The 121,896-nt window shown below is 44.9% G+C and overlaps 1 protein-coding gene across 6 annotated transcripts; it reads left to right on the forward strand.

Moving 5' to 3' along the window:
• The first annotated feature begins 19,627 nt into the window (after positions 1–19,627).
• ASXL2 (ASXL transcriptional regulator 2) lies at positions 19,628–118,517 on the forward strand. 6 transcript variants are annotated; one of them, XM_057396787.1, is made up of 12 exons: positions 19,628–19,691; positions 47,370–47,452; positions 66,615–66,723; positions 69,277–69,427; positions 92,505–92,620; positions 97,030–97,156; positions 101,534–101,674; positions 103,074–103,237; positions 106,721–106,817; positions 108,648–108,753; positions 112,089–112,806; positions 114,769–118,517. In XM_057396787.1, exons 2-12 carry the CDS (start codon positions 47,397–47,399, stop codon positions 117,178–117,180), a joined length of 4,197 nt encoding a protein of 1,398 aa, XP_057252770.1. In that variant the 5' UTR covers positions 19,628–19,691; positions 47,370–47,396; the 3' UTR covers positions 117,181–118,517. The 6 variants fall into 6 exon arrangements, with proteins under 6 accessions (XP_057252770.1, XP_057252769.1, XP_057252773.1 ...); XM_057396786.1 differs by lacking the exon at positions 19,628–19,691 and adding an exon at positions 45,084–45,356; XM_057396790.1 differs by lacking the exon at positions 19,628–19,691 and having other exon boundaries at positions 47,370–47,461; positions 66,621–66,723.
• Positions 118,518–121,896: the final 3,379 nt, after the last annotated feature.

Raw genomic sequence — 121,896 nt, forward strand, 5'->3', positions numbered from 1 at the left:
CAGCATGGCCTGCAGGAATGTATTTTCCTCCCTTTCTGTTTTGTAATTGCCCCAAATTCACCTTCAGTTGGATCAGAAGCTCAAGGAGCCCCAGGGTGATGTGCTGGTGACAGTCTCTCCATTCTCTACTCAGGGCATGGTAAACAAAGCCCAAGAGCTGAGGGTGTCTCCGTATTGCGCCAGGCCATAGAGCATCATATCAAAGGAGAAATGTGCTCCATGTAGGTCTCCCACGGCATGTGTTGGTCCTCACCTGTGTCATGGCAATGGACAGCTCTGGGTCCAGTAGCACTGTGTCACAGTGGGACTGTGTGGAAGCCCTTCTGGCCGAGCACAGGACATGCATAGGAGCACCCGGTGCAGGGGATGGTATGAGCTGTTTTCAACATCCAAGTGTGGCTCTAAGATACGTACCAAGAGCACGATCTCCCATGTGCTGGCTCCATCTCTCTCCACCGCTGCTAATGACCTCCCACCCTCCTTAGCACAAACCCTGAGGAAGGTTGTGAGCAGACGCTGGTTATTTGAGTTGAGACCGGGCGAGATCCCGGTGGTGTTTTCCCTCTGCCTCGGGTGGCTCCGCAGCCTCTCCGTGTCACTGCAGCAACCTCAGATGTATATTTGTAATGATCTTTGGTCTTTGTATGTTGGTGCGTGTGTATTTACATATGAGCGTGTGTAGGTGTGTGTGGGTGCGTGCGTGTAGCCAAGGGATCTATTTACTGTCAACGTGAGTGTACAGGGGGCAGATCCCGGGGAGGGGCCTGGGGCTCTTTTATTTTTGCTGTTTAATTATTCAGTTATTTTAGGTTTCAGGTTTGGATGGGATTTTTTCCTTCAAGGGGGGCGGGTTTGGGTCTGTCTCAGATTGATTGACAAGGTGAGGGCCTTGATTAGGACCAAATTTTCGTGCCTGTTGCTCTGGTGATCTATTTAGAAATCAAAAGTTTACTGTATGGTGGCCCATCCTTGTCACTCTATACATAGGAATATACAGGACATATTATAAATATATATATATTATACATACCGTATGGAGCGAGGTCATTAATCTCACCCCCCCTCTCTGGCTTTGGATGGACACCTCTTCAATATGCTGTAACGTAGCTTTGATCCAGTGCTGGGAATGACTGGAAAGTGCCAGCACCCTTCAAAAACTGGCAATGACACCAATAAAGGAATGAGCATCATTGCAAAGGGCGTCTGCAGCCTCCTTCATCCGCAGCTCCAGCCGCTGGGAACATGCCAGCACCACAGTGATGCAGCTGATGCGTTAATTGAAGCACAGCTCCATGTTGTGTAGTCTGCTCAGGGGGACCTCATGGGCTGTGTGTGTTGAGAGACAAGGATTTGGGATTAGGGCTTCTGCTACAGCACAAATGGGGGCACCAGTGCCCACCTGCCTGTATTTCTCCATATATTTCTAGAGGAGGCTGTCCATGTCCATGACAAGTGCAAGGTCCTACACCTGGGTCGGAGCAATCCCAGGCACAGCTACAGGTTGGACAGAGAAGAGATTCAGAGCAGCCCTGCAGAGAAGGACTTGGGGGTGTTGGCTGATGAGAAAATGAACATGAGCCGGCTTCAGTGTGCACTCACAGCCCAGGAAGCCATCCGTATCCTGGGATGCATCAAAGGGAGTGTGACCAGCAGGTTGAAGGAGGTGATCCTGCCCCTCTACTCTGCTCTCGTGAGACCTCACCTGGAGTATTGTGTGCAGTTCTGGTGTCCTCAACATAAAAAGGACATGGAACTGTTGGAACAAGTCCAGAGGAGGGCCACGAGGATGATCAGGGGACTGGAGCACCTCCTGTATGAAGACAGGCTGAGAAAGTTGGGGCTGTTCAGCCTGGAGAAGAGAAGGCTGCGTGGAGACCTCATAGCAGCCTTCCAGTGTCTGAAGGGGGGCTGTAGGGATGCTGGGGAGGGACTCTTCATTAGGGACTGTAGTGATAGGACAAGGGGCAATGGGTTAAAACTTAAACAGGGGAAGTTTAGATTGGATATAAGGAAGAAGTTCTTTCCTGTTAGGGTGGTGAGGCACTGGAATGGGTTGCCCAGGGAAGCTGTGAATGCTCCATCCCTGTCAGTGTTCAAGGCCAGGTTGGACAGAGCCTTGGGTGACATTGTTTAGTGTGATGTGTCCCTGCCCATGGCAGGGGGGTTGGAACTTGATGATCTGAAGGTCCTTTCCAACCCTAACTATTCTATGATTCTATGATTCTATACCAGGAGAGTTGAAACTAGAAGATCTTTAAGGTCCCTTTCAAGTCAAACCTATGATTTCTCCCATTTTGTGTAAAATAAAGTGTTTGTACTGAAACTGTAATTTGCAGGAGGCTTTGATAAGACAAGGTCTAAGGAGCAAAAGCTGGTTTTGCTGGGTATGAGCACCTGCTGTATCTCTAAAAGGAAATTTATTAGCCCCAAGAGCACAGAGAGGCCATGTAATATTGGTAAGTTGATTTTGAGGCAATTTCATTTAACATGCTCACTTATTTCATAGAACCATGGAATGGTTTGTGTGGGAAGAGACCTTAAGGATCATCTAGTTCCATCATGCTGTGATTCTGTGATGATTCTATGGTAAGGAAGGGAGAAAGTTGGGTTTTGTCATATTCAGTTTATCTCCCCACTGCCACCCAGGGCAGCCTGCATGCAGATCAGAAGAGCAAGGTCCGGAGGTAACACAGAGAGAATAAAGACAAATCAGAAGCATTGCCATGCTGTCAGGAGCAATAGTTATTCTGAAGGAGCTCAGAAATTGTGCCTGAAAGGTGCAGAGAAGGGCAAAGGATTTTTCCACACCAACTGTAACTGCCAAAACCATTTTGAAACGTCAGCTTTGACAAGACACTTGGCATGGCCCAGGGGACAAGAAGGTGACTTGAGGCAGGTAAAAATGCTCCAGTCACCAGCACCACTCTTTCCTTGCAAGTTCTGCAGTGTCTGGTGATGTTACCATCTTATGGCGGTTTGATTTTCCAGAGCACCAGTCAGGAGAGCAGCTGCTGGTTTGGCTTGAGAACATGGACATTTTCTCCATCTTTGCCTCTATCCTGCCCCACACACAGGCAATGGCAAGAGGGCACAAGGTTTGTACAGCGCTTTGATGCCCTCAGCTGCTGCATACCATGAATATCAATGATCCAAGTTCATCACATTTGCAATGCAGAAAATACCCCAGCATGCCTGAGTTTTCCAGCATAGCTGGGGTTTGTTCTGTGATTTGTTTACTTGGTCTTAGGGGTTGGTTTGTCTTTCTATAAATTACCTGCTGCAATTTCTCTGATGCCAACATTCAATGGGTTTAGCAGCCAGGAGAATCTTTTCTCAGATCCAAGACCTCTCTGCTTCCCTAGAACAACTGTCGCTTGTAGTCCTAGGGGATTACACAGAACCCTGCAGTTTTTACAAGCATATTGAACCACGTTATAGATATATGATTTGACGAGCTGTGTCCCATATACTGACAGTTCCAAAAAGGGCATTTTTCACTGAAATCTAAAAAATTGACGGTAAATTCACTATAGCAATTTTGGTTCCTTCCTCACTGCAGTTCATAGGACTTTTCCTGTCATAAATCTAAAATATAAGCCTAAGATTTGGTATGGCTCTATATGCCAGTATTTTCATTTTTTCAGTGATGGACACAAGTGAAAATTTGAGAGGTGACAAACATCTGCACCCCACCTCTGAATGAAAGTGCCCGTGGAGGCTTGTTGCCCCTCTGTCACCACCATGTCCAGGTACAATGTATAAAAGTACATGTGAGGGGACCAAGGGCCACAAGCATGGTACAAACTGAAAGATCAAGAGAGATACAGCTGAAGTAGCAAAGATGTAACATACACCATAGACACTTGAGTGGCCTGGTTCCTGTGATGAAGATCAGCGGCTCACAGATGTAGAGTAGCTACTTAGAACTTGAATAAATCCTGACATAGCCCAGCGTGTTCAGATTCTCTTTGAAATGGAAACCCCTGTTGAAGACATGGGTTGAAAGAGCTGCAGAAGAACCAGCAAGACGCTTGTGTAATTCTTAAGAGAAGGTGAGTGGGATGGGATGAAGGCAAACGGCTACCAAGGCAAGGTCCACAGCATGCAACAACTACAGGTAATTACTCCCTGAAAAGCATCCAGCTCTGCTTTCAAACTGTTAGAAGATGGTTTGAGTAGGCCCAGACTTGCTGGGCAGGGGTCATGGCAGAGCCATTGCTGCTTGCTGTGGTGTAAGATATGGGTTTGGAGTGGGGCACTTTGCAACAGATGCATTGGATTGCTCCACACTGTCCACTTACAGTGACTGCTGTAACTGGACAGCTGCAGAGCAGCTTCTGATAACACTGGTCTCCAGACCAGATTCACTCTTAGAACAATGACATTCATGCGGTCAGTGATGTGAATTTAGGACTCTGTGTCTGAAGTAATTGGGTACCAGGGTCATCAAATGACATTTGTGCTGGGAAGGTCTGGGGGGTGACATGGCCACACCACACCTCTGCCTCCCATGCCAAGGATAGAAGGATGTGTCCAGGGAAACTGACACAGCTCTTGGTCCCTCTTCTTCCTGCTCTCCTCTTTTCTGTGAAGAATGAGGCACCCAGACAGTGACTTGTCTCCAAACGATCCAAAACGCTTGGAGGTGTGGTTAAGATACACAAGGAGAGCTAAAAAGCAAGGTTTACCGAATGGTTTCTCTCTCAATCTCATTCAAGAAAACCAGTAACATTTGCAATTATTGAGCCTGGCTTCTCCTTCAGTCCCACCCTGTTGCTCTGGATGGTGGTTGTAGAGATTCTGCTGTTCTCCCATGCCAGGGGAAACAAGGACCACCAGGACTCCTGGCTGTCTGGAAAGCTCATCTCTCCTGACCTTGCTCCTGAGACATGATGAGCAAGCTATTCTGAACCCCAATTTTGCTATTGCTAAAGCAGTGCTAAAGCTTATTATCATCTTTGTAAAGTACTTTGAGATTTACTTGTTATAAAAAGTTGCAAAAGAGCTAAATTGTTTTTACTCCTGAGTAGAATTTAAAGTATTTCAGCACAGGAATGCTTACAGCCACTACAAATATGTTGCATGGACTTCCCAAGACAAAAGCTGTGCTTGCTTTCCGGAAAGCGATTTTGGGCTTGATTGTTTTGTCAGGTTTTGGGTTTTGGGTGTTTGGGGTTTCTTGCTGTTCCCTGATGCTCCGATGACACCCTGTGGACTTTCCCTGTACTACTGCAGCTGTGCAAAGACCCAACAATTTCGTTCTTTTTCTCCCGGTGGCTCTTCTACTCTGTTTCCCTACATTTTTCTCTAGTGACTTCTGTTCTTCAACCTATTAACTCAGTCCTGAATGGCTGTTAGCAGGGGAGCCATGGCACTGATGTTATTTGGCATACACTGCTCCTGTGCATTGCTGCCTTGCTAACATTTGTTGGCTTGCAACTACATGGTGGGGTGACCTAGTTCCCTCCATGACCAGCAGAGCTCCACAGCACATCCTGAAGTGCATGTTTGAGGTGTTCCAAGTGACCTGTCCACTGAGACTAGAGTGATTTGAGACCCTCTCCACAATGAATATCCCCACAATGAATATCCCCAGATTTAGACTGTCTGGAAGAATGTACTTGTCCTTTGTCCCCTTGATCCTAAGTTCTATGCTAGAAGAAGGATCTATTGCTTATTTATGGCTGTTCTGCCTTAAAACGTGTTGCCTATATGCTTATTCACACTGTGGCTATCCTCACAATCAAAAACTGATCCTTGAGCAATGTTGGTGCAGGCACATAGCAGCCATTTGCTTCCCACACCATTCTCGTATGTACTCTGGAAGTGCTTTCCCTCAGCATCAGAAGAGATATTAAAGGAAGGAAAAAAGTAGGAATTAAACTTTCTTTCTCCTATGAGCTCTCTGAGTGCTTGTGTCCATCTGAATTCTCACTATCAATGTGAGCAGAACCACTCAAAAACCACCACACAGCTGGAAGAGAGCATCAGAGTCTTCAGAAGACCATTCTTCCAAACCTGGAGACATCGAGAAAGGTATTACACCAAATTAACATATGAACAGAGTTTGAGGTGGCCGTGGTACAGAGCAGAGACACCCACATAACATACGTGAAAACACCAGACCTAGGTGTGGGCACTTTAGGGGAATAGCCAACATTTTGACAAGGTGAGATTCAGACTAAAGCTTGGATGAAAACTTAGGCTGAATTTTGTCAGAATATTGTACCAAAAGACAGGAACAGAAGATTCAGTCTTACAGATTTTGCTCATCCTTGTCAGCTCATCAGTGGTGACAGCCATCTTCCAATAAAGACAGAAAGTCTTTATTGTCAAAATATTGAAAGTCAAAATATTGTAAGATGAAGATGGTGGATAGCCAAAGGCTTGCATGACAGCTTCACTGAGGAAATGATACTAGGCTCAAACACCTCCAAGGAATTTTGCATGCAATACAGTCAACCCTGTGAAGGAATATCAAACTTGTAAGGATGGAAAAGAGTACTTTAGTCCTAGCAGTAATTTAAAACATTAGATGGAATAAACTGAATGGAGGCCATTGGCATGGATATTCCTGAGGAAGTCATTCCAGCCCTTTTGGTTAGATGTCCACTGGAATGCTTCCTGCTCAAAAAAGCATGCAGTACCCTGCTGTGAGCCATTGGAAGAGGCAGAGACATGAGATGAGCAGCCAGTCAGCAGAGTTCCCAGTGCAGCAAAGATTTCAGACCACTGAAGACCAAAATGATTAGTCACATTGCTCCACACTTTATCCCTCAGATAAGTTTGAAAGAGAAATGCAGTACATCAACTTACCCACAAAGGAGAAACAACACCCCTGGGAGGCCTGTGGAGCCTGGCTCTGGAGTCTGCCCTTCCTCTTTCTGTGCACAGTGAAGGCAGACAGGAAAACTCCAGCTCCAGAAGACAGGTCCTGTAATCCAGCTGCATGAAATGACCCATCCACTAACACATTCCAGACTCCAGACTGCGGAAAGTTGCACCTGGCGCTTAGTGCATCACTTCCCAAGGAAAGGGAAATGAAGTTTACATCCTTTTTGTGGAAACAGAACAAAGTGATCTTATTGTTTCTTATTGCAGATGACAATCTTTTGTGCATGAGTGAAATGCCAGACCTGCTCTCAACACTCCCCGTTTTCAAGGATGCTGGTGCATCTTGTAACACAGGTGAGATCACCAGCTCTGAGCTTTTTATACCATCAGAAATGAACTCACACCCAAGTGTTAAAGCACATTCCATGGTCATTTCAGATCATGGAAGCACATTGAAAGTCATTCCATTGCATGGTTTGTTCTGTGCTTGCACTCGGCAAAGACAGCTGTGATTGTCTGAAGGAGAATGTGGTTATTAAATGATATTATACTAAACAGAGTGAAATTTATAGAAGCATAGACTCATGGAATAATTTGGGTTGTAAGGGACCTTAAAGTGCTTGCGATTGCTCTGACCCAAATGCAGGACTTCAAACTTAGTCATGTTGAACTTCATGAGATTCAGACACACAGCTTGGTGTCATCAGCAAACTTGCTGAAGCACACTTAATCCCACTGTCCATGTCACCAAAAAAGACGTTGAACAGCGCCTGTCCCAACACTAACCCCTGAGTAACACTGTTCATCACTGATCTCCACTTGGACATCAAGCCATTGACCACAGCTTGTGGAGATCAGGTAAAGTCTCTCATGAGGAATCACATAGTTATAGGCAGTTCAATGACTGAGAACTCCCAAGCCACCTTTTTGACTTTTAGCCTGTCAGAGCCCTACACTCTCTTGATAGGATCTTACAGATATTCCACACATGGAAGGTTTAATGTTTAATACTAAATTCTCTTATTTGAAGATATTTGATGTTACATGTGATTTTGATTAAGCAGAGTGGTACAGCAATGATCTGAAATCACAATGCAAGCTCAAATGACAGCTAGCAGAAAACAGCAATTGCAGTATACCAATGAGTCACAACATGAAGGTGATTCCCACTACCAGTCTCCATTAAATACTCACCATCATGGCCGTTACCATCCCTAATCCCTGCAAAGGGGCCCATGCTCTCTTCAGAGCTCTTGTTGCTTATTATCCAGATTTTATACTGTCTGTGGGACTGAGCCATGGTGGGACTGCTGTTGTTGGTCTGGCTAACTCAGGAAAGTATTCAAACCCTTTTGATTAACTTGGGGACAAACATTTACACAACCACTTGATCCGTTCAGCTGATACAGCCAGTTGACCCAAAACAAAGGCTGCCCTCCAGTGCCCTCTGTGTTGAGATCAGGTTTATTTGCAACAGGCTGCCTCTCCTTCCTTCCTTTATTAGCCCTTGCACTCCACCCCGAGCCTTCTTTGATCATAGGGGTTTATTGACTGGTCCCATCACTAGGTGCATGTCTGACTGAGTCATCATTTCAAACATGGAACAACTGCAGCAGCAAAGTCCTGCCCAAGGATGAATCCAGGATAACAGCTAGAAAGACTTATTTGAGGGAAGAAAATGAATGTCTATACATTAACACAGAATGCCACAGCATTCAGGAGGTACAGGGTGCATCCCAAAGCATCTGGTGGACAGTCTTGCGAGCATGTTTTGCTAGTCTATTGTCTTGCCTTATGGGAATAATCAATCCCCCTTTCTTAGTTAGGTTGCAGTTAATTCCATGGCTTTTGTGAAAAACCTGGACACTGAGAACAGACAAAATCACAGGATGTTGTGTCAGCCACAGACTGAAAGGAAGACAAATCCCTAAAGAGGGAGCAGACATCTTGCAGGTCAATAGGTTGTCATGTGCAAAACAGTCTCAACTAAGGGAATTTCAGTTTGTTTAACTTTTTGCCAACTAACAAACTTTTCATTACTGGTTTAGAAGACAAGCAGTTCAACAAACACGTAGGGAGATTCTTTATCTCCCCCTGCAGCAGGCTTTTCTCTCTGCTCATCCAAACTCCCCATCTTTTCACCACGCACTGCACTCACTCTCTTTGGTGAGGCAATGGGCAATGCAGGACTTTGGGGTCACCGCTTAATAGTTTTTGTCTACCACTCCTTGCTTCTTACTCTTTTCTTTTTCTGCTCCTTGCTTCTTGTACCTTCCCTGCTCTGGTGTGGGAGCTGCAGTGCCTTTGGGGGTGTCCCTGCTCAGTGTGGCTTATCCACATGCCACAGACCTGACAGAGGTACCTCCCTGGGCACAAAGTGCCACCTTCCAAGAGTGTGTGCCAGCTGTGTCCCCAGCAATATTACCTTCCAAGAGTTTTCTTTGCCTCTTCCTTTTGCATTTCTTCTCATATGTCTCCTCCTGTGTCCCAGGCTGTGTCACCATTCTGCCCTTGAATTTCTAAACAGAGAAGGTCAGCCTCCCTGTGGCCAGAAGCAATCCCAACTGCTGTTCACTGCTGTAGCAGGAAATGGACTGTAGTAGGACTTTTTTTTTTTTTCTCCTGAAATAAAGGGACAATAATTCTGTAACTTCTTGGGATAAAACTATTTTCAGCTGAAATAGGCATTATAGGAAGAGTTCCTGGAAAGAGGTTAAAGATGGGTTTGGAGTGGGAGTCCTGTAGGATTTGATGATGTACCCTCAGGCTGGGGAGTCCTGGTACCCAGCTGTTCAAGGCAGCAGATTGCCAGGACAGTTCATCTCCTGAAACTTCTTTTTCTGAATAACTGGGCACAGTTGATGGGGGGTAGGAGGGCTGGATCCTCATTTGCACCCTTGATGGAACTTCAGAGTGTTGCTTCAGAGGAGTGAAGTACCAAAGGGATGGGCCTATTTGTAGTTACACCACTCATCAATGGCACAATGTCTTTAGAAGCTCTTGGTGGATTCAAGAGGCAGGGAAAGGTATAGGGACTTTTGTGAACAATGGAGATATGCTAAGATGTATGCAAGGTAAAAGGAAGAGCCTAGAAGGAAAATAGCTTCCAAGTTCAAAGCTGAATTAACAAACTCTCCCTTATCAGCATTAAACAAAGTCTTTCCTTCAAGGGGAACCATGGCCTTTTATTTGGCCCATATCTCCAGGAAAGGATGTTGAATGAAGCCAAGAAGAGCCTCTAACTGCCTTCTAAGGCTGCTTGTAGTAGGAAGATACCCTCCACAGGGAGACAGAAAATGTCTCTCTGTTTCTGCTGAGGTAGAACAACTGATGGAAAATGAAAGGCTTCTGTTGTTGGCTTTGTGTTTCTTTTTCCTGGCAACTCTGCCACTAGTGCAAGTTTTAGCAGTGATGATGGACTGACACCAGAGCTTCCCCAGCCTCTCACCTCCTAGTCCCCTAGCACAGGAGGAGAATCTATTGGAAAGAAGTGGCAAAGGAGCCTTAAGGGATACTGCCAGGGGACTGTGACCTACAACGATGCTCTGAAGGCAGCACCAGAGCTGGTCACTCATGCCTATGCTGTAGTCTAGGATTCTCTGAGCAAACCAAATGTGGTGAGGAAGGTCCATGTTTCAGGAGCTTGTCTTTTGCCCTGCCCTGATACAGATGGCATGTGGGCTGTGTTCACAACAGTATTTCAGAGTCCTGATGAGCCTCTCTCAAAGTGGTTTACAGCCATGTCTACGGCTAGGGCCATGGGCACGGCTACATATCACCACCACCTGCAGACTGCAGTTCCTGAGACAGGAACGTTGGCTTCCTGAAGCAAGAAGTCCGTTTTGCTGGTACAGTTGTGTCTGTGAAGGGTGTCCTGCAGAGGTACCTCACATCAGTAAGAAGACATCCTCACTCTCATCACCAACTAACAGAGGAATGCTGCCAGAAGTCTTTCATTGAGCCTAGTAAGAAGAATCAGTTCTTCACCATCAGAAGTAACAGAAGCTAAGGACATGAGTAGTGAAAAATTCAAAGTAGAAACAGAATCCCAGAATCATTTAGGTTGGAAAAGACCTCTAAGATCAAGTCCAACTGTTAATTCAGCACTGCCAAGTCCACCACTAAACCATGTCCCTGAATACCACTTCTACATATGTAATACAGCTATGACTTCTCCTGCTGTGAAAATGGCTCCAAAATATTGCGTTTGATTGCCACTGCACCATAATCCCTACCATTTAATTATCTGGAAAATATAAAGTGTCATCGCAAGTCCAGAAGCAGTACATGCACTGAAGCTATGTGGTGCATCCAATCACACTTATATTAGATTTAATAACACAGCTGTTGAGGAGCATGTGGAGATTTCTGAGCTGATTCTGCAACAGGTCTGCTTGGATCACATGGGGCTAATGCTTTGCCTGACCAAAGAAGTCCTGCTCCTCACAACCCTAAGTCAGGTATCTGCGTTCCTGCGTTCCCAGCAACCCAAGCATCCTGCCAATGGATAATAAGAATCAAGAAGACAGTACAGCACTCTTTTGTGAAATATCCACGTTATATTTCTTGTTTTCATTCAAGGTTGCATTCATTGATCTGCACAAAGATTTGCCTTCCTGGTTTTTGTATCACTTTCAGAACTTAAAATAATTACTGTAAAGCTGTAGCTCCATCACCCTCTCCCTTTAGAAAGGCCATCTGCTCATTGTTTTAGCTCAGCAATCTGGCATTTTCATGTGTTGGGTTTTTTTCCTGGTTGAAAGTATCAGCCTGCAACCAGTTCACTACCTGAACCTGAGTTTAGAAGCAGGGTTTAAACAGGCTTACTGTTTCCAGCTCTACAGACCTCAGCACAAGAAAGACATGGACTATTGCAGTGAGTCCAGAAGAGGTCATGAAGATGCTCTGAGGGCTGGAGCACCTCTGCCATGGAGACAGACTGAGAGAGCTGGGCTTGTTCAGCCTGGAGAAGAGAAGGCTCCAGGGAGACCTTAGAGCAGCTTCCAGTGCCTAAAGGGGCTGACAAGAAAGCCGGAGAGGGGCTTTTGACAAGGGCCTGTAGGGACAGGACAAGGGGGAATGGCTTTAACCTGACAGAGGGGAGACCGGGATGAAATATTAGGCAGAAGTTCTGACCTATGAGGGTGGTGAAGCCCTGGCACAGGTTGCCCAGAGAAGCTGTGGCTGCCCCATCCCTGACAGTGTTCAAGGCCAGGTTCGACAGGACTTAGAGCAATCTGATCTGGTGGAAGGTGTCCCAGCCCATGGCAGGGGGTTGGAACTGGATGGGCTTTAAGGTCCCTTCCAATCCAAACCGTCCTATGATTCCTATGAAAAATGCTGAAAGCATAAGTTAGAACTTAAGAAATAATACATTCTACCCTTATTTTTTATCAGGTTACTGGTTTTTTTTCTGTTAGTAGCTTTTGCAGCTAATCATGCTGGCATAACATCTTTCTCTAAAAAGGCGAGATCTTGATCTGACAGTGTTTTACACTCAGCTTGGCACTGGTGCAAACCCAGAACAAGTCAAACTTCCAGATGAGAGCATTGTATGGGAAGTTATTAATGACTGCCATTGGAGTGGCCTTTTGTAACAGGTAGAACTAAAGTCACCCCATGTGCGTGACACTGAAATCAGGTGGAAGTCCAACAACATATAAGAAGAAAAGCAAGTTGGGTGATCGGTGTAGCTGTTCCTGGAAGAGGCTGTGGGTACCGCTGTGCTGCCCAGGGCACACCAGCCAGCCTGCAGAGCACCAGCTTTCTAGGTAAAAGAAGCCAAAATAACATCTCAGTTCTCTGAAATGCAGCATTAAACTGGGCTTCCTGTCATCCTGTATGTGCTGCCTGATGCTCTAATGGACTACCAGGGAAACGTGATACTGATCTTCGGGTAGGAGCAAACAGAAACAAAATTCTTTAGAATAGAGCTTGTTAGACTGGCAGATTTGGGGATTCTGAGCATGTTTTGAGGATTAGACTAAAGCAAAGGAGGCTCTTGGCTGGCTGAAAATGATGATCTCCTTCCAGATGCAGCTGTGGCTGTCAGTATTTACCTGGGTGGACAAGGTGGATTTTCTTGCAAGGGCTAAAAATGGTGCTTTTCCCCACACCCTTGTAGCCAGTTGTTAATGGGGTACAAAAGAGGAATGGTGAGTGCTAGAATGTGTTGTGCTGTTGAGATGGTAAATATCATGTGTGTCCCCACCAAGATACCTTGGGGAACAGAATTTTATCTAATATACTCCAATTTGAATCAATGCACTGTTTCTTCTAGCCCTCTTTTTTGTTTGGTTGGGTTGGTTTGTCTTTTTTCCCCTGTAAATGCTTGTGTTAATCTCTTCTGTGTGGGAAGAGTGAGAGGGAAGTCTTCACTCTTAAGAAGGCCTCTGGAGCACATTATTTTCCCCAGGAAAGACTCAGGCAGTTTTACTCAAGCCTCACTGGAAGCATTTGGAAAGCAGACCCATTTTCCTACCAACAGCACTCGGTACCAGCTGTGAATGGACACTTTCTGCAGGCAGTGGAGCACAAGGTCCTCTAAGCAGCTGTAGGTGCTCTCTGGGGAGCTGCTGCCCTAATGATGCACCAAGGCTGCCTGGGCAGCAGGTTTCCTCTCCGCTTGCTGACCAAGAGGCTTGTTTGGGGTTTTTGGTTTTGTTTATATCTACTTTACCTCCTCATAACAGCTTTACTTCTAAAACCAGCTTGATGTGCCTTGGCTTTCTGTGCTTTATATGCTCCTCTGAACAAGGAAGCTGTGGTACAGTAGATGAAGTAGTAATAATAAAATATATTCCTTGGTGAGTCATCCATGTTTATTTTTACTTTGGAAGATGAGCTTCCAAGCTCCAGAGTGCAACAAAGACTGTGGCTGCTTGAGCTCCTCAGTGGCATCTCTTCCTGGAGATACATTCCCAACTTGGATATGAGGCTGAAGGAGCACGTTAAACCCCTTCCTGCTTTGCTTTGTCCCTTATGTATCATTAGGTGCTAGTGTGTGTGGGATGTAAACAAGGCAGTATACAAACTGATCCTTGATTTTATACTTTGAAAGGAACAGTGTGGGGAATGTGGTACACAACAGCTGTGGGAATCTGGCTTTTGTGACTTATGAGCAGAAAGAACAGCTTTTGAAAGGAATTTTGATGCCTAATGGTGTCTGGACTGGTATTTGAAAAATGCAGATTTGTTCCATCACAGAAACTGATTAGGACAAAAGGAAGATCCTGTGAACTTTATGGTCCTGATTTGAAACTAGAGAAACTCACAGGATCATCAAATCACAGAATTAAAATAGATTTTCTATTTACATATCTGAGGTAAGTGTCCCTCCTGTCCCTCCGTCCCAACCCCATCCTCTCTAAAACTTCATATTTCATGTAAAATTTTGCAGAAGATGTTTATGTTCCTACTCTGGCCTTTCCTGCAGTCAGTTGCCATCAGACAGGGCTGCTTGCTGCTGTGACCATGTCACTGGTGAATGAAAAAGCCAGTGATTCATATCTTCCAGCTTGTCTTACATCTAATGTGAAAATTAAATGACCTTCAGATGGCAACTCAAGCTTCAGAACTCCAGTCTAATGTAAATCCTAAGTGAAAGAACATGATGGCTCAATCCTTAAGATGAGTCAATTGAGACATGATTATTTTACACCAAAAATATTTCCTTAGCTGATTGGGTGAATGGTTGGTGTTTACATTATCCAAAATGTGCAATTTTTCTTTTTTAAGTTCTAGAAGCTGCTATAGAAGAAGCTGGAGTGAAGTATGGCCAGTCAGCAGAGTGCACACTAGTACCATCCCCTTTATTTCGCTGGCAAGCTCAGTTATGGTTAACAATACTAAGAGATGATGAAGGCATCTCACCAGGTACCTGGGAACAAGAAAAGCCCAGAGGAAAAGGTCAGATGGTTGAGTATGAGCTGGTTGTGCAACCTCACCACAAATTCATAGAATCCTAGAATGATTTGAGTTGGAAGGGACCAAAGAGTGGTTTTTCTCCAAAGACCAGTTCAGAGTAAGAACTTCTTCCTTTCCCTTGATGCTCAGTCCAGCATTCTCCTGTATGACCATTTATGCCACATGTTTATGCCTGTTAATCTGCTTTGGCTTCATTGTCTAGTCATTGTACACAACCTTGCAACCCAGTGAGGGTGCTGGGAGAATTGAGGTGTAGAAGCACGGGCCTTAACTTTCTTTTTTCCCTGGCACGGTGTTCAACACACAGACACATACTACGATTTTCCACATTCTCTTCCCATAGAAACAGGAACATAAAATGCTGCACACTGTGAGAAGCGGCTCATTTTTCTACGAAACCATAATAGGGGAAGAGAATCCATTTGAGTGATGCTGCACAGACGTACACCCTTTGCAGGTAGGTAACAGGCTTTCAAACAGCATGATAATTAGTTTTTTTCTACCCAGTCAGTGATATCCCTCCTTCAACAGAAGAGAAGATGGAAACAGAATGATAGGTCTGGGTGGGAGGCTCACCTGGGTGTCCCTGGTTGAGAGAAGATGGGTTGCAGCTCCAGAGGATGAGGTGGGATGGCGGGGTGGTGCACTACAAAGGGGATTGGGAATGTATGGCGCCGTATTGCAGAACAGCCAACCGCCAGGACAGCTGCCATGGCAGCACATGGATGGGGTGGGAGCAGGTAATAGTGTCGGTGAGGGAGAAGGTGGTTATCTGGGCTGCAGGAGGGAGCAAAAGGATCCGCAGCACAGGCTAGCGGCCACGTGAATGGATGGTTCCAGGGTGAGGTGCCAATGGAGAATTGCGACACCGTGGGTGCTGGCTCAACACCAGTGAGTGGAGGCAGCTTGGCGCCAGCCAGCGGATGGAGCTAGCAGCTCTCACTGCAGGTGCCGGTGTCCCCGTGAGGGGCACGGCTGGAACCAGGGGATGGCTGGCTGTGTGGTGCACGTGTAGAGGAGGCACGCTCGGTAACCGCTGATGGCGGGGGGGAACGGGGAGCCGGAGGCCGTTCCTAGCAGCGGTGGAGATCAACCGGGGCCGAGCTCGCAACCGCCCAGGGTAAAGGCGAGGACGAGCGCCGAGCTCCGCCGCCGCCATGACAGCCCAAGGCGCCGCGCTCGCGGCCGGGAGGGGCGCGGCCGCAGCGGGGCCGGCCGCGCCCTTTGGCACGCACGGAGGGGCGGGTAGTGCGCATGCGCGAATCTGAGCGGGGCGGGCGGGTCTCCCCGCCCGGCGGTCCGTACAGTAGGTGGAGTCACGCGGGCAGGGTCACATGATCGGGGCCCTTTACAGTAGAAGCCCAATATGGCAGCAGAGGTGGCGGGGGGTGTCGGGGTTGTTGTGGTGGGGGTTGTTCGTACCTAGGGCCGCTCCGTGTGCCTCCGCCTGACCCCCGGCCTCCCCCACGGACGGAGTACCCCGGGTACCTCGGAGTCAGCTGCGCCCTGTCGCGTCCGACATGAGGGAGAAGGGCCGCAGGAAGAAGGGCAGGACCTGGGCAGAGGCCGCCCGGCTCCCGGACGCTCTGGGCTATGGTGCAGGCTCCCTCCTGGCGGGGGACGGCTGCTCCCGTCGCGTCCGGCCCAGCTCGGGGAGGTCAGGGCCGTCTTGGCCGTGGCTGCCTGCGGGGCCGCGGGATATGTGCGCTGCGGGCTGCCGGCTTGGGGCGAGGGTCTGTGCGGTGCCGGCTGTCGGCATTCCCTGATCTTGCTGCGGCTTCCTTCCAGCGCCACGCACTTGCATGGGCAGGTTTTGATTTTGACCTGCTCTCTGGTTGCTTAATACTTTTAGGTACAAATTTGTATGGCAAACTCCAGGGTGGTGGTGGGGAGGCATTGCCTTTTCACATTTGCAAAACGCGGGGATTAATGAGGATGTAAATAACACTGTCATGCACATTGGGCTTTTTTAAGCCTTCCCGGTGTGTCAGTGTTTTTCATGCAGTACAACTTGTTGCAGTAGGAGCTAATTGCCTCTGGTTAGGTAGCGAGTTGCAAAGCCGAAATCTGTAACTTTTATCTTACAGTTTCCCAGCCTGACAGTCGTTGTTACTGTGCTGCTTTCAAGATGGATTTACCATAGTTTCTGTGCGGGACAGGCATGTTATGGAGTGGATAAAAGAAAAGGGAAGTTGAGTAGTGGGAGAAGTATGAGAGAGGAAACTAAACAAGTGCAACCTGCAGGAGCTGAGCAAAAGCGTTAAATTGTGAAAATACAGCGTAGGCTTCTGCGAGATCTGTATTTACAGCGTGGATTCAAAGCTGCCTAATGGGGGGGGGGGAGAAGTTCAGGTTCTATTATAACCATTCTGAGAGAGGTGTCTGTTAAAACAGGACTTGAAAAGTGGCTAGAAAGTAAATGTAAATAGACATCTGCGGCTGAGACTTGCAAGCACTATTTTAATAAATAGCAATTTATTTGGACCTTTTTTTTTTACAGTTTGAAAGGCATCAAAATAGCTGGTGTTGTTTCAGGTGATACAATGTGATTAGCTATTCTAAGAATATAAACTACTGGTGAATATGTTTGTACTTCTCTGTATGTGTTAATGTGTATAATTTTTAACAATTTATTCTGAAAGAAAGAGTGGAAGAATCCCAGCCAAGGGTGTATTGTGGGACCAGATCTTTTCCAGGCTATGTGTACTGCTGTTCATCCACTGATCTGTTCCAGAATCCACTTAAAGGCTAAAACACCTATTTAGAAAAGCTGCACTGAAAACTATCAAAACTGAAGGTTATACACTTCCCTGGGTTGCATAGCCAGGCTGATGACAGAGACTGCTCAAACTAGGAGAGGATAAGTAAATGCTTGCCAAAACCTGTTTTGGCAAATGTTTCTGTTTGTGTATTCAGCGGGAATGTTAAAATATTCTGGTCAAACTCCAACTCTAATCTTCAAAAAGTTACTCTGCATTTTTGGTTTGAAATAATGTTTTCTGATTCTTGCCCTAGCTTGTGTGCTTGTATTGGCTTCTCAGCTGCCAGTGGTTCAAGTTTGTAGGGTATATTATAAAACCGCATTAAGAAACATGGCAGCTCTCTGGTGACTTAACTTTCTGCTCCTGAAAGGTAGCATAAAACTTTCCCCAAGTTTGAGGAAGATCTTCAGTGTAGTGTTGCATATCTATGTTCTTTCTGCAGACTTAGTTTGCTCACTGAGCTCTAACCTGGCTCACTGCAGGATGGAGTGAGCCCTGACAGTTGCAGGTCAGCATGGAGCTGCAGGGGAAGGAGCTTGGGGCTGCGGGTTTGAATGGCAGTGTGTCCTGACAAACCACCCTTTGGTGGTCCCTGAGCAGCAGTGTGAGGTTATCACAGCTTATGTTTCTGTGGCAGTTTTGTCCCCACTCTGCCTTTGCTTGTGCTATCATCTCGGCGCTGGTTAGTGTATATAATTCAGGGAGCTAAACCAGCCCAAACCCATCGTTGCTAGGATGGTGCTGTTCTGCCTTTGTGCCAGTTTAGCCTTATCCTAACCAGGTATTTGAGGTTAGGGGTCCTCCAGCACAAGGGAGGTGATGGGAACATGGGGAGGGGAGAGCACCATCTACTTGAATTAGCTTAATCTGTTGTAGCAGTTCACTGTTAGCTGGAGACAGGATGGTAAGCAACAGAAGCATGGCCTTTCTCTTTGATAGCAGGACCTTGGTAAGTATATGGATTAAGTGGATTCAGTGCAACTCAAGTTATGCTGGCCCTTAGATGTAGGAGACTATTTTTTGGAGCAGAATTGCAGTGTGAAGTAAGGAAAGGGTGCCCCATGCGGGCAGCCTGCTCAGGGAGGAAGTTACTGTTGATAAACAACCTTTTTCTTATTTCCTGGCTCATTCAGTAAATTTGCAGCTGCAGATGACTGTTAACTTGTGACTTTTCCTGGGACAACGGCTGGGTGTCCCTGCAGTTAAAGTAAAAAGCTACATTAAAGTGTAAGAAACTAATGCTATATAGTACAAGTTTAAGGTAATAGTACACAATTTTAAGATAAATACACTACATATCATGGAATGGCTTGGTTTGGAAGGGACCATTAAAGTTCATCCAATTCCACCCCCTTGCCGTGGGCAGGGACACCTTCCACTAGACCAGGTTGCTCCAAGCTCTGTCCAACCTGGCCTTGAACACTGCCAGGGATGGGGCAGCCACAGCTTCTCTGGGCAGCCTGGCCAGGGTCTCCCTACCCTCACAGGGAACAGCTTCTTCCTAATGGCTCATCTCAGTCTCCCCTCTGTCAGTTTAAATCCATTCCCCCTTGTCTTGTCTCTACAGGCCTTTCCCAAAAGCCCCTCTCCAGCTTTCTTGTCAGCTTCTTTTGGCAGTGGAAGGCTGCTTTAAGGTCTTGCTTGAGTCTTAGAACCTGGGGCCTGGAGATTAGACACTTGGAAGAAGTTGTTCCCTGTGAGGGTGGTGAGGCGCTGGCCCAGGTTGCCCAGAGAAGCTGTGGCTGCCCCATCCCTGGCAGTGTTCAAGGCCAGGTTGGACGGGGCTTGGAGCAACCTGGTCTAGTGGAAGGTGTCCCTGCCCGTGGCAGGAGGGGGTGGAACTGGATGAGCTTTGACGTCCCTTCCTACCTAAAGAATTCTGTGATTCTATAATTTCTTTTGACTGCTCACCTCAGAGTTGTTGCTCTTTCTCTTGCTGATGTCTAACAAAGTCCTTGTGATACAGCTTTCCAAAGCAGAAAGGGACCTGAGCACAGCTGAATGCTCCATGCACCTCCTTGGTGTCCTCCTCTGTGATGTGAGGAAGTATAGCAGCGAAGGGGCTGTTGTAGTGCATTAGTGGCCTGTTGAGATCCAGATGAGAAGTCCTGCTGCTGGACAGAAGCCACAGACAGGCTGCCTTTGTGCTTTGTTTTTGTGGAGGAAGGTGTATGTTGTCATGTGCCAAGTTTGAAGATGTTTGAGTTTGTTTTTCATGGGAAGTTCCCCGTGTGTGACCTGACTGAATAGTTTTCCACTGTAAAGCCTCTGACCACTGAGGCAGAGGGGCTGTGTGAATGTGGGCTGGAGATGGTCACCATAAATGCTCCTTGGCTGGGCCATCTAGGAACACAAACCACAGTCTTTGTGAGTGGGTGCTTCAGCAGCGGTGTTTTTTCCTGCGTGCTGATTTCCTGTTGGGTCAAATTGACTTTCTGAGCTCTGGAGGGTGGAAATCCAGTGAGATAATTCACTTGGGAAAGCAGATTGAGCTTAAGCATGTTGCAGTGGTCATCTCTGAATATGCGGATGTCCAAGGACAAGTCCTGTCATGGTGCTGACAGTTGCTGTGTTGCTCTTGTGATGTGAGCTCTGCTGCTTTCTTGCTGTAGGGGTTTGTTTGCATCCCTTGTGTCAACTGAAGAATTAAAATGAAAAGATATGCTGCCTCTGAAACTGATAGCACCGAACATGAGATCTGATCTGGTGTTCCAGTCCCATCTGCTGTGTCAAACAGAAGATGATGTAGTAAGGTCAAAAGGTGAAGTCAAATAGAAGGCTTGTTTGTTAGGGAAACAAATGGTGTGTTATTGCAACTGACTTTATTAAAGCTGTCTGTCTTACATTTATGCTCCAACCCTGGCAGTGTTCAAGGCCTGGTTGGACTGGGCATTGAGCAGCCTTTTCTAGTAGAAGGTATCCCTGCCTGTGGCAGGAACTGGATGAGCTTTAAGGTGCTTTCCAATCCAAACCATTCTGTTCTATTAAGGTGGAATTTTCTGGGGGATACTTAAGTAATCTTCATAGAATCATAGAATAGTTAGGGTTGGAAAGGACCTGAAGATCATCTAGTTCCAGCCCCCTGCCATGGGCAGGGGGGACACATCACACTAAACCATGTCACCCAAGGCTCTGTCCAACCTGGCCTTGACCACCACCAGGGGTGGAGCATTCACATCTTCCCTGGGCAACCCATTTCCATGCCTCACCACCCTTACAGTAAAGAATTTCTTCCTTATATCCAATCTAAACTTCCCCTGTTTAAGTTTTAACCCATTACCCCTGGTCCTGTCACTACAGTCCCTAATGAAGAGTCCCTCTCCAGCATCCCTATAGGCCCCCTTCAGATACTGGAAGGCTGCTATGAGGTCTTCACACAGCCTTCTCTTCTCCAGGCTGAGCAGCCCCAACTTTCTCAGCCTGTCTTCATACAGGAGGTGCTCCAGTCCCCTGATCATCCTCATGGCCTCCTCTGGACTTGTTCCATGTCCTTTTTATGTTGAGGACACCAGAACTGCACACAATACTCCAGGTGAGGTCTCACGAGAGCAGAGTAGATGGGCAGGATCACCTCCTTTGACCTGCTGGTCATGCTCCTTTTGATGCAGCCCAGGATACAGTTGGCTTTCTGGGCTGAGTGCACACTGAAGCCGGCTCATGTTCATTTTCTCATTGACCAACACCCCTGAGTCCTTCTCCGCAGGGCTGCTCTGAATCTGTTCTCTGCCCAACCTGTAGCTGTGCCTGGGATTGCTCCCACCCAGGTATAGAACCTTGTACTTCTCATGATTAAACTTCATAAGGTTGGCATCAGCCCACTCACAAGTGTGTCAAGGTCCCTCTGGATGGCATTCCTTCCCTCCAGGGTATCAACTGAACCACACAGCTTGGTGTCATCGGCAAACTTGCTGAGGGCGCACTCAATCCCACTGTCCATGTCAGCGACAAAGATGTTAAACAAGACCGGTCCCAACTCCGATCCCTGAGTGACACCACTCGTCACTGGTCTCCAGCTGGACATTGAGTCATTGACCGCAGCTCTTTATGTGTGCCCATCCAGCCAGTTCTTTATCCACCGAGTGGTCCATCCATCAAATTGATGTCTCTCCAATTTAGAGACAAGGATGTCATGTGGGACAGTGTCAAACACTTTGCACAAGTGCAGGTAGATGACATCAACTGCTCTACCCCTGTCCATCAGTTCTGTAGCCCCATCATAGAAGGCCACCAAATTGGTCAGGCAGGATTTCCCCTTAGTGAAGCCATGCTGGCTGTCACCAAGCACCTTGTTGTTTTTCATGTGCCTTAGCATGCCTTCCAGGAGAATGTGCTCCAAGATTTTGCCAGGCACAGAGGTGAGACTGACTGGTCTGTAATTCCCTGGGTCATCCATTTTCCCCTTCTTGAAAATGGGGGTTATATTTCCCTTTTTCCAGAGGAGACCATGGAGATGCTCTGAGGACTGGAGCACCTCTGCTATGGAGACAGGATGAGAGAGCTGGGCTTGTTCAGCTTGGAGAAGAGAAGGCTCCACAGAGACCTTAGAGCAGCTTCCAGTGCCTAAAGGGGCTGACAAGAAAGCTGGAGAGGGGCTTTTGACAAGGGCGTCTGGGGACAGGACAAAGGGGAATGGCTTTAATCTGACAGAGGGGAGATTGAGATGAGCTCTTAGGCAGAAGTTCTTGGCTGTGAGGGTGGTGAGGTGCTGGCAGAAGTAGCCCAGAGAAGCTGTGGCTGCCCCATCCCTGGCAGTGTTCAAGGCCAGATTGGATGGGGCTTGGAGCAACCTGGTCTAGTGGAAGGCATCCCTGCCTGTGGCAGGTAGTTGAAGCTGCATGACCTTAAAGTTCCCTTCCAACACAAACCATTCTATGGTTCTATTATTCTCTTAATCTGAGGGATGCTGTTTTTCCCTCCTTTCTTTCAAGATGTATGCAGAAGAGAGGGCAGAAGGATTGAAATTGTAGAAGTTGCCCACTTCTCTGCAAGTACCTGAGTGCATTTGCTCAGCCTTATAATCAAACTTGAAAATCTGCAAAGGTTCCAGGACTGCTGGAGAAATTCAGAGGATTCTGTAAAACAGTTTGGGGGACTGATCGGCCTAGTAGGTGATGCTGTTATTTTTTTCCTACTAGCTATTTCAAGTGCACAGCATCTAGGCTGGCAGAGCTGAATTGTGTGTGTTTGCGGATGTCTTTTGACAGCAGTAGTTAGTTTGACCGGATACAAAATGCATGTGATGTCTGAGATGGATTTCTTCATTTCATTGGTACTTCAGAGGCCTGATGGCTCAATCGGAAAAAGTCTGGAGAATAATTTGTAGCATACCAGGCTCTTCCTGGTGAATCTGAGAACTGGCTTTTCACTTTCCAGCAAGGTACTGAAAGAACGCTGTGGAAGGTGAAATGATTAATCAAAGCTTGTGAAATGAGCTGACAGCTGAAGCTGGTCAGGTTTCTTTTACCGATTTCTTAAAGGGTTCTTTGTTGCTGTGTGTTAGGTTTATTGGTGGTATTATGTTTCTTTTTTAATCCCCTGAATATTATCGCAGCTTCCTTCCCTGTTCTCAGTCCATGTCCAGGTATGAGACCTGTTTCTGCTGATGACAAGCAGCTGTGGGTAAGGTCAGCCTGTTAAATGCTTTTGCAGAGACTTCTGTGTGACAGGCTCAGTGCAGTCAGTAGCCACCACTGTGGTGACCAAGCCATTGTATGGCAGCCTCCTGCCATGTGGCGTATCGATGTGTCTGGAGCCAGGAAAATACCTTGGCAAGGTTTCTAGAGAAACAGACTCGTGGCTGCACAAGACTGCACAAAAGTTGGCACAAACATTGTCATATGCCAGAGAACTGCAGTTTCCGTTGTTCTTTACTCATACGGATCTGCTATTGACCACAGCACTTGGATGTATTTTTCCTGCAATTTTTAATTTCTTTTTAAAAAGGGATTTATTGTGAAGTCAGCAATTGCTCTGCCAATGTAAACTGTTTCAGCCCAGTGTGGGTTGTATCCTCTGATTTTGAATTTTTTTTTTCTCTTCTGTATGCTAGACCTTCTAGTGAACTGAAAGTTGCTTTCAGCTCATCTTGGGAATCTGTAAGAGACAAATGGAGGCTTAAAAAACTGGTTCTGATGTGGAAATGGAGAATTTGGAAAGGGTGAGGTGGAAGAGTAATCCACTTCAATTGCTGTAGCAAAGCAGCATACTATAGAATCTGTCCTTCTTCCAATCACAATAATCCAGTTATTTGGCTGGCACTTACAGACTAATTTCCAAGTCATAACCCATGTTCCAGTTAGAACTTTAACCTCTTTAAAGACATCAAAATCCCCATGAGGTACTACATACACCTGCTGCTTTGGATAGGCAGTTGTGCTTACTCTGGCTGGAGTTAAGGTCATTTGCTGGCTTTGTAGCTGATCTACAGGGTTGGCAATGCAATGCTGTGTGAAGGTGTGGTTCTTCTACAACTTCTTTTAAATGATACCCAAAGGGGTGGCTCTTGGCTTGAGGGTTTTGAAGTCCATCTGTCCCACAGCATCAATGCATGTGGGAAAAAATGCTCCCAAGATTTTGGCTCCTGCAGAGAAGGAAGGTGGCAGATGTGGGAGCACCCAGCTCAGCAGCACAGCAGGGAAGAGGAAGCAGGGAGCATTGTTGCCAGGTGGGGAATCCCCGCTGGGGCAGAGCGTCGCAGCCCTGCCCCTGAGTGCCTCTCACAGCAAGGTCAGAGGTCCTGGCAATGGTTCACTTTGTTGTGTGTTCCAGTAGAAATACTTGGTGCTACTGAAGGATCTCAAACATGTTTTCTTCTATTCTTACCTAAACTGCATCTATGGTTCTAATTATTAAAATTTATACAGAGCTTAGATACAGTTTTGCTTGGTTTCTCTCTAACTTTGTTGTAGCATGGAAGGATTTAAAGATAAAATGCAGACTTCCTTCAGATAGCTCATCTCTAAAGCTGCAAGAACATTGAAGTGAACTTTCTGCAAAAGTTGTGGTCTCCTTTGCAATCAGCTGAGCAATGCAGATGTGCAAGCATGTCTTGGGCAATTTTGTGCAAGACTTTTCCAAGTGCGAATGTTTGAGAACAAAAACCAGTTTTGTTTCCTGGATATGGTTTTTGCAGCATCTGCTGAAGATGGTTTAAATGAACCTAACCATTGCGTAGCAACCAGCACATTGTCTGGTGTCCTAAAGAAATGGAGTAATATTTTCCTAAAGTGTAGTTTGATTCTGGGTATTATGCAAGCTTTTTGTATACAACGATGGGAAATTAAAATACTTTGTGCTTAAACCCCAAGCTTCACAGTGTGCTTTATTTTGCACCAAGTGCCATTTATATTACTAATGTAACATGGAGTAACAATCACTGATTCGGAGGCAAGTTGGTGGCAAGCAGGAGTTGGTATCAGTGCTGTGTTTGCTTCAGGGTTTTGCATCAGGGCAGATACGGTTTGACCCACAAGGCTGAACTTCTGCCCATCACGCACTGGATGTGCTCTGAACAGAATCATTGACTATCAGGTTGGAAGGAACCTTAAAGCTCACCCAGTTCCAACCCCCTGCCGTGGGCAGGGACACCTTCCACTAGAGAAAGTTGCTCCAAGCCCCTGAGGTCCAGCCTGGCCTTGAACACTGCCAGGAATGGTCCAGCCACAGCTTCTCTGTACAACCTGTGCCAGGGCCTCGCCACCCTCATGGTGAAGCCCTTCTTCCTAAGATCTCATTTAAATCTCTCCTCTTGTCCTGTCCCTACAGGCCCTTCTTGAAAGCCCCTCTCCAGCTTCCCTGTCAGCCCCTTTAGGCACTGGAAGCTGCTCTGAGGTCTCCCTGGAGCCTTCTCTTTCCCATGCTGAGCAAGCCCAGCTCTCTCAGCCTGTCTCCATAGCAGAGGTGCTCCAGCCCTTGGAGCATCTTTGTGGCCTCCTCTAGACTTGCTCAACATCTTCATGTCCTTCTTATGCTGAGTCCTCAGAGTTGGATGGAGGACTGCAGGGGATTCTCAGCAGAGCAGAGGGGGATAATCCCTGTGACCTCCTGGTCACAGTTCTGGTGATGCAGCCCAGGATGCAATTGGTTTCTGGGTTGCTAGCACACACTATTGGGTCATATTGAGCCTCTCCTCGACCAGTACCCCCAAGTCCTTCTCGGAAAGGCTGCTCTCCATCACTTCATCTGCTATCCCATACAGATACCAGGGGTTGCCTGACCCAGGTGCAGGACTTTGCACTTGTCCTTGTTGAACCTCGTGAGGTTTGCATGGGCCCACCTCTCCAGCCCAGAAAGTGCTCCTCTGGCTTCATCCAAAGAGAATCCATTGTCTTCTCTACTAGCTGCTCCAGAAGGGGAGTTGAAACGTGCTAAATGGACACAACTGAGAGCCAGCTCATGGATGCTCTCCTGAGGTAAAACTGTAGTAATTCGAGTGTGACTGCCCAAATATCCCAGTGCTGAATGAGGTCATCCTGTGCTTTTTGGCTCAGCGTTGCATGTGCGCATTGCCTATGCTTTATGTTAAAAATGCACCAGAAGTGGATGCTTGATAGATCTGTTTGGTTTTGGTTTGGTGTGTTTTTGTGGTTTTGTTTTTTTTTTTAATCTATGGTTGTCAGGTTTTCTGCTGATGTGGTTGGGTTACACTGTTTGGAGGAGTAAGAATAGTTGGCCAAGAACAGCTAAGGCATTCAGTCTGATTCTTGCTGTGTATTTAAAACATCTCTGCTGTTACTAGCTTCTCAGACATCTGATCTGAATTCATGTCCTGAATGGCTTTGGTTCACACCAAAGTGTTAACAGCCTCAGAGTTCTATTGGCTGCTGCATGACAGTGGTGGCTCTTGGGTTTGGTACTGATGTGTACCAGAAGCTCCTTTTGTAATGGCTAGAAACCTAATATGTTGATTATAAGGCCCAGAACCCTGGTATGTTGATTATCAGGCCTTGGTAAGATAACTGTTTGTGGGTGGTCAAATTTATTGTCCTTCCTCTGCTTTTAGAGCAACCAGGAAAGTAGTATGTCCTATGCTGCTAAGTATGGTTTGAATTGAGTTGTAGAATCCCAGTTTGGTAGAGACCTCAGCAATCATCTTGTCCAACCTTTCTAGGCACAGCAGGATCTAGGCTAGATGTCCCAGCACCCAGTTAGCTGAATCTTAACAGTGTCCGATGTTAGGGAGTCACCACTTCTCTTGGGAGATTATTCCAACGGCTGGCTGGCGGTTCTCATGAGAAGTTTTCTTCTACCATCCAACTAGAATCTCTCCAGGAGTAACTTGTGCCCATCACTGCTTGTCTCTTCCATGTGACTTGTGGTAAAAAGTGGAGTCTCCATCTTCTTTGTAACCACCCTTTACATACTGGAATATCCCTACATGCCCTTGCAAAAGCCCCTCTCCACCTTTCTTGTTAGCCTGTTTGGGTACTGGAAGCTGCTCTAAGGTCTCCCTTCTTCATTCTCAGCCTTCTCTTCTCCAGGCTGAATAAGCCCAGCTCTCTCAGCCTTTCTTCTTTTGAGAGGTGCTCCAGCCCCCAGAGCACCTTTGTGGCCTCCTGTGGACTTGCTCCAACAGGTCCACAACATCCAAAGGAATCCTTGCTTAAATGCATTATGTTCACCCTAGGCTAAACTGATGTGACTACCACTGACTCCAACCAGGACTCAACCCACTGATATCATCATAGTGATGCAACTTTGGGGCAGGAACTGAACTTCTGTACTTTTCTATTTGGGGCAGATTAAAGCTTTATTTTCATGAGCACAAATTACTGCAGTGCCTTTGCTGGTAACTGTATGTTCTGCTGAAGCTCTGTTCAGTTGTTCTATAGATACTAGATGTTGTCTTCCATTCTAGTAACTGCTCTGACTCTTTAGGAGTTGGGGAGCAATTGTGTTTTACTGTATTCTGAATTCCAAATTGATTTGATAAGATCATTTCATAAAAATGTCCCTGTTCCTTTTCTGGCAAGTCATGAGATTTGTGCTCTGCTGGGAAGAATTTTTTTTCTTCCCCACTTTCCATGTGGGGAAATGTGAATTTGCTCTTAAACCTCTTGAAAGAGGCAGCAATAAACATTATCTGTTCTGACTTGCAGTTTTGCTGTTTGGAAGCTTTTTCTGAGCTCAGTCTATACTCTGTCCCAGTGCAGCATCCCCCCTGGAGAGCCACAAAACCCATTTACTCTTTTCCCCTATGCTTTCTGGCACGCGATCCACAAACAGAGCGCGTCAGGGGATTTGTAGCTGCTGAAAAGCTGCAGTAAGCAGGCGTTCCTGGCAGTACAATCTAAAAAGACTAGCAAGTAAATGGTCAGTAATACTCACAGGGCACTGACTGCACTCATCCTGCTTCAACCTGGCAGATGATGCTTCCCTGTGTGGGAATCTTGTGTGTTGTAGCTGCGTTTGGGGCTTGTGCACTGTCCGTCTATTGGACTACAGGATCCCTAGCCACCCTGGAGGTCTGTGCTCTGCTGTCACCCAGGACATCACCTCCAGAGCTTGAGATTCTTGAGCTGTAACTTGAACAATCCTGCCTGGATTTAGGCACTGCCACAACTCCTTCCAGTAGCTTCTGCAGGAATAATTCACAGAGCAAAGTGAAAGGTTGAAAATTGCTGATCACTGTAAGCTGGAGATCCCACAGGCTTTTAAGCATCATTCCGCAAGGCCTGGCTCCCTTCAGTTGAGTGCTTAGTATGTAGTGCAGATGTACTGAAAGGCATCACAATTTGTATTCTGTTCCTTTAGTTGCCAGTGTTTAACTTGAATCTGTCTTCATAGTATCTTAAAATCACAGAATGGCTTGGGTTGGAAGGGACCTTAAAGCTCATCCAGTTCCAAACCCCTGCCATGGGCAGGGACACCTTCCACTAGACCAGGTTGCTCCAAGCCCTGTCCAACCTGGCCTTGAACACTGTCAGGGATGGGGCATTTTTTCCTTCTTGCCAAGCCACTGTGAGACTGAGTGTTGAGAAGAGTTCCTGTTGCAGTCCTTCCTCAAAGTATGTGCAGTATAAATGTAGTTCTGCTTTCTACTATACTGTCTTATTAAGTATCAGTGTACCTCTGCAAATACTGAATTTAGAGTTTGCTTTGTCTTCATGTAATGTGGACATAGCTCTTCCAGTGTCAGAAGGTCAGCAAATAAATTCTCATGCGCTTTGTCCTGGAAATTAAATCATACAATCTTTGCCCTCTCAAATGTGCCTGTCAGTGTATGAGCCAGAATTCTGCTCTCCTTAACCCCTGTTGAAGGTTAGATCCCATTCTTACTGCCATGAGAAAGTCAGTGTTTGTTTCATGGCATTGTCATAACATCACTGAAGTTACCGTTCGGCAGCTACTGGGTAGGAAAACATGAAGCATCTCTGGTGCAGGTTGTATGAATAACTTTCTGCCATTAGAATAGTAAGATTTAACAGTTTTGACCAAGATTTGGTCTTGCTGAGCTAGATAATCTCTGTTTTAAAGTGCTAACACACACCATCACTTGAAAAGTCTGTTTCTCTTTCATGCCAAATCTTTAAAAGGCAGCTATAGGTATTCAGGGTCTCTTTGTTCAGCTCCTTGCAGCCGTTTCCATCAGAACTTGCAGATCTCACTTCTTGCTGAAGTCTGAACACCAGAGTTCAGGAAATGGCAAATGTCTTGTATCAGCAGTGTTGTTGCAATAATGAGTTTGTCCTTGATCAGCAAGATTTTCATTCAGGCCTGAACTGGGATGGCTTTTCTTCCACTAAGCAGCCAACATCTGTTTTGGAAGGGAAACTGAAGTAAAGAACACCTGCATCTTTGCATTTGATGTCCTTGCTTTGAGTTACTTGCCTTGAGTTAACAACCTGAAACCCATGTGGCAAGGCACACGTGGAGCTCTAGTTGTTATCAGTGGCTGTCTTAGATCTTGGAGTGCCACTTGAAACATGCTGAAAATGTTTTTCCTCACTCTCTTTATGCTGGAAGTGTTTGCAGGGGGTTTCCTCGCCTCAGTTCTGCTGAAGGCTTTCAGCTCTTTGCTGTGCAAATAAATTCTTCAGATAAGTTACTTTTTCTGACAAAGCCTTTGAGTTGTAGAATGAGCCCTTAACTTTGGTAACAGAGTGTTCTTACTGACACAGTTCTCTACAAATAGTAGCATACTTTCCTTACCCAAGCAGATCACGTACTTCAAATACCTTTTATTTTGATTTTTTTTGGGGGGCCACTGAGGTTTCTTGTCTGTCTTTGACCTAATATCTCCTCTAGAGCTGAAATAGTTAAATGTGTTCCAGGCTTAGAAGGAGAGAATGAGTGTTGAGGTTTCCTTTCTGCTTTGGAGGGAGGAATGTGGAAAAACACTGTCCACCAGAAGACCTGCCCTGGTGCAAGTTATCTACCTGTATTTCCTGTGGTTACTTGAACGTGCAAATCCGGTGGCTCCGGTTAGCCCTGACCTCCAGGGTCATCTCTATCTTCTCATTTTGTGGGTGTTTGAAAAGCTGGAGCTGCTTACTTACTACCTCTGCAGGGAAGTGAGCGATGCCCCCTTGTCTTCTGTACCTCATCCTGCCTTCTGTCCCTGCGGACTTCCTATCTCTTGACCTTTACAGTGAAGTCCTGAGAGATATTGGTGTCTTGCATAAAATCTACTTATCGCTCTATTCCTTTCACCAAGATACCTTTGGTATATCCTGTCCTGAGCTTCCTCTGCATTTGTTGCCCTTTCTTCTTTCTTTCCTCCTATGTAACTGGAGGAATATTGTAAAATCACCAAATGGTTTATGTCAGAAGGGACCTTGAACCATCTGGCTCCAACCGCCTGAATCGGGCAGGGACACCTCCTGCTAGACCAGGTTGCTCAAAGCCCCATCCAACCTGGCCAGAGTGTCAGGGATGGGGCAGCCACAGCTTCTCTGGGCAAGCTGTGCCAGGGCCTCACCACCCTCACAGGGAGGAACTCCTTCCTAAAATCTCATCTAAATCTCCCCTCTTTCTGCCACTTCATTTGGAGCTTTGACTAGTGACTTATAAAAACACAACATTCACGGTTTATCAGAATTGGGACTTAGTGAATAGGGAAGAAGCCACCTCCTCTGCTGATGGATTCAGAAGTTTGATGCTACCTCTGTACAACTACCTTTGGTGTGTTTTGGTGTGTTGGTTTTTTTTTTGGGGGGGGGGGGGGTGTTTTGTTTTTTTTTTTAATTTGTATTTAAGCTTCTAGTCTGTTTCAAAGTGTGCTCGCCAGTGCTGACACTTAAGGTTTGGTGAAAAGCGTTTCTGCTGCTTGCTTTCTCTACCCGTGACAAAATGGATGAAATGAAATGCAAAGCCTTGGTTGCAGCATTTCAAACAAAACATGAACTTGAGTGCAGCTCAGCAGCCGTATCTCTCTCAGTGCTGGCTCTCCCTGCCAGACAGGAAGGTTCACAGTAGTGGTTTTGGGGAAAGAGAGATGTGCCTGAGCACTGACTTCAGAGCAGCCACTGAGGCTTTCTGCCAGGCAGCATGGATGTCTTGCCAGCACTCACCAACTCTCTCTTACTGTAACAAGAGAGTTTTGCATTTCAAGGTCTGTATTCCAATGAGATGGTGAGGAGCTTGTGTTCTGAGAGATTTCCCTTCAGGAGAGAAGATTAGCTGGATGAATAGCTTCATCTTCAAATTCAAGTGAAAGCCTATAGTGTTAGTTCTCACTTCAGGTCAGTAGGCAAGGAATTTCCCACAGTGTCTTTGCTTCAGCTTTGTAGCTAATGTGAAAGCTGAAGTAGGAAAGAGAGCCCTTTTCCTAACAAGGGTAAAAGAACATCAAAGGTGGTAACTCTTTCACTAAGGGAAAAAAGGTTGGTAATGCTATCCTGGCTCTAATTATTGGAGGAGAAATTTTAGAAGTTGATGTAGCATTGATACTCTTCTGCTATGAGAGTGGTAAGGCCCTGGCACAGGTTGCCCAGAGAAGCTGTGGCTGCCCCATCCCTGGCAGTGTTCAAGGCCAGGTTGGATGGGGCTTGGAGCAACCTGCTCTACTGGAAGGTGTCTGCCTGTGGTGGGTAGGTGGTGGAACTAGATGACCTTTAAGGTTCCTTCTAACCCAAACTATTCTGTGATTCTATGATTATTAGAACAATGTGGGGGTTTAAGTAAGGCTTTTCTTATGTTTTGTAATAACTATTACACAAATGTTTCATGTTCTGGTGACCTCAGTTAAACTGACGCATCTAAACAATTTTAAGTATTGTTAGAATTATGATGATCACGTCTAAATACACTTTTCAGTTGGACATTTTGTAAATACCTGTCCATGAGGAATAATCCGTGATGTCTCTTGCATGTGTTGTGAAAAGGTTTGCTATCTAACCCTGGAAACCAAGAGGGAAAGTCGTGTTGATGTTTACAGATCACCCTTAATGTGAGCATGTTGACTCCATGCATCATAGCGCAGGCCTCCAAGGTGTAACACACAGGGTGAGAAGAGCTGCAGTGGCTTTGACTTGTTGTGTGGTCCTTCTGTTTAAAACCAGCTGCAAACATGCATTTAAGGTGATTTTGCATCAACCTTACTGCATCAATTGGTAAAACTGAAAGGGAAGTAGAGTCTTCTAAGTAAAGGTTAACAAATCCATAGAACTTGATTTTTGTCTGCAGCATGTGCTGTTGTGAATGTTTTGTTTCTTTCTTTCCTTTTTTGGATTCTCCTTACCTTAGTAGGAGGATGAATGTGGGCAGGGTCCCAGGCTGATACCTGCAGGAAATGCAGTGACCTGCTTCCCACAGGATCCTCTGATGTTTGCAAGGCAAAGCCTGTTTTGTGTATTGTTCAAGCTGTCGCTGTTGCGAGGTGTTTGTTAGTGCTGCCTTTGTACTGGCCTCTCATTTTAGTGCCAGAAGAGTGACCAGAAGATCTGTGGTTGCCCCAAACCTGGCAGTGTTGAAGGCCAGACTGGACAGGGCTTGGAGCAACCTGGTCTAGTGGAAGGTGTCTCTGCCTGTAGCAGGGGTTGGAGCTGGATGAGCTTCAAGGTCCCCTCCAAACCAAACCATTCTGTGAGTTTGTGAAACTGCTTGGCAAAGTCAGTCGTAAAGCTGTTCTGTTGTTCTGGTTTGTTTAATTGAAATAAAAAGGAGGTAAGATTATTTTTAGTTTGGATTAGATCCCTGATCTTGTTTACTGCTTGGCAGCACACATGGTTGTGCAGCCTGAAGGAAGGGCAGTGTGCCGGAGGTACAGGACCAACTTTCAGCATCAGCCTGGACACTTTAGCTTGCAGAAGTTGGGTGTTTTAATAGGGTGTTCAGTCATTTGAGACAAATGCGGTTTCTTGGCAGTGAGTTAAGTCAAATAACTTGCCTAAGTTTAGTAGCTGGTCGTGTTGGTTTAAACATGCCCATGCTTTTATATACAGATACTGCAGACTCATCCTTGTACGACTGGTGTGCCACCTGCTTCAAGGAAGAGCTGGCTGCAGTTTGGCTCTTTGCCCCATGCAGGATGGCAGTCTGAGGCCCGTGTGGCTTTGAGACTTCCCTGTTGGGCTGCTGCATGCAGGTTCTGGGACTCTGACCTCTTTGGTGTTTGCTCTCCAGTTGTGTTGTCATTTATTTTCTTGTGACCTGTACCACCTCGCTGCCTTGTCCGTGCTCTCCTTTCACTAACAAGATGTAGGCACTATTGCAAGGTTTAAACTAAAATATTAATTTTCTCCCCACAAGTACTTATTGGGGAGCTTAAGACCATTTATACTTTAAGTATATATGTGCAAAGATGACAGCTTTGTAGTCTTTTGCATCTGAATCCTGAACTCTTGTGCTGTGTAGGGGAAACAAAATGTGCAGCAAGGAGCAGCTCAGCCAAGTCTTGCTTAATAATGGTGACCTTCTTATGTCACTTGGATCACTGCTGTGCCACTCCTGAGCCTCTTGAACTTTGAGAGAGGCTCTTTTGGCAAAGGCCACTCTGTTAGTCCCCACTGATAAACTTCTTTCCATCTCATATGCACATAATTGCTGAAGGCATGTTGCGTGCAAGCCCTCACCTCAAGTGCTATTCTACTTTGGTTTCTCGTCTCTGAATTCAGAGATGTAAGCTCCAGGTCCAGAAGCTTTGAGTTGGTTTGTAGGGATGTTCACTTTAGGGTTTTCCCCACAGAAATCCATCCTGGGTATCAAACTTCTCATGGTCTTTGAGGTTGATATAATCCTGTCATGCTTCTGTCACACTGCTTGCTCTCTGCTTAAAGCTGAGCTTATTGAGCGTCTGGGTGGGAGTTTTGAAGTTGGCAGGAGCAGAGTAGTCTGCAGAATGATCATGTTGTATTTTGATTGGACAAGTTTTCACATGTCCAGAAGTGGTTTATTTGAAGCAACACTTCAGTTTCAGCCATATCCTTGAAACAAAACAGTCACAAATACAGACAGTTTCGGCTCTTGCCTCTGCCCAGTAGTGGTGTACAGCTTTAGACCTGTGTCTCTGCTCTGCCTTGCTCTCAAGTGGTCTGTCTTGGCAGAAACAAGCAATGAGTATCTGTGGAGCTGCTGCAGCAGTATAGCCTGGTGTCCTCCTCTAAGCTCATGTGCTCAGAGTTGTGCAGTTGCCTAACTGGGTGCTTGTGGTGAAACATGACTCTTTGGTCTCACCTCTTCATGATGCTGTTCAGATTTAAAAACTGTGTGGCACACTATAGTCTTAAATGCTGCATAAAATAAGATGCACTGGCATTTAATGGTACTTGGTTTCTAATAATATGGAGTTGTCCATTCCTTCTTGACCTCATTTCTGGTTAAAACCTTGAATAGCATTTGGCTAATTGGATGATTAGAAAAGATACTGCAATCTAGGTCAAGTCCTTCTGTCCCCCTCTTCACTCCTCTCTTTACTTGCCAGAGTGAACTGGTATTTCGCATGCAGCCTCTGCCCAGCATGCTGTTCTGGAGTGACTGATGGAAAAGGAATTCCACATACACTTTGGGCTTTTTATAGCTGACCCACTTCTCTGTAAAAGGTCTGCATTGCATAAAGATTATTTCTTTCTGAAGGAATGTATATGGAAATACACAGCTATTGCTGGCTGTTGTAGCTGGAATTCTCCTCCTAGAAAGGAATGGCCAGGAGATAAGAGGTCCATGTTGGATGGACCAAACTTGAGGTGTAACCCAAAACAGGTTTTGCTGCCTGGCCCTGCAGAGCATGCAGGATATTGTGCTGGTAACTTCTCAAGCTACTCTGGATTCATGGCACATAACGCCACACCAGTAAAACCAACCAAACAAAAAACTCTCCATCACTTCAAACACAGGTTTCCATGAGGCTTTTATCCTATATAATTTTGAACACTGGCATGATATACTTGGAGTTACATGGGCAGGACTTATTCTGATCACTTAAAGCTTTTTTTTAAATGGAGTAGTATAGCCAACTCTTAGTTCCGGCAAAGGATGAGCTATAAAAGAGAACAGCATCACCCAGAAAAGTCATTTTGTGCTGGACAGGCCTGGGGGAGGGGATGTCTTTTTAGAATTCCCTTAACCAGGGTTTCAGCTCCTGTATTCATGAATGATTCATTACAGCCTTCTAAGGAGCTGCTTGCCTGTGGTGTGACTGTGTTTGAGTGACGTGCATGCTAATTTGTTGCCCTGAGAACGCTCTGAAGCTATTAACTAGCCTTGAACCTCAGTATGTATGAATGAAGGTGTTGATTCACTTCATGTGGTAAATGGAGTGTGTTCAGTCATGATGTTCATCCTTCTTTGCCTGGTAATCAACATTAGACATTTGGTTTTGTTCAGCTATTGCTGAACTTCTTGAAGACCTAGTGCTTAAACTGCAAGTAGCTCCTTGCTGGAGTCATCTGCTGGAAAAGACACAGCACTGGAAGTGATCAAAGCCTTGTTTCATACAAAGCTTGTAGTTTCATACAATATATTTTAATTGTCTATTGTAATTTTTTCATTTTGGAGTTTAAAGATGGAAAGGTAGCAATGTAAATGGAGACACATGGATAACTTGGTGGTGTGGCACTTTTGGAGTGGGAAGTGGTCGTGTGCTTCAACAAAATTTAATATGGATGCTGTTTGTATTTCTGAAAAGTAGTGTTTATGTTCTGTCGGTAAAATACCAGACCATACCAAGAACTGAAGAAGTTCTTAATACAGACAAGTGTTGAAAGCTGAGCTGCATTGAGAAAATCTTATTCTTCCAACTTTCAAGAGCCACGAACAGTTGGGCAAGGCAGTGGGTGTATTAAAAGGAAAGGGGGAAGACTTGCTGACAGATAGTTCTGGCAAAGCCATTTCAATCTGCTTTCTTTGCTTGTTGTTCCTGCTAGTTGGTGGTCAGATTGCCAGATGCTACAGTTTTATTCTCAGTAAAATTTAGGGGCTTACAATGTGAAATAAATAACAGATAATTAGAAATCATAAATGGATTCTACATGAGGTTTAGAATCCTAGAATCCCAGGTTGGTAGGGACCTCAAAGATCATCTGGTCCAACCTTTCTAGGTAAAGCATGACCAAGACTTGATGGCCCAACACCCTGTGCAGCCAAATCTTAGCAGTGTCCAGTGTTGGGTATCCACCACTTTCCTGGGGAGGTTACTGCAGTAGCTGGTTATTCTCATGTTGAAAAAAATTTCCTCCAGTGTCCAGCTGGAATCACCCAGGAGTAACTTATGCCCATCACTCCTTGTCTTTCCCAGTGTGACTTATAGCATTCCAGGAGCGGCCTGTCAAGCGCTAAGTGGAGTGGGACAATGACATCTTTATCTCTGCTGGTGATGCTCGTGTTGATGTTAACCAACATCCTGTTGGATTTCTTTGCTGTAGCCACATGCTGTTCAGTCCTGTTGAACTTGTGTCCCTCAAGACTCCCAGGTCCCTTTCTGTGGGGTTGCTCCCCAGCTGGGCAGGTCCCAGCTTGTGTCACATTCCAGGATTATGTTTTCCCAATTGCAAGACCTCACGCTTGTCTCTGTTGAACTTCAGAAGGTTCTTGTTAGCCCACTCCTCCAGCCTGTCCAAGTTATCCTGCAGGGTTGCTCTCCCCAGTTACAGTCCAGTGGCTTTAAAGAGGAATGAATGCACAGTTGGCATCAGGAAAGCTTGAGCTGTGGCAAGGTCCTCAAGCAAATAATAAAAGGGCATTGATGTGGGAATAGGGCTACTTGGCAGAACTTTGAGAGATAGGCCTCAACATTGGCCAGTGCATTGTAAGATGCAAGACTTTCTTCATGGATGTGCCTTAAGATACCCTCTGATTTTGTTGAGCTTTGCCTTGTGCAGATGAAAGATGAATAGGTAAGGTGTATGTAGAAACTGCATTTTCTGCCCTGTGATCCCCATCAGGCATTCTGGTAGGATGAAAAACATAGTATTGCACTGTCTGCATCTGCATTGATGGTATGAAGGAAGCCATGAAATGTCATGTGTGCCAGGCAGAGCAGTAGTAGTAGCTCCTCATGTTACAAAGGCACTGTAATCTTCCCTTGCACAGCTGGCAAGCATGTACTACACAGCAGTAACATGGTCTGTCTGATCAGCTCCTGTCTGTGTGTAGGAAACCTGTGTTTTGACTATGGAAACAAGTACTGGGCTCAAAACAAGAACTACTGCAGGGGTTCCCTGGGTGACAGCTACAGAATGGGGGAGGAGGATGCAGCTCTTGCTCTCTGAGTTTGTGATTCAGCACAGAGACCACTACTGGTGCCAAGACTGAAATCTTTTCAGCTAAAGAAAACCTGTTTGTTGAAGAGCTACTTAAGAGACAGAGATCCTGTCTTACCTCCTGTTTCAAGTAGGCTTAGTTGCCTGTGCTCTTTCACACACATTCATTTAGGTTTGCAACTTTTTACCATCTAGAAATCTTCCTGCTTCTGAGTAATCAATAATTCATCTTTGAGTTCCAAAGCCATCCCACAGTAACTTTTCCTCCCTAGAAATGCAAGTTGAGAAGATGTACAGGATAATATATTCCATTGAACAGTGCGAGTTGTAAAAGACGAGTTTACCACAGCTGAGTTTTTCAAATTGAGTTAGAACGATTTCTCTCAGTTCTTAAAATGTTAAATTCCTATTTCTGTCCTTCCCTCCCCACTCCCCCTGCTTCAGGAAAAGGATGGCCATGCTGCATGGATTTGCTTTGAGTCATTCAGGCTTGCTTGCACTTAGTCCTGGAAGCAGGTACATGTTTCATGGTGGGCTTTCTTTTGATCATCATTCTGAGGCTAAATGTTTGAGAAGCATCTATTAGCAGTAATGCTCAGGCATGTACAGTCAAGTGATGTCTTCCAGTATTTCACTGGAAAAAAGTATCCTCTTTGGAGCGCTATGGTGGTGTACTGAAACTTCAGGAGAGGAGAGTTTTAGTGAACATTTCTGGATGGAAATCTCTACTCCCTGGAGCCTTTTGCACGTGGAGTAGGTGGAGATGGGAAGGGGAAGAACAGTGGTGGGCATAGTTAATTCCCATCCCTTGCTAGCCTAAGGGGGTTTATTGCAGTATCTAAACTTTAAAGTGATTTTTCTTTTCTTAGCAAGAAGCTGTAGGAAAATGTAGAATGCAAGAAACCATAAATTCAGTCAGTATCTTTTTAGGAGGGATCTAGATCATAAAATCCCAGAATGGTTTGGGTTGGAAAGGACCCTAAAGCTCATCTGGTTCCAACCCCTGCCATGGAAAGGGACACCTTCTACTAGACCAGGTTGCTCCAAGCCCTGTCCAGTCTGGCCTTGAACACTGCCAGGGATGGGGCAGCCACAGCTTCTCTGGGCAACCTGTGCCAGGGCCTCACCACCCTCACAGAGAAGAACTTCTGCCTAAGATCTCATCTCAGTCTCCCCTCTGTCAGGTTAAAGCCATTCCCCCTTGTCCTGTCCCTACAGGCACCTGTAAAAAGCCACTCTCCAGCTTTCTTGTTGGCCTCTTCAGGTACTGGAAGGCTGAGATAAGATGAAATAATATGCGAAATTCCTCCTTAGCTAAACGTGGATCTTCAGCTTGTAACTGCATCTCCCAAGTTAAGAAACATGCTCTTATTGACACCTGTAGAGTAAAATACAAAGGTGTAGGAGGTGAGATTCTCAATGGTTTCTTCCTAAGCTAATTTTAGTGAATCGTCAGTTGATCAGTGCAATTGTAGCCCTTTGTCTTGCTCCTGTGCTTTCAGATTATCTTCCTGTGGTTTCCTTCCTCCTCTTCTGTCAGAAGATTGAAGAAAGGAATAAAATCCATAATGGAGGGGTTATCTAGCCTGTCCAGTATTGTATGAGAAGATAATGAAATGATTTTAACTCTGATAAACCAAATATGCAGTTTCGTAACCAAAGTTTTCCTCTCACTAGGGAGGCCTGGGGGGCAGTTCAGAGGCAATAAATGTGCCGTGCTGGTCTGTGTTTGGTATGTTTTGAGAGCTAATCCATGGCTGTACCAGTGTCCAGTACCAAAAATTCAATGGTGTGAACAGTTGCCCCTCTAAGTCAGTGTCTCCGTTTTACGCATGTATGTGATCTTGCAGCTCGGCCAGCGCAGCACATGGGAATTGCTGTAGCTCTGGGGAGTTCGCATTGAGGACAGACTGTTGTTACGTGGGGCTTGGGGGGGAAGGATCGTTGATTTCATTTAAAAAGATTTCTAAATATGAGGTGAAAGCTTTGATGTAGAGATGAGGTTGTTTTGGGTTTGAGGTTAATAGCGCTGAAGAATGCATGCCAAACTAACTCCCAAAGCAGCCAACCCTAGATAACCATGTTTGGAGGTTAGCTTAATTTTAACTTCTAAACCCCTCCTGTTAGCACTTAATGCTGATACATGGGCACACTGGTTCTTGTAGGCTTGTTTATGTGAGCTCTTTGTTTTTCATAGAATCACAGAATGGCTTGGATTGGAAAAGACCTTAAAGCTCATCCAGTTCCAACCCCTGCCACAGGCAGGGACACCTTCCACTAGACCAGGTTGCTCCAGTCCCCATCCAGCCTGGCCTTGAACACTGCCAGGGATGGGGCAGCCACAGCTTCTCTGGGCACCCTGTGCCAAGGCTTCGCCATCCTCACAGGGAAGAACTTCTGCCTAAGAGCTCATCTCACTCTCCCCTCTGTCAGGTTAAAGCCATTTCTCCTTGTCCTGTCCCTGCAGGGCCTTGTCAGGCCCACAGGGTCTCTCTGGTTTTCTTGTTGGTCCCTTTAAGTACTAGAAGCTGCTCGAAGTTCTCCCCAGAGCCTCCAGTAAATACTGGGAGAGTAAGAAAGTTCCTCTCTTCAAAGAGGTAAAATTACGAAACACCTTTTCTCTTGTGATCCTGTTTTCTTGGAAATGTTTGCAGAAACCAGGACAGCTTCAGGGTGCAAAGCAACATGTGCTGTAAAATAGATAAGTCTGTTAGTGGGTTTTGTTAAAAATGAGCCAACTAGAACATTTTAACACCTGAGGTGCCATAATTTGAGCATCAGTGGAGCTATCTTGAGTATTTGGTTTCTCCTATATTGAACACTGACTGACACTTTTAATAGCTAGGTCCATGTAATGAGGCTTTGTCAGTACTCAGTGCTGGCACTTGCTGGTTTGTTCTTTGGGCTCATCTTGGCTGATGCTGAGCACTGTAGGAAGGTAGCTTATAAATCCTGGCTCTTAATTTAAAAATGCCTCTCAAATTCAGTTCTGTGGCAGATAGTAGAATTAGTTTTAATTTATTTACATACAGTAACTAAAAAAAGAACTCAAATGGAAGATCTGATACAGGATTAAAAGAGCAGAAGAGAGATGTGAAGGTACTTAAGGTATATCTATTTTCTTAAGACTCTCTTTAATCCTTGTTCCTGGTTCTTCTGGGTCAACTTGTAAAGCAGCATGGAGTTATTACTGCATCTGAAGTTGTGAACTGCTTTGCTTATCTGTGTAGGCTGAGTTAGTATTAAACAAGTTTCTTGAAGAACATGAGATGACAACATTTACCCAGATAGTGCTAATCTATCTTGGTCCTGTGTAGCCAAAGCTGGTAGTTTTAGTGGTTTCACCTGTGGTGGTAGTTGACCAACACAAGAAGCTTTTATCCTACAGGGCAGAATTAACTAAAATTAGCAAAACAGCAGTGAGACAGAATGGCTGTGGAGCAACACCTGGGTTAGCATCATGGACTGTGTTGGGTCTCCGTGCCCCTTCCTTAAAGGCAGTTATGGATAACACATGAGTTGTGTGTTGATAGACATGAAGCAGCCCTATGGTGGACTGGTTCAGGAGGATTTAAATGTTCATTACTCTCATTTGGGGTATTTGTAGAGCACGGCATGTTGCTTGAAGTTATTTGATGTGGGGCTGCATGCCATTGGAAGGTGTGGGCGTGCAGCTTGGAGTCCCCTGGCCACTTTTGAGGGTGGGTTGTCCAACCTTTCCCGTGTGGTTTGCTCTTAGATCTGGTTGGGGATCAGGGTGCACAGGAGATATGTGAGCTTCGGGGTTTCTGGGACTGTAAACACGCCTCCAAATTCTCGTGCAAACATTCTAGTGTTTGAAGAAGCTGTGGCTGCTGAGCCAGAGAAGTTGTTTTTCCAGATGAGCCTGTCTAGGCTGAGTTTAAGTATCAGGCATGTTTTCCAAATCTTGGGCCCTTCTCACAGTTTTGTTCTATTTGATCCATACCTAATTGCTTAGTATTCACTGGATAAAATGTTTTTAGTGATCCAAAAGCCTTTAGACAATGACTTGTTCCTCTTCATGCTTTTGCAATAGTGGCAGTGTTTTATTTTTCCTTGTTAGATGTTGTCTTGAACTTGCAGACCATCAAAGGGTTTCCAATGCCTATTTTTGGGATAGGGGTTGTGAATCTGAGGACACTTTTCTGCAGTTAGGCCTTACATGTCAAAGGTGTACAGGTAGCCATTCAGACTAAAATCCATATATCTTTGAATCTGTACTTCTCTTCCTGACCATAACTTGCTTTATTTTGTGAAGACTTCCAACTTAATGTGCTTGTTTTTCCAGGATTTTGAGATAAATGAGGATGCTAAGCTTTTTAAATATTTTTTCTACTTCTGCATCCTTCTTTCCCCCCATTCCATGTTTCCGGTTATCATAAGTGAAAGTCTGAGATAGCTTCTTGCTGTGTAGCTGGTTAGATTACATGGACAACTACTTCATTAGATACTTTCTGAAGGCTGTTTCTATAATTTTAGGAATGTCTATATTGTCTAATAGAATTCATCTGTCACAAAGGTGTCTTGACAATAGATAGTAACAGATGGCTAAGGAAAATTCTTACATATTAAGGCAATCATGGCTTGGTCGTTTTTCTTCAAAATATTCTCCCAGCAGTCTTTGTGTGAAATACCTAACCTGAAGGTGTTAACTTTGTATTAATGTCCTCTGAGTTTCCTGTTCTTGCCATGCATGGTTTGGCACTCATAATAGCCTGTGGAAAGCGGTTCACAGCTTGGTTTGGGAAATGTCTTCTGTGGATTTAACCTGGCCAGCTAGTAAGCAGGAACAGGAAAGGGAACATAAAATTATGTGGTGATACTTAACCTTGGTCTGTTAGTGACTAAATCAGCTTCTTCTGATCACTTGAGGTCAAAATGGACCTCTGGATATCACCTAGTCCAACCACTCTGCCGAAAGTGAGGTTCCTAGGACATTGTCCAGTCCAAGGGTGGAGATTTCATTACCCTAGGCAACATCTTCCAGTGTCTGACCACTGCCAGGATAATAATCTAAAAAAAAATAAATCAAACCCCAAACACCACCACACTCAACTTGTGCCCATTACCTTTTGTCCTTTGAGTGGATGCCACTGAAGAGTCTGGCTTGGTGTTCTTTATAATGTCCTGTCAAGTGCTTATACACACTGTTAAGATTCCTCTGGGCCTTCATTGTAGAATGGTTTGAGTGAGAAAGGATCTTCTCCAATTTCTTCCTAATATCTTATGTAAATCTCCCCTCTGTCAGGTTAAAGCCATTCCCCCTTGTCCTGTCCTTACAGGCCCTTGTCTAAAGCCCCTCTCCAGCTTTGGCAGCCCCTTTAGGCACTGGAAGCTGCTCTAAGGTCTCCCCAGAGCCTTCTCTTCTCTAGGCTGAACAAGCCCAGCTCTCTCAGGCTGTTTTCTCCAGGCTAAACAATGCCAGGTCTCTGTCTTGCCCTTCATATAATTTTAAGGGACTGGAGCATTTTTTATCTTTGTTGTCCCTTGCTGGACTTCTTCCAGTCTGTCTGTGACTCCCTTGAACTGGGGAGTCCAGGGCTGAATACAGCACTTCAGACACTGACTCAACATTCCTGAGTAGAGGGGAAGGATCACTTCCATCAGCCTGCTGTCACTAGTTCTGCCTTGTGTAGCCCAGGGTGGCAGTGGCCTTCAGGTGCTGGGGGCCTATTTGTTTTGCATCAAGGGAATGCTGCTGGCTCATGATCAACAAGGGGTATGTGCTGGGGACTTGGAATTTCCATGTGGACTTGAGGTTGCGTCTGTCTGTTTCTTCAGCTTCTCAGGGTCCCTCTGAATGGCCACACAGCCATCTTGTGCATCATCGATTTCCACCTTGATTTGTGTTGTTTGTGAGCCTGTTGTGGATGTGCTGTGTGCTGTCATCTGGTTGTTAATGGAAAACAGTCTTGGACCTGGTACCAACCCCGATGTTTGAAGGTTGGTTATTTTCTTTTTTTTTATTTTTACTTTAACTATTTACTGCCAAATAGCAGACAACCTGATAGTAGATAATTGTGTTGATGAAGACTGTTTAGAGGTCTTTCCTCAGCAGTGATGGGCACAGTTTGAATTGTTTGGTTTTTTGGTGAGCAAAGCAGCACTGCCAAAGTCTCAAACTATATTGGCAGCAGCATTAATTTCATGCTGTTTGCCTTTATCAGTGTGTTATGGGGTGGGGAGAGGGGCAAAGTGAAGTTTCTCATTCATCTGTTGAACATTTAGGATTGAAATTCAATGAAAGGTCTAGGTGCTTGGAGCTCAGTCTTCTCTCCCAGCAGACAAGCAGCCTTTTTGGATATGTTCATGTTCCTGAGTGTCCTGAAATAGATTTGCATTACTTTGAAGTCAGTGTTAATAGTTAATCTGGAGTTACAGTGCTTTTCTTGTGCATTTGAGAACAGGCCATTTCATACTGATCTCTTTTTGCAGTACCCAGACTTGTGGCACTACAGTAGTGGCTCTAGCAAAATCCCGCAGTTCTGTATATAGAAGCCACCAGAGATTCATGTCCTCAAGTGAATGTTCTTGTACGTCCAGCCCAATGGAAATAAACTGGAGTTTGTGCTGTTATCTGGCAGGTAAAATGAATGTTAGGTTGTAAGATATGTTAAAGTTCATCCAGTTTCAACCCCTTGCCACAGGCAGGGACACCTTCCACTAGACCAGGTTGCTCCAAGCTCCATCCAACATGGTCTTGAACACTGCCAGGGATGGGGCATCCACTGCTTCTCTGGGCAGCCTGTGCCGGGGTTTACCACCCTTACAAAAAACAACTTCTTCCTAAGATTTCATCTCTGTCTCCCTTCTGTCAGGTTAAAGCCATTCCCCTTGTTCTAGATCTCCCAAAATCTTGTCCAAGGTCTCCCAAAGGAGACCTTGAGCAGATAAAAGGTCAATGCCAGGCCTTGAGAGTGAGTTTCAGAGGCGTTGAGGGTTTGGGTGATCTCCTAGATTCTGGTGATGAACGGGAAAGGCTTAGGCAGGAGATGTTGCCTTAGCATTAGCTTCTGTCTGCACAGTTAGTATTTATAGACAGGGTGGGGGTTTTATGACCATGGGACTCCTTTAGGGATGCAGACTGATGGCAAGAGATGGCATCCATCTAATAAAATGGACAAAAGCATATTTGCCAGCATGGCTGCTGACAGCATGGAGGCTTTTAAACTAGGTTTGGTGTGGGAATGTGACTGAAAATCAGAAGGGAAGTATCAGTTGAAGAGAGGCACTTGGGTGTCTATGACAGGGGGGCCTCTTCCACTTCTCCAGAGGAACTCTTGCACCTCCCCAGCGTACCCGTGGGCCAGCCCAAAATGCTTATGTGTAAATGTGTTCAGCATGGGACAGGAGGAATTGGAGGTTTGTGTGCAGTTTTGATACTAATAGCTCTGTTCCCTCTTGATTAGCTCTCGTTATGTGCAGAGCCTCAGTGCTGGTGAGATTAAACTCATGGAGGGCTGGATGATTCGGGCGCTTTAAGTGGAAGGAGGGACATGGAAAAGGAAGAAGGGTTTGCCTTCTTTGCTAAAGAACAGCTTTAGGAGCATGCAGAGCTGTGCTGTATAGCTGCTGATAACTCAACTGGGAGCTTATCAGTTAAGTTCAGAGGGGAGGGTTACACCACGGTGGGCGTTTGCTGCAGACCAGCTCATCAAGAAGAGGAAGTGCATGAACCCTCTTCAGACAACTGGAAGAAGCTTATGAGTTCAGAGGTGGCTCTGACTCTACCCTGGCATCTGCTGGAAGCACAAAGTGATACAGGGCACAGCCTGTCAAAGAGATTTTTAGACTTGAGGACAGCTTTTGAGCCAGGTGCTGGACAAACAGGCTAGAGGAGATCTAGGATCTGGCAAAGTGGAAGAGCTGATGGAGGACTATGAAGGTGGTGGCACCTTTGGTTTCCGTGACCGTGATGAAATGAGAATTCATCATGGAAATCCAACCTGTTCATCGTTCCTTTCAGGTCACTGAAATGAGAAGAGCTTATGTGAAATGAGGAAAGCGGGTAGAAGAAAAACTGCCTGGCTTTGGCTTGTTCAGGGAACTGATATGTAGGATCCTACAGGAATCTTTCCTGCAGAGCAGAGAAACCCAGGAGAGCTGGTTGATCTTCAGGAACAACCTTCTCTGAGACCAAGAGTGGTCCATCATGATTTGCAGGGAAGACAAGCAGGTGTGGCAGGAGGCCAGATGGGTCATTTTGCTGAGCATAACTACAGGAAAAAGTCCTATGGGAGGAAGCTGTATGGACAGGTTACCCGGGAGAGATGCACAGAAGCATCCTGTGGACATTAAAGGATATAATTAGAAAAGCTTTTCTTCTTTTCTGCTCTTAATGATGAGATTCTGTGGTCAAACACAGTTTTAGCTTGCACTGTGGTTGTGCCTAGTGAAAAATTAATGAAATGTGTTGTTGCCACTCTAGGTATGAGCAGGATGGGACTTGTCGAGAGCACGTCTATGTAGTGAAAGTCAAGAGGAAAGCACTGTGCTAGAGAAGAATGCACATTTTGATTTCAGTGTGTGAGAAATGGCAAATACCCTCAAGTCCCTAGTGAAAGGAATCCTGGCACTGCTTTATTTTTCTCCTAATTTGTTTTGCTACCTGCCATGAAAAGGTTGACACCACAGATGGAAATCGAGATAACCATAAATCTGATTGCCCTCCATGGGTTTTTGGCACACTGTGCAGAGCAAGCTTTCAGGTTTTGTTCCAAGTTAATGGTATAAAAGTATACAGTCTATTTGGCAGTGCTGAGAGAACATGAATTAGGAGCTGATGTAAATCTAAAACCTGCAGTGGTCTGACTTAAATTACTTCAACCACTTTCATTTTGTATCCTGTTGCTTATGGCATCCTCTGTTCCAATACAGCTAGAAATGGAATGAGTCACTGAGGCTCACAGGAGAGTGAGAGTAAACAAATCCTACTGAAATCTGTTTTAAACTCCCTGTTTTTATACACGTGGCTACTCTGCTACTCATTCTGGTGTGAAGAGTGTGCTTCACCCTAGCCACCACTGAAAGTCACATGCTAGCCTTTGGAAATGGTTTAAGTTGCTGTGAAAGTCAGTCTTTAACATAAGTGAACAAGAGATTAGGAGGATGAGGACATCAGCTAAGGCTTCCAGAGCTAAAGATGGTGTTAAACGTAGGTCTTGTAAGTCTTTTGTTTCTGTGAGGGGAGAGATGCCTCAGTTCAGCAAGATCTTTTCAAAGTCCTTTCCAAACAACGATAAGTCTGCAGCCATCAGGGTAACTTAAATGTTCCTGGGTGGAATAAGGTGCAGGCATTCAGGAGAAGCTGAACAGAGACATTAAAACGGGCCGTTTCCTTCTGCAAAGTCACTTGCAGGTTTTTGTACTTATACTGATACTTTGTTTTCTGGTGTTGGAACTCAAGGGTTCATGTCAAAATGAACCCTTGGGCATGAGTCAAAAGCAGGTGATTAAGAAGGATCCCACCTTCCCCTCCCCAGTATTGCCTAAAATATCCGTATGATGTATTTTAACTGGCATCTTCCTTCAGAAGTCTTGAGCATCTCTGTCTGCTACGATGAAATATACTTTTGCATCTTAGTTCCCTTGGAAGGGAGGTGAGTGGTGCTTAGGTGCTGGGCTAGGGAAGGGCAGCAGTGCGTCCAACTGTTGTGTGCAGGGAGCGTTGTCATAGACCATATTTATAAACTTTCAACCCGAACCATGTCCAGAGACTTTCAAAGAGCCCTAATGGTGTTAAACCCCGAATTTCCTTAAATTTATTTCACATGCAACTAAACTGATTGGTAGGTGTTTCAACTGTGCAAACTGTAGGGGTTTTGATTTGGGAAGTGTTGTATCTGAGGTATCTTGACAGTTCCTGAAGCATTCCCAAGTGAAGGTGCTTGGTTGTGAAGCCTCTGTTACCGTGGACCGTTGAATTCTCAAAGAGGCTTTATCTAGGGGGCAGCACATGTGAAATAAAATTTGGGAATTGCACTAAAATAAGCCCTTTAGCCATTCATCGTGGAATCTCTTTGCTCCTTACATCCTTCGGAAGGAAGGGGTGTTGATAAGATGTGAGAAATTCTTTCTCAGTTGTAGCCATGGAGGAGTCCAAACCATTAAATGTAGTTTCATGTGCAGTCAAACATTAAAGTGAAAATGCAAATGAGTAACTTCTTCTTAATCTACTTTTGCTTGCCAGGTCCTGGAAAAATATCCTAACACACCTATGAGCCATAAAGAGATCCTGCAAGTTATCCAGAAAGAAGGACTTAAAGAAATAAGGTGAGAAACCTACACAAGTAAAACACATTCATGCTTTGGTTCCACCTTGGTTTAATTTACTGTTAACCCCTGTGTTTTGGGGATTGAAATGCTACATACGTGCAGAATTGAGGTACAAGTGCCATTTGCAAACCAGCTCTCAAGTCAGTGGTACTTTTCCAAGAAAACTAGATAAATCTCGGCAGTCCTGCATACAGCTTCAACATAAAGAAGACTTGGAGCTGTTGGAGTGAGTCCAGAGAAGGCTATGAAGATGCTCCAAGGGCTGGAGAGCACCCATCTGCTATGGAGACAGGCTGAGAGAGCTGGGCTTGTTCAGCCTCAAGAAGAGAAGGCTCCAGGGAGACCTTAGAGCAGCTTCCAGTGCCTAAAGGGGCCAACAAGAAACCTGGAGAGGGGCTTTAGACAAGGGCCTGTAGGCACAGGACAAGGGGGAATGGCTTTAACCTGACAGAGGGGAGATTGAGATGAGATCTGAGGCAGAAGCTCTTCCCTGTGAGGGTGGTGAGACCCTGGCACAGGTTGCCCAGAGAAGCTGTGGCTGCCCCATCCCTGGCAGTGTTCAAGGCCAGGTTGAATGGGCTTGGAGCAAGCTGCTCTAGTGGAAGGTGTCCCTGCCCATGGCAGGGAGAGAACTAGTTCTAGTTGGTCCCTTCCAACCCAAACCATTCTGTGATAAGGATCATACTTAATTTCCAGGCATGCATGATTCTAGTCCATGGCTCTTGTATAAGGTAAGCTAGATCTGTTCAAGTAGTTCAGATTTCAGGTACTGAAGCAAACTTAACTATTTCTTATTTCTCTATTCTAACCCAAACCATTCTAAGTGTTCTGTGATTATTTTATGTATATCATAGTCAGTTTAATTGAAGCAACCTAAAACAAACCCTAAAGCTGTCCAGGAAGTAAAACACCAGCCTCACAAATCCTTATTTAGAAAACTTTATGCTTCATGCTATTTTTTTAGTATTATCTGGAGCAGCATGTGGTTCTGCCTTGGAGATCTTCCTGTTCCCACCAAGGAGCAGGCTGGTGGGCTGGGCAAAGGAAGTGCCAGCTTGGTGGCACTGATCTGCTTTAGAAATGGTGCTATTCAGATGGTATTTGAACTACTACATTGAACTACTGTTACCATAGCTTAATTCATGAGTCCTTGCTCATACATATTTCCCAGAGATAGTATGGTGTATTTGCTGAGATAGGGAACAATTCTCCATAGGGAGTACAAAGTACTTACATTTCTGCTTCCTCAGAACAAAGAAAAAGGGAGGGAAAAAGAGCATTGGGTGTGCCAGTTGGTCTATTTTGGAATTAAATACCTGTCCTGAATTTGACTTAATCATGTTTTCCAGTCCACTTTGCCAGTTTAATACAGTAACACATCTGCTTTGGAAGAAATACTCAAGGGCCCAAGCCTAGAAATTTTGCTTTTGGTAACAACATCTTCCACTGAAGTTGTGGACAGTGCAAAGGTGGTTTGCTTTTTGGACCTGTGAGTTTACCTAAAAGTAAGGACTGAATATACTTACTTAGCTCTTATGGAGGTGATAGAAGTGTCGTTTCTGCTCTGGGGATACACTTCACTTTGGGGCAGTACTGCTTTCAGTCAGATTAAAGGTTTACCAGCCTTGGGGCAGCTTCAGTATTGTGTTAAACACTGTTAATCTGTCATCGAAGGCATGTTCCTAAACAATGAGTGCACTTGCCAGCCCCCTCCTTGTTTCACCCAAGGGTAGAATAGAAATGCAGCTGTCTGTACCAGTGGTCTCACTGATGGCAAAATGCAAACCCAGCAGACATCCAGGCACTAACATTGGAGAATGTTTTTAGCAATTCAGAATACTCTTTTGGGGGCAGAGCCTTAGGCAGAAGCTCAGATAGGGTGTGAGAGATCCACTCTGTCTGATGAGCCCAGATTTTGGATGAAACAGCCAAAAAAAAAAAAGGCAGGAGAGAAATGCTGTGGTGCCAAATAATCTCTCTCAACCCAAGCCCTTTTTATTAGAGTTAATTTGGGGATTTAGCCTGAGCTAATAGTAGGTTGTTTTCCTCTAAAAGAGCTGCTGGTGAGCATCAGGGCAGTGCAGAGTCCTCATATCTTAAATGCCAAAAGATGTTTGTGGAAGCAGTCAGATGTGAAACTCAATTTCTCTAGTTCAGCTGCCCACCTTTGCAGATTTAGCCACATGTGTCATGCTGTGGCTAAGCACATGTGTTGTGGATGCTGTGTTGCGGCCTTTCCCCTTCAGTGTTTGATGTAATAAAGCTTTAAGACAAGACCTAAAAGGCTTTCAGTTCTTAAGCAATTCAATTCCAGCTGCTGCCGGTAAGTAATGTGTTTGTGTCTGGATTGGGCTTCTGACACGTCCTTGCCTGTGACAAGATGGGCTTCACATGAATTGATATCCCTGGAAGTGTTCAAGACCAGGTTGGATGGGGCTTGGAGCAGCCTGGTCTAGTGGAAGATGTCCCTGCCCATGACAGGGGGGTTGGAACTGGGTGGGCTTTAAGGTCCCTTCCAACCCAAACTGTGCTATGACTTGGTGGGAAAAAAAAATAAAATGTTTTTGACAGCATGAAAGCTGTCAGAAGAGCACGGTGAGTTCACCAGTGTTAGAGTCGTCTTGTGTGTGGAGGTTCTGGCTGGAAACCATGGCAGGCAAAACCTTTGACAGCAGATTATAGCGATTTCCATGTACTTGCCTTGAGGCACTGCAAGACTTTAGTTTGGTACAATGGTGTGTGAGTTTGCAGGCAGGACATGGGCTCCCTGGCTAACATGTATGTTGAGGCTTTTGAATTTTTCAACTTGTTTATCAATGCAATTTGCTCTTAATAAACAAAATTGCTAATTTCTTTGGTAAATATTTCCACAGTCCACATTTCTCTAAACTCTATCATTTTGACTTCAGTGTATGCTTGTTTTTTTTTTTTTATTCACCATCTGCTGCTTCAAATCTATAGATACATCTAACCTTTTAAAATCTCCGATTTCCAGAAAGAAAATAGTTTTAGAAGGGACAAACGGCTTTCCTACAGATGTGCTGAAATGAGGTGGAGAGAACAGGGAGCTCAGCTTGTGTCTTCCTGCCTGGCTGTACTGCCAGTCCATCTTCCTCTTGCTCTAATGATTCCTGGCATGTGCTGCCAGTTGGCCAGCTGCTGAGAAGGAAGATTGAGGGCACGTTTAAAGTTCAGATGACTGGAAGTGCTGGCCCTGCCTTATAGTATTGGGGATTGCAGGGAGGAAGAGTGGCAGTGCAGAGTGGAAAAAAAAAAACAGTTAACAGTGACCTCTGCTACATGGAGGGCAATTTGACTAATTTTTGGACAAGGCTAGGTCTTAAGATGGAATTTTTGTGGCAATGCAAAAACCTGGGGTGATACTGGCTGATTATCCCACCTGTATGTATAACTTTAGTCTACTACTCCATTTTAATAATGAGATTTTTAAAGGCCAGCCCAGGACCAGAACTCCAGCTCATCAGTTTTGGAAGCCTAGGGCATCCTGAAGCTAGAACTATACTTCTTGTGTGATCTGTCAGCCTAATTTTTTCTTGATTTGCCTGTTTTGACAAGCTGCCCTAATCCTGAGATCCTTTCCTACCTACTTGTCACTGCTTGCACGCTGCAGAAATAAAATGCTTGAGGATAAACACTCAACAAATTGGCAGCATAACCTTATCTGGCTTTAAGATTTGTACAACATCCTATATTGTTTTATCTCTGTTGGCAATATAGCTTTGGCAAGCCTGAGCAAGTCATAACGTTTAGATTTTCATATGAGACTTTGAAGATGCATGGGATAATGGTGTTAACCCAAGCAACACCAGCTTAGGAACCTCCCCAAGCTTGAATGCATGGGATAGGTGGCACCAAGAGTTAGTGACAGAAGCTCACATTTCTTTGATAAATAGCTTTATAAATCAAAATTGTTAACTTGTCATTAATCTCTTTCCATATGCAAGAATCGGTGTAAGAATATGAGGAGTAATTAGCTTTTAAAGGTCATGAAGTTCAAGAAGGCCTAGAGCAAGGTCTTGTACCTGAGTCAGAGCAATCCCAAGCACAAATACAGGCTGGGTAGAGACTGGATTGAGAGCAGCCCTGAGGAGGACTTTGGGGTGTTGGTCAATGAGAAGCTCAACATAGAATCACATAATGGTTTGGGTTGGAAAGGAACTTAGGATCGTCTGGTTCCAAACTCCCATACCACGGGCAGGGACACCTTCCACTAGACCAGGTTGCTCAGAGCCCCATCCAACCTGGCCTTGAACACCACCAATGATGGGGCAGCCACAGCTTCTCTGGGTAACCTGTGCCAGAGCCTCACTGCCCTCACAGAGAACTTCCTCATACCTAAGCTGAACTTCCCCTGTTTCAGTTTAAACCTATAAACCCTTTTCCTATTGCTACAGTCCCTGATGAAGAGTCCTACTCTGGCTTCCTTATAGACCTCTTTCAGGAATTGGAAGGCTGTTATGAGGCCTCAATGCACCTTCATCCTTCTCCAGGCTGAACAGTCCAAATTTTCTCAGCTTGTCCTTATATGAGAGGTGTTCCAGCCCCCTTATCATCCTTGCAGCCCTCTTTGGGTGATTCAGATCCAGCAGTGTGCACTTGCAGCCCAGAAACCGTGTCCTGGGCTGCATCACCAGCAACGTGACCAGCAGGTCAAGGGAGGGGATTCTCCCCCATTGCTCTGCTCTGGTGAGACAGACAGACAGACACACACACATCTCCCAGTGCTGCCTCCAGTTCTGGGTCACCAAAACAAGAAGGATGTGGAACTGTTGGAGTGAGTCCAGAGGAGGCCACAAAAATGCTCCAAGGGCTGGAGAACACCCATCTGCTATGGAGACAGGCTGAGAGAGCTGGGCTTGTTCAGCCTGGAGAAGAAAAGACTCAAGGGAGACCTTAGAGCAGCTTCCAGTGCCTAAAGGGGCCGACAAGAAAGCTGGAGAGGGGCTTTTGACAAGGGCCTGTAGGGACAGGACAAGGGGGAATGGCTTTAACCTGACAGAGGGGAGATTGAGATGAGATCTGAGGCAGAAGTTCTTCCCTGTGAGGGTGGTGAGGCCCTGGCACAGGTTGCCCAGAGAAGCTGTGGCTGCCCCATCCCTGGCAGTGTTCAAGGCCAGGTTGGACGGGGCTTGGAGCAGCCTGGTCTAGTGGAAGGTGTCCCTGCCTATGGCAGAGGGTTGGAACTGGATGAACTTTAAGATCACTTCCCACTTAAACCATTCTGTGATCTTATTATATCTTTGGTAGCCTTTTCACTTAACAGCTATGAATGTTTTGATTTTCCTGGATTTTATAGGGGGCACTGTGTAAAATACTGGCTTGTGAACCTCTGTCCAAACACAGTAACGTTTTTTTCCCTGGATACTAATTAGGCGAGGAAATGCATCTAAACACTAGCTCCAATCTCAGTGGAAATGAAAACAGACAGTGCTCTGGTTACTTTTAGTTCAAGTATTTATGGAATTTCCAACCAAAACAAAGTCTTAAACCACTTTGTGGAGGGTAACAGTATAGAAGCCAAAGTCCCCATTTCTTTAGTTGTGTTTGGGCTGAAGATAAGTGTGTCATGAACAGTGGCTGCTTTATTCTTCTCATTGGCAAGTCAGTCCTTCCAAGTTCCTTGCAAGAGCATCCAGCACAGAGAATCCTTCAGGTGGGAGCTTGCTTCCAGATAAGGAGGTAGTTATATGGGGGGGGCTGGAGCTGCTCAGTCTGGTGCTTGTGTAAATGAGCTGCCAGCACTGTAACTTCAGGCTTCCATAAGTTTCTTAACTGGTTGCCTGTATTTTTCCTTTGTTGTTAGCTGAATCAGAAGTCTGCTGTATTTCTGAGGTTGGCTTGTCCTCTGTGAGTCTGGTAACGTGAACAGTCTGTCTTCCTGAGTGCTGAAGTGACACGGATTGCCCTCACCTGACACAGAAAACATGGATTTTACTTATTTTTTTTTTACCTCCTCCCCTGCAGTATACTATAAAGTGAGGATCTCATCTGAGTGGGGAGAAATGCTATACTTGGTTGTTCTCCTGCAAGAGGAGAGAGGATGAACTTGAAAGGCAAACAGTGCTCTTGACTTCTCAGAAATCTGAGCAAGGGTCAAGCTGGAGCCTGAACTAAATGCTGTTTGTTGGAAGAAGAAAGCTGCTTGCTGCTAGAGGATATTCTTGCATCTCAGATTGAATTAAGGACCATTGAAATGATGTCTCATTCTTGGCAGAAGGCTTTGTCACTAAAGTATTTCCTAGTTGTTCTTCAGTACTTTGATTTCTTTATCTTCTATTGTAGAGCTAGGAAGTAAGATGAGATTGAGAGCAAAAAGTTGGATGCTCCTCCATCCTCAGGGCAGTTGTTCCTTCAACAGCTTGATGTCAGGAAATTCTTTCTCCAAAATAGCTCTCTTCCTATAAACCAAACAAACCCAGCACCCCAATCAAGGTAGGAGTGGAAGGGGGGCTTTTGAAAGGATGCAAGATTCTTAAATTATATTGTACAGGATGAAGTATTGGATCCCACTGACACTGGGTGTGAGGATAGATTGTCTCTTACAAAGTGCTTCCCTATTAAAAGCTGCCCCTATGAAAACTGTAGACTTCTCTCTTTGTAGAAGCTGCTCTTTAAAGCCATGATGGGCCTTCATAAAAGGCTCTCCCAGGCCAAGAAATCTCATCTAGTTGAACAGAATTAATTGACAACCAGTGAAAAATGTATTTCTCATTTATCTTAAATATTAGGAAAATAGGAAAACTGAAACTGTCCCACAGTGGAAGAGATGTGCATCCTGCACCAGGCAGAAAGCAGGCAAGCCTCTCGTCCTTGCTGCATGCCAGCCGTGTTGTGTTTAGAATCTGAACCATGTTCTTCCACCAGCCTGGCAGGGCAGTTGTACAGAACTTGGTATGAAGATCTGCTGGTCTGAGCCTATTGTGAGGTGTCAGGTCTTGGATTTCAGTTCATTAATGTAGTTTTACCTCACTGAAGCAGGTTTTATAATTCACGTCCTCTGTAGATTAGTTCTTCAGTGTTTTCATAAATCCAGTGGTCTTGAGTTTGGAACTATAGATAATCCTTAAGGTCCCTTCCAACCATTCTATGATACTAAGTGTAGACTGAATCCTTCAGCAAACTCTGTAATGGCTCTGGACACTTTTATTTGCTTTCAAGAAATGAAGCATTTTCATCAGCTCAGTCTGATTCTGGTCATGACGTTATGCTTGAGGAACTTACATAGCCATTGTCCGCCTTTTGACACCTTTGACTAAGACACAGAATATACAGAATTATCTTGGTAGGACATTTGATAATTTCTTGTGGAGTAAGCATGTCAAGAGTTTTGCTTTCATCCTTGATGTCTCTAGTCAAAATATGAAGGAAACATTCTTGCTATGCAGTCTGCTTGCTATTTCCTTTTAGTAAGTATCTGCACATCAGCAGATACTGTCTCTATTGAAAATTTTGCTTTGACTGATGAGCTGTTACACACAGTTCAAGTTTTCATGAAGGAAATTGGCATGGGTCAGGGCAGCCTTCATGGTATTGCTCTTAAAATGGCTTTGGGCCACTTGACATGCCGATGAGCTCATCTCTAGCATTTCTTTGGTGTCCTTTGATCATCTTAGCTCTTGGCTAAAAAAATAGCTTGTCAGGCAGGACCTGAGAGGGGAAGGGTCCAGAGACAGTGATGGGACCTGCTGTGGGCTTGCATTTTCAGCTTGCTTGTGCTGCCTCCTGGTTCCTTGTGACAGTGGGAAGCTGGGATTCATGAGCTGAAGGGAGAAAGGTAAATTGAATCTCATTATCCTGCCACTGCTTTGTATGGAGCCTGGTGGGAGTAGGGTAGAGGAAGTGGGCGCAGGACCTACCAGAAGTGCTTCAGGATGGCCCTACAGTCAGGCATCCTCAAGAGGACACTTGGGTTCGTGTAGCGTTCTCTGACCTCTGCTAACCATGTAGCTTCTTGAAGACAGATCAAGCATACCAGTAACTTTTCTTTCTAGTGGCAAAGACTGTAATATGTAGCATCATCCTGTTGTGTGAACAGGCTTTTCTCTGCACGCATTGTCTTGACCAGCCGGTGCTCTGTATGGGAGGTGCTGGGAGGTGTGAGCAGCAAGTGCAGTACACTGTGAGACTTGTCCTCAAGGGAACTGCAGGGCAAAAAACTGCCAGGGAACTCCTTTCAGTTTATACCACCTGTGCTCATAGAGCCTTCCTTAAAGGCTGCTGTCTGTATATGAGGACAAGATGAATTGTATTGATGACAGCATCTTGTGCCTCACAGCACCTCACTGGCCCTGTGCTGCAAGACCCTGTGAGGAGGGAATGCTGGAAGTTGTCCTTCCTGGCTGTTGAGGGATTTGGCAGGCAGCAAATTTGGTGTGCTTGGTTTGTTTACAATGTTAGCTTATTAAAATAAGGCTTTTTACAACTTCTTAAAATAATATTAATGTTCAAATTTGCCTGGTGATAGCTGTGGCATCCCCCAGTGAGGAGGTCAGGTAGCACAATGTTTGCCAGAAAAACACCTTTCTGTGCAGAGAGGTCTAGAGTATTTGAAACTACTGATGCCTTTGGCAGTCCGTAGGTAACCACACCAGGGAAACTCTCCGGCTTGAGCTCTTTGAACGGCAGTAGATTTAAAAGCTGCTATACCCAAACCTGCTTTTCATGATCTGGTGGTTGGTGTTTCTGGCGAGCATTCACTTCTGTCAGTAGCTTCCATAAAACAGGGCCAGACTCTTTATGGAAGTACACGATGCTAAACTGAGAAGCAGTGAACGCAGATTACAAGGTGGGCAATTCTGATTGTTCTGATCTGATTAGAATGAGGGGAAACTTTTTCCTTTTTTTCTTTTGTTTTTTGGAGGGGGAGAAAAGTTATTTGTTTGGTTTGTCGTCCCCCGTCCCCCCCCCCCCCCCTTTTTTTTTTTGTTTTTCCCCTGTAAGGGTGATAAAACATTAGAGCAGGACCAGGGAGGGTTCTGTAGGCTCCAGTTCTGGAGGTACTTAGGGTTGGACTAAGCCCTGAGGCATCTGATGTGTGTGCTTTTGTTTTGAGCTGGAGGTTGGGCTGGTGACCTCCAGAGTTTCCTCACAGTCTAAATGATTCTGTCACGGTTCCCAGCTTCCTTCCTTTGCAAAGTGGTCATTTGGCTTCAGTGCCTCTTGTAAGATTGTGAGTACCTTTAAAACTTGATGGGCTTATGTGTAGACAGCGAGTACCACTAAAAGGGCTGCTTCTAGTATGTGCAGCTGGGGTATGATGGATCAAATAGGTCATACTCCATTAGTATACAACGGCTTTGTTTTTTTCTGGTCTTTCAGGGTGTGAAGTTGCAAATTATGACTTGGCTTGGCAGGTGCTGTAGCCTTTAGCTGACAAACAATTAAATAACTTTACACATTCTTTAATCCACAGTTCCTTTAAAGGTAATCTTCAAACAAGCTGGAACACCTTAAGTTCATGTCTGATGGATTTGATACTGATAATGCTGAGTGTGTATGGGGAGATAGGACAGGGGCAACTATGTTTCTTGTTAAAGAACCACCAGGGTTGGGTTACCTCGAGTCTCTCTGTTGAGTTAGATTTTTTTTTTCATTCTGCTGGAAGATGGGTCTTAAAAAATGCCCATAAATTATTACTAACCTCTTGGTCTTGTCACGTGCAGAACTCATTACTCACAGCTGGGATTCCAGGGCTCTCTCCCAATGTTTTCCCAATGGGAAAAGGGAATTTGTTGGAAACAAGTGCCTTAGGGCCAGTGTCATATGCACACACATTTTAATTGCAACACTCTCCTTTAGTTTTGCTCTATCAATTACTTTAAGCCTTCAGGAAGAAGGGGCAGGTAGCAGCAAAGGCCAGAAACTGCTGGTACACTGAGTTCTTGCAATTTTTTTCCAATTTTTTCAGCTTTTTCTGGAGAAGATAAATGGTTATCACCATACCCTATTCTGGTGGTCTTCGGTTAAAAATGTATTCTGAGACCTTCATGATGCCTTTGTGTCAAGGAGAAATTTGTGTATAAAGTCTCTGGTGGAAAGTACAGGTTAAAGCTATTTTTGGTCAAATGGCTGTAAAGTGTTAGTCATAGGACAGTTACAGATTAATATTTAACAAGGTTAGTGCTATGTTCAGTGAGTGTCTCTTCAGGACACTCATGACTATCCTGTTGTTCTGTTGTTTTTTGCTCTGAACCAGGCAGGGTTGGAGATGCAACTTCTCCCCCTTGAACACGTTCTTCTGCCACCACTATCTCCAAGGCCACCTTGTCTTTTGGTTCTATATCATGAACCTCTGTCAGTAGATCAGACCCATACTTATGGGCAGCCTGGTTTGTTCCCCTGGAGACTACAGACCATGAGAGACACCCTTGGTCAGGCAAACTCTCACAGGGCATGTTTCTTGTTTTGCTTCATTAGCATCAATTTCACAAAAAATGGAAGTAGCCACAGATTTCTGTGCCAGTTGGTGTCTGTGCAAAGCATGGAGATAAGGTAGTAGGTGCCATAAATAATACATGTAGGGGAAGATGTTGATTTGCAAAACAGTAGTTCAAAGAGAATGGTTGTAGAGAAGGGTCAAGTTTTTGCCACTAGCAGGGTGTGTGAAATACATTTATTATGAGAAACTCTTGACGAGGCAACTCTTTCCATATCTGTTATTTCAAGGTATCAAGTCCATAACTAGGAAAATATTCAACTTCTCTCATCCTGACAGACTGTGATAGTAACAGTTTTTGCTGTCTCAAAATAAAATTGCACATAAGTTGTCCATGAGGAAGAGTGTATTAGCTGTTGCAAGGAGAAATGTGGGGTGTTACTCTCTTGATGAACACTGCAGGGATCTAACAGGTTGACTCTCTTCAAGGAAACACTAGAGCCAAGGTCTCAAAAAATACTTGGATTTAGGATGCATCTTCAGTATGAACTGGCTCATGGGTCTGTAGCAGAAATACAAAGGCAGGGAAACCCAAGAACTCTGAAATTTTAACTGTGCCCCAGAAGCCTTAGAGGAAGGTGGTGCTTTCTGGATTCCTCCTTTAAAATCAGAAAATGCTTTTTTCTACATAGTCCCTCAAGGATGTCAACAGCCCATGAACAGTATCTTGCCTGTGGCTGCCGAGTTAAGGTAGAGCTAATCAAGTGCTGTGACTCCAAAGGTATTGTGTACACCTCTAAACCATGTCTAAGGAAGCTGGTTGTCTTCTACAAGGGTGTTTAACCTTACCATGTGCTACATCCTGGATATCAGTCTACTGATGTTCCTGCAGGTCAGATTCAGTTGTTGTGATAGACCATTAAAACTATAAATGAAGCCCAAGGTCAGTGTGTGCCAAAGATCTTTGTAGTGTCCTCCTGGGTAATCCCTATCCAGGAGTGCATCCTGTGCCCTTGGTTACGCTGCAGTCAGAATGAGGCTTCATCTGAACCTACTGTGAAAGCTGCTGCACTCAGTGTTCTTTTGATCTTGTACAAATTCCCATGATCTTTGAGTGCTGGTGTGTTAAAATTGGCTTTACAGCATGAAACGTTTTACTTGCCCCCAGCCTCACTACTGTGGAAATATTTAAATACATAGTGTATTAGTTGTCATTATTAATGATGTGGTGAGCCCATGGGCAGCCATGGAGGTGATGAAGCAGTTATGGTGCAGGAACGAGTACATACAATTGGCTTCATTAAACTGCTATAGAAGCCTGCCTCGCTTCTCTGGCTTGCAGGGCTGCTCTTTTACTTGGAGTTGTGAGCCATGAGTAGTGCCAAGGAGGTGTGAAAGAACAAGTCAATTCCTATTCTGCTCTCTGTCTGCATGTGAGATTTCCAAAGGGTTTCTCTGACTTCTAGAATATGTTCATTAGCTGGGGAAGGTTGAGAATAATGCACCCAGCAGTTGCCTGTGGTTGGTGCCTGTATGCCAGCTTCACTAAAAGTAGACCAGAAAAATCAACCAGGTCTATACCTTCCTCCCCTGAGCGTGTTTGATACAATCTGGTTTTAGTATTACTGCAGATCTGCCTGAAACGTTTAAAGTTTGGTTCTGGTGGATGGGAGGGAGGGTACATATTAATGATCAGACAAATTGTTTTGCTCAAGTTTTTAAAGGGGTGTTTCTCTCCTTTTTTTGGGTTGCACTCCAACTCCAGAAGGTAAGAACCACTGCTGATTGTTCTAAAGCTACTCTTCCTGTTAACGCAAGCTGCAAACCCTGTAATTAAAAGAGCAACTGCTTGTTTCACGCACACTTAGAAACCAAGTAATGGTAGCAATCCTGGTGTTAATGCTTCTGTCCCCATAGTCTGCCCTCTCCTGCATGGCGTTTGCATCAGTGCTTTGGTGTGATGCAAACTTGAAATCTTAATGTTTGTTGAGTCTGTCAGTCTAATGGCATGCGAACGCTTGGTGTCTCACTAGTTAACCCTGCTGCATGCAACCTGGGGTTTGGGGGTGTGTGTGCTTCATTTGCATGATGTGTTTTTTGTGCATTCTTTGTCTTGGGTACGTTTGGCACTGCATATTGGGCGAAGCAAAATCTAACACATAAAATAAGCTGCTTTTCTAAATCGTGAGTATGCTTAACAAGCTTGAAGTTGGTACAGTGGTGTCTGCTTATGGTATATCTCTGCCCTGACACTTCCATAGATCTGAAACTGTTGTTGTTTAAAATAATCATATTTTAATATACTAATAAACAAAAGCTATATGTGTGAATGTCTGATTCAAATCAAAAGTGGGGAAGAAGAGGATGCTCCAAAAAACAAAATGGGAAAAAAACTTCACCCTTAAGCACAATCCTGTCTGGGTGTTTTTATGCAGTTAAATCCACGTGCAGTGATGATGGGAAATGAAGACACTTGCTGCTGGATGCACTTTATATTAAGCTTATATTTAGAGCAGGAGGCAGTAATTAACTTTTCTCTGTTGTTGAGGTTGCTGAATGCCACAGCACTCTGCAGCTTTTCCTTGTGAGGGTGATGAGGCCCTGGCACAGGTTGCCTAGAGAAGCTGTGGCTGCCCCATCCCTGGCCAGGTTGGATGAGGCTTGGAACAACCTGGTCTAGTGGAAGGTGTCTCTGCCCTTGGCAGGGGGCTGGAACTGGGTGAGCTTTGAGGTATCTTCCAACCCAACCATTCTGTGATTCAATTTGATGATGATTTGCTGGGTCCACCATGCTGTTGTGCACATAAGAAATACGGTGAAATCTGCCAACCAAATTAAAAATGGATCATTAATATAAAGTAACCATTTGATGGATAAATAAACCTTGCATGATGCTGTGAGACCAAGGTTTTGCAGAAGTTGCAATGCATCATGACTGAAAATTCCACTCCACATGTGACTGAACAAAAATTATTTGGTCATACTCTTTTTCCAGTCGGAAGGAGTTGGCTGAGTCCCTGAGGGTTCAGGAGCAAGGCAAATGGGGAGGGATGCTGCAGCAGGACTTGAAAGCATGAGCAGGAATACTCCACCTCCCTCCTTCTCTTCAACAGCAGCTGCTTGGAGTAGAGAATTCTCACCTTATGCTTGTGTATTTTATCACTCCCAAATACCTTTGTTCCTGCTCAGTCTGAAGAAGCTTTGAATTTAATGTGGAATTTAAAATGACATGGTTTAATGATGGCTTAAATTTGGTGATTCTCCAAAGGGAAATAAGGTATATAGGTGTCCATCTGAAATGTCAAGTAGCTTAGAAAATACTGGAGGGGTGAAAACTCAGAATGTGTTTCTTCTTATGCCACTGACTGGCCTTATAACTCTCTTTTAACTACAGACATTGCTATGACTGTTTCAGTCCCTTCAGCAGTCCAGTAAGTGGGTAAAGAATGTGGCAGTTCTGCCAGACGAGGGACTGTCTTTGCTGGAGACCAAGTTGAGATCAGTTTTCTAACTTGTTAATGAAAAGTGCAGATACGAAAAATGTTAATTTTCAGAATAGACTAAATATTTGGAAGTTACCAAAACCTCTCAGTGAGTCAACAGTGTAAGAATTTCGTTTGTGTAGCAATCACAGGTTTCTAAGTTATAAACAGGTTTATAAATTCCAGTAAATCCACTGAATTGGTTGGCTTTAGCTGGCAAGGTAGTGTTAGAAGGGAATAATTACTAAAACACCATTTTCAGAGCAAGGCAGCACTGCTGAGCACAGTGATAGCGGCAGAAGGATTGGGAATTGAATTTGTAACTGGAATAGCATTTGTTATTTGCCCCACCACAGCACACTGGAGACATTTCAAGCAGGAGTTTGTGCAGTACCTCACTTCTTGGCTGACAAAATAAGTATTGTTAAGGCCCTGCTGTTGAAGGTGCTGTGTAGCTAAAAGGTTGGTGCCTGCTCCAGTGATACTGGTTTAAGGGCATGGATTTGCTCATCCTGTTCGCTGGGTGGTCACCTGGTTAAGTACTGGTGGGTACTTGCTTGTGTTTGACCTCTCCTAAGCAGCATTCCTAAATGAAAATATTCTCTGTGGTTGAAGCATGTGTCAGCACATGAACCATTTTTGCTTTTGATAAAGGTAGCTTTGAATGGGTGGGTAAGTTAATCCTGAGTTTTTCTCAACCTGACAAATACTGTGAGTGAGGGTAATGAATAAGTTTTGGGAGAGCAAAATGACTTTTGACAGGGGCCTGTAGGGACAGGACAAGGGGGAATGGTTTTAAATTGGCAGAGGGAAGATTTAGATGAGCTCTTAGGAAGAAGTTGTTACCTGTGAGGGTGGTGAAGCCCTGGCACAGGTTGCCCAGAGAAGCTGTGGCTGCCCCATCCCTGGCAGTGTTCATGGCCAGGATGGACAGGGCTTGGAGCAATCCACTTGGTCTAGTGGAAGGTGTCCCTGCCTGTGGCAGGGGGTTGGAACTGGATAAGCCTTAAGGTCCCTTCCAACCCAAACTATCCTATGATTCTATGAAAAAGCAGCAGCATGCTGCTAGCATTAAGAGGCTGAATACCTTGGCCCTGGGTTGTTCCGCCTGTTGTATTTGGAGCAGTATTCTTGCTGTCATGATGAATTGTCCTGCTCTTTTTTTTGTCAAAAATCGATGTTAGGAACGCTATATGAGGCACTGTAATTTTCTGGAGGTGGAGCATGTCTGAATCAATTATTTTCTATATTGGAAATTTATCCTTTTTTCATCAGGAAAATGCTTTTATTGTCAGGAAAGTGGCCTGATGAAACAGAATTATGTTACCAGTATACACTAATGAAATATCTGAATAGATCTGATAAGGGCTTGCATTACTTGGCAGTTGGATAATGTTACAATATCTTGATAGTGCATGTAATTTTTTTTTTTAGTGTATAAACTACATTTGGGATAGAAACAGCAACTGCTGGACCCTGGCATTAGCTGTGGGAAGGTGATGGAGGGGAGCTGGTGGAAGGGATAATGTTTGCTCAGTTGTCTCTGGGAGAACTTGATGTACACGGATACACCCTTCTTGTCTCTCTTTCTGCCCTAGCTGTGCATATGCCACCCACCCATGCTGCAGTAAGCTGTCAGGATAGTTGACTGCAGAAAACTGGTAGAACAGGAGACTCCAAAGCAGCTGTGTAATTCCTGCCTCTCGAAACTGAGAAGGTTTGTGCATCTGCACCTCAAACCTCTCATCTTCAAGCCAAGAACCACAGCTTGAGCTTCTTTAGAGCCCAGGGTGGTTGATGACCATGAGCACAAAGCTGGAGAACATCTCAGTTCAGAAGCTTTAGAAACCAAATTAGGGGTTTGAGCTCTAACAGATCTGACCCAGCTTCCTCTAAGGGGACACCAAGAGGCACAGCAGTCACAAACTAGTCATGTTGCTATCCTGCTGAGCTCCACATAATATTTTGTAAAAGATTAATCCTGTTTTGAGACTTCCACAAGGACTGATATGTTAGCAGTAACCTTAATAGAAGTGGCTGTGCATGCAGAGCAGCACAGATTTAGGTGGGATGGAAAGGACTGACATGAAATGGTGGGTAATGATGAATATGGAATAGGCAGGAGCTCATCTTTCACTGCATCTGCTTCTCAAAGTGCTGTTTTTCAGGTGGAATGATGGGAACCGCTAGCATGTGTTCCTGTCAAATGAAGGAGATGGCCTTCATCAATTAAAAAAAAAAGGCAATAAAATAAGTGGCATAATAACATCTGGTGCCCAGGGCTATTTTTAGGCAGCTATTGCATTTTGAAGTAACAAAAGGTAGGCTGGGTGCAAAACAGATAGTTGGAAAAAGTGATGAATGAACATTCAGGGATTCTGAGCAAACGGGCAGCAGAGAACAAGTGAGGGGTGAAACCTTCCCACCCAGAGGTGAACAAGTTTCATTTCCAAGAATAAATGTAACCACAGTCTTGCTGCATGTTTATTAGCAAACTGGCAGAGCTGTGGGCATCAGCGCCTTTTATCAAAGAAACACCCAAAATTATGCTTTCCCGTGGGATGCCGTCAGGTTTGACACAACCCTGCTGGTTGGGGCTTCATCCCAATTCTGGCATGAGCGCCTCGGCTCACTTTCAGGTTTTTTGGGGGGGGGAGTTGCTTCACCCCTTATACCCCCTACTTTGAGGTTTATATGTTCTATTGAGACCTGCATCAGTTAAGTTGGAAGCTGCTGGTTAGGCAGCTCCTGTAACCCTGCAGCCACAACCACTCTCCAGCTCTTCTGCAGCTGCAGTGGGGGGCTGCTCAAAGTGTGATCTGCCACACTGCACCCAGAGTGGTGCCTTATGGCATTAGTCGTGAGAATGAGATGGTTTCTATAGAAAGGGCTCAAGTGCTCACAAGTACTCGATCAGAGAGGCAGAAAGGGTCTAATATGACATGAAGACCCATGCACCTTATATTCAGATCAAACCCACATTTTTTTTGACAGTTTGGTGGGATTTGTTGACTGGTTTTAACCTTTAAAATGTTTTACAGTAAGCTGTGCAAAAGACTGGGATAACGTTGCATTTGTGCTAGCTTTTCAGAAGAGCCTGTAGAGGAAGGCACATAACTAGAGATGGGCAACCATGAGGAGCAATACAGCAAGAAGAGTGAATTAGCTGTTAAACAATGGAGTCAGTTCAGTAGGAGCAGTGCAGGTGCCAGTGAGTAAAGATTGTGCCTGCCAATGCTTCATTCCTTGGTGAGCTTCCAAAGCGTAGCTCTGCCTAGACTTTTGTAAAATGCTTGGCTTAATGTTGGTTTTTGGTTTTCTTCTTTGATACAGTTTTTAAGAAGGATGAGCTCTATGAGCTAAAGGTCAGGTACACGGGCAGAGCTCTCCTCACTGCTCCTGAGCTTCCTGAACATGGGAATGCTTTGGTGTGTTCAGTGCTGCTCAGCACACTATAGGAGTGATCTGGAAGAAAGTATGAAGTGACTCCTGATAATTTTCTAGATGCAATGTGAGGGTGGTGAGGCCCTGGCACAGGTTGCCCTGAGAAGCTGTGGCTGCCCCATCATTGTCAAAGCCAGTTTGAACGGTGCTTTGAGCAACCTGGTCTTAGTGAAGGTGTCCCTGCCTGTGACAGAGGGGTTGGAACTGGATGAGATTTAAGGTCCCTTCCAACCCAAACCATTCTGTGGTTTGATGATTCTGTGAGAGATGATGCTGAACAGTGATGGGAGAAGGATGGGTACATTTTTTTTATACTGCCACATACAGCTGCACCTGTATGAAATACACTTGTGTGCAGTTCATGCATAGTGCTCATGTGCAGATACCAAATCCAGGAGGAGAGGTGAAGAGATGGGTGTACTCTGGGGAGCAATGTCTTTGGAAAGAATCTTGGGTTGCTGTAGGAAATCACGCTGAATTGTAACTTTCAGAGACCCTGTGGAGAATAGGATTAACCTTGTGAAGTTAGCTCATGGCCTTGGTGAAGCTGGTGAGAGAAAAGTTGCTTCCAGTTGCATTGTTCGTGTTTACAGCAGTTGCCTCAGTACTGAGGAAGGTGCATGGAAAAGCCATGGGGCAGCAGGGATTGATGAGCCAGGGGAGTCACTGGGTCAGTGTAAGGGTACCCAAATGAAACCATTGACATGCAAGAACCAAAATAAAATGGGTGGATGGTCCTTGAGACTTAGCTGCTTCCTCCCAGTTAACTGGTACGTGCTGGGGTGGAGAAGACCACAGACCTGTGTCAGGGAATTGGTTTCTGCTTGTGCTAAGCATCAATAACTCAGAAGAGTTGTTTTCCAGTTCTTGGGCAGAACTTGGAGCGTGTGTGCCCTGCCCACATGATTGAGGGCTGTGATCCTCTTCACTTTTATTTCCTTTTCCTTGCAGAGATTATTTCACTGCTCTCAGTGCGAGTGGATCGAATGTTCATAGCACAGTTTACTCCAGACAAACAGCTGTACTTTTGGCCCAGGAATTTCAGTGAATCCATCACAAATTTAGGCTTTTAGTCAATTTGGTGGTTCTGGTCCAGCCTTTGTGACAGGGTGTTGGGAGGTGAAAACTTCTCAGTTTCTATGCAGGTATTGTCCTTGATATCCTTTGCAAGCAGAGACACCTATTTAGTAGAGGTTATGATGCCTGAGTCTGCAGTGGGAACAAGTTACCTGCATCATTGTGTCCTCCTGATTTTGCTTCTGTCTACAGCAGAATGGGTTAAACAAACAAAGAAACCCCCACGAGCATCAGTGAAAAGGTGGATCTTCTGTTTCCATCTCCTGGCTGGGATTGAAGATCTCCACTTTTTTTCAGGGGGAATTGCATAACTGGCATTCCATTATCCCACAACCCTTATTTCAGTATGACAAGGGGGTTGGAGTTGTTTTTTGAAAACAACACAACTTTAAATATGTCCGCAGTCAGTCACTAGCTCACAGCAAACCTGCTCTGAGTTTCAGATGAGCAGCATTGAGTACCTAGAGCTTAAAAAATCTGGGATCATTCTGATGTTTGGCAAAGAAGCATTGGAGAGCCTGAACTCGGGGGCTTTTTTGTTTGCTTTTTTCCCTTGACTGGAGCGTGGGTATGTGGAGTGGTTTCGTTGTTGCTTATTACCACAGCTTCAGCTTGTATTCTGCTTGGGATAGAAGTTGGATCTGTGCTCTTTCTGCCTCTGCATGTGTGATGGTCAGGTGAGGGGCTGCGATTGTCTCCCAGCAGAAGATTAACACCAACCAGGTATATTCAAACATTAATCTCTTGGTTTTGTTTTCAGTGGGACTTCTCCTCTTGCCTGTCTGAATGCCATGTTACACACAAACTCCCGAGGGGAAGAGGGCATTTTCTATAAGGTCCCAGGGCGTATGGGAGTGTACACTTTGAAGGTAAGTGGCTTGGGGGGGAACCTCATTTGAATGCGCAGCTCACTTTTATCCATTTAAAAATGTTATATTAGGATAATCCTGAAGAGGGGACTATGCCTCATTGGCATGAATTGTAGCATAAATTTGCCCTGTGAAAGCAAACACTGAGGCTTCCTGCTTGCTAGTGAGCACCTGGGTGCTGGATATACAACTGGAATTGCTAGTTTTTATTCACGGTTGCTGATATTACTATCCCACAAATGAAGGAGTAATTAAAACTTTAATGGAATTTTAGCCCTAAAAGGGTAACTTCATCTCTACTGATCTCAGCCTGCAGCTAGAAATGAACAATTACCTTTCCTCAGTCTACTAATAGTAGTCAGAGAGCCTCTGTTGAGAGAAAGTGTGTATTCCTTTATTTGTCCAATTGGCATTTTTAAAAATAACATTTATCTGAAACCTTTTACCCCAGTTAAACTGCTAGAAGGAAGCCTGCTCTCACTGTTCCTGACTTTCTCTAGATTTGACTCTGAAGACTGTGCCGTCAGAGCACTTAGGATTCCCCTCCCTACATGTAGACCTGTTTCATGCAGGTATCTTCACTGGAACTGCTCTCCTCATTTCTTTCCATGCTCAATAGAGGGAACATGAGGTTTATCTCATCCTAAAATATTCAAAACATACGAGAAACTGGGTTTTACAAGTACCAGTTGGATTACCAATGGAATCAATTTAAGATTTGCCCTGAAAAGAGAACTTCCAGGAATCATCTGGTCTAACCTGCCTGTTTAATACAGAGTCAGCTACAGTGGGTTGCTCAGGACCATGTCCATCTGGTTTTAAATTCCTTCAAGGATGAAAACCTTCAGCTTCACTGTTCCAGTGTTTCATCATTTTTGCAGTAGAGAAGATTTTCCTTATGTGGAAGTGGAATTTATGTGTTTCAGTGTGTGCCTGTTGCCTCTCACTTTCTTTCTTTCTTGATTATCTGAATCTGTAGTTCACTGTGCTAATGGAAGAAATCTGGAGTCAATTACATTGTTAACACTTGTATTGTCTTGCATGCTCTTTGGCCTTACATGTGGAAATTACTCAGCTCTAATTTCAGAGAAAGTCAAGAAATCAACTGTCTCCAGTTAAACAGAGAAGTGTTTTGATTTGTTTGTTCCAGTGGGTATTAACAGAAGGATTTTGCTCACCTGATGCATGCGGACCCGTCTACTTGTCCAGCTGTTATGGCCACTGTCCTGTTTGTTTATACAGTAGACATTTAAGCTTCAGTTAACTTATTAATAGGAATTCAGGATGACAGTGCAGTTTCAGCTTTGCCGTGTGACTCACTGAGATGGTGGGATGGAAGCAGAGCAGAGGGGGATGCAGGTGGCCATGTTGGGTGGGAATGGACTGGTGCCTCTGGCTGATGTCCTGCCTGGCTTGGCTCAGCACCACTGCAGGGTGTCCAGAGCTGTTTTAGGTGTTTGGAGAGTGGCAGCATTAATGACCACAGCTGAAGACCTCGGCCGCAGCAAACAGTCTGTTGTTGCTAATTAGCACCGATTTCCAATGTAGGTTAAAATCTCAGTCTGGCAGAGTAATAGTAAAGTGGCTCTGCGTAGACTTTGGAGCAGCAGTGCTGAGGTGGGCTGACAAGAAAGCTGGAGTGGGGGCTTTTGTCAAGGGCCTGTAGAGATAGGACAAGCGGCAATTGCTTTAAACTGACAGAGGGGAGATTGAGGCGAGATCTTAGGCAGAAGTTCTTCCCTGTGAGGGTGGTGAGGCCCTGGCACAGGTTGCCCAGAGAAGCTGTGGCTGCCCCATCCCTGGCCAGGCTGGACGGTGCTGGGAGCAACCTGGTCTAGTGAAAGGTGCCCCTGCCCCGTGGCAGGGGGATTGGAGCTAGAGCTTTAAAGTCCCTTCCAACGCAAACCGTGCTCTGGTTTTATGGCTCTATGAATCACTAGAGGGCAGTCTGGGTTTAGGTGTGAACAGGGCGAAAGCTGCTGCTTCTCCCTGCTGGCCATTACCAGCCTAAAACCCTGCAGGTGAACCCACCGTCTGTGCTATGCAAATGTCTCACTGCACAGAAACACCAGCCAGGCACAGTTTTGAAAGGACCTGTGTCAGCAGGGCAGGGGCTGCTGTGGACCTGGCTGCAGAAACCTTACTGGTGACCATAATGAGGACTATGAGGCACTGAGCTGTCCAGCTGTTTTTCTGTCATAAGTTCAAAAATTGTCTGGATTTCTCATAAAGTGGGATCATACTGGAGATCATACTGGAATTAGGGATTGGGGATGGAGAACGAGTTAAGGAAGAGTGTACCTGGGAAAGAGGTGACATGGGTGGTGTAAAAGATGTGCCAGCTTGGGCTGGGTTAAGTATTTCATACGGGCTCACAGAAGACAATGTGCATGTTTGAGGGCAGTGACTGAGCTGTTCTGATATTGCTCTGAAGTGTAGAAAAATCCATAATCAGTGCTGGATAAATAAAGAAAACCACTACTTTTAAGAATTTTGTTAAGTTGGAGAGTCTATGGTGGAGTGGGTAACTATATCTATTTCTTCCATTTGCAGAAGGATGTTCCAGATGGGTTGAAGGAGCTCTCAGATGGCTCAGAGGAGAGCAGTGATGCCCAGTCTGACTCTCAGAGCTCCGAGAACAGCAGCAGCAGCAGTGATGGGTGCAGTAACAAAGATGGGAAGAAAAGCAGATGGAAACGGAAAGGTAATTTTCCTTTTCAGGAGTGATGATTTTTAACATGGTCTGTGTCCATGAAGGACTTGGAGGTTTTTATCCACCTCATCTGTTGCTTTATAAAGATGGGCTGTTAACAAGTTAACAGCCTAAAATCTGCTGTTACCATTGGTGTTCCTGAATTTACTCAAGTGTTGATTTACTGTTGTGTGCACCGAAAGGGAGAAGGTGTCTGTAAATAAAGTGTGTTTAAGGCCTTGATACAAGTCACAGACCACTGTGCTGCACACCCAGGAACAGGGAATCTGTTTTTTCTCAGCTTTTCTCTGCCATCTACCTGCTTTCCCAAGAAAATTCTGCCTCTTATTTCTGGACTGTTTTGATGCTTTTGTGTGGAACACTGACCAGGAATGAGTGCAGAATCTCTGAGGCTAAAGCATGTGGACTGATGTGTACTGTAAGGTTTGGGATGGAGCTGCTGTGCTGTTTTTCTTTTTTGGACTCCTTTCCCGCATAAACCCAGCAATATTTAGGTATTCAGTACTGTTCAACATGAAATTGTTTACACCTCAGATGATAAACTGTTGGTTTTTCCTCCACTGCTTTATCTTAGTGATTGCTGAAGTTGACGATTCAGTGATGGCTCTAGGATATCTAGGTTCTGGATTTTCTACAGACGTACCAAGCAGAGGAAATAATGGATTTCATTCTCTGTGTTGAATCCTGGTGCCTTTAACCACCCTGAGAAGGCAATGGATGTTGTCAGATACTGCCACATCATGCTGTCGTGCTGCTTCAGGAACAGCGGAAACCAGCATCTCTCACCCAATGAGTTATAATATATACTCCCTGTATTAGTAATAAACTGAATTCCCACCTTCCCACTTCTAGTTTCAGCACCTACTCATTTGACCAGTGAGTTCTTTCATCCGTCAAAATTCTGCTCTGGTATCTGCTTGTCTGCTTAGATGCTCTGAGTTGAATTAATTAAAAAAGCCATAATAAAATGTGAGGAAGCGCTCCCTTAAGCGCTCCCTTTGGACAGAGGTAGCAGACTGCAGCTCTGGGTCTTCTGGAGAGCTGCTCGTGCAGCTCCTGGTGCTGTATCTTTACCCTTCAATACAATCTTTTCCTTTTCTCCTCAGTCATGTACAGAATTTCCTGGCTGAAATAAAACACGATTTAAAGCTCATTTCCCATACAACAGGATACCTGCATGGAAGTGCATGAGAGGTTTTCTGAAGTGGTTAAAGACTTGCAGTAACAGATAGGGTCTGCCAAAACCCTTCCATTGGTGCAAAGGTGTGCAGTGGGGAGTCACTGAATGAGAATGTGCTCTCATTGTATGGGTGCATGAGGCTCATGTGACTCAGACCTCACCTAGTGCTCTCTTCGTGGCCTCTTCTGGACTTGCTCTAACAGTTCCACATCCTCCTTATTTTTGGGGTCCCAGAGCTGGATGCAGGACTGCAGGGGGGCGTCTCACGATAACAGAGTTGAGTTTGAGTTGTTCTTCCTTCTGGTCATCATGTTGCTTTGTATCTTCTGAGTTACACCTGCTGGTTTGCGCCCCTTCAGGAGGTGTGTGAGATCCTCTTGCCATTCTTTGCAATCTGGTTTAATCTTTCGTTATGCAGAATAACTTCTTATCATATGCGTGCACACTGTGTCTCTGTGCAGATCACGTAGGTTGCTTGGCATGGGCTGTAGCACACTGCCTTGGACACCCCACTGGTCCCTGACCAAGGGGCAGCCTCACTGGTTCTACCTCCTGTTATATTAATTGGTTATTATCTGCAGGATGTCAAGATCTGTAAGACTTAAAGCAGACTCCTTCACTCTTTTCCTAAACCAGATAAGTTTACTTCTAAATCCTGAGTCATCTTTGATCTGTGATAAGCTCTTCCTCTAGAAATCTGCTCTGGTTAATATTAGTGATGTCTTTGCCATTGGCACGTGTTTTACCCTTAGAACTTTCCTTGTTTTCTTTAGTAAAAAAAACACAAACAAAATGACAACAACAACAAAACCAAACCCAAAACAGAAAAACAAACCTAAAGCTACTTACTTCAGCTAAAAATCGCCAGCTTCATGCAAGAATACAATTTTCTCACCTAAATTGCACAAAAGAACTTTCAAAGGCATAAATAAGTGCCCTAGTACTTTGCTCTTTAAAAGGTTTTGATATGGGAGGGTTGTTTTTTAAGCAATTTGTGCAACACTGAAGTACGAGCAAGTACATTGTACTTACAACTCTAATGAGAGAAGAACAGCCTTTTGTTTTTATGGGGTATTACAGGATGATGACAATACCCTGTCCTACTGAAACCTGTGCGCACGGATTCTGGTACGACCTTCGGCTGTGTCACGCGAGATACTCGGATGTTGCTTTGGAGGGGGGAGGGCAGGAGCATGGGCATATGTTTCTTTGCATACTCTTATCTAAAATACAGTCTTTTGCTTCTCTGAACCTGTGGGTGGCAGTTTTTGCACTGTACACATGCAGAGCTTGCTTTTGTACTTGGGGTATTACCTGAATTTTGCTAAGAAAAGGTCAGGTCCTGCTGGTTCCAGACATGCCTCCTGCCGTGGATTAGAGCCCGTCTGGTCTGGGGTGAGCCCACTCCAGGAAGTGGGAGCCCCCCAAAACCATGGAAGTGACCTCAGTTTGAGGAACACTGCATATCTATCATAATAAGCTCCCTCTTACAGCAAAACAAGAATACAGACTTGTTCAGTGTGCCTTTACCCTGTGTGGTGCTGGTTGATGCTGCTGTGTCACTGATCCACTGTAGGAAGGGAGCGACCACACCGGGGCTTCCCCCAAGGGCTTTTTGCTGTGCTGGCAGATTCTTGAGGTTTTGCTTTGCAGTGCATGTTTCCTTTCTCTGTTATTCTCCCTTTCCTCTGTCTCATCCTGCTCTGCTGGCTGTGGCAGTGAGGATTAAGGGCAGCATTTTCACATCATTTTGTGCGCCACTGTACCCAGGTGCCACCTCTGCCACCCTGCTTGCTGGGAGGCTCCCAAGCACAGCAGAGCCCTGGGGACTCCTGCAGTGCTTCTTGCTGATGAGCATGTGTTTGGGATCCAAGAAGGTAGCAGGTTGTTTATTTTTCTTTAAAGCTAGGTGCTTTTGACTTGCTGCCACCCACGTGCCTGTTAAGTAAGCTCCAGTACTTTGAAGCATTCCAGGGATAGGGCATTCACAGCTGCTCTGTGCCAGGGCCTCACCACCTTTCTAAGATCTTCTAAGAATGTCTTCTTAAGATCTCATCTTAGTCTCCTCTCTGTCACTTTAAAGCCACCCCTCCTTGTCCTGTCCCTACAGGCTTTTGTCAAAAGCCCCTTTCCAACTTTCTTTCATTCAGTTGTGAATGTTCCATCCCTGGTAGTGTTCAAGGCCAGGCTGGACAGAGCCTTGGGTGGCATGGTTTAGTGTGAGATGTGCCTGCCCATGTCAAGGGGGTTGGAACTTGATGATCTTCAGGTCCTTTCCAACCCTAACTATTCTATGATTCTGTGATTCTTGTCAGTCCCTTTAGGCACTGGAAGCTGCTCTAAGTTCTCCCCAGAGCCTTCTCCAGACTGAACAAGCCCATCTCTCTCAGCCTGCCTCCATAGCAGAGGTGCTCCAGCCCTTGGAGCATCTTCATTGTCTCATCTGGACTTGCTCCAACAGCTCCACATCCTTCTTATGTTGGGGCCCCAGAGCTGGATGCAGGACTGAAGTGGCGGTCTCACCGGAGAGGAGCATAAGGGGAGAATCCCCTCCATCTGCCTGCTGGCCTTGGTGAACTCAGTGAGGTTCACCTCTCAAGCCTGTTAAAGTCCCAAAAAGTAAAGTAGTTTCTACTTCAAAATGAGTTTTATTTTTTGTTGGTACATTTGTTTTGCTCTTGAAAATAACCAGAAAATCATTAAATTCCAATTAGAGAGATTCCTTCAGTGTTGGGCTGTATAGCATCAACTCTGGAATGTACACTCCTACACGGCTGCTTCCTGGACTGTTTGTGCAACAAAAACCACAGAAAATCACCCTTCCTTGTTTAAAAAAAAAAAATAAAAAAATAAATCACTATCTGGTCACTTAAAGAATATCCCAGTTTCAGCCCAAATTGCCTCGTGGCATTGCTTGACTCCAGCCATGTTTTTACCAATGTGATGTTTGAGTTTGGTCTGTCATCACTTAACACCAGCCCATTGTAAATCAACTGATCCTGGGAGTCTCGGTAGAAAGCGGTGTTAGTGCAGGGCACAGTTGCTGTTTTTGCAGGGATTTGGGATGATAGTTTTATTGTGAGAGTACGGAATTGCGATAAAGATCAGCCAAGTGAATGCAAACTGGGGTAGACAGCAAACAGATGAGCTGCACACATTATTTTGCTTCAAGGCTTTGACTTGAGCTCTTTGAGTCTGCACTTTAGCTTAACTTGACATTATTTTTGCTCATATACATATAAAACAGGAAGTACATTCAGATAACATCAACAGCCACTTCCTTATATGTACAAAAATAAGTGCTCTGACAGCAGCAAAACTGACACTTTGATTTTAGAAAGGATGGAAACCTTTGTGCATTTGTAGACCCACATGAGCATTACATGGCACCAGTTAGCAGCACAGGGGGAGAGGTTTAAAAAGAAGCACCTCACGTTTTCACCTGCATCTCTGTGCCTGAGCTGGAGGCAGAGGAAACCAGTAGCAGGATTGACTGCAGAGCTGAAGCAGCAGCGATGTTCATGGAGCAGCTTTGTGCAGTTCCCCTTGCAGGTAAGTTGCTGTTGTTTCAGCAGTGGCTGCAGCAGATGCTCATTTTTGAGCTCAAACTAGGTTTTTTTCCTGGCTGGGGTCCCTCTGTGCTGACCAGAGGCAAGGCAGATGCCTTTTCTTCAGCCTTGAAGTGAAATGGGTGTTGTCTTTTGAGTTTGATGATAAAACAAAGCGTTTTTTTGGATACAGCACTTGTAAAAGATACCAGTGAGGCTCCTTGGGATCTGTGTTGTTTTAAATCGTCCTCAAACTTCAAATCTAAATGCCTCATTATGGTTGCTTTTATCACCAATATGTTTTGCAGGACAACTTGGAAGTGGTTTGTTGTAATGCGTTCTGTGAATGTGAGGAGACAGTCTGTGTATACCTCATTTGTACACCAAGGGTTGTACCTGAGCTTGGGTTTACTAATATAGTCTGTCCTTATGGTGTCTGGAAATAAACATTTATAACTTAGTTGTATTTCTGTGATCAGCTGCAAAGCTTCGGTTGACTGGAGTGGAACCACAGTCAGAGTGTCTACACCTGGGCTTGCAGGCGGGTACAAATAACTAAAAGGCATTTGGCTCCAGTGCATAGCTGCCTGGACTTTCATGGCTTCTGGTAATGAAAATGGCTGTCAAAATGGGATTTTCCTTGAATTTCTTACCTGTCTGTGGTGTGCCCTTTCTAATCAGAGTGCTCGTGAAAGAGCAGGATCTTGTTTAACTTTTCTAACTGCTATTGTCTGTGTGAGCCATTGCAGTAGCAGGTGTCTCCTCTAGCAAAACCCAACCAAAGTTTGCTGCGTTAAGAAGGGGAAAGAAAAAAACAGGTGCTAAAATGAACTTTAAGAGAAAAGGGGGAAACAAACTTGGTAAGATTATCAATAATCATTCTCCATTAGTCAGCAATCGGCTTGACTTGCATTTTTAAGCAGCAGACGCATACCTGGGGTCCCTTGGGGCTCCCAGGGAGTCAGAATTTTATTTGACAAGATTAGTGTTCAATGTGCAAAGTAGCTATGTTTGGCAAAATGTCATTTCCTGAAAACAAATTAGAAGATTTTTAGTAAGGTTAAAATAGGGTGTCACCCTAAATTCTTCTTAAATAGGGTAGCGAAATAAAATAGGTAATTAAATTTCTGCATTGTGTTCACTGCCAATAGCCCATACTTGGGAAAACAGGAATTAGAAATAAAAAAGTATAGATGATCTTCAGGTCCTTTCCAACCATAATTATCCTATGATTCTATGATATGTATAATTAACTATATTCTATAGCTGAAAGTTTGTGCTCTGTCTTTTAGTACAAAGGAACACCTTGGGCGTCTGGAGGCAGAGAAGTACCAGTTTGCAGAGGCATGACCTCGTTTTACTCTTTGAGCTCTGCTGTGGTGGTGGCTCTTAGCTTCCTTAACTAACACCCGGGGCCTGATCCCATGTGACCCTAACAGCTGCCAAAAGTGATTTAAAAAAAGAATTCTGTTTGGGTTATGTCATTTTGTTTCTTCCTGCTAAAGATTGGGTAGAAATATCAGCTTTTCTAAATACAGCCGATTCCTACTTCTGCTCATGACTCATGAGGAAGCTGTTCCCCAAGTATCACATTATGCAGTTTACCAAGGAATCTGCAAGCATGAAGCAAAAAATAGTCCTTTTTCATTTATGTAGGTTAGTGTATCTTCTCTTTAGGCTAGTGTATCACAGCATCCAAATTTTGAGTTAGGTGTAGTTTCTCATAGTGGGCTGTACAGCCTCCGAGGTCTCACTCTTTACTGGTCAGAAATCACAGAATCATATGGGTTGGAAGGGACCTCAAAGCTCATCCAGTTCCAACTCCCTGCCTTGAGCAGGGACACCTTCCACTAGACCAGGTTCCTCCAAGCCCTGTCCAGCATAGCCTTGAACACTGCCAGGGATGGGGCAGCCACAGCTTCTCTGTGCCAGGGCCTCACCACCCTCACAGGGAACAGCTTCTTTCTTAGATCTCACCTAAATCTCTCCTCTGTCAGGTTAAAGCCATTCCCCTTGTCCTGTCCCTACAGGCCCTTGTCAAAAGCCCCTCTCCAGCTTTCTTGTCGGCCCTTTTAGGCACTGGAAGCTGCTCTAAGATCTCTCCAGAGCCTTCTCCAGGTTGAAGTTGTGTTTTCATCAGACTTCACAGCAGTTTAAGTTGTTTGAGCACCAGTCATTCAGCTGCAGTCATAGGCACTTAACGTGCGGCCCTGTGTTTGGTGGACATTTTAGACATGTAGCAAAACGGGTTATAGACTTAAGAATCTACAGCAGAAGATTTTTTTGTGTGAATTCCCATGCACGAATTTTCCTCAGCCTCTAAAACCCCAAAGGCTTAATGAGGAAACAACAGGTCTGTTTTCTGCAGGACACCTTCAGTCTGTGCTTTACAAGTGAACTGTTGCCAAGCTTTCCCAACACTTTAACAAACCCTTAGCTCACAGTCTTGGCCTGATTAAGCTGCGCTCTCTGCCTCTACTTGCTCTCTGCAGAGCTCATCCCAGCTCCCGGTCCTCTTTCCTAAGGAGAAGTGCCAGGCAGAAGCTGTAGGCAGTTACGTTATCAGGAGTCGATAACATATTGCTGAACTGGAGAAGTCTTAGGCATCACTCCTGCCCTGTGTCTCTAACTGGTGTGGGGAGGATGGCTGTTTTGGGGTGGTTATTCTTATCATCTGTGTAGGGTGGGAGCTTGGCCAATGTATGTGGTATGTATGTGGTAGCAGGGAAGGGTGCATAGTCTTCAGCAGTGTCCCTGCACCTCCAACATGTCCACTGACGATGCATAATGGATGACAGACAGAAAGATTCAGCCAACGAGTTGGAGGGCAAAGAGGAATCGAAAGCTGCTGCCTTGTGGCTGCAGCTGCATAGAGCCAGTGTAGGAGTAGTAAAACTGCTTCTGTCTCTATCCGGAGCTTTGTTGTCCTAATGCATTTTGATTATGCTTAGCAGGTTTCTCTGGTACTTTTCTGAGCCAGAGGCTTAGGAAAACCTGGTGCATGTGCATTTGTTGAGTTGCCAGGTATCAATGTTGTTCCATGTAATTCACATCAGACCTTCCAGTGACACTGCAATACAATTAGAAAAAACTCTTGCTTCTGATCCTGTCAGCAAGCTTTGTGGTGAAGGATGCAGCAGGAACACATCCAAGGGTTTCTTTCTGCTCAGTAGGTTTCCAGCTGATAGGAGATGGAACACCAACAGTCCAGCCTCAGAAGCCCCAGCGTGATGGAAATGTTCTTGTTCAAAGCAGTGAAGTCTCCTCTCCATGACAGTCTGTCAGGATATACACGAGTTGGTTGTACAGGCTTTCATGTGGAGCAGGGAAGGTTTTGCCATGTGGTACCTGACAGGACAGCTCATATCCCACCTTCTGTCACCAGCAGTACATGGGTACATGAAGCAAAGTATGTGCAGCCCTGTCTGAGAGAGCAAGGGCTGCTTTGGGATTGAACTGTCTTACCTAGGACTTTTTTTCCCCCTTAGTTGCTTCAGTTTCTCTGACTTGTCCTGGAGATTTTTGCAGTTTGTTCTGTCATTCCATGTCAAGCAAGTTCTTAGTGGCTTTGACTTTCAACCTCACATACCATATCATGTTTGATTTTCACCTGCAAAACCATACGCTGTGTGCATTTTATCTCTACAAGAAAGGCTGTCTGTGGCCTCCCACTCCTCTAGGTTTTATGTTGTAGGAGCAAAGGGGATGAAAACTTGAAAATACTTTGTTCAGTTTTGGTCCCTGATATGTAAAAAAGGTGTGGATGGGCTAGAGAGGGTCCAGGGTCATCTTGTTCCACGCTTAATGGCCATTCCATCTTTGTTGGACTTTTCTAGCTCAGCTGGATATATTTAGAGCCAGTATAAAAAGAGTACATGGGCTTCAAGAAATAGGTGCATGTATGTTTTGCTCTGTATTTTCTCCCTGGTAATTCCTGTTGTTCTGCTTGCTTTGACCACTGTTGACCTGAGGCTTTTGTACCAGGGCTTATTATAAAACTAAGATAACATTCCTCCATGGTTATTTTCCCCTCTCCTGCAAGTTGCCTGTCAGCCCATGGGTTTTCCCTTGAGTAACTTGGTGTCATCAGTAAATTTTGCCATTTCACTATTTACTTTTTTTTTTCCACACAACTTGTGAATATAATACCTGGATATCTTGACATCCTCCTGATGGTGCTTGCTGTCAGGCACGTTTTTGCTCTACGCAGGTAATACCTGGCTGCTGGACAGCTCCTGTGGGGAGCCACCAGGACATACAGGATGCAGTAGTTTGGTCTGGCAGTATTTTGCCAGGCAGGTTGGCTGTGCCATCTTCCCTCTTTCACTATTGCAGAAACCATTAAAAAAGCAAACTTTGCAGAGACGTGTGCTAAGGAGATATGTCACTGTGCAATTCAGAAATGCTGGAGGTAAACTAGGCTACATGTTAACTGATTGGAGGACCCCATTCCACAAAGTGTTCAAGGCCAGGCTGGACAGGTCTTGGAGCGACCTGGTCTAGTGGAAGATGCCGCTGCCTGTTGTAGAGGGATGGATGGAACTAGATGAGCTTTTTAAGGTCCCTTCCAACCCAAGCCGTTCTACGATTCTATGATCAGGTCAGCTTTTCAAGGAGATGAACCATCTTACAAGGTAGAATTGCTTGAGCCTGTCAAAACCATGTTGCTGGAACAATCTCATTGTCTTCTGTTTGGGGCAAAACCTGCTGCCCTTTTTGAGCTCTGTTTGTTACACAGACCCAGGTATATTTTAGGCAGCTGAAAGCATTTGTATTTCAGTGAGGCACTACAGCAGGGAAATGTGCTGCCACATGCACATCAAGGTTTGGTGGCAGCATCAGATCCATGCAAATGGGGTATCTCTAGTGGGATTTGACCACGTTAGGGTGTTTGTCATTCATATTTTGAATTTGGTTGAATGTCCTGTCCAAACATTATTTAAAGTAGGAACGCTATATAGAGTCCATATATGTATGTATGTATACATGTACACACACATTAATGAAATGTAGGGATGTGAGAAGTCTTTGTTGATGGGTATTGCATAGTGATTGCCCCATGTGACCAAAACCATTATGTGTTACCAATAGAGGAGAAATTTTTTTTCCCCTTACCAAAATCTAGTTTTTAAGAAATATGTAACATGTTCTTAAAGTCCTGGGTATGTAGCACTGCCCTGTGCTTACCACAGAGGAACTGGCATTTCACCTACCCTCCTGCACTTTGCTTTTCAAATAAGTATTGGCCACATAAGTGCCTCTTTGCATTTTTAGCATCAGTAGTAGCAAAGTTTGAACTTGCAGTGGCTACTGTCATCTTCAACTGTGAAGGACTCATAGTGATGTATAATACATTGTTTATTTTAGTTGCTTCCTTTGCTTCTCCTCTAAGAGAAGAATGCTCCTATTCCATGTTTCTGATGAGTGATGGAATTACCTGTGAGTTACTGATGGTCTAATGAATGTCTCTCTAATGATCCGTGGTTTTCACTTAGGCTTTTTGGCAATGCTCTTTCCAGTCAGAGTTTTCATCACTATGGGAAATCAAATCATTTAAAGTGAAGTACTAATGAATTATTGATATTAGTGCTTCAGACTGTTTCTGGCATTTTCGACTACAGCATGGTCACACTCCCTGTACCCTCAGCACTTTGCCACCTTCTAGTCCAGTAGTCCGCTTTTCCCTGCAAAACGTGGCCCACAGTAATATCCTGACTTTTGTAAATGTTAAAGCTTTTACTGGTGACTACATAAGGCTGCGTAAACTGATGTTTTTAAGACTTTGCAGTTTATTTCCATCTATTACAGCCAGATGCATGAGATCCGGGGTATCCAGCGTAAAAAGGATGTGGAGCTGATGGAGTGAGTCCAAAGGAGGCCAAGAAGATTCTTTGAGGGCTGGAGCACCTTTGCTCTGGAGATGGGCTGAGAGAGCTGGGGTTGTTCAGCCTGGAGAAGAGAAGGCTGAGAAAGGAGACCTATGAGCTGCTTCCAGTGCCTAAAAGGGCCAACAAGAAAGCTGGAGAGGGGCTTTAGACAAGGCCCTGCAGGGACAGGACAAAGGGGAATGGCTTTAAACTGACAGAGGGGAGACTGTGATGAGATCTTAGACAGAAGTTCTTCCCTGTGAGGGTGGTGAGGCCCTGGCACAGGTTGGCCAGAGAAGCTGTGGCTGCCCCATCCCTGACTGTGTTGAAGGTGGTTGGATGGGGCTTTGAGCAGTCTGGTCTAGTGGAAGGTGTTGCTGCCCCTGGTAGAGGGTTGGAGCTGGATGAGCTTTAAAGTCCCTTCCAATCCAGACCATTCTGTGATATAAGTCTGTGATTTAGTGTACTGGTTACCACATTGATTCAGAAACAGCTGATGGCTCTGAATAAAAGGACCTCAATAAGTGTGAAGCAAACAGCCATGTGTGATGAGGATTCTTTCCCTGTGTTTGTTCTGCCTTCTCGTGCTGTGGCAGTTGGGGGGTGCGGGGAAACTTCCCCATTGCTGCTGTGAGCAGCATGTTCTCCTCAGTGGTGTTGGGAGGCAATGGAAGAGTGGGAGTGCCTATAGCAAAGGCTGCCCAGCAATCTTCTTTTACAGACCTTTTTCACTTGCCAAACTTTAATTTTGGAGCTTGGTTGTCTGTCTTTCTGGGTAAGGGGGAGTGTCTTTTAACATCAGCAGGATCTCTTCAGCTGCTGCTGAGAATAAAGTGTAGGGAAACTGATTTTTTTGTCCACTTTAAAGCCTTATTTTAGCAGTGTAAGACACTGCAGTGGCAGTGCCTCAACCCAGGACTGGAAATTTGACTGTGTAGTTTCTTGATGAAAGGAAAACAAAAGAAAACATCGTTTGTTTCCCTGACATTGTGCCTGCACTTTGGAGCAGCTCTCGGTTCACAGCCATGGACAAGGGCACAGGTCAAAGAAGCAACAGGCACAGGGAGTGCAGTCCAGGGGTCATCAGGGAGGCAAGTTTCTAAGTGCTGTTTGCTTTTCACCAGAACTGTAAGTACTTCAGTTTGGCTCTTCCTTTGTTTTCAGTTACAAATCATGGAATCCATTGTCAAACTGCAGGACCAGCAGTTTTTGGCTCGCCCCTCCACAGCAGCCACTGGGTGCCTGTGCTGCAGCTGTTGATAGGCCTGATGCGCACTCCGGTTGCAGCTGACAGGACTGAATGTGTCTCAGCTATCTTTAATGTGCATTTGCAAATTAATGAAAATTAGTTTGGGGTGTGAGTTGGAAGTGCTGCTGACAATGAGTTTCATATGTGGACCTTGCTGATCCTGAGCGATAACTCCCATATGGACAGAATCGGGAAGAGTTAATCATAAACAACTGTGAGGGGACGAGCTGTAATGGCTCTGTTCTGATATTTTTTTGACAGTGTTAGCTGGAAACTGATCTCTCAAGAGCAGTGAATTTTCCTGCTCTCCTATAGCAAACTTTTGGTTGGACACATCTCAGCCTCAGTTTAGCATGGCTCACAGATCAGAAGCTGCAGTGCTGGATGCTGTACGCAGGCTTCCTGTCCTGGGAAGATGTAGGCATGTCACTAAAGTGACAGCAGGTAAAAGCAGAGGAGGGAATACAGGGAAACAGTTTAAGTTCATCTGTACTGACTGTGCTTTGACCCCTAATTTAAGACTCCAAGGTTATATTTCAGCTAAGTGCCTTAGAGCTGATATTAAATGCAGCCATTGGCATCATATTATCTTTATCAGTTTCTCTGCATTCAAGTTATTTGGAGAACTCCTAAATTGTCTAAGTCGACTGGTTCCATGTCAGCTGTGTGGTTTCACCAGTGAAGAAAACTGCTACTTCATGGGGTGAAAATCGGGAAGCTCAGTGTAGTGAGTAATTCGTTGGTCTTCTCCAAAAAATTGAATACTTGTGCAAGTGCCATCTCAGCAGTAAATGCATTGGCATCACTGCTGCTACAGTCCAGGCCTCACTGCTTATCACTGTCATGAAGCACACAATAACCAAATTATCCCCTCGCAGGCACTTGTGCTGTCCTGAGATTTGTGTTCATGCTTGTGTATTTGGCAACAAACCCTCATTAGAGGATTAGTTTGTGAGGGACCTTGTAGGCACACAAAAGGTGGTAGCTGGGAGTGCCATGTGCAAATTGTGGCAGGGTCTAGGTCATGCTGCTGCATGGCTGGGTTGGATGAGATACGAGTTTTTTAAACGTCTTATTTTCTTTTATTAAAATGTATATTGGCAGAGACAATCTGCAGTAATAACGATCAAAAGACCTGGGAGCTAATGAGTTAGTTGTAAGCAGCTTTCCAGACTTGAGGAGAGCAGCAGTGCTGCCCCAATGCAGTTGCAACAGGGTAATAGGGGATGCAGGAGCTCAGATGGGAATTCAAAGAACCACAATTACATCTTCCCCTCCTTGAACACCTACACTGGCTTCCTATACGTTTCATGTTTGGCCACCTCTAATCTGCTCTGTGTTTGAGTCAGCAACCTAGAAACATGTTCTGTTACCCTAAAACAGTGCATCCAAAGGATACAGTCCTGCTTACACTGGCCTCTAAGTGTCCACTGTGCAGAGATGCTGAGGGTCAGTTGAGCTGCTTCGAAGACTCTTTCTGCCCAGGACTCCAGTCTGCAGCCTCTCTTTACTGGACTTAGGTGGCCACAGAGACCCTGCAGTGAGCCAGCGTGCCTCAGTAGCCCTGCGAAAACAGTGATATAAGCAATTTGAATCAGCTCATGAAGGGACCTGATGCATGTGGAGACAGTCTGAGGGAAGAGATGGGAGCTGCTCTCAGGTTGCATGTGTAAGACCTCCCTCTGACAGCAAGCCGGTCAATCAGTTCATTTGCTTGTGTAGCTTAACAACCTTTCTGTGCTCCAGATGTATGGTTGTTGTTCAGGTACTTGTGTGTCTTCAGTATGCTGTGGTATTAGTAGGTAGTCACAAATAATACTCAAAAAAAAAAGGATACTTTACTGAAGGATTCTATAAAGAAGCGTAAGAAGAATCTTCACTTTAACTTACAGGGATTTTACACAAGTATATGCTGCCCAAAGGGGGTTGCTTTACAGGGAGCAAAGCTGTATGCAACTTCAGTTGCAGGTGTGTTACTTCCTCAGAGCAAATATTTCCATGCAGAACGAGTTGCATCGAGATTGGAGTCTCTTAAAAATAATTTTAAATAAAAATACAAAATACAATACAATAAAAATACAGTGCAACAAATACAATTGTTAATAAAAATACACTGATACCGGTCACGCCAGCCAGCAAAAGTCCCCTTGAGCTTTATGGACATTTCATGCTTGACATCAGAGGTAAAGCTTTGGGTTCTGACAAGCTTTTCAGGGAACTGGCTCTGCCTGAAAACATTCACATTGTCACCAGTGAATTTTGTGCATGTGCTTCTGCTTCCTTTGGCAGTTTGATTTTCTTAGTCATGACTTCATTAACCTTTTGCCATACTAAGACAGTTCCTTTTCTGTACATCTGAGGTTTATTGCTGTAGTTGATGTTGAATTCAGGAAAGAGTATTTCATTCTTCAGCGAGTGTTGGGTATTTATCATCAGTGGGAATGAATGGGGATGAATGATCGCTTCTGTCAACTGTGTGGGCTGCCATAGTGTATATCATGGATAACTTGGGTTTGCCGCTCACCCATACAGCCTTGACTTTTTCCTGAAGGCACACATCTGCTGTGATGTTTGTTTTTTAGCAAAAAGCTCCAACCAACCCAACAACTCACTGATGTTGGCTAATTTGATGTCAGCTGAGGTCATTACCACTTACTACAGTAAATTTTTTCATGAGTATATGTAAAATATTGTATTTCTCTTCTTCCTTCCAGTACAACAGCTGAAAAAATATTTGGATCAGTAAAATAGCTCTAAATTCAGAACATACTGGTGATAATGATTTGACTTTTTAAATATCCAGGGAGCTGTGCCTTTGTGATTGCTGTGTGGCCTCCAGAAAACTTGAAAATGCTTGAGCCTAGGAAGTGATAGGGATGCAAATTACTGAGCCTTTTTTTTTTTACTGTTTCTTTTAGTTTTGTTTGTTTTATAATTGCATCCTCAGCAGGCTGGGTTGGTTCCTTCTGCACATATTCTGTCTGCAGCAAGATCTTCCAGTCTGTGGCTGGTGTTCTAGAGGTGCTGCATGCTGTGAGTAACAACCATAGTCACATGCTCTCCCCGTGCCTGGGCTTGATACCAGAGCTAAATTTGTGTCATTTAGGTAAGCCTGGGGTTTGTTAACTGGGAGATCTCTGCAGTCGGTAAGGCTTTGTGACAGATGTTGTCCGAGAGGTTTATAATGCTGGAGAGTGCTGCGGCCAATCTGAAGGGCTGTGCTTGGTCCTGCATCCCAAAGAGCTCCTCAGTGGCCTGTCCCTCTGATGAAGAGCCATCATAGACACATGGAATACGTTTTGGTGGCAGTGTCTCAAGTATTTCATGTTGAGTCTTGGCTACTGTTGGCAGCTTCAGTTGTCAGATTTTTCTCTTAAGTGACCCAGCGCTGTCCTCTTCATGGTGTTAAACTACTTAAGCAGAGGTCTTTGGTGCCAGTTTTATTTCTTCACTAGAGCAGAGAGCTGCAGAGCTGTGTCTTTCCTGTTCTCATTCACCTTCTTCCATAACGTGTTTGTGATGTCCTTTCCTAGAGCAGAGGAGTTGCCCAGCGTATCCAAGAAAGCACATACTAATAAATTTAAAAGAAAGCTTTAAACTGGGACAGGAGACAGCATGTGGAGACAAATGAGCGATCAGACCCAGACTTGTTGAGTATATCAGTTGTTGAGTACTTCAGAGCTGCCAGTGCAAGACGCACTCCAGTCCCTCCGTACAAAGCAAGGAATTGATCTCTTGTATGTTTATAAACCCTTAATCTGATAAGAGGAATATGGGATCCCTGTCCAAGTTCCAGCTTTACCCAGGGTGAGTGAGGAAAGGGGGAGTCCTGGAAACTCGCAATTGGACATTGTTTCTTCCTTCATTTTAGCAGGAGCAGTCATGTGGGGGAGAATTCTTTTAAATGGCTGTCTCACTTGTGAGTATGATGATGTTCTGATGTGAATTCCAGGTTGAGTTCCCGCTCTTATTCTGGTAAATGGCTTACCTGTAGAAAAGAAGGGTACTGGATTAACGGGAGACATTTCTGTGCTTCTCAAAACATGTTTTAATGGCTTTCACTAGAGGCTTTTCGTGTAAGACATCTGGATCCCATTAGCTGTGTAAAACTGGGTTATTTTAAGCTTATGATTGCATATAGGTGGGGGGAGTATTGTATTTTTAGTTCAGCTTGACTGTACTTTCTTCCCACATGAGTGAAGTGCAGCCTTTACTTTCTGAATGTGTAGATCTGGGGGCAGACAATCCCATGGAAATGCATGCAACCCCTTGAGCAGGAGCTCTGGATCTACTATTTTAATTTTGTTTCCTATTATCCTCTCCTGAGCTCAAACAAAATCAGAGACAAAATCCCAGCAGAGCTCCTGCTTCTGAGCTCCAGCAGAGGTGAGCATCTCGTCTGTGTGCCCATGTGGCTTTGCACTGAGCTCTGCTGCCAGAATGAGGAGGGCAAATGCAGGGCTGACTGGTGGGACATGACCACGCAGCAGTTTGGTCCTTTTGAAGGCAAAGATTAAATGTCATGGCTGAAGAGCATACAGAAGAGCGCTGCTTCTGTGTCAAATAATAAATCAAATTTACCTTGGCATTGGGATTAAAGATTTTGGACTCCTCATGGGTAGAATGAATTATCAGGATGCATTGCCCGTTTGTAAGGTGGCAATGGTTTCTGCAGCCCATGCAACCAGAGCATTTGGTAATGCTCATGAAGCAGTTACCCAGCAAAAATGTTTTTATTCCTGCTAGAATTTTTACCTGATGCTCTTGAGTATAAATTTAGCAGGGCGGTTTCATTACTCCAAAATAGTTTGATTCCACTGACCCAGAGATGAGAGTTCCCTCTATTGCATATTATATTGGAAACCATAATTAGCTCTTGGCTTTAAAAAACTTAGAGATCCAGTAAACCCCCACTGTTCCAGGAACTGTTGTGCGAGTGGTTTGCAAGGCCATGCCCTTTGCCTATATCGCTGGCCTTGTTGCAGTCAAAATAGAGCGTCTGTATCGTGTTTTTACACTAGTGGCATTTGGGTGGGTTGCTTTTGGTTGTCTTCAGCCATAGCTCAAGCAGAAGACTTTTCTTGTCAGATTAATTTTGGTTTTGCAAACTGTTATATATTTTTTTCCTTTTCACTTGAAAGTATTTTGATTCCCAGATTCTCTTAACAATTGTGGTTGTATTTTCCTTTACTGCTAGTGCATTTTTACTGTTTTTATTTTGTTTCATGCTGTTAAACAGCACGTTAGTCATGGTATCTGTATTGCCAGTATTTGGTAAAGTGAACTGCCATGGTTGACCTTAAGCTGAATAACCCTAAGAGTAATTTTCTTTTGGACCCACTGAAATTAAACCTTTTTATAAATGTGAGATCATTCCTTTAGTTTGCTTTCTTCAGCAGTGTCATAGAAGCATAGAATCACAGAATGATTTGGGTTGGAAGGGACCTTAAAAGTCATCCACTTCCAGCCCCTGCCATGGGCAGGGACACCTTCCACTCAACCAGCTTGCTCCAAGCCCTGTTCAACCTGGCCTTGAACACTGCCAGGGATGGGGCAGCCACAGCTTCTCTGGGCAGCCCGTGCCAGGGCCTCAGTACCCTCACAGGGGACAGCTTCTTTCTTAAAATCTCATCCAGTTCTTCTCTCCTATTCCTAGAGGCCCTTGCAAAAAAGTCTCTCTCCAGAGCCTGAGAAGCCCAGCAGTCATCTCTGCTGCATGAGTGTAAGAAAATCTTAATCTTTATTTAGGAGTTGCTTGAGTGCCTGCCAGAAAAGGCCTGAGTTCTGTCATCGTCCTTTCGCTGTAAGATCTCCCTCTACTTTCCTGTTCCCCCCTCTCTGGCTCAGTGCTGCTCCAGGTGTTTTCCTGCACTGGCTTAACCCGCTGTCCTGCAGCCAGCTGCGCTCCACGCAGGGACAGGGAGGATAAGGCAATAAATCAAAAAGGAAATGACTGGCTGAGTGAGCAGAGATCTCTATAGTTCTGCTTAATAGCCATGTAATTTCAGGGGGACGTTACTCTTGTACAGTCACTTTTGCTGCCCCAAAGCAGGATCAGCCATGTCTCTGTATTTTCTTGTTGAGGTTTACTTGACACTGTTTGTGAAAGACAAACATTAGCCAGAATATTATTAAGTATCTGAGGCAAGTGAGCAGATATATAGTGGAAGCCAGTGGGTTTTCAAACAAATATCCTGCTATTTCATACCCTAAAAGGTAAATAACCCATGCAAGGTGAGACATCCAAGGAACCAAAAAAAAAAGTAATATTCTGAGCACATTCCCCTTTCTGTAATTTTCAGTCTCTTGCTCAACAATGCTGGTTACTTGACACCCTGAGAATTAGGAGTTAGTGTTTCCTCGGTGGTGAGAGAGTTTCAGCTTCTCAGTCCTGTTCTGGGAGGTGACAGTGGGGAGGGCATGGTGGGATCTGAGTTCCTTCATCCAACAGGGCCGAGCAGAAAGTCCTTACTCTTACCTGAACTGGGACTCTACAAAGGAAAGGCACAAAGCAGCCTCTGGATAAAACTGTGCAGTTGGACTGTTTCTGTTAGAAGGGATGCCTGGGCTACATCCTGTGTTTGATAGCTGTAGCAATTTACTGTATTTTTTCTAAAAGAGCAACTCATCTTTGATAAGTTATTGTTAAATAATTCTTATTCCTTCTCTTTGCTGCTGTTAGCAGTCTCTTTATAAATGTATACAATTGATTGACCAATAGTTTAGGATTTGCAAATCTTAAGAGAACCAAATACGTTGTGAAATGGTTTGCCAGAGTGAAATTTCTAATTTAATTGATCTCTAACATAGCTGAAGTTGTGTTATAATTACATTTATTAGAAGGAATGCTCTTGTATGAATTAAATTTCAAGGAAGAAGTCTAAAAGTGTAAAGGAGTCTCTGTCCCTCAAATTACAGCTTTAATTGGCTGTGGATGGATCTTCCTCTGGTATTTATTCCTGCAGCTGGGACATGGGATTGTACTGGATCCATTCTGAGTTTGTCTAATGAGTCAGGGTTCATGAGGGTTGGCTGACGCATGTTCCACTCTAATCTCATCTGCTTTTATCTTAGAGAACTGTTAACATGTCACCTGTCAAACTCCTCTCCCAGCCAGACCAACTGCAGGAAACAATGAAACCTCGTGATGGACCGGCTGGTGCAGTGACTTTTGGGCCAAGTGTGCGGATTTGGCTGGTTTGGAGCTCTTCTGGCTATGGATGCGCATGTTTTACTGCCTCTCCAAGCCAGCACCCTCAAACATAAAAGGCTTTTTGTCATTGCCCTTTAAGCACATTCTGTCCTTACCAGTTAACATCAAGGGACATTGACATCCTGTCTCTCGTGTGCCTCTATGGGATGAGGGGATTCTGTTTACTGTTCCTAGTTCACAAAAGCTACTGAAATTTGTTTGCCAGATACTGGCCTGCCATCTTCCCTAATCTTAAGCTGATCAAGGAAATCCTTATTGACACAGAAACAGTGTAAAGCAACTCGTGAAGTAGTTTAATATCAGAGTGCCTCACTGGAAGCACTGCTTTCCCAGTGTTCCTCTACATTTGGTAATTATTTCTGCAGCTTCTCTGCAGAAGTGCTCTTAAGATTTAAGGACATCAATCTCATCTGCACATATTTTTCAAATTATAAGAAAGCCTGAAGTGAAGACAGAACTAACTTTGCTCAAATTCTGTTTAAAGGAAACAAAACTCAGCTTGTCAAGCCTCATCCTTATGGGATTCTTCTACACGTGCACATCTTTCTTGCACCTCCACTTGGCTGTGTGCAAAGTTCTTAAAAGGATGTGACCTCCCTGAGAGCTTTTGGTCTGAGGATGCAGGGGTGTATTCTCACAGGTTTATCCTCCCATCCATCCCCCCCTTCACTTCAGGGGCCCACAGATGAGCTCAAGCAGCTGGGACATGATTGGCCTTCTCCAGTTCTCCAGTTTGTTCTTGAGACTCTGTTGTGGTTGCAGCTGTCAGTCCAGCACAGCAGCCGTTGTGGCACCAAGGGCTTTCACCCAGTCAGAATATGTGCAGAATATCATAATGCAGCTTTATTGTGTCATCTCCAGTTGAGTTGTCTTCTTAGATGTGGGCTTTAGCCTGTGCTGCCGTTCCTGGTTTGAAAAATTAGTTTTCTTTGTCCAGAGGCAGCATAAAAATCAAAATGTGAATAGAGTATGAGGCTGGCAAAGATTAGCCTGTATTTGTCTTAATCTTTCTATTTCATACAGAACTTGTAGTTTCAGCAGTGGTGGGCTTCAGAGAGGATGTGGTTCATATTCCTGCTATTCAGATGTCTCAATGCCAGTAACAGTCAATCTGTTTCTGGGCCTGGGTTTTGAAATGTTAACCTGAACTTACTTTCTCTTCGTAGTTTAACCCCAAGGGTTAGTTTTACAAGGATGGAGCTGTGGTGTTTGCCTGGCCAAGGGTGGTGTTCCCAGCAGCTGCAGACTGGGAATGTGCCTGGTTAGTGCAGGAGGGAGGCCGATGGCTCCACTGAGCCCAGGCTCTCCATGTTTTCTTTACTTCCCTGAATCCCATCAGATTTTGTTGATGTGTTATGGGAGACTGCCAGTGTGAACATACAATAGGAGTTGTATATACTTCATCTTTGCATCCTTACATGTAGCATCATCTTGCTGGCCATTTTCATTCAACGGAGCAAATGTTAGCTGTAATGGATCCCCTTCCGAGACAACAGTTTGTTTAGATTTACTACAGGTTCTATCAGGATCTTGTTTTTTTTTCCCTCAAAAAATTTACTTACTCCTTTTTTTTTTTATGCTTTACTTCGTATTTTTGGTCTTTTGTTCTCTAGGTTATATTTCTCTGATTTTCCACACAGTTCTCTCTGACCTTAACTAAACATTTCATATTTTACTGTTTGCTTACAGTCTATCACTATGCACTAAACTGCTTCCTACTTAGTACGTGACCTTGCAGAATATCTGCTGGTTTCTTGCCTGATTATCATTTAATTCTGTTCTTTGCCTTCTGTCCCATCCAGCATCAGAGTTGTGCCAATTCTTTGTTTTTTCAACAATAGCCAAATAATTTTTTAGAAGCCTTTTGTTGGAAATCTGTAAAAATATGAGTGAACTCTTAGCAACAGACTTTCTTTTCTTCTCATTCTCTTGATTGATGCATTCAGAGAATCCCAATGAGTTTGAGATCTGCTTTTCCTCTTCAGCTGCTGATCGGACTCGGATCTTTTCCAGCATGATTTTATTCCTCTTGAACTGCAGGTTCAATCAAATTGAGTGACAACTGCAAGTTTACAACCATTCCTTTACTTTCCAGGTCTTGGTATAACATCAAGGTCGGAGGAGGGTTATCCTTTTAAGTGGTAATTTTGCTTCCCGTGTGACTGTGTCATCTTTTATTGTGTGCATGTATCAGCTGCATATGGTAATCTTGTCAGTTACTTTTCAATTACCGGTTCCTTACCATACCTTCTTATTGTTGTTGTTTGTAGTGACATTTCCAAGTCTGGTATCACCTCATCCTGTTGTATACCCTGTCTAAAAACAGTGGCTCTTTTCATTTACTGTCCATGCCACATGTGAGAATTTTACTTTTTATAATTTTTTGTTAGTAATTCTATGCATTTTGTTGAAATGTTCCTTTCTGAAGCTTATTGTCACTGCATTATTTTGGGGAGTTTGCCCTCTCTGTGGATCCAGAGTGAGATCCTGCTGTGGCTGTTGTTAATGAAGAGCTGTGGTCCTTACCTCTTAACTCCTTTCTGTTGCAAGACACTCGCTTAGCCCTGTGTTTTATAGAGCTAACTGCTTCAGTAAGCACTAATTTAAATGTGAATTTGTTTACCAGCCTTTATGGTAGGGGTTCCTTCCCACCTCCCTGTGATCAAACCTTCTTCTACTCTTCGTTTTGCTTCCTTAATCTTAAAGTGGGCATTATCACCTACAAAAATTCACATGCAGATATATAGACAGACCATGAATTTGTGAACTTATGTTGGTTTTTTACCCGGCTGCCTCCATGCCTGGTCTCACAGGTTTAACTTTAGCGTTCATTGCAGGAGCCACTGTATCTCACTGATGTTCTTGGCTCTGTGTCCATAGCATGTGTTTTGTTACAGCCATTGTGCAATGGAAGGCAGTCTACATAACATCATTTTGCTTTTGGCTTTTTTTCTTGTACTACTTCAGCCTCAGCAGCTAAACATATTTGAGCAACCTGGTCTAGTGGGTGGTGTCCCTGCCTGTGGCAAGGGGTTGGAACTAGATGAGCTTTAAGGTCCCTTCCAACCCAAACCATTCTGTGATTCTATGACTAGCCCTACTGTGCTGATTTCTAGGCTTTTTCTATACATGGGGTGGGTTCACCTTGGTTGCTAGCTAGTACAGTATATATTTGCCAAGACAACAGAGGCAAACCTGTGATTATGGGAGACTGGGAGCAATTGGTTTCCCTGGCTGGCCATGTGTCTTGTCACCCTTCTGCTGCCAGAGCAGTGTTTTGAGTATCCGGTGCCAAACAGGTACATTTGAGCTACATCACCAGCTGTTCTTTAATTCCCCTCTCTGCTTTTTTGGTTCTAATGAGACCATTTAATAGTTTAAACCACCTGAAACTAGGAGCCTTGTTATAGGACTCCACATGGTGAGGAAGAGATTTCTTTGAGCGTGTAGGGTCATGGAAATATACGTTCATGTGCTGGTATATCAGGTGTATTCCCTTATTTCTTTTCAAAAATGAGCAAGTGATAGTCAAATTCCACTTCCTTTGCATGTTATTTATCTTCCCACTCTTGAACAGGGTTCGGATTGAATCTGATCAGAAACTGTTGTCCATTAAGTGTCTGACCACAGGTCATTCCAGATGAAGACAGCGGTTGCCTCTACCTGTATTTCCTGTTAGATTTGAACTGGCTAAACCTGGTTAAACCCGGTGCTTTCTCAAACTGCAGTGTTGTTTGATAGCAGCTGTTTACAAGATTAATAGAAGTGGACAAGAGATGAAAAATGTGAAGTTGGTCATAGAAATCGCTGTTAGCTTTCAGAGGCAAACAGCTGTTTTGGTGGTGGGGAGGAAACACAAATGATTCTTCATGCAAAAAGTAACATTTGCTAAAGGTGCAATTTTTATGAGCCTCATGAGATGATCTGAAATGGTGAGGACTGGCTAATGTGCTGCAGGCAAATGTATAACGGTCGAGTTATGTGTACACATATATTTATTTTTTCTTGTAGTGTCATCTAGACTGTCACAGACATCCTCTCCTCAGTCAGGCTGCCAGTCCCCTTCCATCCAGGCAGGCAAAGTCATCTCCTCATCCCAGAAGCACAGCAAGAAGGCACTCAAACAGGTAAGTAGCCTTTCCTGGAGCCTAGTTTGGGGATTGCTGCAGTAGATTTGCTTCTCTGGTTAATCATCTTTCTTGATGAGACTGTGCTCTGCAGGGAAGTAACACAGGACTTCATGGCTGTCTCATGGTAAATAGAGGTTTGCTAAAACATTCCTCTCTCTTAGAGGTGATCCAAAATACTGTGCTATTTAGTTCTTTTGCTTTTTCCCTAAATAAGCATTCGGACTTTCTTTAATTATTATTTTAGAAGATGGATATAAGGATGTTATTTCTCTTCACCAAACCTTTTGATGAGTGTGCTTAGCTTTCTACAGCCCGTTTTATTAAATTGAAAGGGTTTTGGGGAAAAAAATTAAATGCACTGATTTCTTCCCCTGGCTAGCAGTGTATTTTCCCTTCCTAGGAGTTCTGTGGCTATTATAGGTTTATAGAGGTAAGAAGGGGAAGGAAAGTGCACTGGCTTTGCATTGCACCTCTGCTGGATTTAATGAAAGAAAGAGGGGGACCAATTATTTTCCGTGCTTGAAGAATGACTATTGTATAGATAGTGTTAATTATGTGCATGCAGGGTAGGATGGTTGAGTGTCTGCACTTCAAATGATTTGTTTCTCCTAATGAAACAGGCAAGATGAATTAGTCCCCCAAGTGTCTTATTTGCAGGTGTTTCCCCAACTGCATTGTTTAATTTTGCCTGATCCTTAGGAAGGAAATGCTTTATCAGGGTTAGATTTACTCCTTGGTAAAGCAAAAATCTGTAAGGAATTACGAATCAAGCTGCATAGGAGGTGCTAGTCCAGGGATTATAGAAGCGTGTCATAGACAGATGAAATCATGATGTGTTCCAGATAGGATTTACCTTTTCTAGCCCAGTGTATTTTTCTGAGTTTCACCAGCTGAGAGGCAACATTTGGAATGGCATTCAGGTGATAGAGCTGCCTGTGGCCTTGGGAAAGGATCTGCAGTGAAGAGAGAAGAATGAACTAGGGCACATTATCAAGAATATTATAGTGGGAGATAAGGCAACTGAATAAACTGGAGCTTTGTTTCTAGCAATAGGGCGTTGAGTTGGTGTCAAACTGAGATGCTGGCTTTAGGGAATCTTTCTTTTCCCACCTGGCTGTTTCTTGACAGAAGCATCAGTGTTCTGATGATGTCGCTTGCTGCTGATGGCTGCAATAAAGATGTGAGATCGTGTTCTCACTTTAGGCAGATTTTTTTTCCACTTGCATTTAAATCCTCACAAAATAGCTTTAATTCAGCAAGATATTAATTACACTCTTTGCTTTCCCCTCCTCATCCATCCTTCTTTAAGCCTGGCTGGCAATCATTTCTCTCCAACATCCGCAAAGACTCTTCTCTTTCAAGAGAGTGATCAAACAGACTGCGGGTTTGTTATCAAAACTCTTTCTTCTCCTGCTCAGCAGTTCCTCTTTGTTTTCTCTGGTCTGTAGGTCCCTGTTTCACAGAAAGGGAAGGGACCTCTGCCGAAACGCAAGCTACATTTCCGAACCTAGACTCCGTCTAACATTCTCTTTTCCAGCCCCTGTCCTTACATGCCTAATAATTTTCTGCTTTTCATGTCCAAATTCCCCATGCTACTGCTCCCACCAGCTTTCCCTCAGTTTTTTATTCATTCCCTTCTCTCTGCTTTCTCACTCCTCTGCTCCTCAGCTTTCATACTCTTGAGATATCTACTTCCTGAACATCCTTATTCCAGTGCTGAATGTAATGAAATACGTCAGTGAGTTCCAAAATGTAGATGGTCTTCTCAGTTTCACTGTTAATCTCCTTGATTTGGGGGAAAAATCAGAAACCCTGAAAGAAAAATGAGGAACCACATGGAGGCCTTGATGTCTACATAGCATTTCTGTTTGCACTTAACACTTGTGCAGCTGTCTATAGGGCAAAAAGCTATTTCTGATGGTCATAGAATCACAGAATGCTTTGGGTTGGAAGGCACCATCCAGTTCCAACCCCCTGCCATGGGCAGGGACACCTTCCACTAGGCCAGGTTCCTCCAGGCCCTGTCCCACCTGGCCTTGAACACTGCCAGGGATGGGGCAGCCACAGCTTCTCTGGGCAACCTGTGCCAGGGCCTCAGCGCTCTCACAGGGAAGATGTTAAACAGCACCGACCCCTGAGAGGCACTGCTTGTCACTGGTCGTCATCTTCTAAAGTTTGCTCTAGTTTTGGGTCATATTAAAAACCTTGCATGCCTAAACCATTGCTTGATTTTAGTTCAAGTGGAATTCTGCCATTTTGGTAATATTTCATATGGTCAAATATTTTGACATACTTCACCTTTTCCTAAACACGGTTGCCACTGTGGTCAGGAAAAGTTAAAAAGAGTAGTTAAAATGAGGAAATACAGATTGCAGGAAGGAGACAGGTGTTATAAATAGAATAGTAGGAAAAACACAAGATACTGAGTGAAACAAGAATTCAGGAAAGCTTTCATATTTTTAGTTTTGTCTGAGACCTAGATTATTAGCTAGTGTGCGCTGGAGAAGATGGCTGGTTGGGCTCAGCCCTCCTGTCTTGAGTGCTAAGTAATTATAATTCTACTGGAGGGAAGAGAGAGCAGATTTCTGAGTGAGAACTTTTAACCCTGGGACACCTGCTGTTGCTATACTGACAGCGAGTATCAGGTTCTTGAAGAAATAAGGGTCATGATTTAGTTCATAAGCATATCAGAGTTACAGCTGTAAAATACAGATTAATAGTATGGCATACACTGATGTGCCATACCACACACTGTAGTAAGTAAGTGGATGGCTGCATTCCTTATATTCGTTTGGAAGAATCCTGAGCTAGATGTTTGCAGTACCTGAATCTAAATTGGTGGACACGTCAGTGCTTATCCTGCTGGAAAGATTAAACAGTGATGGGGAGAAGCCCCCTTTGCTACTCTATCACCTTTTTCATGAAGGAGGGAGCTGTACAGTAGTTTCTTCCCTATTAGGTGGATCCCCCCTGTTCCAATGGGTTTTTAATACCATGGTCAGAGTCTGTGGGCCAGTGAAAAGCAAGAGGCTCAGGAGCAGCTCCTGGTCCTGCTGTCGTCACCACCGTCAGCCATAGTGGAGCTGATGAGGAGGAGTGCACTGGGGGGACACCAGTTTCTTTGTTTAAATTGCAGTTAAAGCAGGGGCTGATGGTACCAAGTGGTGCCGTTTTGAATTACACTCTTTCAGAATTTACTCATTTTAGAGTAAAGTGGTGATTTCCGCCCTCCACAGTGGGGTTTACCTCAGAGCTGCCCTTTGTGCAAACACACCTGTGTGCTCAGGAACATTTGCCTTCCACTGCAGGCAGCACAGTGAGAACAATGGACAACCTGAAGGCAAACAGAAGGAAAATAACAAGCCCCTGATTTGAGCAGAGGGGGCATATGGGGCAGCACACAGAGGCTGAAGGAGAGCAGAGGGCTGGTGCTGGTGGAGAGGTTGCTATGCTCGGGGCTCTGTGAGACACTCTGCTGCTCCAGGTGTCCCTGCCCATGGCAGGGGGGTTGGAGCTAGATGAGCTTTAAGGTCCCTCCCAACTCAAACCATTCCATGATTCTAAGTATACAGCAGAATTTTAAAATGGGAAGCAACAGGAAATGTGCTGTCTATATCTAAATGAATTGGCCTGTTAACTAGAGATCATCACTGTCTTAATAATGCAGTTAGATCCAGGAGAGAGAATACTTGATCTGTTGTAATTTATTCTGCTGTTAAGTTTATTTGGGTTTGGATTTCATTTTTTGAGAACAGACACTTTGGTTTGGGTAGATGCTGCAGTCTAACCCAGTGCCTTGTTTGTGCCTTCTCAGTTGAGTCATGGTTGCCTTAACAGTCTTTTCTAAAGCAAAGGATTTTCTTTTCTATTTTTCTAAAGCAAAGGATTTTATTTTCTTACTTTTAGTGTTTAAATGTTTCTTACTTTCAAAATTATCAAAGTCTTTCCTAATGGCCCATTGTTTTAGTACTAGTACTAGTTACTTGTTTTAGTACTAGGTACTAGTTACTTCTTCAGAAGACAGAAATTAATAGCATGATGGTACCTTTACTTTGAAGTTACTTATATAATTACTTCTTGAACCACCTCCAGATTTGGAATCCCCTAGAGAATGAAACAACTCAACCTAGATGTTCTACAACCATTAATTTTTTCCTTTAGATGCCAAAGGTAGGAGATCTGTCTGCTTGTAATAGTGTATTTAAATAGCCAGTATCATATTTAAACAGATGGTATTGCTGTCCCGTGTGAACTGTGTTTGGGAAGTCGTTTTTCACTTTTGACGTAGTTAGAATCAGAATCCAGCTATCAGTTGCTGTAAAACAAGCGGCTTGTACTGTGTAATAATAATTTCTAAGACTATTTTTAATTTCATTTTGGTCCTGATCTTCTGTTCTCTTCCACAGGCCTTGAAGCAGCAGCAGCAGAAGCAGCAGCAGCAGCAATGCAGAGCAGGCATGCCTGTGTCGTCTAACCAGCACGTCCTTCTGAAGGCTGTCAAGGCAGCCAGCGACTCCACACCTGCAAAATCCGGTACGTGCAACGACACCTCTGTGTGCTGTATTACTGCTGGGTCTCTTCAACTGGCCTTTTATTGTTTGTAGGGGATGAGAAAAGAAAGTGCTTTTTTTCTGACAGTGTTCTTTTTGTTTCTGAAATAGCCTAGTTTCTGTGTCCCTGGTTTTGTTTTTATTTGGAATTTGTTCAGTTGAGAATAGATCTTGAATAGAATTTACTCTGCCATTGTGTGGTGAAAAGCTTCTTTTTTTGTGATAAATGTGTTCCCTGTAGCTGCCTGTACTCTGTGGTCAGGTAGTTCTCATGGCTAAGCAAATGAGGTAGTTTTTCTCTTTGTATTTATGTTTTTCGAAACGGGCTTCTCATTCTGTAGCAAGTCTTTCATGTCTTGTTCCAAAGATGTATTCTCTGCTCGGAAAGATCCCCAAGAGGCTTCCAGCATTTATGCTGCATTAGAAATTGAGATCACTGCTCTTATTCATTCAGGAGCGTTAGTTCTCTTTCCACCAGCAGCATTTCACTAGTTATCATAAATTTTTGGCAATTGCTTCCAGCTAGCTTTCTCTGGAGGCTTTTCAGGGTAACTGATTGCCATAATCTTCTGGTTCTGTGAGCCTGATTCAGGTTGTTTTCTTTCAGATGCAAGAAGTGCCTCTGTGTTTGTATAGGGCAATTTTCATGTTGTACAAGTAAATGACTTAGTAGACTAATGCCATTATCATTTTATGAAGCCGCAATTTGTCAAGTCATCTATTTGGGCCTATAAGGATGCTGGGGAGGGACTCTTCATTAGGGACTGTAGTGATAGGACAAGGGGTAATGGGTTAAAACTTAAATAGAGGAAGTTTAGATTGGTTATAAAGAAGAAGTTCTTTACTGTAAGGGTGGTGAGGCACTGGAATGGGTTGCCCAGGGAAGTTGTGAATGCTCCATCCCTGGCGGTGTTCAAGGCCAGGTTGGACAGAGCCTTGGGTGACATGGTTTAGTGTGAGGTGTCCCTGCCCATGGCAGGGGGGCTGGAACTTGATGATCTGAAGGTCCTTTCCAACCCTAACTGTTCTATGATTCTATCTGTAAGCATTGCCTGTAGTGGCTCTGAACCACCTCCCAGATCATTGAGCACCAAAGCAGAACCATGGGCCTCTGAAATCCAACACATTTGGCCTGGTGACCTAGGTCCAACAGTGTTGATGGTACATGGGTTGAGAATGCGTAATAGCAGAGTAGGTCCTAGTAGGACCTCCAAATCAAGAGGATGTGTCTTTGTGTTCATTGGACTGGGTGGGGTTTTCTTCACTGGTTTTGCCTAACCTTGGGGAATGTTGACTTTGTAAATGCCTTGTGGCAAACAACACATTGTGAAAATGACTCATTTTTGTTTAGTTTTGAGCCAGGCTTCTTATACCTTTATTTCATTTCTTCTGATTATCAAACAGGCAATGAACAACTGTTGTTTATTCAAAAATTTTGCCACTCATGACTTCTGTAGACATCTTCAGTCTAAGGAGTCCCACTGTGATTTCTCATTCCTCATATGCAAAGCTCTGTGAGAATGAAAACTGTACACGGTGTTCAGGGTGCAGGACACGTTCTGCGTGTGTATAGCATCATTTTGGCAGTCTACATTTTGTTCATCTTTTTTCTCAACAATGCCTACCATTCAGTTTTCCCTTTTTGACCCCATCAAAAGCAGGCGTTTTCCTACATTACAATTCTCAAACTCTTTCCTGAGAGTCTGGAAAAAGTTTTCTATTGTAGGGCCTGACAGCATGTATGTAAGGTTAGGGAGTTCTTTTTTACATCACTTCATGTTTCTGTACAGTCAAGTTGACTTTCTGGGCTGGAAGTACATACTGCTGGGTCATGTTGAGCTTAATATGTTTTTCTTAGTCTGTAATCAGAATCTTCTCTTGCTTCCTTGGCTTGAAATCCAAGATTTCCTGTCCTATCCACCATGGACATAGAGCACAGGTTATTTGATTTCTTCTCCTTGCCACCTTCTACGTAATTAGAGGTGTTTCCTCATCTCATGCTGATTTTCTTTAGGATAAAATTCTGTCTGTGTTCTAGCGTGTTTGTTTATTCTCCCTTTCCAAACAGCTCTAAACAAATCCAAACCAAAACTAGACCAATCTGGCCTGGCGTGCTGGTTGTGTACGGCTGGAATGTTTCTGTAACATCTGTTAAGCCATATGCATAGCTGCTGCTGGGCACCATATATCTGACAGAAAGGAGCGGGCGTGTTTGTCAGCTATACCTCATGCCGCATTTAATAGCAGAGCGAGTGTCTTGAGGTTGCCTATTGTTCCCAGTTCAGACTCTATTAAAAAAGTTAAAGGGCAAAAGGTTAATACCATCTTGCTTGATTGAAACTCAGTCCTAAACTGCTCTTGTGCCCTTTTCACCTTGGGTAGTGTGGCCTGAGAAGGAAGCCAAGAGGAAAACTATGTTTCTCGTGACAGTATGAAGACAATGCAGTGCCAGGTTTATGAGGTCTTCAGCATAAAATGACTGCTTAAATCCCTCCTGCTTTTTCTTGTCTAACCAGGATTAATTCTGAATGGTTGATCAGTGCAACAGGCAGATATTGGTCTGGAGGACCTCGTCTCCAGAGCTGCCTGCCCCAGAGGAATTGGATCTCTGCTTGAGGAAGTAGGAACAGTGGAGACCTGAGAGGGACTAAAGCAGGATATTTTGTAAGATTATTAGCTTACACAGAGTAATTATAAAATAGACTAATGGAGGAAGTAATCCAAACTCGTGTTACTTAAAGTACTTCAGGTATTGTTTGGTGTCTTTATTTTTTGTGATTATAATGAGGTTTTTGCCTTTCCTGGCTGTCTGGTGCTGGTAGCCTGCTAGCTGGCCATTCCCAGCCACAGAGTGGCAGGCCCTGGGGGCAGGAGGCACATCACCTTCTCTCCTTATTTTGGTTTCACACTTCCCAAACTATTGGTACATCCACCTCAGCCATGACAGAACCATTTTCTTCCAGCACATCTATTTAATTTTTGTTACTGGGTTGGGTTATTTTTCTCTCAGACTTCCCCGTATTTTGCTGCTACACCACAGTTGCAAGGTGTTGTACATTGTGCGTGTCAACTCATGCAGCCTTTTTAGTAGTACTCTGAAAATATGTTCAAATCATAGGACTGTTTATGTTGGTTGGGACGTTGGTTGGGACCTTGGGAGGTCTCTTGCAGGTGGACCTCCAGCATTTCTAGGGGCCAGTCAGTTCTTTGCAAATCCAAGAACAGAGGTGGCACAACCTCTCTGGGTCCCTGCTCCACTGCAGGCTGTCCTCACAGGGATACATTATTTTCCTTATATCCTGGCTGATTCTTGCCTGTTTTTTCTTGTTCTCCTGTCAGGCACCACCATCACAAGCCTGGCTTTATCTTTCTGCTGTCCTGGTAGGAACAGTAGTGACGACCAGGTCTCCTGCAATCTGCCTTCTTCTCCAGCCTGAAGAAGCCCCAGGCCCTCAGCCTCTTCTCGCAGGCAGAGAGGATAATGAGATACAGACTAAGTGAAACAATGATTAGTGCAAGTTGTTAGTGAGAGCCAGCATTTGTTCTGTTTGTGAATTAACCACATGTGTTGTGGAGTTTCTCTTTCGAGCTGTGGCACTCCAGTGCCTTTCCTTACTTGAGTGAGTGATGTTACTATAACATAAGCCTAGAGAGTGCAGAGGGAAGACCAGCTCATGTTCTTAATTCATCTCACTAAAGAGGAAGAGGGAAAGGAAGGCTGAGAGAATCTTGGGAAGAAGCTGTTCCCACTGACATTAAAAAATCCTGTTGTACAAAAGAGAATGTGGGTGTCAGTGGATTGTGAGGGGAAATCAGAGTGATGAAATCTGTCTAGTTGGGCCAGTAGTGACTTTGGAGGAGGACACAAAAATATCCGTTGAGTATTGGAAAGAGGAGGAGGAATTCCTGAGGGTGGTCTGAAAGAACAAAAGCTACACTTGTAGTTTAAAATTTAGAAAGGACACATGCAGTATGAAGAGATTTTTCCTAATAGTGAACTCCAACAGATACTAAAGCTGCCTCAGAAAGGAAGTTTTAACAAGATCATTACTGGACTGAATATAAATGAGAAGTGAGATGGGGCAAACTGGGAAATAGACTTAAACCATAAACAAAGTGATTGTCCTACCCTTTATTTTATGATAGTCTGATACAGGTACAAAGGGCGCTTCTATTTCCACCCTGTTGGGAAGCAAGTGCTACAAGAACACAGGAGTATAAGTATCCTTGGAGTGCTTGTCCCTGAGCTGCTAGAACTAGGGTATACATATTAAAGAATCTTTATTTCAGCCCAAACAGATGTCTTGTGTAATACTTCTTTGTACATCCCGGTGTTTAAATATTTCTGTTTCCTCTGCAGCTTGGGAAGGCAAGCAGTCAGATGGACAGTCGAGCAGCCCTCAGAACTCTACCTCTAGTTCTTCTCCCTCTGTTAAGCTTGATAACTCCTTGCCAGGGTTGGGGAAGAAACCATTCCAGAGATCTGACAGGCTCCACGCAAGTAAGATACTTACTTTTTTTGCTTACAGAGATTTGGTTGCTCTGATAACAGAACAAAAGCCTAAATAACAAAGCTGAGTAAAATGTATAATTAATTGCATTGCTAAAGTGACTTCTGTACAGTTCTGGATGGTACTGCTAGTATGCTGTGTGAATTGGGATAAATAATTCAAACTGTATATATGCAAATAAGCCTTTTCTCATTTCTTACCATCAGGGTTTTCTACGTATGAATTTGCAGCTTGCTGTTAGAGAAGCAAAAAAGGACTTGCATTATTTAGCAGGCTTGTTAATGCACTTAAGAGACTCTGATAACATTAAAAAGAAAAAAGAAATTCCTTCCCAGATCTTTATACTTCAGACTCCCCTGTTACTTGACATCCTTCCCATTCACAGAAGTTAGGTCCTTCTCAGGCTTCCAGACCTTTTGTGGTTTCTTTTACATACACCAATGGTGGACTCCACCTTGGTAAAACTAAGGGTATTCTGAGGTCTCTATCTATGCTATTCATCCTACATTGTCTTTGTCATTGGTGAAAACAAACACTTTTCAAAGCATGTTTCATTTGTCCTGTGTAATTAGGAAATTCTGTAACTTAAATAGATTATAAACCTGAAGAGCTGTTTCCTGAATGACTTCTGATGGAGAACACTTTCCCTAGAGAAACAAGCCTCCATGGCACTTACTTTATTAGGTTTTCTTAACTTAAAAGTAATTGCTATCATCCCTGATGTCAGGGGAGCAGGGTAGTACTACCCATTGTGCTAATAACGTGCTTTTAATCTAAGCTTTGTAATATGTGGTATTTTGCCAGTTACAGACAGCGGGTGCATCTGAAGGAAATAGAGCACACAGTGCAAACGCTGCCTTTCACAGCACATGCATGATGCTGGCTATGACATAAGGGTTAATGCTTGACTTGCTGGCTTTCAAACACAGAAAGAGAATAGTTACTCATTGTTACTGCTTTGTCTTCCCACCCAAGTGCAATGAGCTGGTGAATTTTTCTGAAATGCTTTTGCTAAGAACAAAGTAGGAAAGTCCAGGAAGAATTCCCAAGGAACAAACTGACCTTAGTGAGAGGCTTAAAATAGAAATCAATGTGACTAAAAGCAATTCTAGAAACCCTTCTGAAAAAGATTCCTTGCTGTTCCCCAGATAGCAGGATTCTACAGGAGTTAGGTCAGCTGACACAGGCTACAGTGGTATGGAAATTGTGCTGGAAAGAACCTCCTGTTTTGTTTTGAACTGTATGTGCAAAGGTAAAACATGTTTTTAAAGTCAGGGTATGAAATAGATCACAGAGGTGGCATTCTGAAGAACTTGGGGACAGTGAACTCCAAAAGGAGCCTGGAATCCTCTCTCAGGTACAGTATTACATCTTGCTGGTTTGTTGCAGGGCAGCTGAAGAGAGCAAAGTGTGCTGAAATTGATGTGGAAACTCCCGACTCCATCCTCGTGAACACCAACCTGCGGGCGCTGATCAACAAGCACACGTTCTCCGTCCTGCCTACAGAATGCCAGCAGCGCCTGCTGCTGCTGCTGCCCGAGGTGGACAGGCAGGTAGGTCTATCTGTTTCTTCTAGGCTCTGCTGTGGAGGCAGGTGGCTATTTGGTGTCAGCAGGGAGCATCTACAGAGGAAATTCAGCCTAGACACCCAAACACTGTGTATATAGCTAATGAGGTAGGGTGCTGCTTCTGTGCACAATGTGGAAAAAAATTGGAAAATCCTTCTCACTTTGATGTTTGGTGTTTGGGTGTTTGTTGCTACCAGAAAAAGATCTAAAGCCATCTAAAGATGGCTAAATCAATCCACACTCCCAGCTACAGCAAGAACAATGTTTCTGTTACACTGGACTTGCAGAGGGCCAGGAGTGATGGGCATGCAGCAGTTTTCATGTCTTCCTCTCTCCTGTCCTCACGTGGATTCTTCAGTACAGTATTGACCCTGCGGCTTCTTAGGCTGGTGCCTTCCCACAGAACACCAATACAGATGCTGCCACCTAGTTCCAGCCTCTTCTGCTTTTCTGGCATCACTGCTGTCAAATTCTGAATTTGGTAAAGTGAAAACCGAATAAGTTTTCTATGGCACATTCACACTGTCCAGACTGCAGAGCAGGCCTGACCTGTGCCACAGAGCTTGAGCCCTGACCCAAAACACACAGTTAAAGGTACCAAGCACACAGTGTGCGGCAACTGTGGAGACAGCTCATGTCTGTGGATTGTCTAAGATCTCTTTGCAAGCAAAGAGAGGAATTTGGAAAGGCAGAGGAGTATTTAGTGGGGAGAAGTAGGCTCCTTTGCTCTGGGAGTGCACAGAAGAAATGGTGAAGTTTTTCACTGAGCTCTCACTAAACAGTCGGTGATAACAGGAGCATGAGTTACAAGGGGGTAAGAACTCAGCTTTCAGGACTGAAAGAACACCTAAGAGAATCTTTTGGTAGGACAGCTATTTCAACTCAGCTGGACCTGATGAATTTCATCTGATGCATGAAGCAATCTCAACATTGCAGCAGTTTTTTTAATCAACTTGGAGAAGGCAGGGATGATACTGAGAGATCAGAAAAGATTAAATGTTGCATGTAAAAACAGAAAAATAGAGTTGGGGAAGTGAAGTTCAATCTGTTTGTGCTCAATACCAGAAAAGTTGCAGCTAGAACACGGATGCTTCCTTCCTTTTACCTTACTTGTGTCATGTTAGTCTTCAGTATTCCTACCCCAGCTGGCTGGGAGCTTCTGAGCAAAGCAGGAATCTGTGCTATGCTACTCAGTTGTAGGAGTGTCAGTTCAGATGCCTTAACATGTGTGCCTAGAGCCATTTTAAATGTTCTTTAGATAGCAAAGCTGGCTTCAAGATTCCACTCCAGATGGAAGTCTTCCATATGTCCTGTCTCAGGTCTGCAAGTCCCTTTAAGATACTTTCCTGTGTGATGTTCAGATCAGTACTAGATGCCTGCATTTATGCACTTCAGTCACTTCCTCAGAGTCTGTCTCAGCTGCTTACTCAGGGCTTCTCTTATAGAAAGTGGAACTCCAGTTGGTACACTCAAGAGCTTTTTGAGCACATGCAGGTGTCTGCCTCAGCCTGAGCTGAACCAAGTCCCTACCTCCACACACCCAGTTGACTTGACCACTACAGACTGTGAAGGGACACCAGCCTAGATGGAGATGCTAGATGGAGCAAGACATCCATGTGCAGTAAAGTGTTACCCATCTCTGGCCATGCTGCTCTCCTGGCTCTCACACAGTGTTAATAATATCTGTGGTCTGGCAGCTGCACTGTGGTCTGCTTTAGAGAGGATGCTGCCCTGAGCAGACAGTGTTCCTTTGGAGCTAGGAGGAGTTCTAACTTTTTACATTGTCTCATAAATTCTAATCTTCAGTCAGCATTCACTGGGGACTTGTTAGTCCGAGGCTGATTCAGTAATATTTGAAGCAATTGTTTTTTAAGTCCTGTGGCCTTTGTAATAATTAGGTATGTGTCAGAATATGATGTGATGGAGTTTGCAGCTGGAGTTTACTGGCAAGAACCTCACAGCAGATGGTAGGACATTTCTGCCCTGGCTTTTAACTTTAATTGTCCTTAAATTGAATGAGAATTTCACTGAGAACAAATTTTGACTAACCCTATAACATTGCTTGGCTCCTGAGAGACCAGATCTTACGTTTTGCTGTAGTAAATCTCCTAGAGCAGCCCACCACATCAAGTGGTGCTGCATGCTTTATTGCATGTCAGTCTTCACTGTATTAAACAGGAGAAGAGGCGAAGGCGTTGGACATGCTAGTTGTGAAAGGTTGCCTGTCTGCTGTGTGTTGCTTGTCAGGGACTCAGTCTGAGCTGCTTCAGCTGGTTTTTCTGCAGAGGGGAAAGCAGGCACTGAGGCCTGACGCTACCAGCCCTGTGGTAGTTGACTGCCCTCCAGCCCAAGGAATGGGCAACCCCGTATGTGCAGCACAGGATAGTCATGTCAGTTCTGCTCCCTCTAGTCAATCAGTAGGGTTTGGGACTAGAAAATAAATCTCTGCTTTTGTAATCCATACAATGGCAGCTTCTAACTTAAAAATCTACCAACTATATCTTACCCATAAAACCTTCTATTAGGTCAGTTCCATAATTTTCATTACCTGCACCACAAACACTGGCTCAGGGAGAGCACAGATTCTCTGTCAGTCCTGCTGGTGAAGGTTTCCTGCACAGTCTCCCAGTGTAATCAGGTGTAGCTTGCACTGGGACAGCTGGATTTTGCTTGTTCGTTCTGATTTATTAGGCAATAAATGGAAGCACATCAGTTTTGCCCACGGCAAGTTTTTGCCACTAACTGAACCATAGATGTATTTTTGTTTCTGGTGGAGAAATTCCACATTTACTTCTGTGGAATAAAGAGCAACAGCAGATTTCATGTGTGTTTTACTACGCTGGTTATCGTTTCCCACTGCAATTGTTCCAGCCTTGGCCTCGTGCTTTCTCATTTATGTCCTGCTCCATAGCATGACTGCCCTATTTGATTAACCATATTTCAGAGACAGCAAATGGGTTTTAAGCCTCATTTGTCCATTTTTCCTGAAGCATCTGTGGTTATGATTACATACAGTTCAGGTGTAATGTAAAAGTTACTTTTATACAACACCTCTTATGTCCTTGCTTTTCCCTCATACGCTTCATGTCCATGAGAAGGCAGCAGAGCTGGTGCTTTGCGTGGTAGGCAGCTCATTCATTCTACAGGGGAAAGGGCAGCTGAAGGAGCTTCTCAGAGGCTGTGCTGTTCAGTTTCCATGTGCTTCTCCTTGCCACCTCTACCATCTGCTGCTTATGTGTGTTTGTGCAGCTATAGAGGATGGGCTGAGGCAAGGATGAGGAAAATCTCCCACAACCTCCTGGATCCCAGCCTTGACTATGGCTGCAGGTTTTCTCCTGCAGTCAAGGCAGTTTCCAGAGAGATCTTTGGCAGTGTTGGGGCTCTTGCTCTGTTTTCAGATCACATATGATGAAATGTGACATTTGCTTTTTCAGCTAGTTAATATGTTTGCCTTGTCATGTGTTCCAGGTTGGGGCAGACGGTTTGATGAAGCTCAGTGGCTCTGCACTCAACAATGAGTTTTTCACCTCAGCTGCCCAAGGCTGGAAGGAGAGGTTGTCAGAAGGTAAAACTTCCCCAGACAATGATGCAGAACTCTTAGAAGGCTTTCACCTAGTGAATGTTTTGGGGAATGTGTGAAAAAGATTTCCTGGAGAGGTTGAAGCACTGGAAGGAGTTCCCAGGTAAAGACAGCTGTAGTCAACACAGGCTGAGAGCACATGCAAGCTCAAAACTATGTCATCTCAAGGTCATAGAGGGGCTGCAGTAAGGAGTTCACTTTTGAACTTAGCATGTACAAAAATTATAGAATCATAGAATCGTTTGGGTTAGAGGGAACCTTAAAGCTAGTCTAGTTCCAACCCCACTGCCACAGACAGGGACACATTCCTCTAGACCAGGTTGCTCAAAGCCCCACTGAAAAATGAGCAAGTCTCTGAAAGAGATGAGACAAGAGGGAAAAATGTGTTTAAAATAATATTGAGATGACTGTATAGCTGTCTTATTCTGAAGTGGTGGTAGCTAAATATAGCCCACTGCTGAGCTCAGTGGAGAAGGTAAATCATGTTCCCCAAGTAATGCACTTGGTCATCAGCAAAGCTGTTTGGGCACAGCTGGTGTGGTCAAGTCCTTTGGGCCAGTATTTTTTATATAACATAACATCAGATATTTACTAATCAGTAAGATTCCTGCACCTTCAATGGCAATTTGCATCTTGAACTTAGAGGGGCTTAATTCCATCATTTGATCAAATCACATCACCAGAAGTGCAGTCATGCACTGTGGGCAGGCACCATCTCCACAGCATGCATCTGACTGCAGGCTACCGGGCAGGTTTTCATGTGCTTTGTGCTCAGGGCATACCTGAGCTTATGACAGTGTGTGCTTTTAGCTGAAATGTCCCAGCTGGGAAACAAAGGATCACCGCAGCACTGGAAATCCAGGAATTCACTGCTGTAACAGAGACTGTTTCAAAGGGCTGAACTTTGAACCCTGTTGCTATATTACTCTAAGTAAAGGCGTGTGTTCTGCTGATTTTGATGCAACAGATTTTCTGTAGTTATTTACCTGACCAAATTTATATAAAAATATGAAAGGAAGTTGATGTATCACAGATTCTGTTTGGGCCCTCTGTACTTCTGCAATGAAAAGATGAGTGTCCTGATTTAATACTGACAGGTACCAGTGTGCTGAAAAGGGAGCCAAAAATTGTTGAGAAACAAACCCTGCAGTGATGAAAGTATCTGATTTCTGTTGATCCTCTAATTAATCCCCTCTCTGGAGTAATTTTGGCAGGAGGCTTAAAAGAAAAAGACATAAGAAGTAAAATAGAAAAGTCTGGACACACATTGTGTGTATTTGTCTTGGCCTTTTTTTACTTCTGGATGCCCTTGTTTCTCTTTGATTCCTCTGTGTTACTGCCATTGAGGTGGGAATGCTGGGGGTGTCTGCTGAGGAGGAATATGGATGGAATGGAGGAATGTTTGGTAGAAATAACGTCAAGATGAGATTTATCTCATTTTAAAATATTCAGAACATGAGAATCTGGGTTTTATGAGTGCAGTTAGGTTACCAATGGAATTAACTAAGAATTGCCCTGAAAAACATGATGTCCTCATTGTCATAGTCAACCTTCTAGGATTCTGTTGGCTACCAGAGTGGACGCTCACAGGGATGGGAGTTACAACTGTCGGGCATGAAGTTGTTGCCTGGAGCAACAGACGGCAGAGGAGCACTTTGCAGCTCAGGAGAGGAGCTGAAGTACTGCAGGCAGGGCTGCAGTGTCACATGCTGTGAAGGGTTGTCTGAGACAGTGTGAGTGGGAAGGCTCCTGTGGTTACATGGCTTCATTTCATCTATACCCTTTTTTGAAGGTACCCTTTATTGCTTTTTGCAGGTGAGTTTACACCGGAAATGCAACTAAGAATACGACAAGAAATAGAAAAGGAAAAGAAGGTTGAGCTGTGGAAGGAACATTTTTTTGAGAGCTACTACGGCCAGAGGTAAGACCCTCAACTGTCTTTTTTTACCCTTTCATTGCCTATCCAGGTGTACCTGTTGCTCCATTTGTAGCATGCCCACGAATAAACACAATTTTTCATTAGTCCTGAAAGCTGACAAAGGCCTCCAGCTTCATCCAGCTGCTGCAGAACTGAGAAAACACCCGAGGGAATTATGTCAGAAGTGATGTGTTTGCTGTTGTGATTTCTAATGCTTTAATAACCAGCGTAGAACTGGTTTCCTCTGGCAAGGATGTCCTTTACACTTTACATCTTAACTTTTCCCACTCCTTACTACAGTACTTTGACGCACACCTTGTAGGGTTCTTCTAGTACCAGGATCCCCAGGTATGGTGGGGGTGCATACTCTACCCTGCAGCAAATCATCTGCTACGCAACATCTCATGTGTTTCTTCACATCCAGTCAGACACGTGTTTGGTTAAATTCACACACATTCCACATTCCTCTAGAGAACGCTTTTCAGTGTTCCTTTCTGCAAATATCAGTGTATGAGCTGGAGTCAGATGAAAGCTGCATGGGGTTGTTTGAGTGCTGTAGCAATGTGCCTTTGGTGGCTAATAGTGGGAGCCTTTCTTGTTGGCCAGATGTCATGGTTTAAGCCCAGCTGCCACGCAGCCCACTCGCTCACTCCCCCCCTTATTACCCCCCCCCGCACCCCGCTCCCAGAGGGATGGGGAGGAGAATCGAAAGAATGTAACAGCCCAGTAACTAAGGTATAACACAAATCACTGCTGCTACCACCAATAATAATAATGATAAGGGGAATAAAAAGAGAAGAGAATACAACTGCCACCCGCCGACCGATACCCAGTCCGACCGAGCAGTGATCTAGCCCTTCCAGGTAACTGCCCCCAGTTCTACATCCTGGGCATGACGTGCTGTGGTATGGAATACCTCTTTGGCTAGTTTGGGTCACGTGTCCTGTCTCTGCTTCCTCCCAGTTTCCCCTCCTCCCTGGCAGAGCATGAGACTCACAAAGTCCTTGGTCAGAGTAAACATTCTGACTAGCAACTAGAAACATCGGTGTTATCAGCGCTGTTCCTATGCTGAAAGTCAAAAACACAGCACCAGCTACTAAGGAGAAAAATGACTGCTACAGCTGAACCCAGGACAGTATCCACCCCTTATTCCATACCATTCACGTCATGCTCAGATCCCACATTTTCAATATACCATCACTCTTATCTCATATATATACATATATATACATACACACACACACTAGAGAGAGAGATATCATTCTTTAGTGCATGGACCAATCCCTATAAAGCTGCTGAGTCCATCCAGTCCATGATGTCAGGCTCCATCTCTTGTAACTGTCTTTCAGAGCAGGGGAGAGAGTGTGATGTAGTCAATCTGCCACGCCTCCCCATATTTGTACTTCAGCTGTCATCCTCCATACCGGAGAGGCTTTAACAGCTTGGCTTGCTTAATTGCAGCACGTTTCACACTCATGAATAACCAGGGCAATAGTGTCCATTGCTAAGTTCACCCCTTGATCATGAGTCCATCTCTATGTTCCATCTCTGCCCTGATGGTCTGAAGTGTCATGGGCCCACCAGGCTCAAAATAATTCACCATCCCCTTCAGCAGTTCCTGGAACTTGTCATCGGGGTCTCCATACAGCTGCCTTCCATCTCCGACGCTTCAAAAGCACTGAAGAGGCCCAGTGGACTAGATACTCGCCCATACTGTCACACACATCCTGCTACTCATGACTGTCCAGCCTCAGGGAAAATCTCTTGGTCCTCCTATATTGTCATCTAATCCTAGACAAGGCCCAAACATGACTCCGCTTAACTTTTGAGATCAGAAAAACCGGGCGAGGATAAAACACACTCTGTATGTGTGCCAACATGCTGATCCCCATCACAATCAGGCAGGTCTCAAAGGTACCCAAAGGCCATTCAAAACCTTCAAAACTCTCAAATGATGCTGCTGTACTTGTTACTGGGGCTGATACAGCTGCTGTGCTTGGACCTGGAGTAGCTGCGCTATCTGCTGCGGTCAGAGTTTGAGTAGCTGGTGTACTGGTTGGAGGGGTGTGTGGGAATGTCTCCCTTATAGGCTAACCACCCGAGGAGGGGAAAAAAGATGTAATTGCTATACACTTCTGTTATATACCTCCCAAAGTACAGAGGTGGTGACCACACTGGGAACACAAGCCAGATGAGTTTCAGATCAATGAGTCTATTGAATTACAAGTCATTACCATAAAGTACAATGAAACAAGAACCTTAGCCCAAGGCCCCCAGCCGATAAACAGTAAGACAGTAAATACTGGCTGTAAGTAAGGTACGACATGCTGAAACTGTGAGATCAAGAGCAACAACCTTGAGAGCCAATAAATCAGCATTGTGACAAGTGACTATGAATGCTTATCACAAATACAATTAGACACACCTCAGTCAGATCTGTCATTATCTCAACCCTTTGTGCCCCACGTTGGGTGCCAAAAAGAATGTCGTGGTTAAAGCCCAGCTGCCATGCAGCCTGCTTGCTCACTCACCCCCTTTCTCCCCCCCCACCCCCAGCTCCTGGAGAGATGGGGAGGAGAATTGAAGGAATGTAACTCCCACGGGTTGAGATAAGAACAGTCCAGTAACTTAGGTATAACACAAACCACTGCTGCTACCACCAATAATAATAATGATAAGGGAAATAACAAGGGAAGAGAATACAACCGCTCACCACTGGCTGACTGATACCCAGCCCCACCGAGCAGTGATCTAACCCTTCCAGGTAACTGCCCCCAGTTTATATAGTGGGCATGACATGCTGTGGCATGGAATACCTCTTTGGTCAGTTTGGGTCAGGTGTCCTCTCTCTGCTTCCTCCTGGCTTCCCCTCCTCCCTGGCAGATCATGAGACTCACAAAGTCCTTGGTCAGAGTAAACATTACTTAGCAACAACTAGAAACATCGGTGTTATCAGCGCTGTTCCTAGGCTGAAAGTCAAAACTGTAGTACTGCACCAGCTACTAAGAAGGAGAAAAATGACTGCTACTGCTGAACTCAGGACACCAGATTAACTTGATTTGAAGCCTGGAAAATTGGTATCGGGATAGAGGACTAGATCTAACCTGTATTCCAAGTATTTAGCTTAGTTGGGTTTAAACTTTGCTGTTCTGTTTAGTTCTGTTTCATGTGGAAGTACCAACAGTACAGAAAACTTTCAGGGATCCTGGCACAGAATTAGATGTGTGAGACACATCGATTTAGGGTGTGGTATGTAGAGAATCCTCACAGTTTTTGTGAGGATAATATGCTTTTTGCAAGAATGTTTCACAAAATAAAAGATCTGTTTTTCTTGATAGTTCTGGGCTAAGTCCTGAAGAGTCCAAGAGACTGATAGCAAACACCGGCCCTGCCGAGACAAAGACTGAAAATCTAGCAGCTGAGCCACCAAAATGCCCGCCATCCTCTCTCATCCCACTCAAAGAGGAGATGACCTCTCCATTAGAGTCTAAAGCACAAGCGGTCCAGGAAGCACCAGTGATGAAAAAAGGAGGGGAGGAAAGAAAGGAGGACGTGCAGGCAAAACCAGCCAAACCTGCAGAGGCCTCAGTTCCCCCTGGTGGGTGTGCAGTGAAACCCAGTGACCATTCCCTCCCTTTAAAAGAGAGAGTTCAAGGAGAGTCCATTCAAGAGAAACCACAAATTGCCAGCAGTCAAAAGGCAGACGAAGAGAGAAAACACCCTGCCTCAAAGGAAGTGCTGGGCAAAGAGACTGTCAGTGCCTCAGGTGTGGCCCCGAGTAAACCAAAGAGCCCCGAAGCAGGTGAAGTAGTAGTAAACATGAAAAGCCCTGTGATGACTCCAGAAACACCAGAAAAGAAGCCCCCAGTAAATGAAGACATGGAAGTGAGCGTGGAAGCCCCTAAGAGGAAGTCAGAGAGTAGGGAAGAAGCTCCAACCACTCCTGAAAAGAAGCCGCGGATCATGGAGACCTGTCAGCACCACCAGGCATTTCGGAGCCAGGCACAGCCCTTTCCTGCTGCAGGGACCCCGGTGCCACGTGTACCCCCACTCAAGGTAAAGGGAAACAAAGGCAGCTCCATAGAGCAGGTCGTGGCTCAGCTCAGCTCAGCTGGTGGCTTTGTCAGTTCAGTTCCAGTTATGTGTGTAAATTGTGTTACCCACTTACAGCGATGGAAATATTGGATCCAAAATTATGTCAGTGGTTTGCTAAAGGAGATCTCCTGGCTGGGTAATCAGCATGACTTAGGTATCTCTTATACACGTGCCTCTGTTGAAAGATCTCTTGGGCCAGAAGCTCAGAGAGTAGTGCAAAAGCCCAGGGCAAAGCATAACAGAGTACTGCAGTTCCCAGTGGAAACTGGGGAGGAACTGCAAGACCACAAGAACAAAGCAGTTTGTAGCCCAGAGGTGCACAAAACTTGGCAGGTGTGTGAGTATCCCCAGTACGGTCCACAAAGACTGTTAATTGTCAGCAGCTTCCTCTGATCTATCAAGCCCAGGAACTAAATTTTACCTGTGTTTAAAGAAAGACCACCTAGAAGTAACACAGTTATCATTTATACATCTGGATAGGGCATAGCACCTAGAAGTAACAGTTATCATTTATACCAGCTGGATACGCATACCACCAGACTAGGTTGCAGGAAAAGACCATTTCAGGGAACACCTCCATTCTAAAAGCCCTTTGGCTGCTGAGTCTTAATGAGAGCCTACATGGGAGAGGAGTCAGGCAGTTGTTCACCATGGGGATAGGGCAGGAGGAAGGAAGCATGCAAGAACCACTCCGGTCTATGGCCTGCACAATGCACTCCTCTGGCATTGAGACCCAGGTGGTGGGAGCACACACCTGCAGCTGCGCTGCCAGGAGGTGTCCTGCTGGTGAGTACCTACCTCATCCACTCAATCCAGGTGTTCCATCCTCTTCCAGATAATGATTGCAAGACTGCACAGCACGGATACCCCTAATTGTTTCTTCAGCGGTGTCATTTATACTCAATAGTGCATGGTAAATGGATGAACCAACACAGAGAAAGTTTTGCAGTCATGTGTGACTGTGACAGGAGAAGTTTGGTTTCTGCAGAATAGAGCCTCTGCTTTTTCTACCAGAATGTGCTCTGGTTAAGATTCATCTCCCTCATCTGCGGCTTTAGGCAGAAGTTGTAAATGCAGTTGTAACTGCTTAGTTACTGTATTTCTCGATGTCCTAAGAATTCTACTCTCCTAGTAAGACTCCTTTATACTGGGAAGTACACAAACACATTTTACAAATGGTTTGTAATTCTCACCATGCTGATAAGTATAGCACAGGGGCAGGAAAGCATTAATGGAACTCATTAGTGAAACCAAAACTGGGAGGAAACTGTCAATAAAAGATACTTGGAATGTCATACAGGAAGAACAGTTGATCTGCCAGCATAATAAAAATGGGATTTAATTTAACAATGGAGTGAATTGAAGGATGGTTGCAAATAGTTTCCCATGTGAGGTAGAAAAGACAGATGTGGCGAGTGGTTACTCAGAGGAAGGAAGTCAGCAGATACATGGGAACAAATGTAACAGTAAGGTGTACTGGGGAAACAAGTACAAATCTACAGGGGTGGAAGAGACGTGCAGAATCCGATAAAAAGTTGACACAAGCCTATAAAAGAATATAAATGACATATGAATAAAGTATTAAATGCAGAATAAAGGATAATAGGTGTTGAGGTTTGGAACACCCTCACAGATTTTTCTCTTTTGGAGTAAGGGTGTATGATGTAGTAGCTCACAATGGCAAGGGCTGAGCTTCCCGTCTGAGTTACCAAGATTGTAAGGACTTAAAACAGGGGTGCCAGGCATCAAAAGATCATGCATATCTCTTACTATTTATCTCAAGCGAGGGAGCGAAGGGACTTCTCCAAAGGGATTCCTCCAAAACTACAACTGTTTCTCTTAAGACCAAACTATAAACGCCTCTTAAACACAGATTAAATGGTCCTCTTGTCTCAGCTGTGTTTTTCTCTTCCTCTGTTTCAGATTCCCGTTTCCAGAATCTCCCCAATGCCATTTCCTGCGGGCCAGGTCTCTCCCAGGGCACGTTTCCCAATCTCACTTACCAGTCCGGGAAGACGGGGAGCCAGAACTTTGGCAGACATCAAAGCAAAAGCCCAGCAAGCCAAGGCTCAGAGGGCAGCAGCCGCTGCCGCCGCCGCCACCGCTGCTGCTGCTGCTGCCGCCTCGACAGGGGGGGCTGTCCCAGGGCCTGGACCAGGCGGTGGTGGGGGCCCACCGGGTGGAGGAGAGAAGAGTAACACAGCAGCAAGTGGAGCCACCCAAACTGGAACTCGAGGAAATGCACTGGAACTGGCAGGAACTGGAAGCGGGGGAAGTTCGAGAAGGTTTCTTACCCACTGCCCAGGGAGCTGTCCCCACATGGAGACCCAGGCCCCAGACCAGGCACCCCCTCACCATCCTTCTAGAGCACAACTACAGCAAACTCCCGCCCTGCAGTCCAGAGCTCCAGCCAGCAATACAGGCACCGGCTCCTCCTCACCAGCAGCAGCGGCCCTAGAGAATACCAACAGAACAAAACCATGCACCCCCAGTGCGACCATAAATCAGGTATCAGGCTCCCTGTGCGTGGGCAGCAGGGAAAAACGAGAGAATGCCCCTCCTGCTCCAGCAGGCCCAAGCCAGGGCTGTGGGACAGCAGCAGTCCGGGATGGAGCAGCCTGCGTCACTATGGCCGCAGCAGATGCCAACACAAGTGTAACTAAGGTATCACCTACGGCCTTAGGAGGGACCAGCTTAGATGTTTGTAAAAGCAAATCTCCTTCCCCTCTGGTGTCTTCACTGACATCCGTGAGTTCAGAAGCGCAGGCTGGAGGTGTGGTCACATCCACAACATCCGTCCCACCCTCTAATGCATCATCAGTGGCACCTAGCCTTAAAACTCATCCAAGTTCAGGCTCAAGTGGGGCCCTCCCAAAGCCAAGTTCCAGTATTCCTGCTAACAACCCTTTAGTCACCCAGCTTCTTCAAGGCAAGAACGTCCCTCTGGAGCAAATCCTGCCGAAGGCTCTCACCAAAGTAGAAATGAAAACTGTCCTGTTATCTTCCCATGAAGAAAAAGGGGCAGCTAGTAGTGCAGGTGTAGCTGGGAGCAGCACTGGAACCGAGGGTGGTGAAAGGCAATCGAGTTTACCCACACAACAGCTTGGGAAGGTCTTCTGCCAGAACAGGCCTCTGCCTCACATTCCAAGGACTTTTCCACTCCCCTCGGGAAAGGACCCCAATGTTGACCAGCACCAGGGCCACGAGGCACTCAGCAAAACCGCGCAAGAGCAGATCCTCCAGACCCTCATCAAGAGGGTCCAGAGGCAGAATTTGTTGCCAGTCCTCCAACCCTCACAAGTGAACCTCCCTCCCTCAGGTTTCCAGTTAGAAAACAGCTCTGCCAGCCAGAGGTTTATGTTAGGCTTCATGGGCAGGAGGACATCCAGGCCTGCCATGTCTGGTCATTATCTGCTCAACATTTCCACCTACGGTCGTGGCTCAGAGAGTTTGAGGAGAAGCTTCTTCTTGAACCCTGAAAACCGGTTCTGTCTAAACAGTCCTGCTGATGCTCCAAAACCAGAATTTGGGGAATGTGAGGAGGCTGGCCACGGCAGCAGCAGTGATGAAGGAGATGCAGATGATGAGAGTACCGGTGATGAACATGAACAGACCAGCGTGAAAGAGGAGCCCCAGGCCTCACAGGTGTCTGGCCAGTGTGAAAAAGAGCAGGTCTCACATGGCATAAATTCTTCGGATTACAGCACCCTTGCTAAAAAGGGCGTAAAGGCAGAAGCAGCCACGTCCCAACAGACAGCAGGCAACAAGGAGAACATTCAGGCGTTTGATGGAACTATGCTAGCACGAGACTTCATTCAGGCTGCTCAAGAGCAAGTGGCACATGCGATGAGGGGGAAAATGCACAGCAACCCGGAGCTGTTCAGTACTTCTGTGCCGTCCTTGGACTCCGCGCCGCAGCAGCCTCCGCTGCTTTCCCCGCCGCACCCTCCAAAGCTCTCTGCGAGTGCTGCAGCGCAGCTCATTGGGCCCAGTTACAGTGGCACAATAAACGTCTCCACCTCCCCGGACGTGAACCAGGGGTCCCTCATGACCGGGCTGTCTGACTGCAACCAGTTGTCCAGTAGCATGGGGAACGTCATGTCCTTCTCAGTGACCGTAACCACCATCCCCACCAGCCAAGCTGTGAACTCTGGCAACCACAGTCAGACCATCCCTGTTCAAGCCTTCGCTGAAGACAGCAGCATGGAGGATTCCCCTTCCAAATGTTACTGCAGGTTGAAAGCCATGATCATGTGCAAGGGCTGTGGGGCCTTCTGCCATGATGACTGCATCGGCCCCTCTAAGCTCTGTGTCTCCTGCCTTGTGGTGCGGTAACGGGGACGGGAAGTGGGGAGGAGGAGAATGGCTTGATTTTGTTTTTGCTTTTGGAAGTTCATGGGGAAGAAACAGGAAATTTACTGCCTTGCACAAGAGACACGTTACTGAATCAGGAATACAGAGTAGAGTTCTTCTTTCATTAAAGAAAGAGCACCTTCTTGTACAGTGAGTCTAAATTGAGCTCAACTACATGAATTGTGACAAGAGTTTGCACTTAAGGAATTATGTAAATATGTCACATTATTTTGTTTAAAAATATTTTTTCAATCTTTTAGGAGATAAGTGTTTGACTTGTACTGCAGTTTCATTAACCCCAGCCTGTTCTCCGGCATGTTTGCTGAGCTCTGCTCTAGATGGGGGAACAACGCCCCCCCGGCAAAACCTTAGCCCGTTGTTGGTCTTCTCTTGACAAAGAGTAGACCAGGATAGTCAAGAAACACAATGTTTGTACTGACTGATGACAGAGCACAGAAGCAGGAGCTCTGCACGGGCTTGCTCGCCAGCTCTAAATCTAAGTTCACATTTTTTCAGATGTGGAAGGCATTAACGTTATGCCAGCCTTTCACTTTTGACCTGGCTGTTTCCGGAAGGCATACTGGGTTGTGCAATATTTGCTGATGGGTTTTGATTGGCATATCCTCCCCTCTTCAAGGGGTCAGTTGCGGTAACCTTGTTTGAAGGAAGGTAATGTCTGATTTCCTACTGGTAAAGACTGAAAAAAAAGCAACTGTATTAACCATAGGATTCAAGAATTTCAGTCACTAAAACAACTCGGTGACCGTGATTATCAGTAAATCCCAGGAACCATTTAAAGCAGAGATCACAAATATGTGATGAACTGCCTTTCATTTCAGGCTGTTGGGACTCAGCAGAAAGGTGCTCTCTGAGGCGTTTCGAGGGAGCTGGCAAGAGCCGTCCCACAGTCAAGAGCTGTGTCGGTGCGTGATGCGAGTAAGGTGCCCCAAGCTCAGTCTTGCTGCTTTCTGGGAAGCTTGCTGTGCTCCTCCAGACCTCCACCGCAGTCAGATGTCTCTCATTTCTATAGAGGATTTTATATTTAGCTACGTATAGGGAAAGGAAAACAAGCGTCTTGTTGGGTGGGCCTCACTGTTGCCCACTGTGGGTGTCTCTTTGTGTTTTAACATACCTAATCAGGCTCGACTCAGTGCGGATTTGCTCAGCTGAGGTTTGGGGTTGTGTGGGACTGGGGAGGAGGCTGTGCCCCCTGCCTCAGCCCAGTCTTGGGATATCGCTAGTGATGCTCATCCTCACTTCCAGTGTTCAGGAATTCATTCAGTTTGGTTAATTGAAATGAAAGCCATTACAAAATGGTACTCTGTTCTCAACAAGTGGCGCCAGGCTGGCTAACGAAGCACATGCCAGCCTGCCTTTTAATGTATCGCAACGCATCCACATCACATTGAGGATCTGTGTGGTGTTTCTCTTCCGAAACACAGAACATCAGGTTCGCTGATCACATCCAGTCCCATGTTGTCACTGTTGGGGGCGGGTGGGGGCCATACTGCATCTTGGTCAGGTAACAGATCTGTGTATGTTTTTGATGGAAAAGCACTGAATTCACTTTTAATCCAAAGGCCTTTTTAAGATGAAGCAATATAAACAAAATAGGTGGGACAGCTGTTTTGTGAGCAGGGGTCCTCAGCCTGCCTTTCCGCATTTGACTTATTCTACTGCTTTCCCCTTTCCCTTGTCTCACATTGGTAGAACCCGGAGATACTCCCCTGTGAAGCAGTGTGTTTTTCCAAGGAGAGGTGGTGATTTATTTGGTAACGATAAAGAATAGCGAGTTGCAGATTTAATCATAACAGAAGCGTTTCCTTCCCTGCCCAGCAGAGCGTGGCCCCCCTGGAGCAGGATTAGTGGGTGTGAGGTAGCAGGAGCTGCAGCATATCTTGATCTCCGGTTTGATCGTATTTAGTGGGGAAACCAGCAACCCTGGTTTCTAATTGCACATCACTGCTCAGACACCCAGCAGCGCAGAGGAGTCAAGTGTTAGAAGTAAAGTCTATATTTTTAATCCCAAACTGAAATCTCAAAAAGAATCACATAAAAAACTGCTGTCGTGTGCAGGCTGCATGTGCGCCCAGTGGTGGCTGTAGCTCAGGAAACACCCCACTGGTCTGTGTGTGCACGTGTGAAGGGGCAGAGCAGCAAATGTGGGTTCCTTCTGCTGTTGTTACCCTGTTTCTACCCTGTTGTGCTGTCACGGGGATAACTCCTTCCCTGGGTGGCCATGTCCATTGGCACCAATTTGGAGGGCAGCCATTACTGCCTGATTCCATCACTTCTTCTGTAACGGGAATTTCTGCCACTTTAAATCTTAGATGCAGTGTTGAAAGGTTTCAAACTGGCATCCAAGGGCAGTGCAGGACTGAGAGCAGGGTCTGTCTCTTATTACTGTCTCATCTAGGCCTGAAAGAAGTTACAGTAGTGTAATCCTTGGGCAGACACATCTATTCCTGTTCAAGACAGGTCTCCCAGTATAACCTAATTTAAAGACTGTTGCTAGTTACAAACAAAGTGAAAAAGTCATTCTTGCCTCAAATAAGAATAAAGAGGTTTTGCTGGCATAATTGGGTCAATTCTGCTCATACCTTGGCTTTTATCAATGGGATTTTTCAAGGCTGCTTGAGAGGGAAAAGGAGGAGAAGATGCGGGAGTTGCAGGCTGTGATCTGCCACCTTGTCCTTGGTGCCCATGGGCTTTTCAACCTGCTGCTGCTGCTGGGCCTGTTCCATTCTCTAACACAGTCACTGACCCTGGCTGAGGGGTCATTTAAATTGTACAGGACGAGGGTTCAGATGGCTCCTGCGGCTCCGGGAGTGGGGGAAGCTGCCCCTTCCGAAGCAGCCCGGTGGGAAGCACAGCAGCTTGGCTCTAGTGGGCCCCAGCTGGGATGTGTGGTGAAGATCCCAGTGGCTCCAGGCTCGTGTTGGGCAGCGTAGGCATCCTGTGTGATGACTCGGACATTTGCCACTCTGTTCAGTGCCTTAGTTATCTTTTAATGGATCAGCACTTTGCTTGGGCTACTTTACTTCTATTTCTTTTTAAGACAATAAATTCTTTTAACTGCATGTCTTTAACATATGCTATGAGCTACTAGGTGCAACTTGATGGAACCATCTCCACAGGTTTGCGAGTGGGCATTAAGTAGTTAGGAAATCGTTAGATGTAATGGGGCTCAGTGTAATAATCTCTGCAAGTACAGGTCACCATTAACACCTTGAAGCCTTGGAGTGTTTTACACTGCTGGTTGTTGAATCATGTATTTTAGAAGGGGGAAATCCAACAGCCAGTGTTTCCCACATGGCATCAGCCCCTGCTCCTGCCACATCAGTGCTGAGCTCCTCCTGGCACTCCCCACTCCTCCCATCATCTGACCTTCCCACTGTTCCTTCCAGATCGTCAACAAACCCGTGTTCATACAGGGTTTATAACTGAAACTACTGTCATGACATACTGAAAAATATTACTTAGATTTCCCCCCTCAGGTATTAATAGCACTATAGTAAATGCCATCATAAAAAAAAAAACAGTGAGATAAAAGTGAGATAAAATGTTTTCAAAGCCTAATGTCAAACTATGTTTGTGGCAGTAAAAGCAACTTGAGTCAGAAAAGATACTTGGATTTAAATTCTGCCTTTCAAGCTTCATCCAAGTCCTGCAGCCTGAGAACTAAAAATACAGACTAAGCCATGGAGTTTAACTTCCCCGTGCAAATTCCCCCCACACGTATTGATGCAGTGGAGCAGTGAAGGCAGCTCTAAATGAGTTTGGGTGTTGAGGCTGATTGGCAGCACAGGGGCCAGCTTTTGAGTGAAATTTTCATGTCCCCTCTTAAACCAGAAGGAAGGACCACAATGGCAGATGGACAGGCTGCTTGGCAAAGGTTATGGTAGTAAGGAATAGCTGATGGACAGCAAGTTCCTGGTGAAGTTACAGCCAGGAGCTATCCTTAGTCATAACATTAGGTGAGTCTCGTTCAGATGCAGAGACCATTTTGGGCCTGGCGTGTGCAGTGGTAGGTTTGAAGTGGGCCGAGGCATCTCTGGTGGGGAGATCCCAGAAGGGCGCCCTGCCCGCACATCCTCCTACCTCCCTGGAGGTAGATGGTCTCCAGCCCAGTGCAGAAGTGCCAGGATAAGCACATGACCTGTGGAAGGGCTGAGGCAGAACCCACCACTGCTGCAGGAGCAGGCTATGGCACACATCAGCACTGTAGTGTGGAAAAAAGGAAGGGGCTGGAGCGTCTCCACTGGAAGGCCGGCAGCTTCCTTCACTGGAACCCCCTCACCAGGGGCTCTTGGAGCCCTGGGGAAACCTTTCAGTCTCACTTGGGATTTTTGCTTAGGCTCTGTTGTTTGAAGACCACAAGGTTGGCCCTCGGCACCTGCCTTTGCCTCCATGGCTCTCGTGGGTTTGGTAGAGGAAGGCAGGCAGATGCACACTGAATTACCTCTGGCAATGAGCACAGATGTATTGTGGCAGTGGGGCAGGTGCGAGGAGGCTGTTCCAGGCTGTTGCTGCCTCTGGCTGACCCACGGCCTGATGGTCAGTGTCCTGGCAGCCCTTGTGTTGCATGGGGAGAGCAGTGGAGTGCTCAGAGGGTGACAGCCAGAATTCTCTTTGCTACCTAGTGTCAGTTTCTTTTTTTAATGCTATACATTTGATATAACTGAAGATCAATTTTAA

The sequence above is a fragment of the Pezoporus wallicus genome, unplaced genomic scaffold (genome assembly GCF_028554395.1).
Source record: "Pezoporus wallicus isolate ANWC-B61680 ecotype Strahan unplaced genomic scaffold, APGP_CSIRO_Pwel_v1 contig_7265, whole genome shotgun sequence".
NCBI classification, from domain to species: domain Eukaryota; kingdom Metazoa; phylum Chordata; class Aves; order Psittaciformes; family Psittacidae; genus Pezoporus; species Pezoporus wallicus.

Bases quoted from the DNA above. Each gene is read 5' to 3' on its own strand.
- ASXL2 (XM_057396786.1), top strand. From the start codon at position 45,333: ATGATTTGCAGGGAAGACAAGCAG. The intron at 101,675-103,073 runs GTAAGATACTTA...GGTTTGTTGCAG, and splicing joins ATCTGACAGGCTCCACGCAA to GGCAGCTGAAGAGAGCAAAG. The intron at 103,238-106,720 runs GTAGGTCTATCT...CATGTGTTCCAG, and splicing joins TGCCCGAGGTGGACAGGCAG to GTTGGGGCAGACGGTTTGAT.